Below are 141337 nucleotides of genomic sequence, written 5' to 3' on the forward strand. Positions count from 1 at the left end.
GAGCCAGACAGGGCCACAGAGAGCCGCGGGACAGGGGGCACTTGCTGGCAGAGCCCTGAAGAGGGCCCCGCAGGAAGGGCTCAGCCCAGGAAACTCTGAGCCATGCTGGCAGACCACAGGGCCCCCAGGCTTCCTGCTCCCTCCTCACAGGCTGCCCTGTCAACGTCAACGGGTTTGTGAAACCCTGCCGGGCAGGCAGTGGGAACTCAAGGGGCCCCAGGGTTCACGGGCTGTGGTCACCCTGTTCCTTCGCGGCCCAGGAGAAGGTGGCTTTCTAAAGATGGCCCTCCGTGCTGTAATGGGATCCAGCTGCTGCGGGAGACAGGCACCTGAGAACGGCCCCTTCTGTTAGGCCCCGAGGCCTCCGGATGCCAGCGTTCTTCCCTGCAGGCCCAGATCTCCCGGGCCTCCACAGATGCACGGAACCCTTAGATGCAGATGCAGGGGGATCTGTGATTGAAAGACTGGAGTGAGAGATAATGTGGATTATGAACCAGCTCATAGCTTTGCTAGCTGTGTCATTTTGAGCAAGTTGATTAACCTCTCTGTGCCTGTTTCCTCTTGTGTAAAATGGCGATAAAAAAAAAAAAAGCACCTATCTTGTTTTGAGAATTAACTAGAATAATGTATATGGAAGGTTTGGCACAGTATCTGGCACACTGTAAGCTTTTGGACCACAGAAGCTGCTATGTTAGTAACCGCTATGTGTGGCAACAGAATGCAAATACCATTGCATTTCTTTGATTTTGGAATTTTACTTAAAACCATCTAGACCCAACCTGCTATACTTGAAGGAAGTCTGTGCCTTCCTCTGGAAGCTTCCTCTCCCTTTGAGTTGTCCAAGAACCCCAAGTCTTATGTGCTCCAAAGGGAGAGGTGGAAGGTCCAACTCCCCAAAGGGGGCCAGGAGCACTGGGATCCTGACCAGTCCCGTGCCTGGTGACACTATCCCCCCATGGCAGAAGAAGCTCGTCCTATACTCTCAGGCCACATGGATCTCCCAGGGGGGCGACTCCACGTATGGCCCCAGGTGCCACCAACCCTGCCTGCTGAGGTGCTCCCCACACTCATGCTGCTCATGCTTACACGTGGTCATTCCGTGCTGCATCTGCAGGGCTTCTGGGCCCACTTCCTGCAGACAGGAGTTCAGTCCCTTTTCCTTCCCCAGGATCCCTGCTGGGGTTGGGGCTACTTCTCCTTTTCAGACCCTAAAACACAAACAATCTCGCTACTCCTCTGTGTCTGAGCATCCCTGAAAGCCGCACACCTCGGTTAGCCTCAGTGCCGATTCACCTGCCCACAGACCACCAACTTGGTAACTTTCACATGGAACAGAAAAAAATTGGTCTCCGTGGGGCATCCTGCCAGATCAATGTTTTTTTCAGTAACTGGCAGCAGGGACAAGCCAATCTTGAGGCCAGGGCAGCAGGGGAGCCTTTTCTCTTCACACCCTGGAAGCCCCAGATGTGAGCTCCTGGAACCAGGGACGCAAGAGAGTTGCATTACAGTATCCCTAGCAGCTGGCTCCAGCTCCTGAGCTCTTGCCAATATGTCCATATGGTTCAGTGAATGCTTGTTGACTGACAGACTGACCAACGGAGAGCAAAAAGACCTATCTGAAGGAGGGGGTCAGGCAGAGGTGCTGGCTTGGACAAAAGAGGGCTAAATGGACCAGGGACACCAGGGTAACGGGAGAGCATGTGGGTCTGTGAGGTGGGGTGGGCTCCTTGTGGGGGTCAAGGAAAGAGGATGCACTTCTAGGGCTGCCTAAGAGCGCGGGGCAGTCAGGGTAGCACCGGGTTTGCTGAGAGACCTAGGAGGCATCTCTGGAGATCCCAGACTCCTCCAGGTACACAACAGGAGCTGGGGAACATGATAGCAGGACCTGGGGAGGCAGCAGCCTCAGAAGCTAGGTGAGCAGGACCTGCTCCTGGGCAGGAGGATTCAGGGGCAACCATCAAATTGTAATTCCTCTCTCAGAAGGGACATCTGGGCTCCTGGGGGGGGGGGGGTGGGCATTCAGGGGAAACCATCAAATCATAATTCCTCTCTCAGAAGGGGCGGCTGGGCATGGTTCAAACTGTGAATTGGACACACTGCCCTTGACAATGTCCAGAGCTCAGGTTGCTCAAGAGAGGGGCTCCCACGGCCCAGAGGTGGCTCTAGCATTCTCTGGGTCCATCTCAGTGCCCTGTGCTAAGATCCTCAGGGACCTCTGGGCCTTGAGCAGCTTGGACCTGAGCTGGGCTCCCTCAGGAGCAGCAGACACAAGGAATGTCTGAGGGGGACAGGAAGAGCCAGGGCCCACTGGCCTACTGGGGTCATCGCCTTTAGAACCCAGTACCTGGGCTTCCCTTGTGGCTCAGCTGGTAAAGAATATGCCTGCAATTCGGGGGACATGGGTTCGATCCCTGGGTTGGGAAGATCCCCTGGAGAAGGGAAAGGCTACCCACTACAGAATTCTGGCCTAGAGAACTCCATGGACTATATAGTCCTTGGGGTCACAGAGTCAGACACGACTGACTGACTTTCACTTCACTTCACCTGGGTCCAAACCCCAGTTCTGCCGCTTACCAGCTATGTGACAAGTACCCTCTGTGAGCCTGTCACGCGCCTCATGGAGCTGCTTGTGAGCATTTAGTGAGGATGCAAAGCATTTAGCACAGAGCGTAGCCCGAGGCACAGAGAATAATGGAGCCCCCACTTGGCATGACCCTGAGACAGGTGTGCCGAGGAAGCGGGTAAGGGTGATAGGGACCTCTCCCAGGCTCGTGCCTTTCTAAGAACCTTTTTGGCATCTCTTCCTCCTCCAGCCAGGGCTCCAGGCCCAATTAGAGGAGGCTGGGCCTTGGCCCAGGAGCACAGGAGGTTTCTCACCGTGGCAGAGAAATTGCTGGGTTGGGGGTGTGGGCAGCCACAGTGACCGTCTCCAGGCAGGACGGATGCGGCTTTGCTGACAGAGAGTCTGCGGCCAGGACATGCCAGCGGTGCAGGTCTGAGGTCAGCAGTGGGGAGCCAGCTTTGCCGCTCCCGCCAGGGCCCCACCAGGGCAAGGCGTCTGCTTTCAATCAGCTGCCCCTTGGCTCAGGGAGGGGGGTAGGGGCCTGAGACCTCTTCCTCAAGCCCAATTTCTCATCACTTGGAGTGGAGATACTCCGGGCAAAGAAGGCAGGGAGAAGCTCCAGGGACCCAGGACAAGGAGACAGGGGTTGGAAATAAGGTTAATTGTTGTTAGGTCACTTAAACGCCTTCACCTGATACCTCGCAAGGCCATGCCTAATCAGCTGTCAGTCCACGTCCCCCTCCCCCCATGTCCCATCACAAGCCTCTGGCTTACTCCCCACTCCAGGACTTTGCTCTCATGCCCTGTACCCAGAGGCCCTTACCTGCCCTGTACAAGGCTGACCACTCCCTTCCCTCAGTTTAAATCTTATTTCCTCGGGAAAACCTCCCTGATCCCACGTTTGATCCTGTTAAATAATCTCGTAGGGCACAATTCATTTGGTACTTAAGTATTTGTCTGTGCTCCTATTTCATGCCTGTCTCCCCTCTAGATGCTAAGCCCCATGCAGATAAGAATTGTCTTCTTTGGGACTGTATCCCTAAAATCTAATGCATGGCCTGGCACAGGTTATGTGCTCAATAAATACCTGGAGAATGAATGAATGAATCATGCCATGAAATTTTTCTAGCAGTTTCCTTCTGTAACCTTCAATTTTTTTGATCTCTACTAAGTCCCTGCAGGATAGTCAGTGCTTATGCCTATTTTGCAGACCCAAAGTCAAGGTCACAGGTGAATTCCTGGCCCCTGCCTCCTAATCCAGTGCTTATCCTTTGTTTAGAAGGAGACGGTGGAGGCATGAGCCATGGACTCAGAGATCAGAGAGAGGGCTGGGCGAGGGCTTGAGGAGGGTGGGGGTACTGCCAGACCCCTCCAGCAGTCAGGCCTGCCCACAAATAATACGTAAGTCAGCTTGAAGTGCTCCCCATTTCCAGAGAAAGTACAACAGAAGCCCATGGGGATATGCCTTGGCAGCCCCCCAGCTCTCACACCCCATCCCTGAAATAGCCTCCACCACCACCTCAGGCTGGCCCTTAGCCGACCCCCAAGACTGAGGGGCATGCCTCAACCCCATGAAGGAAGTGGGCTTGGCAGTCAACCCCCCTGGTCAAAAAAAAAAAAAAGCAGCTATGACATGTCAGGCTGGTTATTCACTTCTCAGAGCCTCAGTCTCCTCACCTGTAAAATGGTACAATAACAAGGCTTAACGGGTTGTGGTGAGATTCCATGAGCTCATGAAGGTCAAGTGCCTTGCCCTAAGAATTGGGTCTCTGCTGTCGCATAGCCCTCATTGGTTTCTGGGGACCATCTTAAAGGCATTAAGTGGTTTTTCTGTGGGTGGTGGCCAGGCCTTACTCTCCTCTCCTGGGAGTGACTGGAGGACAGACGCCAGGTCCCATGTGGACATTGCTAGACTAGCACAGGCCCAGACTGGCTGCTCAGCCAGTAGCATGGATATGAGAGTGTCTGCTCGGGTCCAGAGGAGAAGTTCTGCTACTGTCCTGCTGATGAGAGGGCCGGGGACGGGGAGGAGGCTGCTCTCCCTCTGGCATCTAGCAGCTGGAGGATGCGTGTGGAGGGCAGAGCTATAGCACAACAGGAGCTTTCAGAGAACCTGCAGTTTCCAAAAGAGGCCGCAGTAAACTCCAGAAGGGAAGGGGGGATTACCCACTGGAGAGGGGGCACAATCCAGAAAAGAGGTTGCGATGGAGGTGGTTTTGGCCTGGGACCCAAAGTATAAACCCCCGGGCCCCCAAAGACAGGAGAGGATGCCTGGGAGGGAACAGGAGACACCCTAGACCTCAGCCAGCTGGTGGGGAAATCCGGCTGAAGGAGGCAGAGGAACCCGAAAAGCAAAGACATCAGCGTGCAAGCTTGAATGCTGGCGTCCCCGCCCAGGGGAATGCCCGTAATATACATATATATATGTATATATATTAAACGGAAAGTCACTCAGTCATGTCTGGAGTGCCCATAATATACATATACATATATATATATTAAAGTGAAAGTCGCTCAGTTGTGTCTGACTCTCTGCAATCCCATGAACTGTACAGCCCATGGAATTCTCCAGGCCAGAATACTGGAGTAGGTAGTCTTTCTCTTCTCCAGGGGAACTTCCCAACCCAGGGATCGAACCCAGGTCCCCTGTATTGCAGGCAGATTCTTAACCAGCTGAGCCACAAGGGAAGCCTATATATATATATATATACACACATACATACATACACACACACACACTCACACACACACACACACACACACACACACACACATACATACTGGGCACATGTTCCAGGCAGGCACTGTTCTGGGCAGTGCTGCTAAGGGGACACCCATAAATATATATATTTAACAAAGATGGAGTTCCACCTCTGGGTATCCCCTTAGCAGCACTGCCCAGAACAGTTTCTGCCTGGAACACGTGCCCAATCAACATTCAGTAAATGAATGAATAAAGAGGAAGATTTTTTTCTCTCAGCTTCTCAGTTGATCTCTTGGCCTCCCTGCAGCCTGCCCTCCTTATAGCAGTTCCAAGATGCCCCCACGGGGAGCAGACCCTGGCCCCTCACTCCCACCCTGAACCTCCGGTACCTCCCCTCCCACCCCAGCCTGAGGTCATACTTGTGGCCTCTGAGCCAAATCCAGCTGGCAGACCTTTCCTGTTAGGCTTGCATGTGTGTTATTGTTTTGCTTAGTGTTAAATCTGGATTAATTACTAACATCTAAAAATAAAAGGAACCACATAAAAATCTCAGTTTCCAGCTTCTCTGAAGACTGAGTTCGGCGACATGTTGACTGTGCCTGTTGGCTCACCTTGGGGAAAAGACCAGCCCACTTCAGAGCAACGTCTTGCACAAGCATCTTCACACCTCCACCCCCTATCCAGGCCCTGCAGGCAGCTGAATGGGGGTCCCCTGCCACAGACTAAAGTCCCAACCCCTCAGCCAGGCCCTGGAAACACTGAGCAGTGACCCTCAAGACAAGCATCTCTGTCTCCACGGTCTTTGACCCCAAGGTCTGGCCACCACGCTTCCTCTAGTTCTCTGACAGCCCAGGCTCTTTCACAACTCTGGTGGCAAGTGGGTTCTCCGGCCACGGTGCCTCTCCCCTTCATGGGGACCTTGCTGATGTTCATCCACTATACGGTGTAGGAGGTGGCGCCTCCTGCTGCCCATCCCAGGCAGAGCAAGCACCCCCTGCTCCCTCTGCAGCCTGAGGGAGGCTCCCTCAAAGTGCCTCCCTGCTCACTGCATCTTACCGCCTGCGGTGGACTTGGGGCTGTGGGAGTCATGTCTTATTCTCCCTCTATCTCTGGGACCCACAGGCCATCTCTGACCTAGACAAGTCTTCGGGGCATGCATTCTTTGAGGAAATGTATTAAATAGAAGTCCTTAATTTCAAGGGTGGCAGAGGCATACAAATTCCCCAAACAACACCAAAGAAATTGAGAAGGCTTTGCTGTGACTTTACCAAGAGCCACAGTGATGACATCTACCCCAACACACACACACACACACACACACACACACACACACACACACATACACACACACTGCCTTGGCAGTTCCAGGACAGACTGCCCCAAGCAGGCCTGCTCTAGAAAAACAGGAAAATGGGACAAATGTTATTTTTAAAGATGTACACACACAAAGCCACATAAAAACACACATGCAGATGCATGCACGCACACCACTACACATATACACACACATATGCCGTGTCAGTGACCCTCAACTACCTCCTCTCTCACCTCCAGCTGGGGGCCCTGTGTCTCCTTCAGGTTCTAGGCCTTTGCTGAAACCCTGAAGGACCCACCTTCTCCCCCCACAGCAGCTATGTCCTAGGCCTACTCTTTGAACCCAGCCCGCTAAGTTAACTGTAGAGTTGGACAGCCCAGACCAAGATCTAGTGGCAGATTCAGGTGTCAGACTGGAGAACTGAAAGGGATTTCAAGACCCACCCATGTTCTGTGTGAGAACAACCAGCCTACAGTGAGATTCCTTCTCCCAGCCCTTCTCAGGTGGGCAGAGCCTGGCTGGGAGAAGAAGGGCCCCTCAGCCCTCTGCTGAGCCAACACACCAGGGTCACCCAGTCCCCATAGGAGCAGGGCATCCTGCCAGGCCCCGTTCGCAGAGGCAGAACCAACGCACAGTCGGCTCCGGTGAGGCACGCCCTCTCCTCATCTCCCTGGTTCTGGCTCTGGTGCCCTGTTCTTCACCACCATGTTCTGAGTGTCACTGTTACCTGAAAACTGGGTTCACTTCTTGGTAGGTGTTAAACCAAAGGATACAACCAAGCCAAAGACTTGGAGAAGGAAGGATTTATTACTTGCAGCAACCAAGGAGAAGGGGGTGACAGAGGATGAGATGGTTGGATGTCATCTCTGACTCAATAGACATGAATTTGAACAAACTCAAGAGATAGTGAAGGACAGGGAAGCCTGGCATGCTGCAGTCCACGGGTGAAGGGTCAGACACAACTTAGCGACTGAACAACAAGAACACTGGAGATCTTTCCCAAAGCAGTGTCTCCCTGAACAGCAAATTGCGGAAGTTTTTTAAGCTAAGGGTACATGTATGTTCAGAGAAGGCAATGGCACCCCACTCCAGTACTCTTGCCTGGAAAATCCATGGACAGAGGAGCCTGGTAGGCTGCAGTCCATGGGGCGCTAAGAGTCGGGAACGACTGAGCGACTTCACTTTCACTTTTCACTTTCATGCATTGGAGAAGGAAATGGCAACCCACTCCAGTGTTCTTGCCTGGAGAATCCCAGGGATGGGGAGCCTGGTGGGCTGCCGTCTCTGGGGTCGCACATAGTCGGACACGACTGAAGCGACTTAGCAGCAGCAGCAGCACATGTATGTTGATGAAGGGTCTTGAGAAGAGAACAATCCAGTGTAGAATTAGGGCAAAGATGGACAGAATCCAAGCTTTAGTTGATTGAAGTCAGGAGAGTCAGCATGCTCACTCTGCCCTCCACGTGCGTGAGGGCCTTAATTCCTGCAGAACTCAAAGACGGGCATCAGATGGTGATGTATATCCTTGAGGAAGATCCAGGACTCTCTTTTATGGCTGAACTATTATTTCTTGACTGCTTTCCCTTTGTTCCTGCATTTCCTCACTTCCCTTAAGATCATTCATTACCGAGACCTGTTTAAGGGCAAGCATTGTGGTCAGACTTAGTTCAACCAAAATGGCTTAGGACAAAAATGGCTTCTCTTACGTCAAGAAAGCCATGCCTGGTTCTCTTTCTCCAGGGCCCCCTACCCTATCTGCTAACATTTTCACTGGCTGTTGACAGGCATGAAAGGGAAACAAGCTGATACGCCTACTGACTTGCATTGTACACCGGAGCAGCATTCAAATTTGTCATCATGGTAGATCTGTATATTTACTCAGTGAATAATCTTCTGCAGGCCAACATAAACCATGTCGAACAAAGGGTGGAGCTTTCTCACTGTCTCCCCAGAGACTCCGTTTGGGTCCAGGTCTTATTGGTTGAGGGCGCTCACAAGATAAGGAGGGTTAAGGAAAGCGCAGCCAGGCACTATCTATAAGCTAGCTACCTCTTGGCCTTGTTTTCAGAGGAAGCTCAGGCTCCACGGGATGAGTCACATGCCTCAGGCGCTTTTCCAGGACAGAACACGGGTAGACCTGCCCCTGGCCCTGCCCTGGCTCTGTCCCCTCCCAACCTCAGGACAGCTTGCCAGGCAGAGAACAGGGCCCAGCCTTGTGCCCTGGAAGAGAAGGGACATCTCTCCTTCTCCAGTCCTGGAGGGAGGCGATGGGTTGCTGGGTTCCACAGAACCACCACTACCCTCCGGGGTGTCCACCACAGCACTGGGAATCTGGGGCTTCAGGGTGTCAACTCAGGTTCTTCTTGGCTGCCTCTTCCGCCTCCTGCTGCTCCCGCTACCATAGCCAACCCCATTAATCACCTTCGCTCTCGCCAATCCCCAGGAATGTGGCGGTCTCATAAAAGTCAGCCCTGGGTTAAACAAACAAACCAACCTGGAGGCTTCAAAGTCAGCTGTGAGGCTCTACCAGGCTTCTCCTTCCCTGCTCTGCCTGCCACCCTTGTCCACCCCCAGCCCCTGCTCCCACTGGGATCTCAGAGCCTCCTCCCACACACCCCAGGACCAGGAGGGAACAGCACAACCCCAGTGAAACCATCTTTAGGCTGAGCAGGGAGGGGCTGCCCAGAAGCCTGAAACCCACCTCCCCCTGCCCAGGGCCTCCCCTCACCACCTGCTCTATCCTCCACAATCTCTGCCCCTTACTCCTTCATATTTGGTGTCTAGCAGCCCCACTTCCCAATCTCAGGCCCTGCAAACCAGCTCTTATCCTGCCTGGGTCCCTCAAAGGAATGGAATGTGTCCCTGGGAAGATTCCCCCAAGAATGCGGAGAAGCCAGAGAGGTTGGGGCCAGCTGGGAGCCTCCTCCTGCTCGCCTTCCTGCTTTCCACATGCTCTCCTCCATCCCCAGGACTCAGCACCAGTAATGTCCCACTGAGTCTGGCCTGGGAGCAGGCTCAGGGACTTTGTGCTAAGGGAAGAGGGACCCACACCCCTAAGTGCCTGTAAACAAAGAGGAAAATATGCAAACACTCAGCCCACTCACAAGAACACAAGAATTCACAGCTGGACCGAGCGATGCGCACAGGTGCAGACCACACTGCTGATCAAATGAGCTGCGCTGACGGGGCCAGGGCTGCGGCTGCGGCTCCCACGCTGGGGCCCCCGGCCCGACGGTGCCTCAAGCCACTTAAAATATTTCAGAAAGCCAACAGACAGCCTACATTTAGCCACAGCGAGGCTTCTGGGATTAACAGTGAGGCTTTTGGGACTCTGGCTTTGCTTTAGCCAGAGTCACATCAACTCAGTGCAGACCATTTGATAAGCTTTCTGAGGGTCCATGTACCAGAATTAGATTGAGAAAATAGAGAAAGAAGTCATAAATTAGCAATCATTATTTAACAAATTTCTTCTAAATATGGAGTATATAGCAGATAATAAAATGGATCTTATATGCTTATTTCCTTAATATACAAAGAGCTCCTGTGAATCAATGAGAAAATGATGCATAGACCTCCCTTGAAATGGTCAAACATCAATAACATGGGATTCACAAAAAGAGAAGAAGAAATTAAAATAGTCAACAAATATAGGAAAATATACTCAAACTCACTCTAAAAGGTACTTAATTTTTAATGAGATATTATTTTTCACCTATCAAATCAATAAAGATTTAATGGCAACCCACTCCAGTACTATTGCCTGGAGAGTCCCATGGATGGAGGAGCCTGGTGGGTTGCAGTCCATGAGGTCGCTAAGAGTTAGGCACGACTGAGCGACTTCTCTTTCACTTTTCACTTTCATTCATTAGAAAAGGAAATGGCAACCCACTCCAGTGTTCTTGCCTGGAGAATCCCAGGGACAGGGGAGCCTGGTGGGCTGCCATCTATGGGGTCGCACAGAGCCAGACATGACTGAAGCGACTTAGCAGCAGCAGCAATACTCATATTGGTAAAGATGCAAGAAAATGGGTATTCTCATGCACTACTGATGGTACTGTAGGTTGTTACAGTGTTTTGGGAAGTCAATTTGGTAACAAATATTCAAATTTTAATCAGCAGGCAATTAATCTACAAATATAGCTGTTCATCTCAGCACTATCTGTAATAGTAAAAACTGGAAGCATGTTAAATGTCCAGCAAAAAAAGGAACTGGTTACTTGAGTCTTTACAAGGACTTTGCAGTCAGTACAAAGAATGGGTGGATATACAGACATTGACATAAAAAGGAGGCCCAAAATATGACATTAAATGAGAAAAAAAGCTAGCCATAAAATAATATAGTTATGATTCAACTGTGTTAAAAAAAATACAGTGATGTGTATCTATATATGCTTGTTTATAAGGAACATGCCTTAGGGATAAACAAGAAATTCTTAAGAGTGGTTCCCTGGGGAATAGGATGGGAGCAGGAGCAGGGGTGGACAGAACGCTCTTAATTTTTATATGCCTTCCCTTGATCTTATAGTATTTATCAAAATTTTTATAACTTTTAATGATTTGTATTGAGTATAATTGACATATGACACAGTTTCAGGTGTACAACATAATGATTTAATATATGTATGTAAATTGATTTTTGAGGAATGCCTACCCACTCAAGTATTCTTGCCTAGAGAATTCCCCGGACAGAGGAGCCTGGCAGGCTACAGTCCGTGGAGTCACAAAGAATCAGACACAACCGAGTAACTTTCTCTTTCACTTGGCAAGGAAAAGATGCGAGCTCCCAGTTTAGAAGCTCTGGGTGATTTCTAAGAAGGGGCCTTCAGAAGATGTGAGGATGGCTGTCCCAAGGTCCAGAGCAGAGGCTTGGAGGGGCCCCTACAGATGAGGGGAGGCCCGTAGGAGCAGGCCTGTCTCTCATCTGGAAGAAGATGTCAGTGGAGGGAGCTCTGCTCTCTCAGCACCTCACCCTCTCAGGCAGGGAGACAAGCCTTGAAGGGGCAGGTTGACTTGCCCTGGGGTATGGTTCAGCCCCCTCTCCTCTCCCTCCACCCCAGGGCTCCTCCTTCTCTTTCTGACCCAGGCCTGGACAAAATCTCCAACCCACAAGAATACAATTAGAACAACAACTTTTTTAAAAGGAAAAGCAAAAGCTACAAGACGATCAGATACATAGTTGTTTGAGAGCAGAGTGTTTGACCGGAAGGTCTCACAGCCTGGCCAGGGACACTAAGACCAAGGGTGGGGTCCTCTGGAGGAGGAAGACTTTGTGATATTTCTGCAACCCACTCACCCCCATCTTAACTCCAGTCCCAGAGGCAGAGTAGGGTCACATGGTTCTTGACTGGTAGGTCAGCTCCTAAGTTTCTTATCAGGGCTGTCACTTTGCTTCCCTGGCCATCAGTCTCTTCATCCATAAAGTGGGCATCATGGCACCCTGAGGGTTGATGTGAGGATTAGAAACATAAATAAATATTATAGCAGGAGGAGTGCCACACAAAAAGCATATGGTTAACTACCTTTATGTGGTAGTAATTTTGCAATAATAATTATTAATTGCAATTGCCACTGTAATCATTTTACAATATATACCTATACCAATTCATTGTGTTGTGCATCTTAAATTTATACCATGTTACATGTCAATTACATCCCAATAGAGCTGGGGGTGGGAGCATATATACCTCTGTTCATCAGTGTTCTGTTATCACAGCCTCACCTCTGTGTCTTTGCTATGCTGGTTTCCCTGTTCCAGATGCCCTTCCTTTTTCTCCATCTGGCAAAATCTTACTATTTTAAGACCTACCTCCAGTATCACCTCCTTTGAATCCACCCGCCAATGCAGAAGGCGCAGGAGATGCGAGTGTGATCCCTGGGTTGGGAAGATCCCCTGGAGAAGGAAATGACAACCCACTCCAGTATTTCTTGCCTGGAAAATTTCATTGGCAGAGGAGCCTGGCAGACTATAGTCCAGGGCAATAGTCGGACACAACAGAGATCGAGCATACACACCAGTATCACCTCCTTTGTCAAAACTTTTGAAGCGCTAGATGAGCAGAAGCATCCTCTGCTCCTCAGGACTTCTGGGCACTTTACTCCTACACCCTCAGCCCTTACCAGCTAGGTCTCGGGAGTCACTGACCCTGTGCACCAGGAACTCTGGGCCAGGATGCTGCCCTTTCGTGTCCTGTCTAACATAGAAGCCACTGGGCAAGCCTTTGTCAGATGCCCACAGAATGACTTCTGCTTGTCTCCTAACAATCTTCCCCACTCCTTTTTGGGGAGGGGACTGAGCAGGGGAATGGGCCTTCCTTTTCCGTAGGTACTTTCCTGGATTTGGGTTGATTCCAAAGAAGTTGGGGTGCCCTCAGTGGGGGCCCAATTCAGATACTCTTGAGGTTGGGGCTCCCTCATTATGGGGAGGAGCTGGGGATACCAAAAGCAAGAGGCACAGCTGGAGAGCTGGACTTGGCTGGGACGCGTGCCCTAGAAGGGTGGATGCCCAAGGCAGGGCTGTCCTGTTAGGTCACCCAAACTCGGTGGCTTCAGAGGCCACGCACGGGCCTTTTGAGGGAAGGAGCTGGCCTGCCCTGACCCCCACCACAACACACACACACACACACACACACACACACACACACACACACACACAAGCACACTCAGCTGTGCACAGCTGGATGGTTCCCTCTGAACCCTCTGAACCTGGTGTTCCTCCGCACTCTCAGAAGGGCCACCCCACCCCAGACCTCAGGAAACATCGTGGGTCTGTCCTGCCCCCTGCTGGCCTCGGAGAAAATAGCCCTGAGGAAAGTGCAGGGCGCTGCCTGGCCACTCTGCCAGGCATTATTCCTGAAGACACCGACCACCCCAGCCCCAACTTTCCCGCTGTCCTGTGGGTCTCACCATTTGACCTTAGTTACTGTTCAAGTCCAAACTCTTTGGCTGGGCAAAGTCCTTCAGGACCTGATTCCAAAGTCCTTTTCCCATCTGACTTCCCACCACTCCCTCCCCAAACCCTGGCGCCAGCAAAGCATCTGGTTTTTTGCCCCTGGAATACACTCTCCAGTGTGTTCTGACTGCTGGCCTTGATGCAGGTTATCCCTTTCCAGCACTGCCATGGCCCTTTTCTCTCTGCTTCAAGATCCAGTCAAGTCTTACCTCCTGGCTGAGCACCCCAGCTCCAGACACGCTCCAGCACTCAGCCAGAGCTCATCCCTGTCCCCTGTGGCTTGTGCCCACCCTCGTTCCATCTGCAGCTAGACAAAGGATAGTCACATCGAATGTGCACAGACTCAGGGCTTCAGCACAGGGCCGTGCACACAGCCAGTGCATATACTCAGTGCTGGGTGGGATAGGTGATCAGTCCCAGCACCTCATGTTTCCATTTCTCCCACCAGCCCCAAGGGCTGCAGGGAGGCTGGCAGGGTCCCCCGGGAGGGGAAGGGTGCTCTCAGTTTAAAGTGTAGGTCCCTGATCATCCTCCAGGCCCCTTGCCCTCACAGAACTAGTATCTGGACGGCACCAGCTGTCAAGGAGAGGCGGGAAAGGGGAGGCCCCCTGACGTGCAGCTGGACCTGGGAGAAATGTGTGTGCAGGGGATGCTGACACCCTCCTCCAGGTCACTCCCTCCTCTCCCAGCCACTTCTGCTCTCCTGACTTCTGGTTCCTGTCTATCTTCACTCACTCACTCTGTGATCCTCTGTTAGGTGGCAGACACTGGTTTGGCTGTGAGTATTACACAGAAAAAGACACAAAACCCTGTCCTCAAGAAGTACCTTGTCTAGTAGAAGAGAAAATGAAGGTCTTCACCAGTATCTCGCGTTAAGGGTCCTGACAGAGATAGAAGAAGCTGTGTGTCCTCCCAGACCACAGCTGAACCAGCTGAGAGGCAAGGGGAATCCAGGGACCCTGCCAGGATGTGGGTGTGTTGGAGGTGAAATGGGAAGGAGGCACCCAGTCATTAACCAGGCAGCAAAGGTGGGGAGACAGAAAGTGAAGCCAGGTCTGGATTTCTGGACACTTCTTTGCACATGGATTCAGGGTGGGAAGAGGAGATTTGCAGAAAGCAAATCTCAAGTGCCATGGGCAAAGATAAGGACTTTGATTTTTTTTTTTTTTTTCTTAAAGCAAAGGGAGCAACTGAAGGATTTATAAGCAGGGAAGTGACGTGTGTACATCTGAATTTTAGACAGATCTGTTAGGCAGAGGTTGGCAAGCAGCGAAGGGAGCATCCATAGGGAGGTTTGGGAGGCTGTGGTGGAATAAAGGGGGTGGGGGTGGGTCTGAATTAAGGCAATAGCAGTAGGGATGGAAAATCATAGCAGATTCTGGAGTTTCAAACAAGAAAACATACGACTCAGTCCTAGATGTGGGGAATGGATGGTGGGACCACAGACTGAGATGGGGACACTGGAGAAGGAACAGGCTTAGTTTGGAGCCCAATCTCTGGGGCCTCTGTCCTCCCCAAGGACAGTGTTCCCTGCATGGATGCCGCAGCCCACATGACCCCTGCCTTGCCCTTCAAGACCTTCCCTGGAACTGCACCTTGCTGGTGGAAGGACATAGCGGGAACCTCGGCCTCTGCCCTGTGTCCTCCCCACCACACGGGTTCCTGCCCTTCCTCTTTGCAGCCCCAAAGGAGTTGGGTGGATGAGATTTTAAAAAAAATGGAGGTGAAGGAGCCAGGGAGCCCACTAGGACTGAACCATTCAGCTCCCCTGCAAGAGAGGTGGGGGGTGGGAAGCTCCCCAGGCCAGGAGCCATGAAGGCAAATTCTATCCAATGAGGTGGCAGCCCCAGCTTCAGTTTCCTCAGCTGTAAAATGCCCAGCTCTATGGTAGGGCTACGGGCTGTGTGGTGGGACTAATGGCGACCTCCTCCAAGAGGACTTATGCCAACACGCTGTGCCTCCCAAGACTGCTGCTGCCAGTCCCCCTGTCCCTGTGGCAGGCCACTGCTAGCTCACACCTCCACAGAAGACCCTCAAACACTCAGAGGCAGGACACAGTGGAAAAGACCCCGATGCTGGGAAAGGCTGAAGGCAGGAGAGGTGGACAACAGAGGCTGAGATGGTTGAATGGCATCACCAACTCAGTGGATGAGTTTGAGCAAACTCCGGAAGATTGTGAAGGACAGGGAAGTCCATGGGATCACAAAGAGTCAGACACGACTTAGTGACTGAACAACAACAACAAAACTGCTCAGGGGGGTCAGGCCACCTTCGAGGTCCCACCCACCATAACTGCCTATGATTCCACCCTGTCCTGGCCTTTCCTGTCTGCAACTCACCTACTAGCCAGCAGAGGGGGCCCACACCCCTTCCCAGCCAACCTGGAGCCCGGCCAGGGAGGCTGGCAAAGAGACAGGAAACCTGACTAAATCACCGCTGTGTGGAGCATGTGACTTGCTTAGTGCAGCACTAGGCCCGGGAGCCTGGTGGGCTGCAGTCCACCGGGTCGCTGGGAGTCGGACACGACTGAGCGACTTCACTTTCACTTTTCACTCTCATGCATTGGAGAAGGCAATGGCAACCCACTCCAGTATTCTTGCCTGGAGAATCCCAGGGCGGGGGAGCCTGGTGGGCTGCCGTCTATGGGGTCGCACAGAGTCGGACACGACTGAAGCAACTTAGCAGCAGCAGCAAGCCTGGGACACTCATTCAATAAGTAGGAGCCATAGTCTACATTTTGCAGATGAGGAAACTGGGATTCCAAGAGTTACATTTGAACCCAAGGGTTCAGGCACCCATGACTATTTAGGCAGCTCCAGGAAAGCATGATAACACACTCTTAACGAGTGAAGAACTTGCCTTAAAAGAGGGAGCACCCTGGGTGAATGTTCCAGGAATACAGGCCTGACACCGGCTTAGGAAAAAATGTTCCAATGGTCAGGGTTGGCTGGCCGGGACAGGGACTGCCTTGACGGTGAGCACGGTCTCTGAGGGAATGTTTTAGGCAGCCAGGAATTAAGGGGTGGTGGGTCTCTCTAAAGCCCCCTCCAGCCTAGAGGACCACGTTCTGAGAGGACTGAAGGGCCTAGTGCAGTGGGTGCCTGCCCTGCGTCAAGGAAGCCACTGCCCCTCTGGGGGCTCAGCTCTCTCCAGTGCCTTGCAGATGTCCACACTCTCCCCAGGACACGCTCAGCCTCAGGGCCAGAGAGGCCCAGGACCTTCTCTGCAGGCTCTGGATCCCAGTCAGGAGCCCAGGGGCAGCCCCACTCCTACCCCCCGCCCCACCCCCACTCCTGGCTGCCCCACAGCTGGCCCCTCCTCTGAGGCTTGTTCTGGAATCCAGGGCAGGCCTCTCAAGGGCAGGGTCTCTGCTGGCCTGAGTTCTGTGCTCTTTTCACAGGGCTGTGGCCCTGCCAGTCTGCTGGGGAGGGCAGCCTGCCACAGTCAGCAGGCTTATTCTGGGAGCCCTGCGAGGCTATGGCTCAGGCCTCTCTTTGGACAAGTATTCTGGGTCTGAGTTGGGGAGGCCAGGGTTCCTGACCTGAGCCACTATCCAGTTTCAGAGCAGAGCATGGTGGGTTATTTCTCTGAAAGGATGCTCCCTGTCTGTGGCACAAGCACACCCCAGGGGGCACACCCAGGGGACTGAGGGGGAAGAGGGGAAGCAGACAGGACAGCCTCTCAGGTCCAAGTCAGACAGCAGCAGCCCAGCACGGGCCTCTTCCGGGTGACACGCTTAAGGAAGGGCCTCACCAATTGGTTCCCATGAGAACCACTGGGGAGATTGTGAAACTGTGGATTCTGGGACTCGTTCCTGGACTCTCCATGGCTGGAGTGTTCAACCAGGCTGCCCAGGGATCCCCACAGACCAGGTATGTGAGACACTGCTCTAGAGAGACCGAGGTGGCAGCCTGCCCGGCGCCGCGCCGTGCTTTTCTGGGGTGGCTGCGGGAGCTTGGGGAGGCCTGCCGGGGGAGACACCCCTTGGACGCGTGGAGTCTACTCTGCATGGCTCCGCAGGGAGAGCTGGGAGCAGCAGCACTTACAGGGAGGCCCGAGTTGGGAGGCAGATTTACAGAGCCCCTTCCTGCTCCAGACTTGTGACCTATGATATCTTATGTAATCCTTAGTCATCACCAGCTCTTCTGGCAAACGATGAACCTGAAGCTCAGAGAACTCAGGTTCCAAGGCCACACAGCTAAGAGCCAGAACTAGGGTCAAACTAAGTGTTTCTGGCCCTGAGTCCCTTGCTCTGGACTGTATAGGGTCCCACACAGCCTACATTGCTGGTGAGGTAATGAGGGACTGGTCACTAAGAGGTTCCCAACAGCAGCTGGGTGCTGCAGAAGGGAGCCTTGCTCTCTGTGGAGGAACCACGTGGGGTGGGAATATGTAGTGGGTGTGGGAGGGCCAGGAAACCACAGAGAGGCTTCCAGACTCCCCCACCAGTCCCCCACCCCACCCCCACACGCTCAGCCCTCCCCAGGGCTCGGGAAGGACAGCACAATCTGTCCAGTGCCTCTCAAGGGCAACCAAGGTGTGGCCTGGACCCAGCCCACGCTCTGGGTGGCCTCCATGAAGAGACCCGAGATTCCTCGGGGGCACAGCCCAAGGCCTTTGGGACCCTCTGTGGCACAGAGGGGAGGGTTGAGCCCTCCCACTGGCCTTCCCAGGGTCGGGTGGGGGTCCCAGGACACTGATCTCACTTTCCAACAGCCAGCTCTGGGCAGGACTGAGTCCCAGGGCTGCAGGAGCAGCACTTTCCTGGGACAATTTAGTCTTGTTTTGTTACTTTTAAAACTCCCATTTATTTTGTGTGGAGTAGAGAGGGAAAGGAGAGGCACTGATTACAAAAATAACATGCTTTTTGGGAAAAAGTTGAAAAATATAGAAAAGCACAGAGAAGAAATCACGTAGAAGCCGCCCCCACCCCCAAAACCCTAAAGAGAACCGACATTGTTTCTTTCAGTACCTTTTCTTCAAGCCAAGCTGCTGCTGCTAAGTCGCTTCTGTCGTGTCTGACTCTGTGCGACCCTGTAGACAAGCTGCTCAGGTTCAAATGGCTGTCCTGTCGTCTCTGGGGTGTGACGCGGCATAAATGGCCTCTCCCCTCTTTACACCTCAGTTTCTTCATATCTAACCTGGAGATGAAAATAACAGAGGCTACTTCAAAATCTTGTTGTGAGCGTCAGCATATAGGTGCCTGTCACACACTAGATGCCAAAAAAGTGTTCAGATTCAAACACTGATGTTTATTTTTATGTTTAGATTTTCGTGATTAAAATTGTTTATAAAATTGAATATTACCATTTTATAGCAAGCTTTTTTCACCTAATACATCACGAACATTAGCTATATTTAAGATTTACATGATTGAAACGCTTTGTTTCTATTTATAAGGTTACGTGTGTTTTTAGATTTTTTTCTATGTTTTTATTTATATGATCTCAATTTATGTGTTTTTTTGTTTATTCCACTAAACTAGTATCTACACAGTATCTACCACTGTGTGGCCTGCCTTCCTATCTTGTGCTGCTCCATGAACTTTCCCCCCGCTTCACTGAATAATAGACTTTGAATGGCTGCATTGTGCTCGCCGGGCAGCGGATTGAAACGGGGACAGGAACGGAAGTGCATGATGGAGGCGCTGGATGAGTGCCCTCCCCTGCACACCCATAGCAGGCAGCCAGGCCAGGCCCAGGGAGGGTGACCCAGGGCGCTGCCCCTCGTGGGACAGTGAGCCAGGCATATATCCATCCCCTCCCTTAAGATCACCCAGGATAGGCCCTTCTTTGAGGCTCCGCTTGCTAAGCAGCCCTCCCCAGCCTGGCCTGAGGTTCCTCCACCCCAGCCTCTCTGGATGCCTGCTCTGAATCACCATCCAAGGGTCAGGCCTCTGGTGAAGAGGTTTCCAGGCGTCCCTGTCGGCCTTTCTGCCAGGGCTGCCTGTGTGAGAGGAGGCTGGAGGAATCTCGTCCCTTGGGACCACGGATCTCCCTGGATGAGTGGTGGGATGCAAAACAGAGGGGTGGGATGAGGAGGTATGTGTGGGAGTCACCCACCCCATCTAAGGCTGGACGAAGGCCAAACCCATTGCCCAGAAGTGGGGGAGAGACACTGAGAATGTCATCTAGGGGGCCATCCTGCTGCCAGGGACAGTTAGGAGAAGGATGGAGAAACAAGGCCTGAGAACTGGCTTGGGGTGGGGGCTTAGGAGACTGAGGAACTCAGGGCGAACAGGGCAGATGAGGGTGGGCCCTGGGATTCCGACCCCAGCCTCCCAGCCCCTGAATGGAGCTGTTTCCAGGAGTACCTGAAGCCCAGCCTTGTCTCCTGAAAATCTAATCCTCCAACACCACCCTGGCTGCACAGTGCTTGCCCTCAAGCCACCCGCTCCCAGCCTCCCCCAGCTGCAGACCCCTTTCCTCTGCGTCTGTGGAGCAGGAAGGTGAAGGTGGAGGCAGGGAACACAGCAGAGCTACTCTTGGGAACCAGGCCAGAGGCTGTGTATGTGCAGAAATCCCGGGCTGGCTCAGACCCCTCCTCTCCCAGTGTAGAGGGAGGCCAGCCCCTCCCTCTACACTCTGGACCCCACGCTGAGCATGCTTGTTTCTTCTGACCCCCAGAAGGTAAGCTCCAAGTACAGGGACATCATGGCTCTTGCTGACTCCTCTGTCTGGCTCACAGAAGCAACTCGCCCTGCATGCCAGTGCTGGGGGCAGCTGAGATGCACTGTTTCTGTGACTGCCTGGCAGCCCCGGGACCATCCATCAGCCCCAGCCAGGACCACCATGACTCGGGCCCCACCCCTGATCTGACGTGGAGGCCGTGCCTTGTCTGTGCAGGGCGCCAGTCAGACCTCTGGCTGGACTCTGCTTGTGGCATCCATTCCGTGAGCCTGAGACGCTCCTAGTTGACATTCCACCCCCGGAGCCTTTCAGCCACGGAAAGGCTCCGCCCTTCATGAAACCAGAGCCCTCGTTCCCCAGAGTCCTCCAGAGTTGCCCCCTATTGACCAGGGTCTGCTCTGGAGTTTCCAAGAAGCCCAGGACTGCTTCCATGGCCAGGCCAGGGTAGCCTGGAGGGGCTCCTTGGCCCCTTCAGCCTAAACCCTGTGCAGCTGGGTCCATTTCTACCTTGATGCCTCAGTAGCCTCTCTCTAGGCCCTGAGAACCAGCAAGTGGCAAGTTCTCCCAGGGGTCGGGGGCAGGGGAGGCGGCGGGGTTGGGGCAGGGAACAGCGACATCCTTGTCACATCTTTGTGACGCTCAGTGACTCAAAGCACTTAGTGACTCCACTTACCACCAGGTGATAAAGACACAGATATTCCCTGTCACCTGCCATCACCATCTTCACTCACACACACACACACACACACACACACACACACACACATTGGCCACTCCCAATGTCTACCACTCCATTTCACTCATGCATCCAACAGGATTTTTACTCCCTCCACCTGGCATTCCCTTCCCAGTTTGTCTCTGGGCCTGACTCGTGTGTGATTTTTAAGCTCTGGCCCCAGCATCCCCTCCTCTGGGAAGTTTTCCCTGATGCCCCCAAAACAGTATGTGGTCTTTTGTGCCTGGGGGGCCACAGTTCATGAATTTGTCCACAGGTCCTCCTCCCCCCTGAGGGCTCTGATGTGGACTTTCCCTCAGAGTGATACATGCAGTCGTGGAGGGACGTGTGAACCAGGGCCTGGTCCCCACCAGTCTCAGGCAGTGGGAAGGCTGCTAGAGAAGGTGGGGCTTACAGGTAGACACGAAGGACAGTGGGCCTTTCCCATGGGCAGAGAGAACAGCCTGCCTTCCGAGTCATGACGCATCTAGGAACCAATCATGAGTCAGTCTCTAAGCTGAGTGTAAAGTACAAGCAGCACGAAGTGAGGGGAGATAAGGGCTGAACCCAGAGGCTGGAGCCTCAAGTTCACAAAGCTCCTACTCCGTTAAGTCGGAACTATGGCGCTGTTTGCTATATCTGGGTGAGAGAGAATGCCAGTCTCTCATCTAGCCACCATTTCATGTGCTGCTGTGGACTAGTTTATCAAAGCAATGGTTCAGAGACAAAAGGATGCCTAAAGTGGGTCCAAGTCCCAGTTTAATGAAGAATATAATATTGAAAGCTTTTAGAAGGAATTCTTTCTAAATCTTCTGAAATCCAATCCCTCAGATTCTAGATTTCCTAGAGATAATGAAAATTTGTCCAATAACTTGTTAGATATCTCCGAAGTTTTAATAAATTTCTGCATCTTTTTTAAGCGCTGTGATAAGGAATTTGGATCTTGTCCTGGGATCAGTGGGGAGTTAGTGATGGGTTTTATACAGAGGAGTGGATGATCAAATTTCCAGCTAAGGAAGATCCCCTGCCTGCAAGGATGAGGGGGACTAATAAGAACAAGATTGGAGGCAGGGGGTGTAGGAGACTACGGTGCCCTCACAGGCAGACAGTCTGACAGTGGGCAGGACTCAGGCCGCGGAGGTGGGATGGGAGGAAGGTGGACCTGTTGTTGGTGTTGTTGTTTTGGTTGCTTAAGAAGTTGCTAAGGAGATGGGACTCGCAGGAGGGGTGGTGGGCCAGGTGCAGAGGTTGTGCCCCGCTTGGACACTTGACCAGTGATAGTGCCTTTGCTGAGCTGGCAACATGGGAGGAGAGGCTGGGTGGTTTGGAGGGAGATACTGAACTCAAGCTGAGTTCCAAGGTGTCCCCTAGCATGTAACACAGTGTCTGGCAGACAGGAAGTCCTCAGTATATAGCTGTGGAGTGAATATATAAGTGAATAAATGAATGAATGAACACGGTCCTCCAGGCTTAACAGCCTTGTAATTCAAGGAGATGCCTCTGAGCCTCTAATCCCTTCCCCTCACACCTGCGTCCTGGCTCCTGGTGTCCCAGTCAGGATTACTTTGCCAAAGAATTTCTTTGACACCTGGAGCTTTCTTTGTGGAAGCATTAGTTATGTCCCCCTGGTCCCCAGGGATGAGGGGCTTGGCCTCGCCATCAGTCTAAAAGCCCCCTTCCCTGGAGTGGTTCCACCATGCTTGGCACTGAAGCAGCCCCAGGCCCAGCCCCACCCAAGCTGCCAAGGGCTCCTGTCTGAGGAGACCTGCCCTGCTCCCAAGGGCACTCCTACAGGGCCCTGAAGGAGCAAGATGCTAAGGATGCAAGCGGAGCTCCTTGTTTCTCCACCTGAAGATTTCACAGGGATCTCTACAGTGGGCCAGGCCCCTCTCCCAGCCTCCGCTCCCAGGCTCCATGAAAGTACCTGCAGTGCTTGCCCCTCAAATGCATGGAGAGGCCTGTGGGAAGGACAGGGTCCACCCTGAGCTGGACAGGAACGCAGTCTTGGTGGGGCATTCTGATCAGGGCTGGCGCTGGGATTGGGGGAGGCAAGGAAGGGACAGGCTATCCTGTCCTGAGAGAAGCTGAAGGACCAAGAGCCTCAGACCCATGGAACGGAGCAGCAGGGGAGGTCAGGAGAGCTGGATCCATGAGGCCATGGCTAGGGCTAGCTCAGCAGCCCTGTGACCCCTGGGCCTCTAACGCTGACTGCCCAATGGACTGTCTCCGCTGGAAGGCCTATGGACAAGATCCCATCCCTAGACTCCAGGCCATCTAGGGCTCTGTTGGCCAGGGTAGGGGTAGAGGAGTAGGCTGAGATCTCCTGGGATGGTCCCAAGGAAACCAAGGGTGGGGGCTAGACACAGGCTCTGTTCCCAGACCACAGGACTCTCCAAACACAGATCTTAACCCTACAAAGCCGAGTCTCTGACCACGAGACCACCACCACACAAACACAGGTATTTCCCTCCCTTCTTTCCCCTCCTACTTTTGCACTCCAGTCCCCTATAATGAAGAGGACATCTTTTTTGGGTGTTAGTTCTAGAAGGTCTTGTAGATCTTCATAGAAACGTTCAACTTCAGCTTCTTCAGCATTACTGGTCAAGGCATAGACTTGGATTACTGTGATATTGAATGGTTTGCCTTGGAAATGAACAGAGATCATTCTATTGTTTTTGAGACTGAATCCAAGTACTGTATTTTGGACTCTTTTGTTGACTATGATGGCTACTCCATTTCTTCTAAGGGATTCCTGCCCACAGTAGTAGATATAATGGTCATCTGAGTTAAATTCACCCATTCCAGTCCATCTTAGTTCACCGATTTCTAAAATGTCAATGTTCACTCTTGCCACCTCCTGTTTGACCACTTCCAATTTGCCTTGATTCATGGACCTAACATTCCAGGTTCCTATACAATATTGCTCTTTACAACACCAGACTTTACTTCCATCACCAGTCACATCCACAACTGGGTGTTGTTTTTGCTTTGGCTCCATCCCTTCATTCTTTCTGGAGTTATTTCTCCATTCTTCTCTAGTAGCATCTGGGCACCTACTGACCTGGGGAGTTCATCTTTCAGTAACCTAACATTTTGCCTATTCATACTGTTCATGGGGTTCTCAAGGCAAGAATACTGAAGTGGTTTGCCATTCCCTTCTCCAGTGGACCACGTTTTGTCAGAACTCTCCGCCATGACCCGTCCATCTTGGGTGGCCCTTCATGGCATGGCTCATAGTTTCATTGAGCTAGACAAGGCAGTGGTCCATGTAATCAGTTTGGTTAGTTTTCTGTGATTGTGGTTTTCATTCTGTCTGCCCTCTGGTGGATAAGGATAAGAGGCTTATAGAAGCTTCCTGATGGGAGAGACTGACTCAGGGGGAACTGGGTCTTATTCTGATGGGCAGGGCCATGCTTAGTAAATCTTCAATCCAATTTTCTGTTGATGGGCGGGGCTGTGTTCCCTCCCTGTTGCTTGACCTGAGCCAAACTATGATGGAGGTAGTGAAGATAATGGCGACTTCCTCAAAAGGTCCCTTGCAGAACTACTACACTCAGTGCCCCCGACCCAGCAGCAGGCCACCACCGACCCATGTCTCCGCCAGAGACTCCTGGACATTCAGGGGCGTGTCTGGGTCAATTTGTGGGGTTACTACTGCTCCTTTCTCCTGGGTCCTGGTGTACACAAGGCTTTGTTTGTGTCCTCCAAGAATCTGTTTCCCCAGTCCTGTGTAAGTTCTGGTGGTTTTATGGTGGGATTAATAGAGACCTCCTCCAAGAGGGCTTATGCCATACCTAGGTCTGCTGCACCCAGAGCCCCTACCCCTGCAGCAGGCCTCTGCTGACCTGTACCTCCACAGGAGACACTCAGACACAGTTCTGGCTCAGTCTCTGTGGTTTGGGCATGCATTTTGTGCCCTTTCCAGGTTGAGCAGCTCAGGCGATCAGGTGCTTGCTGAGCACACTGTCCCAGGTGGACTGTGTGTCTTAATCACCTCCCTGGTCCCGGTCACTCAGTTTCCTGGGTGTGCTGCAAGAGCACCATCTCAGATGTGCTGTATGTCTCCTCTGGAGAGCTAATCTCAGGCTGTGACCCTCCTGGCGGATGTCAACCATCCAGGATCTCAGGAAGATGTGGCTAGCAGCTGGGAGCCTGCTCACAGCCTTCTCTGGGGACGAGATTGCAGCAGTCCCTTGCCTTCTGGCTCTGGCTGTCGAAAGCCTGCCTCTCTGCCTCCAGGTGTAGAGGGACCGGTATGCAGCTAGCTCTCCTTTGGTATTTGCTCAATCCTTTGTTCTCTGAGCCGGAGAGGCTGCGCGTTAGGCAGTTAAGTTAGAGCCTTTCATGGGAAAGTTCTCTCCTGCAGTTGCAGTTAGGCGTGTATTCTGTGGGTTTTGGGTTTTTTTCCTCCCAGTTATGTTGCCTTCTGAGATTCTAAAACTCCCCACAGACCCCCCGTGAGACAGTTTCCTACTGTGTGGAAACTTCTCCTCCTTCATGACTCCCTCCCCAGAGCCAGACATCCTGGAATGCAAAGTCAAGCGGGCATTAGGAAGCATCACTACCAACAAAGCTAGTGGGGGTAATGGAATTCCAGTTGAGCTATTTCAAATCCTAAAAGATGATGCTGTGAAAGTGCTGCACTCAATATGCCAGCAAATCTGGAAAACTCAGCAGTGGCCCACGGGACTGGAAAAGGTCAGTTTTCATTCCAATCCCATAGAAAGCCAATGCCAAAGAATGTTCAAACTACCGCACAATTGCACTCATCTCACATGCTAGCAAAGTCATGCTCAAAATTCTCCATGCCAGGCTTCAACAATACGTGAACCATGAACTTCCAGATGTTCAAGCTGGATTTAGAAAAGGCAGAGGAGCCAGAGATCAAACTGCCAATATCCTCTTGATCATCAAAAAAGCAAGAGCATTCCAGAAAAACATCTACTTTTGCTTTATTGACTACACCAAAGCCTTTGACTGTGTGGATCACAACAAACTGTGGAAAATTCTTAAAGAGATGGGAATACCAGACCACCTGACCTGCCTCTTGATAAATCTGTATGCAGGTCAAGAAGCAACAGTTAGAACCAGACATGGAACAACAGACTGGTTCCAAATTGAAGAAAGGAGTACATCAAGGTAGCATATTGTGTCCTGCTTATTTAACTTATATGCAGAGTACATCATGTGAAATGCCAGTCTGGATGAAGCACAAGCTGGAATCAAGACTGCCAGAAGAAATATCAATAACCTCAGATATGCAGATGACACCACCCTTATGACAGAAAGTGAAGAAGAACTAAAGAGCCTCTTGATGAAAGTGAAAGAGGAGAGTGAAAAAAAGTTGGCTTAAAACTCAACGTTCAGAAAACAAAGATCATGGCATCCTGTCCCATCACTTCATGGCAAATAGATGGGGAAACAATGAAAACAGTGAGAGACTTTATTTTCCTGGGCTCCAAAACCACTGCAGATGGTGACTGCAGCCATGAAATTAAAAGATGCTTGCTCCTTGGAAGAAAAGCTGTGACCAACCTAGACAGCATATTAAAAAGCAGAGACATTACTTTGCCAACAAAGGTCTGTCTAGTCAAAGCTATGGTTTTTCCAGTGGTCATGTATGGACGTGAGAGTTGGACTATAAAGAAAGCTGAGCACCAAAGAATTGATGCTTTTGAACTGTGGTGTTGAGAAGACTCTTTAGAGTCCCTTGGACTCCAAGGAGATCCAACCAGTCCATCCTAAGGAAATCAGTCCTGAATATTCACTGGAAGGAATGATGCTGAAGCTCCAATACTTCGACCATCTGATGTGAAGAACTGACTCATTGGAAAAGACCCTGATACTGGGAAAGATCGAAGGCAGGAGGAGAAGGGGACGACAGAGGATGAGATGGTTAGATGACATCACTGACTCAAAGGACATGAGTTTGAGTAAGCTCCGGGAGTTGGTGATGGACAGGGAAGCCTGGCATGCTGCGGTCCATGCAGTCACAAAGAGTCGGACACAACTGAGCGACTGAACTGACTTACTGACTCTCCCCTCCTGCCTCACTCCCTGTTTCTGTCCTACCTCCCTTGTTAGACTGTAAGCCCCCAGAGGGCAGGCAGCCTGGATGCCAAGGAAGGCTCTTAAATATCATGAAGCATGAAGACTGGATCACATACAGGGACAGAGGGGGGTCTCAGTTTCACATCTCTGTTGAAGCTGCCCAGGCTCAACCAGAAGTCTGAGGGCATGGGGTCAGGTGGGGAGGAAAGAGTGGAAGAGCGAGAATGGTGAGGGAAGGACTACCTGCTGGGTCAGAGGGGAAAGAAGAAAAGGCAGGATGAGGTGGGCTCTTCTGGGAAGAAATTTCAGTCCTCCACCTAATGCCCATAGTGATCCCAGCTCCCAGCCCCCATCAACTCTTATGAGCCCCACATCCTGCTCACAGGCACCACTTGGGCACCCATAACCACACACCCCCATGGGCAGCACACACAGGCACACATGCCAGCCCACACTTCCCCCAAGCCTGGGTCCACCTCCACCCACCTGTGCCCGGGGTGCCCTCTCCTGCTCCCTGCCCCAGTGCCTGATGCTGACCTGGGGCCTCAGGGGAGGCACCCACAGGCAGAGGGAAGAGGGTTACGCTAATGGCAGAGGCAAGTCAAGCAGGAAGCCTGGAAGCAAGGGGCTCTGTCTAAGCTAGGGACACCTGTCGGCGCAGGCACGGCACAGGCCTGGGTTCTGGCACTGGGCAGGTAGGCCGCCCCACCCACTAAGAGTCCAAAGAGCACAGGTGTGGCTGCCTCCCGGCCTCCGCACCATAAGACCAGTCTGCTTCAGGGCTCAACTGACCACAGGGCGCCTGCCCGGGACTGCGCCACTAGCAGAGAAGCCACTGTCTTCCCACCACCAGCACCAGGCCACCAGCTCAGACACCTGCCCCTTCGGCGGCACCAGCCTCCAGGCCTCACTGGAGCCCAGGTAAGGGCCTGGCTCTCGGGAAGATCAGGGCCCGGCCAAGCCGCAGGAGGTCCCGACATAGTGGGGTCAGCTCAGTGGCTTCCCAGGCCAGGGTCTCCAGCCCATTCTCGATGTGGCGGCCCTAAGGAGGGCTTGGGACTCAGCCGAAGGCTAGCGGCCCAGGGAGCAGAGCGTGGGGCAGGCCGGGCTCCAGCAGCACCTCCAGGGCCCATGATGCAGACATGAACTTCTTCCATGCTTCAACTCCCTAAACTTGGGGGATAAATGGGGAAACTGGGCTGCCACAGATTCTCTCACCCCCCACCAGAGGCAAGACAGACCACAGTCAACCCCCGTTCCTCCACCCCTACCTTTCATCCCGCATCCCCGTCCCACCTCGTGTTGCGATGTGGAGCAGGAGATGTTGCTTGGACCTGCCAAGAGAGACTGTTGCCAAAATCCTGGCTCCCTGTCTACCGATGCCAGATAGAAAGAAGGAGACAGAGTTTGGAGGAAGTAGAAAAGAAGAGCTTCATTATTTTTTCCAGGCAAAAGGGAAATACAGCAGGCTAGTGCCTCAAGAACTATGCCCCCCTTTCTCGGGAATAGGGAGACGTTTTATATCCTCTTGAAGGCCTTGCATTTTCTTTTTCTTTTGCAACATTTCAAAATGGCCACAGTTGCCATCAGGCAACTCAGCAACCGGGTCTTGTGTTCCTGAAGTTATCAGCCCTTGACCTTCTTTCTGAAATGCAGAATGCTACACGAGAGTGGAGGGGGAGAGGAATGCCAGGTGCTGAGAATAATCTATATGGAGTCAGAGAGTAATCAGCCTTGTGAAGGACAAGTCCAGCTACAAGTGTTTGTTACTAGTAACAGCTAAAGAACAACCAAGATTGTTTAAGTCTCGTAGGCCTGTTCGGCTGGAATGTGCCACAGGCTGCTCACTCATTTCTGTTTTGCTGCAATAAGACCCACAGGGACCATCCTGTGTGAAGGGGCTGGCAGGTAGGGAGGGGTGCTAAAGAAACAAAGTTCATTTTCTCTTCTTTATCTTCTGGATCTAGAAGCAGGAAGTGTTGCAGCCTGTGGGGTGCAGCTGGGGAGAGAGGGAGCAGGCTTTTAGAACCCCTTACCCTTGGAGAGGAAAGGGATCCTTCCAAACGTGGAAAACACAGACCCATAGACAGTCCCTTGTTTATTAGCAACTCATTTCCCCAACACTGAGTCATCTTAATCAGATCTTCTGCTATTTTCGTAGCAGGCCTAGTTACAGGGGCGTGGGCTGCTCTCTGATACTTTGCCCAGGATATTCCAGGGTTTCTGTACAACTCAGATGCATCATGGAAATGCAAGGACATCACAGAACTGACACCTGTCCATGATGTATACACACATCATTAACACGTACCTTGACCCACACACTCAGCTAACTCCTGCCACACCCCCACACATCTCATTTACCTCCATTCCACCTCAATATATGTATATATTCTAGACTCCCTGTATGCTAGGAAGGTACTGGGGGAACAGCAGGAGCAACCTAAGTCCACTCTCAGGAGGGCACAGCCCAGTGACAGAGGCGCATACATAAACAGTTAAAGCATGGAGCTTGTAGTCAGACCCAGGCTGAGTTCATTCTCTATAAAATATTTACTTGTGATCTCAGACCTGTTATCCTCTTTGAACTGCCACATCATCCTCTTCTGGTCAGAGGGGTAATAACAGTACCCACCCAGCAAGGTTGTTCTGAGGATTAAATGAGTTGTTGGGTGTAACATCTGTAGAACAGCACTCAGCACATAGGATCAAGGAAGTATAAGTGATGGTGCTGTGCTGTGCTATGCTTAGTTGCTCAGTCATGTCTGACTCTCTGCGACCCTTATGGACTTTGGCCAGTCAGGTTCCTCTCTCCATGGGGATTCTCCAGGCAAGAATACTAGAGTGGGTTGCCATGCCCTCCTCCAGGAGATCTTCCCAACCCAGGGATCGAACCCAGGTCTCCCACATTGCAGGCAGATTCTTTACCTAAACCACCAGGGAAGCATAAGTGATGGTAGTGAAAATTAAATGACACAAAATTCATAAGGCACTTGACACTAGGCTCATAGCACTAACCAGGGTGGTGCTGTTGTTTGAGAGGAACTTATAAGACTCGGTGTGGCATTAGGAAGATGGGCAGGGCTGAGTGGGGTGGTCAAGGAGGGCTTCAATGAGGAGGTGATCCTTAAACTGTAATATTTTAACTTATTTTTTTATTGCATTAACCTTGGTTTATAACACTATATAAGTTTCATGTGTACAACATTATATTTCTAATTCTGTACACACTATAACATGCTTACCATCGAAATTTACTTTGTTCGTCATCACACAGTTGATCCCCTTAACCCATTTCACCTTCCTTCCTGCCCCTTCCCCTGTGGTAACCTCTACTCTGTTCTCTGTACCTATTATCTCTATTTTCATTTGGTTTAGTCTATTCATTTATTTTATTTCTTATATTCTACATAAGTGTGGAGTCATACAATATTTGTGTTTCTTTTTCTGTCTTATTTCATTTCGCATAACACCCTCAAGGTCCATGCATTTTATTGCAAATGACAAGATTTCATCTTTTTATGGCTAATATTCCTTTGTATACACTACATCTTCTTTATCCATTCACATGTGGATGGGCATTTAAGTTGTTACCATATTTTGGCTATTGTAAAGGCCAGGATGAACATGCCTGTGAGTGTGCTCAGTCACAACCAGCTCTTTGGGACCCCATAGATTGTAGCCCCCCGGGCTCCTCTGTCCATGGGATTCTCCAGGCAAGAATACTGGAGTGGGTTGCTGTTTCCTTTTCCAGGGGATCTTCCCCACCCAGAGATCGACCCTCATCTCTTGGGCTCCTGCACTGGCAGGTAGATTCTTTACCAAGGCACCCCTTGGGAAGCCCCCATGATGAATGTAGGGGTGTGGATATCTTTTTCAATGAATATTTTCATGTTCTTTAGATAAATAACCAGAAGTGGGATTGCTGGGTCATATGATTGTTCTGTTCTTGGCTTTCTGAGGAGTCTCCGTACCATCTTACACAGTGGCTGCACCATTTTACATTACATTTGACTTATCAACAGTGCACGAGGATTCCCTTTTCTTCTTTACCAACATTTTTTATTTCTTGCCTTTTTGATAATAGCCATTCCGACAGGTGTGAGATGATAGCTTATTGTGATTTTTGACTTGCATTTCTCTAAGAATTAGTGATGTTAAACATCTTTTTATGTGCCTGTTGGGCATCTGTATGTCTTCTTTTGAAAAAAACATCTATTCCCTTGAGCTGGAATTTACAGGGTTGGGTGGGGAGGGGCTCTGGGCAGAGGGTTCAGAGTATGGAAAGGCAAAGAGAGGAGATTTAGTAAGACATTTAGGGAAGTTCAAGTCACTAACACATCCTACAGAGCTCCATCATAAACGTGCAAACATATGTGTGTGCATATGCACACACGTACACCCCTCCTGAGTGGCTCCCCCGCATAAGAGCCAACACTGGCCTCCTCCCAATTTGCAGAGTTGAAACAGGCTTGGACAAAAGGCTTGCTGTGACAGGGAAGGCTGCTGACCCTCATGCCTCCCCTCCAGAAGCCAGGCACACCCATCCAGCACCTTTTACACTCGGGCCCAGGATGGGATCTGGTCCCAGCGACCTGTCCACACAGCTTCCCTGGGGCCATCAGGATGAGCATTATTGGCCAAATAATGGGAAGTTGGGAGCCTGCCTGGGGGCCTCCGAGGCCCAGCCAAGATGGAGGGCTCCTTGCAGAGGTCTCGGCTGGAGACGGATCCAGAAGGAACCGTGGTTTGAGCCCCAGACCCAGGTCAGGGATGGGCTGCGCCAGCGGCTCTTCCACCCAGCCCTGCCTGCTCATCCCTCTCCCCAGCCCTGATCGCTGTCTCCTCTGCTCAGTTTGGGTTTTAGGGAGTCATCTCAGCAGCGTCAGAATGTCCCGGCCAAGCAGCAGAGCCATTTATTGTAAGTGGTCCCCTTCTCTCCCTCTGGGTTCCCTGAACCCCCTGCGTCCAGTCTCTCCCTCCCCACACTGACCACCTGCTATAGTTGTGCCTGTCTCAACTCCTTCTTCTGCCCTCACCCCCTTGCTTCATGCCATGGCAGTGCACCGGAAGGAGTACTTGCAGAATATCGCCTTAGAGCCCACTCACCTGCAGCACAGGGTGGAGGTGAGTAACCCTAGGGCCCCATACAATTTCCTGATTCAAGCCAAGTTCTCCTACATGCCCCCCACCCTGACAAAAAGCAGATATCTGAAATAAGTCTGCCATAGAAGCCAATGGCCTGACCCGGCCAGAATAGGTGGGCTCAGGTCCAGCAAGCCTACCTAAGCATTTGCTAAGTGCAGGGGAGGAGGATGGGGCAGCTGGGCATGGGCAGAGGAAGCTAAGCCAGTGGGCATCCCATCCCCAAGTAGCAGAGGGATGGGCTGGGATCCACCACTCGATCCCGCCCCTTCCTGTCTCTCGGATCATCCCCTGCCCCAAGAAATTGCTCTTTGCCCGGGATCTGGTACAGCTGGAGGACAGAATGTGTGAGGTCAGCCAGTGGTTCTTGTGCAGGGACTTGAAAGGACCACTATCTGAGAGGGGAGCCATCTGGGCTTGAGCTTCCTGTGCACAGCTTGGAGCCTGGAATGGAGGCTCTGGCGCTGCCTGGGAGAACGACACTGGCACTGCCAGATCTAGTTGCCAGGACAGCTGTTGACATCACGTGAAAGCTCAGACTGGAAGGGTGTGGCAGGGAAGAGCAGATACTGCATCAGGCTGAAGGTCTGGGTAGAAGCCACCCCCAGGCAGCAGTAGATTTAGCACTCACCCCGAGAAAAGGCAGGAGGGATGCTGGAGCAACCGTCTAGAAGAAGTCAGGCTTCCCCAGTCAGCTGAGCTGGGACTAAGATCCCTGGGCTTCATGGAGGGAATGAGGACTGGGAACTGGCTTTGTTTAGGTCTAGGAGGCAAGAGCAGGGGAGGCGTGTCCAGGGTGCCAGGGCATTTGCCCATGATATCAGGGCTCCTGAATATGCTGGCCGAGTGAACTTGAAGAAGAGCTGGGAGCTATGCAGAGGACAGGGCAGTGGGGTCAAGGGGCAGGAGGCAGATGGCATCCTCCCAGCAAGGGCCTGGAGAGGAGCACAAGGGGCAGGACTGTGACTTTTGAACATGGTTGGTAGAAGCGAAGGGTATCCTTGAGAAGAGAGAATAACAGCAAAACCCTGCTGTAGTGATCAGACTAGCAGGGGACAAGGGCCTAAGTGGAGACTGAGGTCAGTATGGACCTCTCTGAGATAGAATCAGGGAGAACGGTGGTGGGCTTGACTTATTCCTGAGAGACTGGGAGGTAATGGATTATCAGAAGGGGGACATGCATGCTGGGCGTGGGGCACAGCATGCATGGAGACAGAAAGGCTAGGTCAGGGAAGAGATGGACCAGGCTGGGTGGGTGATTCTCAAAGAGAGCAAAGAAAAGTAGGGGACAGAATTTGAGCATCCTGTAACCTACCTGGAGAAGCTGAGACTTATATGTTGGATAGCTGAAGCCCACGCCCCCTCCCCACATTTACCACCATCTAGACTGTTACAGGCCATGATTGTCCTTCCTCCAGAGTTCTAAATCCCCTCCTACAGCCCATCAGTCCCCACCTTGCCCGACTGCCTCCAGACCTCACATTGTCTCTTGAAGGCTACTTTATGGGGATTGCCTGGGGCCTCCCCAGTGAGGAGGCCAGAGACATGTCATCCCCTTCTGCTGCCCTTCCCCCACCCCCACCCCTGTCCATCCCCACCTGTGAGCCCCCTCTCCAAATCTTCTCCCAGCCCATCTCCTCCTGTCCCCTCAGCACCTGATGACATGTAAGCTGGGGACACAGAGAATCCAGGAGCCCAAGGATGCTCTGCAGAAGCTGCAGGAGATGGACGCTCAGGGCCGGGTGTGGAGCCAGGACTTGCTCCTGCAGGTCAGGGATGGCTGGCTCCAACTGCTGGACATCGAGACTAAGGTCAGCCTCCCACCATTCCCTGCAAGGGGTCATAGCTAACCTGGGCTGTGGGAAAGCAAGCCCCAGGGCATGAACACCATCCCACTATGCCCCACACGGCAAGCACCCTTCCCCCCACACAATACATACCCAGGACTAGGAAGAAACAGGAGATAGAGGCACAGGGGTCAGGGGAAAGGACACCCCATCCCAAGCCATTGGAAGTGTGGAGCAACCCAGGTCAGGAGCTCCTAGGGGCCTGTCGGGCTCTCAGTGACTTCACAGCCAGTCTCTCTGCTTGGCCCAGGAGGAGCTAGAGTCCTACCGCCTGGACCGCATCAAGGTCATGGACGTGGCGCTCAACACTGGCTCCTACAACTCTGTCCTGTCCATCACTGTGCAGGATTCAGACCTGCGAAGCACTAGCACTCTGCTTTTCCAGTGCCAGGAAGTGGGGGTGAGATCTAACAACCATCACCACCCCCGACCTAACCCCTCCCCTCCCCCATCCCCCAAGCCTGTCTGATTGCTGGTTCCTCCAGGCAGAGCGACTGAAGACCAGCCTGGAGAAGGCTCTGGAGGAGGAGCTAGAGCAAAGGTAGGCAGCCTTTGCCCCTGCCCACCTGCAGAACCCTCGAGCTCAGGTCTGGGTGGGCTACACTCTGCCGCATACCTGGGGGAGCTCAGGGGCCTGTGACCCAATAACACAGACATTGACCTGGGGAGTGGCGAGGCTGGAAGCAGGGTGCAAATGAGTGCTGGGCCCAGGGACCACTGGAGACTATCCTCAGAGACTGACGTGGGACCAACTGGTCCCGGAGGGCAGGCCGATGACGCCGGGGAGAGTCAGGGAAGGGTTTGGATGGAGACTAGGGGGCAAGGCTGGTGGGGCTCCTGGAGAGGGGCAGTGGTACCCCCTGGGTTCTGGGGCAGAAGTGTGGGCAGAGCCTCTGCCTCAAGAACCCAGTCAAAGCTGTGTCCTTGTCATGTGTTCGACAGGCCCCGGTTGGGAGCCCTTCGCCCAGACCAGGACCGATGGAGGGGGCCTCCTCTGGAAAGGCTGCTCCCTAAGGAGCAGGCACGTCCTCTGGAGTGGGGGCCCCCTCCAGAACAGCACTACTTGATGAGCCCAGAGCACGGTAAGTTTGGGCGTGGGGGCCAGTGGGAGGAAAGGTTCCCATCAAAGAAGTTCTGGGCCATGGTCCCCTTCCTCTGCAGACACCCCACCACCATCTCCGAGGCCCCTGCCACACCGCACCAGCATCCGAGAGCCAAGCATCTTCTCGCTATCTCCTTCAAGGAGGTCCCCATCCCCCGAGGACCCAAAATGGGATAAGGTAACTGCAGACTGTCTTGGGCTTGTTGAGGCTTTTGTGGTCTAGCCAAAGGGAAGACACCAGTTGTCTCCCTCGCCTCAAGGAGCCAGGCCCCAGGTCCACCAAGGCAGGGCCTGGCCTAAGAGGGGACACAGAGGCTTGGTCAGCCCTGGGCTGGGCCTGAGGCTCAGGCTTGTGGTGGAGGGAGGCAGGGTTGGGAGTTCCAGGGTGGGTCTAACTGCCCACTCAGCCAGGGGTTGTTTGGGGCCCAGGAGGTGCTGGACCATGTCCTAAGGGACATCGAGCTGTTTGTGGGGAAGCTGGATGAGGCCCAGTCTAAGGCCAGTCGTAAGAAGAAGAGTCACAGGAAGAAAAAGAAAAAGAATAAGGAAGGTGAGTGAGGAGGGCCCGGGGAGAGGAGTCGGGGTTTGGGGGACAGGGGGAAGTCTTGGGATGATACATGACCCGCCATCTATCCCCTTCTTGCTATAGAGATAACAGAGGCACATTACATCGACTGCTTCCAGAAGATCAAGTACAGCTTCAACCTCCTGGTACGTGACTCCCCACAAGTTTCCCAGCTCTTTTTGCCTGCTCCCTCCCCCCCCTACCTCAGCAACCTCCTGCTCTCCCTCCCTTCTTCCCCTGCCCCCGCCCCCCCACCCCTGAGCAATCCTGTTCTCTCTTCTCTCCATGGACATCCCATGCTGCTCCAGCTTCTCCCCCTGGAACTGCCCCACCCCACTCTTGGCTTACTTTGGGAGAATGCCAGGCTGCCCAGCCCTGAACAGTTATGGGGCCCTGGGGTCCTAGTGAAAGTGGGGTGGGAGGAAGGCTGGTGACAGGCTTCACCCTGTGTCTTCAGGGAAGGCTGGCCACCAGGCTGCAGGATACAAGTGCCCCTGAGTTTGTACACATCATCTTCAAAATTCTGGACTCCGTGAGTCAGGGCAGGGATGGTGGGGGTAGGGGGGAACAGGGTGGTACAGAGGGACGTGCTGAAGTTAAGATGAGACAGGCCAGGGTGGGAGGGAGGGGGCAGAGAGAGGTACGGGTCTGCTCCTTGCTCACCGCCAGCATACCCTCTTCCTTGACCCCAAGACACTACCCCACTGTGCACAGCAAGCACCTCTCAGCAGACTAGGTGCACTGGGGTTGGAGCCAAGGACACCAGTGAGGGCAGGAAGGAGCAGGCCTGGGGCAAAGTAGGAAGCCAGGGACCCCGAGCCCTTTCCCACTCCTGCCTGGCCCCGAAGAAGCTCAGGCTTCCTGACACCTTTCATCCTTCCCCAGATCCAGACCCAGTGCCCTGAGTCTGGCTTAGCAGCCCGAGTGATCTCACCCCTCCTCACCACCAAGGCCATTGAGCTGCTGCAGTCCTGTCTAAGCCCATCAGAGAATAACCTCTGGCAAGGGCTGGGCACAGCCTGGACCACCAGCCAGTAAGTGACAATAAGGCCTGAATGAATTGGAGGCAAGCAACATGGGGGTGTAGGGCAGGAGGTGACAAGCTCTACATTGTATCTTAAAATGAATTCTATACCCATTAAAACTATACCCATTCCTCCACTCCCCAGCTCCTGGTAACCCCTACTCTATGAAATATCTAAAAACAAATCAGGGAAATCTACCTTGAGTTCCCAACATTTAATTAGGCTAAGCACAATGGAAAAAAAAAAAAAAAAACCAACACACTTACCATCGCCCACCATTGCAGGAAAGCATTATCTCAGAAAATAGAACAATTCTTCCCAAGAAAGGCGCACCGGCAACCTTCTACTAAAATTTTTCTCATTTTTGTCAAGGACAAAGTAAAAACTTTGTCTCAATGCAGCCCAGATTTTAACAATTACTGACATAAGAGATGTTGCAAATGTAACATCAATAAGATTTGCAACCAACTGGCAGAGGAGCTAAGAGAAGAGATGTTTCATGTGGGTGGAACAGTGATACAGGCAGTTGGGCAGCAAGGCCAAGCTGATGAGTGCAGGGGGTGGGATGTGAAATCAGTTAGCATACCCTGAGCTGAGGTGTCTGCAGAGACTGGGTGGCCTGGCCCTGCAAAGAGAGGTCTAACCTGGCTACAAGGGTTTGAGAACAGTCAGTACAGATGTAATAGTTGGGACCCCCTGGAGGTAAGCACTGCAGTAAAGTAAGCAGAGCCCACTTTAATAAGCATGGCCTGCTCTCCCCACGAGAGACAGGCCTCGGAAAACTTTGAGGTGGCAAAAAGAAACAGGGATAAGGAGGTAAAGGAGGCAAAGAGAAATTCCGGAGAGTTAAAAAGGAGAAACAAAAAAGCAGAAGCATGAAAACCAAGAGAGAAGAGGGTTTTAGAAAGAGAAATCAACTGGGGGAAAAGCCAATGGTTCCAGGAGTCTTTTTGCCTAATGAGTTTTGTTTTGCTTTTCAGTTCAGCCCCATTAAAGGACGTCTGTGTCCAGTTCATCTAAAGACATAAAATATAACTTAACATAATCTATTTATTTTATTGTGGTAGAATATACATAGGATAAAATTTATTTTAACTATTTTTAAGTGTATAGGTCAATGCCTTTAAGTACATTAACAATATTGAGCAACCATCACCCCTATTCATTTCCAGAACTTCTTCAGTATCCCAAATGGGAACTCTATACCCATTAAACAACCAAACAAAACTCTTTACCCATTCCTTTCTTTCCCCAGCCCCTGGTAACCTCTATTCTATTTTCTGTTTCTGCTTATCATTTTAAATGATAAGATTGAAGTCAGTTGTGTCCTGACATGTTTTCTCATTTCTTAAAACAACCAAAAATTAATGTATGAATGAAATGAAAGACAGAAACACAGAGAACAGAATTAACTAAAGAGATGTAAAAACCTTCAAAAGAGTTCAATTTCAGGCAAATTTTATTCAAACTATTTGGCTTGAAGCAAATTGACCCAAAACTATGCTGCTGCTGCTGCTGCTAAGTCGCTTCAGTTGTGTCTGACTCTGTGCGACCCCATAGACGGCAGCCCATCAGGCTCCGCCATCCCTGGGATTCTCCAGGCAAGAACACTGGAGTGGGTTGCCATTTCTTTCTCCAATGCAGGAAAGTGAAAAGTGAAAGTGAAGTTGCTTAGTCGTGTCCGACTCCTAGCGACCCCATGGACTGCAGCCTACCAGGCTCCTCCATCCGTGGGATTTTCCAGGCAAGAGTACTGGAGTGGGGTGCTATTGCCTTCTCCGACCCAAAACTATAAATGACACTAAATTCTGTGGTAATAGACTAGAAGGATACAGATCACACAAGGCCATTTGGATTTGGCAATCAGAAATCATCAGGGCTTTAGAAGAACTAGTTTCAACAGAGGAATGGCAGAGGTAAAAGTCATGTGGTAAGGAATAAAGAAAGATCCAAAGGTAAGAAAATATAGGCAGGGCCTATGGACACATCCTCAAAAAATTTGATAAAGATAAGATAATAGGATGGCATCTTTAAAAGCATAGTAACAGAGTCAAGGGAAGACTTGAGCATGTTTTTAAGGCAAAGAAAAGGAGCCAGTGAGGACTTCCCTTGCAGTCTAGTGGTAAGACTTCACCTTCTGATGCACGGAGGAGAGGGTTCTATCCCTGGTCCAGAAGCTAAGATCCCACTTGCCTCCCGGTCAAAAAATCAAAATATAAAACAGAAGCAATATTATAAAAAATTCAATAAAGGTTTTTTAAAAGGCCCACATCAAAAAAGGAAAGAAAGAAAGAAAGAAAAGGAGCCAATAAAAAAGATTCAGAAGAGGGAATAATTTGTTCCCATTGAATACATATTTATTAGGGGTTCCCTTTTGGCTTAGCTGGTAAAGAATCCACCTGCAATTTTGGAGACCTGGGTTTGATCCCTGGTTTGGGAAGATGCCCTGGAGAAGGGAAAGGCTACCCACTCCAGTATTGTGGTCGGGAGAATTCCATGGACTGTATAGGCAGTCCATAGGGTCTCAAAGAGTTGGAAATGACTGAGTGACTTTCACTTTCACTGCCTCCTCTGTCCCTTCTGCACTATACTCTGGAGACAGCTATCAAGGAGATCAACACAGAAAGAAACATGGATAAGTGAGAATCATGTGCAATTCAGAATGTGTGTGCACAGTGCAAAGAAGCAGCATTCACATCTGTCTCTGGGAGGCAGGGAGAGACTTCCTCCAGGAGGGGCCTCCGCGTTCCCCAGGCAGGCAAGCAGAGCCAGCCTGGAGGCCACAGGCAGTGCTGCTCCTCTGGCGTCCCGGGCAACGGGTGAGGGGGCAGGCTGAGAGGCAAGTACCAGCCCCCACCCTAGAGCCAGCCAGAGTGCCCTGTGATGATCACAAAGGGGAGGTCCACACACGAACCAGCTAGATGGTTCCCCCTGCTTTTGGGAACCGAAATAGGTTAGACCCCAGGAGTGTCTTCCAGCCCTAACACTGCAGTTCTGCCACTTTCATTCAAACTCCCCATCAGTGAGTTAAAGTACTCATCTCTTAGGATGTTGATATGTCTGCACATTCACGGGCAGAGGTGAGGCTGGCCCACAGATACCTGTGCCGTGGGACCTGTACGTGCTTAGCTGTTGGCTCCTGTGTCCTGGGGCCTTTCATCTGTGCACATGGGCCACTTTCTCCATTACCTAGAAGATCCCCCAGGCCAGCTGCTGTCATCTCCGCCTTCTCCACATCCCACAGTCTGGCACAGAGTGGACTCAGCCCTGTTCTTTCCCTAGGGCCAACTGGACAGGCATCGAGCCCCTGCCCTACAAACCCACATTCTATGATGGTTGGCAGCTTCCAGAAACCTCCTACCAGGTAAGGGGAGCTTAGCACAGAGCCCGAATCAAAGCCCTAGACTCTGGCTAGTTTCCACCGTCTCAGTCCAGCCACGGTCACGTGACTCCTAAGTGGTAGGTGGGTTCCGTGTGGAGAGCGGGCAGGCGAGGGGACGTGAAGCAGCTGTGCGCGGGCAGGCCTGTGGCCTCACACCCCTGCTCTCCACCACCATGCAGCTGACATCCTGCTCTCACTTTGTTCTGCCCCCACAGGCGTTCTCAAGTTACCAAGACCCTACTTCCATCCGGTATGCCCTGGGCTTTGTTAGGACCGTGTGGTTCTGGGGAGGGAAGGACCAGGCTGATCCTGAGGATCTGCAGATTCTACGCCTCACTGACCTCTAGGCTCTCTTTTAGTCAGACACGCACAAGCACATCTCTCCCCTACTTTGGGTGAAAAAGCAGTTTTTTACCTTCCTAGGATACAATCCCTCTTCTTTCAATATTCCCCACACGTAGCTCTGATTTCTCAGAGATTGAGTATGAAGTACTCAAAGGAGTGCTCAGATACAGAAGACTCCACTGCCAGAAGAGTCTTGAGAAATCACCAACATCTAGACCCCTTCTGCCCATAGAAACCCACACCCCAAGCCCATCTAAAAGTGACCTGCCCTCAAGCTCTGTGGAAACCCCAAAAGTCATTGCTAGACTCCAAGGGGGAGACGTCTGGGGCTGAGACAGGGGCCGGATCTCTGAGGACCCACTCTCCAGCCATCCTGACTCTGTCTCTGGGGGGCTAGTGGGGAAAGCCCTAGGTTAAGGAGCACCTCGCACTTTGCTCAAGAGGAGACACACAACCATGGCCCCAGCCCTGTGCCCTCCAGACCTGGACCTGTCAAGCCAGCCCTGAAAATGCAAGTCCTCTATGAGTTTGAAGCTAGGAACCCACAGGAACTGACGGTTGTCCAGGGAGAGGTGCTGGAGGTGAGGCATGGACTTGAGCTGAGAAAAGGAGGCGGCGGTTGGTGGTTGATGGGAGCTACTGGGAGCATGGGGGGTGGAGGGATTGGCCTGGAGAAAGTGAAGGAAGGTTGGGAAGGGCCCAGAGAGAGAAAGTCCGGTGGGGGAGGGGAAGGCTGGCTGGAGAGAGGCTCGGGTCACTGACGTAGTGACTCCCTGGCAGGTTCTGGACCAGAGCAAGCGGTGGTGGCTGGTGAAGAATGCAATGGGACGGAGTGGCTACATCCCCAGCAACATCCTGGAGCCCCTAGAGTCGGGAGCCCCCAGGAGCCAGAGCGAGTCACCCACTCGGGTACTACCATGCCTAGACTTCAGAAGCTATAAAGCCTGAATCAGAGGTGGGGGCAGGGAGGATTCTTTGACAAGTGGAGGAGATGGCCCTGGTTCAACTGAATCAGTATTATCATGTTTATTGTGGGGCCAGAGCAGAGAACAAGCCTTGTGCTTGTCGGACAAGCAAACCATGGAGCGAGACACGTGGTTTGATGAAAGCCCAGAGAAGGGACCCTGATGAGAGGGGCTGTGGGTGGCTCTGAGAAGGGACCCTGATGAGAGGGGCTGTGGGTGGCTCTGAGATGAGATGGCTTCTGACTCCCACTTCCCCTGGTTCTAGCCTCCGATGCTTCGACTTAGCTCAAGGCCTGAGGAGGTCACAGCCTGGCTACAGGCAGAGAACTTCTCCACTGTGTGAGTGCCAAGTGCCACAGCTTTGCCTCTGTAAAGGGCGCTGATGACCACTGCCCCCCACCTCCACAAGTGTCTCTTCCAGGGCACTTGTCCCTTCAACCCCAGGAGTTTATGGAGTTGGTTTAAGCCAGTATGTTTACCTTACTCCCTGACCTCCAAACACTCTTTCTGTGAATTCTCCTGTCACCCCAGCCCTCCAAGCCCAAACATCCCCTTCTCCACCCAGATATCCAGGGCTGGGTCCTTCCACCCCACCACTGACAGTTTCTGCTCTATTTGTTTCCAGGACCGTGAAGACCCTTGGGTCCATGACAGGGAGCCAGCTGCTTCACATGAGACCTGGAGAGCTACAGATGCTGTGTCCACAGGAGGCCCCCCGGGTCCTGGCACGGCTGGAGGCTGTCAGAAGGATGCTGGGGGTGAGGACACATGGGGGTCCCAAGCCCTGCTGGAAATGTGGGGTGCTCCCTGAGTGAGCATGAGAGTGCCCGGTGGGCAAGCCAGCAGGCCCGACCCTGGAGCAGCACTCACTGCGGGAGGTCTGGTACAGGACCGTCCCCCAGGGGCTTGACTTCACGTGCGCAGGCACACCTTGAAGCTCCTAACTGACTGTTGGCATGAGCTCTGGGGTCCCTCATCTGGCACTGGCCTCACCTCAACCTTTTCTTTCCTCAGATGAGCCCTTAGGCAGCAATTCAGACACCTCCAAGACCAAGACTTTCTCACAAGCAAGATGGCAGATCTGATACTCTTTAGAGCCCTGAGAATTCCTCTTCCAGCCCCTAGGTTGCAGCAAACCCCACACCCCAGCTCACACAGCAAAGAGGATGAACAAGACCAGAGGTTGAGATAAACCGTGCCCCTTCTCGCTGTGTGGAGAGGTCTCCCCAGTTGCCACCTATTTATTGCGTCTCTCTCCTGAGCTTAGAGCATTTATGCCTAGATTTGTCAGGACTGTTTAGACCCTCTCCTCCCCAATAAAGGTATCCTCAAGCTTGTCATGTGCCTCTCTTGCAGCTTCCTCTGGCCCTGGTGGAGGCCAAAGGCAGGGAATTAGGAAGAGCTAGGACACTGGGCATGAAATAGCAGCAGCCCTACATCCATCACTGGGCCAGACTATAAGTGGGAATTCACTGGAGCAGAGTCAGAATTCAATGATTATGGCCCAACTCTCCTTAATTTCTAAATAAATTTGAAAATAAGGCTATACTCGACATCTTTATCCTTCTGTGTACATTTCTCCTGGTATATTCCAAGACACCCAGTACAGGTGAGGGCAGAACATCAGAGCAAGGAGTACTGAGGCCGACAATTGCAGGTTTTGATCAGCCACACTGGCTGATGATGCAAAGACACACTAAAAAGCATGTCCAGGCTCTACCTGGCAACTTCCTCTTTTAGTACTTTTGTCACTTCCTGTTGCAGTGAGCTAATTTTGAGGCCCCCTCCCCAGCTTGTCTCTTTAGTGGTGGAACATAGGGAACATTGGACTGGCTACGTGAACTCAGGGCAAGTCATTTCACTCTCTGGCTCTCTTTTTCCTCTCAAATGTTAAGTGAAGAGTCTGAACTATCTGTGGCTTCTAATATTTAGGATATATAGCCTTCTTTAATCTCAGAACAATCACAAGACTCCCCTCCTTATATAACAGAGGTTCTACTTTCATTCAGTTAGTCTGCAGATAAGGTTTGATGTACATGTGAGTTAAGGGCCCCTTAAGAGTCCTTAAGATGTTCCCTTAGTACAATAGCCAGAACATGGAAGCAACCTAGATGTCCATCAACAGGTGAATGGATAAAGAAGTTGCGGTACATAGATAGAAAGGACTATAACTCAGTCATAAAAAGGGACAAAACTGAGTCAGTTGTAGTGAGGTGGATGAACCTAAAGTCTGTCATACAAAGGCAGAAAGAGAAAAATATCAGACATTAATGCATATATGTGGAATCTAGAAAAATGGTACTGATGAACCTATTTACAGGGCACAGATAGAGACACAGATGTAGAGAACAGACTTGTGACACAGTGGGGAAGGAGAGGGCAGGACGAACTGAGAGAGTAGCACTGACATATTTACACTATCACGTGTAAAACAGAGAGCTAGTGGGAAGCTACTCACAACACAGGGAGCTCAGCCTGGTGCTCAGTGATGACCTAGGGGTGAGGTGGGGGTGGGATGGGAGGGAGGCTCAGGACAGAGGGGATCTATATACATGTAGTTGATTCACCCTGTTTTACAGCAGAAACTAACACAACATTATAAAGCAATTATGCTGCAATAAAAAAAAGAAGACAAGATCTTCCCATAGTCACTCAGTTGAATCTGTCCATGACCCTAACATTGCCAAAATATCCTATTTTTTGCCTGCCTATCTCATTCCCTCAAGTTCCTGGCCTCAGAAAATCATCTCTCCTAACTGGTAACACTGAATAAGAAAGCAAATAGTTTCCCTTACAAAATAGAACAAAGGTGAGACCCTTAAGGTTTGACTGTCAAGAGCAAAAGTTAAATAGCAAAGTTAATTTGGGGGAATGAGGAGAGGCGATATTGACATATTGTCTTCTGGGGCTTCAAGGGGCTGAAGGAGTCCTAAAACAGGGAAAACTTTCAGAACCAGGTAAAAAAGTATTTTAACCCAGGTCTCCCCAGATTTCCCAGCAAAGACTGAGATGAGGTGAGACTGTTTGGATATCCAAGTGCAGAGGATCTAGCACACGTCGGGCTATTACACAGACCTAGTTTTGAATTCTCGGAGAAGGCAATGGCACCCCACTCCAGTACTCTTGCCTGGAAAATCCCATGGATGGAGGAGCCTGGTAGGCTGCAGTCCATGGGGTCGCTAAGAGTCGGACACGACTGAGGGACTTCACTTTCACTTTTTCACTTTCATGCATTGGAGAAGGAAATGGCAACCCACTCCAGTGTTCTTCTTGCCTGGAGAATCCCAGGGGCAGGAGAGCCTGGCAGGCTGATGTCTATGGGGTCGCACAGAGTCGGACACGACTGAAGTGACTTAGCAGCAGCAGTTTTGAATTCTAGGCCACCCATGGACACTTGAAATTAGAACAGCAACTCACCCTACCTCTCTACGCCTTGCTAATCTATAAAATTGGTGTAACAGCTACTTCACAAAGTTGTTGTGAAGCTTAAATTGGAATAAATTAGCTAGCATACATGAAGTACCTAGACTATTGACTAGCATATCATAGGTTTTCAATAAGCATTAGTCTTATATCCCAAGTTAATTTGTGACTGGCCTGTTATCTTAGGAGCAGAAATCCAAAAATTATAAATTCATCTGTCCCAACGCATTTGTACTTTTTTCCTTTCTTCTTTTAGTGAACTGTCCTTTTAAAAATTTTCATCTTTGCTACACCCAAACTAGGGGGAAATGTGTTTTCCCATGCCTGGCCTAAGGGGTTTAGGGGCTCTGTGTTCTAAGTGTCTGTGCTGCAGAGGCCAGGCCAGGCACCTACCCAGTAGCTCAGAACTCCTCGCCATCCACACTCTATACACACGCCAAAGAGAGCGATTCCCTGATTGATGGTCAGCCTCTGTCGACTCCTGGTGCTTGCCCACTTACCCCCAAACCTCCCATCCCTACTAGATAAATATTTATGGCAACTAGGTAACAGGGTCCTCACGGCCTGGACTGCTAGGGCTCAGCCCCATCCCACTCTAACTGAACTATTAAACAGAGTGCGGCTTCACGCGCGGAAAGTACAGAGACTCAATCACAGGGCCCGGGCATTCTCCTCACGGGTCTAGCCTCGGGAGAATCCTCCCCCAACGCCAGAAACTGCAGAAGTCGCGCGGGCACGCGGCCAAGCGGACACTCGGAGGGTGGGGAGGGGGCGGGGTGGGGGGGGGGTGTCGAGACGACGGTGGGGGCGGAGTCAGGGCGCGCACGTTGGCACCACCTACCTACGACGGGTATAAAGCCTCTCCCGGTAGCCATCTACCACCAGTGCGCGAAGGCACACGGGCGATATCGACATGGCTTCGTCAAAGTCTATGGTTCTAGGTTACTGGGATATTCGCGGGGTGAGTGCGGTCTCAGCGGCTAAGCCACTCGGTCTGGGCGACTGACGCGGAGGTAGCGGGGGTCCTCTTGGTCAGCGGTCTCCGAGGCCAAACCTCCTACTCCGCGCTGCCAAAGGTGCGCGGCCGGCCCCCTGCGAGCTCCGGGGCCGCGGAGACCGACCCCCTGCCTCGCCGTTGGAGACGCTGGCCTTGGGGGAGAGGGGCTGAGGGCAGCAAGCCAGCCCGGGGTAGGTCTCGGGAGCTGCTTAACCACCCCATCCCGGCGGGATTCGGCGTCTCGGCAGCTCTAGCAGGGACGTTGGCGGGTGGGGGGTGGAGGATGTTGAGGGGGGTGTGGACTGCGCAGGTGCTGACGGAGCGCTTTCCCCACCCCCACACCTCTTCCCCGACCCATCAGCTGGCGCACGCCATCCGCATGCTCCTGGAGTTCACGGATACATCCTATGAAGAGAAAAGATACACGTGCGGGGAAGGTAATGCCACACTAGGTGCCGGTGCGACGCCGCGTTGAGCTGAGCAGGTCTTCCAACTGTTCCTGTCTTATTGTGCCCAGAGGGTGGCATCACGCCAAGGTCGGGTGGGACTTCTGCCACCAGTCACCTGGGAGCTGTCTGCTGTGTTTAGTGTGGGGAGAGAGCTGGGAATTTTCCTCCTGCTGTAGCCCAACTCTGCCTTAACACTGATGGTAATGGCTAAGCTTTTGGGATCTGGGTATGTGAGGTATTGGGCTTCCCAGGTGGCGCTAGTGATAAAGAACCCGCCTGACAATGCAGGAGACATGAAATGTGGGTTTGATCCCTGAGTCAGGAAGATCCCCTGGCGGAGGGCATGGCAACCCACTCCAGTTCTTGCCTGGAGAATCCCATGAACAGAGGAGCCTGGCAGGCTACAGTCCACAGGGTCGTAAAGAGTCGGCCACCCTGAGGCGACTTAGCATGCTTGTGAGGAATTGGAATTAGGGTGTGTCTGTACATCTTTCCACGCTCCTCAGGTGGGATATTAAGCTGGTTGGATCCCACTTCATTCTTTCTCTTACAGCTCCTGACTATGATAAGAGCCAGTGGCTGGATGTGAAATTCAAACTAGACCTGGACTTTCCTAACGTAGGTGGTTTTAGAAGAGGGGGCAGAAGGGAAGGCCTTCAACTATATCCTTGCTCCTTTCCTCTCGCCTCTAGTGGTTTGTAGAATAAGGGCTCTTCATCTCGATAGAATAGATAGAATGCAGGGTGTCCTTAGACTTGGATGAAGAAAAAATTACATTTGCATTTCTACTAACCACTAGCTAAAAGTTAACAGTTCTTTCTGTTGTGAATGTAGGCAATGTAACCTTGATTATTAGCCAAGCCTGTGACTGGGTATTTTTGCATTACATGTGTTGCAAATATAAATAAATATTATTTACACTTATCATACTTTGAAAGTATGATAGTCATTACATCTTCTTGTTATTTAATGCATTCATAGGCACATATTACTCTTAAAATTTTGTTCTTTTAATGTTATATAAATTATGTAATATGTGTAATTTGCTTTATGCATTTAAAAGCCTTATTCAGAGAAAAAGTGCATAGCGTGCACATACCCATACACAAACACACACGCAGTAAAGCACCCCTGTCTAGAATCAAGTGTAGACTCAGTTGCTACCTTTTACTTTCTTTCTTCTTTCTTCTAACACAGCATTTTTTCTCTACTGTTCTCTTCCCTGCAAGTCTTCTTTCCCAGGAGAGAGAGGCAGGGAGGCAAGAGAGAGGTTGTTCATTTGGCCTGTCCTTTTCTTTCCAGCTGCCCTATCTCATGGACGGTAAGAACAGGCTGACCCAGAGCAATGCCATCTTGCGCTACATCGCCCGCAAGCACAATATGTGTGAGTGGGGTAGGGCTGGTGTTGTGAGGGCAGCTCACCTGGGAATGGATAAGGCCAAGGGTGATTTCCTGTCATTTGGCCTACAGGCGGTGACACTGAAGAGGAAAGGATTCGAGTGGACATCATGGAGAACCAAATAATGGATTTTCGCATGCAACTGGTACAACTCTGCTACAACCCTGACCACGTGAGTTTCCTGAACAGGAAGGCATCAAGAACAAGGTGCCTTTAGGAACTCAACGGTTAAATCTGCCCCACTCTACTGCTGCTACCTTCCCACCAAGTCTGTCAGAATAAGAAACAGAACTCTTATTTCTGGAGGATTGGTTTGTCATGTAACTCTGGTGTTGGCCCTTCTTCTTTCCACATCCCTCTCCATCTGCCACCTCTCCCTGAAAGCATGGAGAGGAAGGCACCTGGAGAAAGGGCTGCTAAGTGTCCATCACTGGCCCATGCCCTGATTCATGGAGATGATCGCAGCTGTTCTCACTTTGCTTTTACTTCTCCCCCAGGACAAGCTGAAGCCTCAGTACTTGGAACAGCTACCTGGACAACTGAAACAGTTCTCCTTGTTCTTGGGGAAATACTCATGGTTTGCAGGGGAAAAGGTAGAAGAAAGGGAAGGGAGGGGATCCTTTGCTGCCTCTGCAGGTATTAATGAACTCCCCAGACCTGATGATCTTATTGTCCCTGTAGCTCACCTTTGTGGATTTCCTCACCTATGATGTCTTAGATCAGAACCGTATGTTTGAGCCCAAGTGCCTGGATGAATTTCCGAATCTGAAGGCTTTCATGTGCCGTTTTGAGGTGATGCCCCTTGCACCTTTCTCTTAAAAAACACAGGCTGCCCTGGGCCCTCAAGGGACCCCATTGTTGTATATTCTTGCCTAACACCAACTTTTGCCTAAAGGGATCAGTGGTTGACACCTCTAAACTTTAAGTCTTGGGAGGGCACTGTCTATAAGAAGTGGTGGGGATGAGGGACATGGGGGTGGAGTCAGGCAGCATGCGAGTGCTACTGTTTTGAAATGGGTCTTTTGGCCTGGGTTAGAGTCTTTATAAGATTTGGTGTGCTTTCCTTTCAGGCTTTGGAGAAAATAGCTACCTACATGCAGTCTGACCGCTTCCTTAAGATGCCTGTCAACAACAAGATGGCCCAGTGGGGCAACAGGAGAATCTGCTGAGCAGGAGGCAGACTTGTACTCCTTTTTTTGTTCCATTCCGTCTCTAGGGTACTTGTACTCCCTCTTTCCTGCTCTTTTCAATAAATAGCATTCAGGCTACTGGTGTCTAGCTTGATTTCTGTTGGGAATAAAGGCCGAAGGGGAGTAAGGACATGTGAATTAAATCACTGCAAATTGGCGTTCGCCTACCCCACACCTGAGTTCAAGAGCTAGAGGCTCTTGCCCAGACCTTGAGAGTAAGGTGAGATTTCACAGCTGTAGATAACAGGTTGTTAAATGAGACTGTACCCCCTGTAAAGACTTGGTGAAGTCTTCAAGTAAAGGTGTGTGGTAGATTTGGGAAGATTTCAAGTAAAATTGTGGGGGTAGTTGTGGAAGATTTCAAGTAAAATTGTGTGGTACTATGGACTCAACTGGAGATCAGAAACAGACCCTTGTGTATGTGATAAAGATACTTCAAACTGGTGGACTAACCCATTTATAGGAATAGGACAGTTACTTAGCAATTAAAAATAATGGACTCCTACATTATGCTATTCACTAAAATTAATTCATCTGGAGTTTAAGGCCCAATGTTAAAGCTCTAGAAGTATTAATGAAAATGTATGAAATTTTGTGATCATAGGGAAGAAAAAGTTTCTCTAAATACACCATTTTAAAAGCTATAAAGGGAAAGATTTTACAGATTTACCGTTACTCCAGATTGTAAAGATTTTTTATGACAAGGGATAACTAAGAAAAATTAAATGGCAAATGAGATAAAAGACCAGTATGCTTCTGCTGCTGCTAAGTTGCTTCAGTTGTGTCCGACTCTGTGCGACTCCAGAGACGGCAGCCCACCAGGCTCCCCCATCCCTGGGATTCTCCAGGCAAGAACACTGGAGTGGGTTGCCATTTCCTTCTCCAATGCGTGAAAGTGAAGTCGCTCAGTCGTGTCCGACTCCTAGCGACCCCATGGACTGCAACCTACCAGGCTCCTGCGTCCATGGGATTTTCCAGGCAAGGGTACTGGAGTGGGTTGCCATCGCCTTCTCTGAAAAGACCAGTATAGAGACTATTATATAAAGAACTCTAGTCAAGGTGATGGTTTTTCCAGTAGTCATGTATGGATGTGAGAGTTGGACTATAAAGAAAGCTGAGTGCCAAAGAATTGATTCTTTTGAACTGTGGTGTTAAAGAAGACTCTTGAGAGTCCCTTGGACTGCAAGGAGATCCAACTCAGTCCATCCTAAAGGAAATCAGTCCTGAATATTCATTGGAAGGACTGATGTTGAAGCTGAAACTCCAATATTTTGGCCACCTGATGCGAAGAGCTGACTCATTTGAAAAGCCCCGATGTTAGGAAAGATTGAAGGCAGGAGAAGGACGACAGAGGATGAGATGGTTAGATGGCATCACCCACTCAATGGACATGAGTTTGGGTAAACTCCGGGAGTTGGTGATTGACAGGGAGGCCTGGCATGCTGTGGTTCATGGGGTCGCCAAGAGTTGGACACGACTGAGTGACTGAACTGAACTGAAATCATTAAGGTATTCCAGATATTTTTTTAAACTAACATAATTCCTTGTGCCATACAGTAGGTCCTTATTATTTATTTTATATATAGTGTCTGTCAGTTAATCCCAAACTCTTAATCTATTCCCCGCCATTGCCCCCACCTTTTCCCTTTGGTAACCATAAATTTATTTTCTATGTTCATTTGTATCAATTTTTTAGATGTACATACAGCAGCAGCAGCAGCACATGTAAGTGAAATTATATGATATTGGTCTTTCTCTGACTTAGTATGATAATCTCTAGGTCCATCCACATTGCTGCAAACAGTGTTTCATTCTTTGAGTAATATTCCACCATGTATATGTACTACATCTTTTTCATCCATTCATCTGTCAGTGGAATTTAGTTTGTGTCCATGTCTTGGCTGTTGTAAATAGTGCTGCTAGGAGCATTGAGGTGCATGTATCTTTTCAAAGTAGAAATTTCATCTTTTCTGGGTGTGTACCCAGGAGTAATATTGCTGGATCATATTGCAGCTCTATTTTTAGGTTTTTAAGGAACCTCTATACTGTTCTCTGGGCTTCCCTGGTGGCTCAGACAGTGAAGAATCTGCGATGCAGGAGATGGGGTTTGATCCCTGTGTTGGGAAGATCCCCTGGAGAAGGGAACGGCCACCCACTCCAGTATTCTTGACTGGAGAATTGCATGGACAGAGGAGCCTGGTGGACGACAGTCCATGTGGTTACAGAGACTTGGAGACAACTGAACTACTAACACTTTCACTTTCATGCTGTTCTCCATATTGGCTGCACCAATTTATATTCCCACCAATAGTGCAGGTCGGTTCCCATTTCTCTACACCCTCTTCAGCATTTATTATATGTAGACTTTTAATGATGACGTTCTGACTGGTGTGAGATGATATCACTATGGAGGTAACTCAGTTTTTTAAAAGTGAACAAAAGCTATGGACAGATGATTTATGGAAATAGAAATATTGATGGCCCAAAAGTTTAAAAGATGTTTATAATTCAAGAAATTGAAATTTATACCAGTAAGAGGACCATTTTTCAGATGAACAAATTTACAGTTTATAAAGTATTGGAAAAGCTTGGGAAACTGACAAGGATTTCTTGCTGGTGGACACTTTTTCCCAGGACTCATTTCTCCAGGGACTGAAGGGCCAGTTTCCCATTTCTTTGCCTCTTCCCTGTGGTGAACAGACTTTAAAATGGCCCTCATAATCCCACCTTCTTGTACTCAGGCTCTTATGAAATCCTCTCCCTTTGAGTGTGGGCAGGACCTATGACTTCTAATAAACCACAGCAAAAGTAATACAATGGAGAGATGTGGCTCCCCCACGTCCCAACTGCCCCTGACTCTAGTTCTAAGATGGGCAAGGAGAGAATGCTCTCACAATGTCTGCCTTCAAGCAAAGAAGGAAAGTGGACACCCTGTCACCCCAGAGGCACAGAGATCGCACAAGTGTGAAACTAGTCGACTAGTGATGGGTTTGTGCAAGTAGCATCAGTAAGAAGTTCTTAAAACAAAAAACTTGTGATAGCTGAATGTGGTGGAGAAGTTCCCCCAAAAGTAGAGAACTTCATTTGTATTCATTATTGAGCAGCTAGATAAAGGCATTTCCAGTTCAGAAGAAAATGGCTTATGTGAGTCAAGAAAAATCTGTAGAGTTATTTCATGGATGGGATAGGTGATGTGTACAGAAATGGATCTGCCTTTAAAAGTAGTTTAACAGCTTATTAAAACACCTGGACTTGGTACAGAAATTGCATTTTCCTTATCCCTCAGCTGCAGGACTAGGTGGTACAGTAAGCCATGTGGATCAAAGGGATTTAAGGAGTCCAGGTGGATGGTAGAGGAGGGAGGAAGTAACATTTAGCCAGTGATTTTCCTAATGTGTAAGTTTGCTTACATCACTGCTGCTTGAATATGGTAGGCCTTCAGAAAAAGACAGTCTTCTTCATTTTGCAAAACCATAGCCTGACCTCTGCTTCCTCTCCAGCTACATCTCTTGGCAGATGTACGTCCCTTTCCCTGCAGCATTGGGTTCTAGCTTTTCTGAATACCCTAGACTCCAGAGTCAGGCTGCCTGGGTTGGGATCCCAGCCTTGCTACAGTAAACTTCTGGCCTCCTGTGCCTTCTCTGACAAACGAACTGCCCCCTCCCCCGCCACCCCACCCAACGCCCACTGGACCTTGTCAGGAATAGGCCAGTATTTCTAAAGCATTTAGAATGGATGAATGTTACATAAACTTACAAATTATCTAAAAGCACCATGTTCCGTTTTCTTCACGCTTTTGCACTTGCTGTTCTCTCTGCCTGGAATGCTTTTGTTCTGGCCGGCTAAGCCTGCCAAATGCCTATTCACCATCTAAGGTAAGCTGAGAAGCCCCTATCTGGGGGGAGCCACAACTGATAATCCCTCTGGGAAGTATTAGTGATTGTCACCAATGATTTATGATTGTTTCCCTTTTAGAGAAGTGTCACTTCCCTCTTGAACTTACATGTAACATTCTGACTTGTTTTGGCCAATTAAATGCAGTGGAAATTACACGTTTTCTGGGCAAAAATTTAAAAGCCACCGTGCGAGTGAATATATCTACTTCAGACTGCTGTGGAAGCCTCCATCAGTCTGGGTCTCTGACAGACCAGGAAAACCAGGGGCTGTTGACTGCAGTGGACAGAAAAGGTGAGCAAGAAATAAACATGCATTAAGCCACTGAGATTTGGTTTCACTTGAGTGACATTCCTCCACCTTCCACCCAGCTAATTTCAGTGCACTGACTTTAAATCCCTGTTCCTATAGGAGTCAATGTTTTCCTCTGTCAGCACGTACTGAACTCTAGTTGCTGGCTTAAATGTCTATCTCTGCCATTGAACAATATGTTGCCTGAGAGCAGGGACTGTGACTTAAGCAAATTTTATTTGAAGCTTGTGTAGAGCCTGACTCAAAGTAGGCACAACAATGCATTGATTCCCTTCTAATGAAAATGGAAAGAATAAAGAAGAGTTTGCTTCAGAAAAGTACTTAATGGTCTCAAGGAGCCTTAAGAATTTCACTCTGTTCTGGTTGGGAGATAAAACACAGCACAGAATGCCCTGTTCTTGAAGTAGATGGCAGAAGTGCTTGGACGGAGCACGGAAGATCAGGTTCAGGGAGGTGCCAGAGATCAGCCAAGAACTCTGAGGCTGGAGAGTGGGTAATGAGATTTTATGGTCTGGTCTGCTGCTTGCTTAGGCCAGATTGTAATGAAACATCTCTGAGGACCAGCAGGTATGAGCTCTTTGTGTTTGGGGAGGATTTTCAATAGAAATAATTATAGGTGTGTCACACGTGAGATTTAAACCCAGAAGAAAAGATTAAATAGACGTATGTATGTTTGAATTTCAAATGAACAGGTGCTGCTGTGCAGAAGACACATAGAGACAGAGGGCCAACCTGAGGTATTGTCACTAGAAGGGGTGTTTACAGTGGTGGGGAGACGTGGGACTAGAACCAACAGGATAATTTGCATGCTGGGTGAGACGTTTGAGGGAAAATGAGGCTAGATCTGTATTTTATCTTCTGTGGTGTAATGTTTCCAATAGTACTAACAGATTTTTGTAAACCATGACTGAAACCCTATCTGCTTCTTTCCAGAATTATGTTTAAAATGGGAAGAAAAGTAGAATGTAGGAAATGCAGAGTGGCTGCTGGGTCTTTTAGACAGGACTGTGCTTTGTCAGGGGATTGTGTTGGGAAGAGTTGGGAAAAGCCAGGTCTGATTAACAGGAATAGTATCATGGGCATATTCTGGAAGACTTGTTATGGGATCCACCAGGACTGGACCTTCTTCTTTGCTTCCAGGTCTTGAGTTGCTATACAGAGCAGGCTGGTCTCTGTGTGTCTGTCATCAGTCAGGTGGTAGACTAAGAAAGTGGGTTAACAGTGAACCTGAAAGTGAGGTCACCAGAGGGATGGACGCAAGAGCCAACCCAGGGAATAACTTTAGTTTACAGATATCGATGGTTAGTGTAAAAGCTTTATTATGCAGTATCTCTTTGGAATCTCTCACCATAGAAGGGCATATGTGTGATAAAAAACAAAAAAACAAGTGCTCAATCATGTCCCTGTGGACTGTGGCCTGCCAGTCTCCTCTGTCCATGGGATTTTTCCAGGGAAGAATACTGGAGTGGGTTGCCATTTCCTCCTCCAGGGCATCTTCCCAACCCATGGATTGAACCCACATCTCCTGTATTGGCAGACGGATTCTTTACCACTGAGCCGCCTGGGAAGCCCCTATATGCGTGGTAAATAAAGGCAAAACAGCTTATTTGCAAATATGAGTGTAGGCTGTTTTCTATTAAATTACAGAGCTCTTCTAATTTTGCCTTTTTTCTACCTCCCATTCCCTTAATATTTCATATGGACTGAATTGGGAGTCATTGACATTGTGCTTTAGTCTGGCATTTTCAGAATATCAACATAAGTGTTATCCCAAAATGCCAGACTTGGAGCTGGATGCAGTAGTTAATGACACTGGGTTGTCCCTGTTTTGGTGAAAGAGGGTGGATGTATTTTTGTTCATACAGGGATGGTTGTATTACGGTAGGCGTGAGTATCCTGTTGTGGTGATGGTAGTGATGACTGGAAACACACATGTGCAAAAGGATGTTTCTGTTCGGCATCTGTCCTCTGCATCTTTTAAACATCCTTCCCACAGGTGGGGAATTTCTCACACTACAGGTCCCACCTCCCCCAGGTGGAAGACTGCTAGTTGACTCTCGATATCCATGTCCCCATCTTCTGTTGTCACAGAACCTCCACTCCTGCTGGGCATGTTACTTCCCAGGCAGAAGATGTCATTTCCAAAATGATGAAGTTCTAGCTGCTGTTGCTGCTGCTGCTAAGTCGCTTCAGTCGTGTCCGACTCTGTGCGACCCCATAGACGGCAGCCCACCAGGCTCCCCCGTCCCTGGGATTCTCCTGGCAAGAACACTGAAGTGGGTTGCCATTTCCTTCTCCAATGCATGAAAGTGAAAAGTGAAAGTGAAGTCGCTCGGTCATGTCTGACTCCTAGTGACCCCATGGACTTCAGCCTGCCAGGCTCCTCTGTCCATGGGATTTTCCAGGCAAAAGTACTGGAGTGGGGTGCCATTGCCTTCTCCAGAAGTTCTAGCTAATGAGATATAAATAGAAGTGTTATATGTTACTTCCAGAAAGTTTTTCTGTAAGAGGGAAAGAGCAAGAGCCACTCGTCTTTCTCCCTCCGGCTGTTTGCAAAGCAAATGTGACAGGGCTTTAGCAGCTGTTTTGTCTATGAAGTGACATAGAGAATGGAAAACACCCATTCAGGATGATGAAGTATAAAGTTAAAAAGCTAAGTCATTAAGACTACTATGAAGCCAGCATTCCTAGTGCTTAACTGTCTACCTCCAGAGATCTTTTCACATGAGAAATAAACTCCTGTCCTATTTAAGCCACTGTTTTTATATATATATATATATATATATATATATATATATATATATACACACATATATATATATATATAATTTCTGGCTGTGCAGTCTTTGTGGCTGTGCGTGGGCTTTCTCTAGTTGTGGTGATAGTTGCAGTGTGCAGGCTTCTCCTTGCGGTGGCTTCTCTTGTTGCAGCTTCTGGACCCTAGAGCTCAGGCTCAGTAGTTGTGGCATACAGACTCAGTTGCCCTGCAGCATGTGACATCTTCCCAGACCAGGGATCACACCCATGTCCCCTGTACTGGTAGGTGGACTTCTGATCACTGGACTGCCAGGGAAGTCTATGCTGCTGCTGCTGCTAAGTCACTTCAGTTGTGTCCGACTCTGTGCGACCCCATAGACGGCAGCCCACAAGGCTCCCCCGTCCCTGGGATTCTCCAGGCAAGAACACTGGAGTGGGTTGCCATTTCCTTCTCCAATGCATGAAAGTGAAAAGTGAAAGTCAAGTCGCTCAGTGGTATCCGACTCCTAGCAACCCCATGGACTGCAGCCTACCAGGCTTCTCCGTCCATAGGGTTTTCCAGGCAAGAGTACTGGAGTGGGGAGCCATCGCCTTCTCCGAGGGAAGTCTATAAGCCACTATTATTATTTAGTTATACACAGAAGAACTTAATTCCAATGACTTCACCTGCTTTTCCAGCCTCCCTTGTGGCTGAGGTAAAGGCCTGTGACCCAGGTTCTATTAACTGCACACAGTAGTTCAGGACCTCAGTTCTAAAGAAGCAGACCCTGAGCATTTATCTGGCACAGTAGTGGTGGAGGGCTCAGGATGCTGGAGGCAGCAGTGACGAGACATTCATATCCGGTACCACAGTGGCTGTGGGGTCGTCTCTAGGACAGCCCCCCCATGTGGTTAGGCACACTTCCTAGTTACCCAGCTTCCAATGCCAACTCCCTGGCCTCCCCAGAGATTTAGTGAGCTACCAATACCTTTAAAAAATTATTTTCCTGGGCGGGGCGAACCCAGGCGGCGCGGGGCGGGGATCGGGTCGTGGCGGGCGGGGGGGTGGGGGGGGGCGGTTCCCAGTTGTGCTTACGGGGTTGTCATTGCGGCTGGGAACGGCCATTTCGTGCGCTCCTGGGTCCCCTTGGATCGGCATCCAGTGAGCAGAGCGGAGGGGTGTGGACCACAGAATATATAGGTGAACTATAAAGAAAGCTGAGTGCGGAAGAATGGATGTTTTTGAACTGTGGTGTTGAAGAAGACTCTTGAGAGTCCCTTGGGCTGCAAGGAAATCGAACCAGTCTATCCTAAAGGAAATCAGTTCTGGGTGTTCATCGGAAGGACTGATGTTGAAGCTGAAACTCCAGTTTTTGCAGAGCTGACTCATTTGAAAAGACCCTGATGTTGGGAAAGATTGAAGACAGAAAGAGAAGGGGACGACAGCAGATGAGATGGTTAGATGGTATCAGCGACTCAATGGACAGGAGTTTGGGTAAACTCTGGGAGTTGGTGATGGACAGGGAGGCCTGGCGTGCTGCGGTTCAATGGGGGTTGCAAAGAGTCGGACAGGACCGAGCGACTGAACTGAACTGAACTGAACAGAAAAACAAATGCTGTTCAAGGACACTGAAAGAACCCTGATGTTGAAAATCAGACCTGTATCGTGAGCAATGCTTAGAAATCCATGAGTTGACACATAGTATTAGGCCTATCATCCTTGTAGTTCCCTCAGTGAAATATGTTGCGAAAAGCTCTTCCTTCGTGGTATAGATTCATGAAGAAGCTAAATAGCATGAATCCTTTACGTTGACAACTGTGAATTTAAATCTCCTGTGAATCCTATGTGACAACCACACATACCAACATGATTTATTAGTATTATATCAATATTTTTAGTCCTACTGTATTTCAACTAAAAATGTCACTATATGATGGTACATGAAGTCAAGACATAAAATCAGGGCAAATACAAAATATTCCATCCTTTGAGAAAGGGAGCAAAAAAATAATGTGCTTTGCCTATTGCATTTTTATGTATTAGATCCTTAAGTATTTTATTCACCACACCCAACTGAATGGTTCACAAATGTTTCAGAGAGGAAAGGATTATTTCTCTTTAACAATGAGGAGTTCAACTGCTCTCAAAGCAAATACCCGACGGTAATCACCATGAAGGACAAAGTTGCTTATTCATATTTATATTACTCATTCGTTAGCTTGCCAAAGATTCTAGATCTGTTACCACATTTTTTTTAATAATATCCGCACGTGAAAGTGAAAGTGGCTCGGTCGTGCCTGACTCTTTGTGACCCCATGGACTATATAGTCCATGGCATTCTCTAGGCCAGAATACTGGAGTGGGTAGCCTATCCCTTCTCCAGGGAATTTTCCTGACCCAGGAATCAAAACCGGGGTCTCCTGCATTCAGAAAAATCATGTCCTTTGAATTTCCATTTTACTGTATAGGACCACGGCAATGTGATTACATAAAATTTTTTACTTTCCTTTAAAAAAAAAAAGTATTTTCCTGTTTCAGCAAGGAACACTAAAGAATACTCCACTCCCCTTTGATCTGTCTGAAGATAAAGATCTTATCTTTAATACTTTGCTTTCTATTCTCCCTGCTTGAAACCACTGCCTTAAACCCAAGGTTTCTCCTTGTCTTGGATTTAACCTTTATCCTCTCTCTCCTGGGTGTGGGAGAGACTGAAACTGGCCACAAAATCTATTTTTCTGTTGAAATATGTGTCTACCCTTGTGACTAGGTAAAGCCACACCTCTGATCACAAATGGAATGTGATCAGTCGTGACGTGTGCAACTTCTGCCTCACTTGTATACTAACTTGCTTCCTTAGGTTTGCTCTGTTTTCTTCCCCATACTCATGTTACATCTGCTACCAAGGAAATGAGGAAGCAACCTTGCTAATGGCAGAGCCACAGGATGAAATGAGCTTCAGTTCCCGAATAACTGCCTCAACAGCCTGACCTGTTCGTCATGGGACATGAAAGAATAAACTTCCATTTTCTGTAGGCTGCTAGCTTGGGATCTCTATCAGCTTCATCTTTCTCTGCTGCTACAACAATGACGGAGGAACACTAGGCATGGAACTTGTATTAATAGCAGGTAATTTCAGGTCAATGCGGGAGATACCAACACACTTGATGGTCAGGATCCAGGGGTAAGCCAGGAACTTCTTGTAGTACAGCCCAGTCTCTTGACTTGACACAGTCCACCTCCTAACTGTGCCCCTTGATTCTGCTTTAAGAGTCCTTGGGCATCTGTGATACTGCAGGTCCCAGCCTCTTAATTGGCTGAGGCCAGTGCTTCAGGGGTCCCTCTGGTTCGTGTAAACCCTTTAAGAGTGAAATCCCCATCCCCCCCAGGCCTGTGGGGCCCCTGCAGTTACTCCCCATTAGCCTTCAAAGCTAGACACTGTAAGGGCTCATCTTCCCAGTGCTAGACTCCCAGGCTGGGAGCCTGTTGTGGGTCTCAACTCTCACTTATGCTTTACAAGCAGTCTCCTACCCCCAGCTGCAGCGTCATGCCACAGTTCTGGGGACCTCACAACTACGGTGGAGCTCAATATGTCTACCCCATCACCCTTTAGAATCTTTATTAACTTTTTAATAATGTCATACATTTCTATAAGGTTAGATTGGTTTTTTAAAAAAAGCTGTTTACATTCCATATTTCAATAAAATTATATTGGTAGTTGCCGGGGACCAGCCCCGGCTGATCCAGGGTATTCGAAGGAGAGACGGCTAGGCGAGGGTCAGGGAATAACTGCTTAATTACACTTTAATTAAAGATACAAAGAGTAATAAAATAAGGATAGCTCAGTGAGGAAATTCAGTGGAGAAAAGCGGCTGAAATAAGGATAGCTCAGTAGGAAAATTCAGTGGAGAAAAGAAGCTGAGTGGCTTGGTTTACGCGGAAAATCAATATAACCCGTGACACCAGGTTAGCTCTGACCACGGAGGCCGCAGGCGCCCTCTCGAATAGCGGAAGGTGCCCCACCTTAGACACCTTCTCGAGTGGGTCTTAGAAGCCCAGGCAAATAAATGGTCGCAGAGGACATCCGCGCTCCAGATGGACACTCAGCTGGAATTTGGGAGAGAGAGTGACATGGGGAGACCAAGTTTCAGTGAACAAGGCCCGCACTTTATTTTCCAAAGTAGTTTTTATACCTTAAGGTATGCATAGAGGATAATGGGGGAAGGGGTGGAGTCATGTAAGGACAGCAGTTCCTGGTTCTAATCTAAGCCAGGCTTTCAAACTTATCATATGCAAAAGTTCAGGTGATTGACATCATCTTCTGGCCCGGAGGCCTGTTAACATTTTAAGAAACTTATTTTTCTCTAAAGGTGATTATTCCAAAGTCAGGCACCAGCCTTCCAAAAAGCATTGGACAAAGCTGCATTTTACATTTCTATACACCCATTATATCAATCAATACACTGCCAAAGACACAGTAGGTAAGGAGTATGGAGACTTAGCAGCAAACATTGGCCCAACAAGTGAAAAACCCTTCACCAATACATTTTCTAATCAATCTTTTAACTACTCAAAGGAATCTGTGTTTAGGCAGTTTAGAACATCTCCTGCCTCTCACAGTTGGGAGGCTCTGAACAATCACATGTGGCCGGAAAAACCTATTCAGGCAGGCTAGAGGATTTCCAAAGGAGTTTGTAGGTTGAAACACTGTCACATCCAAGAATTATTAACTGGAGCCGTAAGCTAACTCTTTTTCCAGAGAGAGGTAGTGGGAGACAGCCCCCCGTAAAGTCAGAGGTGTAGGTGAAAGCACAAAGCAGAAAGTAGGCAGACTCTGGTTTTGGGGGTAGATGCTCGAGAATTTCCAGGGGGACTCCTGAGGCTCGATCCCGCCTTTGCGTATGCCGAGCCTCCTTCCTCATGACCTTTGTCATGGGCGGAGTGCCTCACGCTGGCTCCCGGCAGTGATAGAATTCCAGTTGAGCTATTCCAGATCCTCACTCAATATGCAATATGCTGGCTCCCAGCAGGTAGTGAACAAAAACAGTTCCCCTATAGGAGAACCTGGGCTTTCCAGGTGGCGCTAGTGGTAAAGAACCTGCCTGCCAATGCAGGAGATGCAGGTTCAATCCCTGGGTTGGGAAGATCCCTTGGAGAAGGAAATGGCAACCCACCCCAGTATTCTTGCCTAGAGAATCCCATGTACAGAGGAGCCTGGTGGGCTACCATTCATAGGGTCACAAAGAATGAGACACGACTGAAGTTACTTAGCTCATGCATGGAAGAACCTATGCAATATAATGATTCTCAAGTTAGTGGGTCACCCCCATGGGAGGTATGGGATTTCATGATAGCAGGAGTCTTCCCTGCCTACCTGTCTTATTGTGGTTCCTTCTTTATGTCTTTTAGTTATAGAAGATCTTTTCTGGTAGGTCCCAGTCTTTTTGATTGATGCATCTTCTGCAGATAGTTGTGATTTTGGGTGTGCTCATGAGAGAAGGTGAGCTCAGAGTCTTAATACTACACCATCTTGGCTGCTCTCTTTTACTGGGCTTTTTTTTTCTTTTCTGTCATACCAGTTTTATCTTTAATCATATAATTCTTAAAGATTTTACAAGTATTCTTACTGTTCTCTGTTTATTTAAACTGCTGGAGAACTGCTCAACAGGATACTTCTCTAAAGTTAGTCCTTGTTTTGAGCTAAGACTTGATTTACGCCTCAGGTATTGAGGCAGTACTTTTGCAGTTTGCAGGTGCAGGTATCCTGATATAAAATGGCACTCCACCTTCTGATCACACAGAGTGACTACACTAGACCTGCCCACTTCAGGTCAAGTTATACAAGGGCCAGTTACAGCCTACTAAATGCTTAAGTTAATGAGACCTACTGGCTTTCCCCCAGACCTGTAGATTTTAAATCTTCTGAAATTTATTCTTTACCTCAAGTGGCTGAGATAATTATATCCAGACCTCTAAAATCCATATAATTACTGTACACTTCGCAGGGCTTTAACTAGAGATAGTTCTTTCAAATTTCCAACTTTCATTAAATATTTAGTGTGCCAGGCAGCAAAATAGATATGAGACATAAAGTCAAATAAGACATGGATTCTTTCCTCAGTGACTTTATGGTCAAGCTGGAGAGGAAAACAAGTAAAACACGATTGTAATATAGTAGGGGCAGACTTTACTGAGATATGTTTTAAGAATGCACATGAAGGGTATCTAAAGCAGGGTAAGCTTTCAGGAAAGAGTGACAGAAGCAAATCCACCAGGATCCCACACCATCAGTAGACTACTCAGACCCCTTCTCCAGCCCCTGAGAGTCCCCTGAACCATGACACAGAGTACTGCAAGCTGACAGGAGGCAGCCCATGAATGCTGAATTAAAGAGGAAACCAGGCACAGAAGGGCCCCCCTTCTGTAGATACTTGATGCTAAGGAACAGAGATGCATGAAGTGGAGATAGAAATGAACAAGCAAGCCCCACCCCCTCTACACACACACGCATGCCCATGCATGTGGCCCTGCAGTAAACAGCAGAAGAGATCATGGACACCCCTATACACCCAACACAGTCCTTCATGACTCCAGAAAGCCAGGAGGGAATAAGACAAGACACAGCAGGTGTGAATAAGGCTTCCCTGGGGATCAAACAGGCTGGGCGGGAACCACATTGGGAAGCATGGTCTGCACACCAGGCCAGGTCTGGTCTTCAGGGCAGTGCTGGGAGCTCAGAGCACAGCGCTATGGGCCAGGCATCTGGATGGGCTCCTCACAGCAGAAGCAACCATGGAAGGGAAGGACTGCCTGGGTGGCTTCAGTGCAGGAGAGATAATGTGGGGTGGGGGAGGAAATTTGCTCAAAAATTATGGGAAACTGAATCTTTAAAGTAGGGATGGAAAGGGGTGTGGGAGAGAGATAATGGGGCCAAGAGAGCATCTAGAGTGAACAGAAAGAGAAAGAAAAAGACAGAAGGTTCTGTGTGCAGGAAGGTCCATCTGGTCTCCAGGGCACTGGCTCCTCATGTCCATCTCCTAGTTGGAGGCATTACTTGTTTCCCCACACGGCAAGCTTTAGAAACATAGGGTTTGGGTGGAAGCGGCTAGACTTCATGTAGGCAGAGATCCTCTTCAGGCCCTGAGGGTGGGAAAAAGAAGATCAGGCCTCAGGTCTGCTGCCCCAGTAGGGTTCATGGAGTTCTCCCTAGGTTTGGAACCTAGATATAGCCCTTCCATGTGGGGTCAAATATTGGGGAGAAATAAAGTCCTCCTGGTGTCCCCAGCTCTGCAAAGTTAAGTTTTCCAATTTCCTGTAATTCAAGCGGTATCTTGATAAGACATCACAAATGGAGACTCCACCCACTGCTGGGTGCTAGAGATGATGATATAGGTTTAGAATCTCTATGCCACTATCCTGCAAGATGGGTTCTACCGTCACCGTTTATCAGAAGGGAAACTAGCCACACAGAAGTTAAGGACCTCTGTCATGATCACAAAATTCATAAATAATATGGCTAGAATGCAGCCTGCTCCCTCTTGCCCCCTTTCTCTCTCCCCATTCTGCTGCACCCCCTTGCTCACAGTTGAAAACAAAAAGAACCAGGAGGCTCACTCATCATCCAGTTATACAAAGAGTTAAGTCACTACTCAAGGAAGTCCCCCACCAACAGTGTGCCAGGAAGGCAATTCAGGATGGGGGAAAAAAAAAGATGAAATATTCTGTGTTTTGGACACATGGTTCCTAGACTGTTAAGATGCATCTACGGAAGAACTCTAATCACCCAAGATTTGCGCATACATACACACCCAAGATCTTTTCGTATATAGAAAAGCACTAAAATCACTAACTAGAGATCGCTGGTTTTTGGTGATTAGCAGTAATCTTACCAAGATATATAGTTGATTACTCCTATTTCCCAGACCTCCTCCCCTGCCTCTTGAAAGCAGTTCCCCAAGAGCTATCTGAGAGGCTGTGTTCTAGGATATAGTCCTAGAATATAGACCTCAGTAAGGTCCCCAAATAAAAGGGAAACTCACTGCTTTGCATTATGTGGGTTTTACTTTCCAGTGGACAGTTTTGCTGACCACAGAGGGGCCCAGAGGAGACTCCATCCCCTCAACAAAACTTTACAAGGATCTGGAGCCTTGCTACCAGCAGGGCCCCTTGTGCTGGTCCACCTCTCTACATGTGCATACAAATTTGGGTGAATCTCTCATGATCTCAGATTTATCATCTTGGTTGATGATCCTGAATTTTATTCAGTGGTAGATGAATAAGCCATACCTGGCCAGGTATGGCTTTCTCAGGCAATTGAGAAGCTTGCAGCAGAGGTGGAGACCAGTCCTCATACCACACAGCAGTCCCGTAAGGAAACCGACTTTTTAAAGAAACTTGCCCATCTGGGGAACACACACAAAAAGTTTGGCAATCCTGGGTTCCCAGTGCTCACCATGGTTTTAGACTGTCAAAGAGAAAAACTGAGACATGTAAAAAATCTGAAATGACTACTGGGTGACAACTAGGAGAGTTAAGCTCATAAACAGCAGAAGGGCCCCCCACATAAAGTTACCAATAGCAGTTTATCCTGACAGACTCTGAAATGGGAAAGCTTTCTAGACAAAAGAAAGAGGAATGACAGATTGCTAACCAATGACTAACATCACGGTCAGGTTTAGATACATTACATATGGACCTTATACTTGCAAATACTTACTTAATTGGGATAAAGGGCTTCCCTGGTAGCTGAGATGGTAAAGAGTCTGCCTACAATGCAGGAGACCTGGGTTCAATCTCTGGTTTGGGAAGATCCCCTGGAGAAGGACATGGCAACCCACTCCAGTATTCCTGCCTGGAGAATTCTATGGATAGAGCAGCCTGGAGGGCTACCATCCATGGGGTCACAGAGAGTCAGACATGACTGAGCGATTAACACTTTCACTTTACTTAATTTAGGACATTATACCAAAGGAATCTCAACCTAAAAATCACCAAAATAGGGTTCTTTTGCCATTTCAAGATTGAGGGTTTTGTTTTTTTTTTTTTTTCCATGAACACCAGCTAGAGAAAGCAGACTAAAAGATCTGCTGAATGGAAGACCTCTTTTGATTGGTATTTAGAAGCTTTTAAAAGAGGAAATGAGAAAGTAACTTCTTACGGAAAACTGACAAAAGATTGCTTGAAATTATATCAGAATTTTTAAAAGGCTCCTGAATTTGGTTGGCCCTGCTCTCTACTTCTCCTCCCTGCTCCTCTAAGCATCTCCTTCAATGCTCTCCTACATGGTGTTTGACTCTCTCTGAACTTCCTTCTTATAACACCAAAAATTGATTCCCATGAAAGCAACAATAATTCAGAAGGCTTGCTAAAGTAATTATTTTGGCCAAAGAAGTTTTAAAAGCTTTTTTTTTCCCCAAAATTCTGACAATAAGAAAGCCAAAGCCTTTCTAGTAGGAACTTGAATCATTTGCCTGTGCCTTTGAGATACAAATGTTCTAACTAATCTTAGGCACCTTCCACTTTGTTTCAAGAGCTTGGTCAGCCATCAGATAAGTACACATATAATGCATATTTGGCAACCAGTCAAGTAGAATGGGATTCCGAGCAGTCTCTTTGTCCAGCTAGGCCAGGTTTAGGGAAATGTGTTATATGGAGTTCCAATCTGTAAAGGGCCTTTATTGTCTCAACCTATTGTGTATCTGCCTATACAACAAGGCCTTTATTTTCATAGCCTATACCAAGGAGTAAACTTTCTGGGTCTTGTGAAGGCTGCATAATTGCACCCTCTTGTGAGAATGCCTCTTGCATCTTCGTGGTTTAAGTTACTATTGGGATATCCTAAAAGACACTTATTCCTTGGAAGAAAAGTTATGACCAACCCAGACAGCACATTAAAAAGCAGAGACATTACTTTGCCAACAAACGTCCATCTAGTCAAGGCTATTGTTTTTCCAATAATCATGTATGGATGTGAGACTTGGACTATAAAGAAAGCTGAGTGCCAAAGAATTGACGCTTTTGAACTATGGTGTTCAAAAGGAGAAGACTCTTGAGAGTCCCTTGGACTGCAAGGAGATCCAACCAGTCCATTCTAAAGGAGATCATCCCTGGGTGTTCTTTAGAAGGACTGATGCTAAAGCTGAAACTCCAATACTTTGGCCACCTGATGTGAAGAGCTGACTCATTTGAAAAGACCCTGATGCTGGGAAAGATTGAAGGCAGGAGGAGAAGGGGACGACAGAGGATAAGATGGTTGGATGGCATCACCAACTCGATGGACATGAGTTTGAGTAAGCTCCAGGAGTTGGTGATGGACAGGGAAGCCTGGTGTGTGCAGTCCATGGGGTCACAAAGAGTCGGACATGACTGAGTGACTGAATTGAACTGACTGTAAGATATTTAGGACTATTAATAAATATGTTTGGTACCACACTGACAAATTTTTATACAGAAAAAGCGCATGTTTTTAGAAACCAAAAATAGTATTTATAAATTTGCCAATCTACAGAATACTAATATAAAAGACAGTTGACAATTGCTTGTTTCTTCAGTTCAGTTCAGTTCAGTACTCCTTTCCCAATTTCAAACTAATCTGTTGTTCCATGTCCAGTTCTACATACAAATTTCTTAGGAGGCAGGTAAGATGGTCTGGTATTGCCAAAAATTTTCCTCAGTTTGTCGTGATCCACACAGTCATAGGCTTTGGCATAGTCAATAAAGCAGAAGCAGATGCTTTTCTGGAATTCTCTTGCTTTTTCAATGATCCAGTGGATGCTGGCAATTTATCTCTGGTTCCTCTGCCTTTTCTAAATCCAGCTTGAACATCTGGAAGTTCACGGTTCACGTACAGTTGAAGCCTGGCTTGGAGAATTTTGAGCATTACTTTGCTAGATGAGTGCAATTGTGTGGTAGTTTGAGTATTCTTTGGCATTGCCTTTCTTTGGGATTGGAATAAAAACTGCCCTTTTCCAGTCCTGTGGCTACTGCTGAGTTTTCCAAATTTGCTGGCATATTGAGTGCAGCACTTTCACAGCATCATCTCTTACGACTTGAAATAGCTCAGCTGGAATTCCATCACCTCCACTAGCTTTGTTTGTAGTGATGCTTCCTTAGGCCCACTTGACTTTGCATTCCAGGATGTCTGGCTCTAGGTGAGCAATCACACAATCATGGTTATCTGGGTCATGAAGATCTTTTTGTATAGTTCTTCTGTGTCTTCTTGCCACCTCTTCTTAATATCTTCTGCTTCTGTTAGGTCCGTACCATTTCTGTCCTTTATTGTGCCCATCTTGCTTATTTCTTAGTTTTCACTAGAAACTAAGGTATTAAAGGTTAAGAATTCTAATTAATATATGTAATTAAAACTATTAAAATAAGGGAAAAAACCTTTTTGGCAAAGGGGGAATTATAAAGAATAAAAATACGACAACTATATACCAATAAAATGGACAGCCTGAAGAAATGAATAAATTCGTAGAAAGGTACAATCTCCCAAACTGAACCAGGAAGGAAGATAAACTATGAATAGACCAATTATGGGTACTAAAACTGAATCTATAAATACAAAACTCCCAACAAATGCATGCCCAGGACCAGATGATTTCACAGGTGAATTCTACTAAACATTTAGAGAAGACTTAACACCTATCCTTCTGAAACTATTCCTGCAAATTTCAGAGGAACTACTGAACTCTTTCCATGAGGACATCACCACCCTGATCCCAAAACCAAACAAAGACATCACACAAAAAAGTATAAGTATATAACTAATAAACAGATATGTAAAAATTTAAAGAAAGACATCACACAAAAAAGTGTAAGTATATAACTGATGAACAGATATGTAAAAATTCTCAGCAAAATACTAGCAAACTAATCCAATAATACATTAGAAGGATCATACACCATGAATAAGTGAGATTATCCAGGGATACAAGGATTTTTCAGTATCTGTAAATCAACAGTTGAAACATTGTATCAATAAATTAAGAATGAAAACCATATGATCACCTCAATAGTTATAGAAAAAGCTACTGATGAAATTCAAATTCCATTTATGGCAAAAAATAATAATAATAAAAGAAAAGAGATTCCCTGGTGGTCTAGTGGTTAAGAATTCACTTGCCTATGCAGGAGACACAGGTTTAATCCCTGGTCTGGGAAGATTCCACATGCTGTGGAGCAACTAAGCCTGTGTGCCGCAACTACTGAGCCAGCAGTCTAGAACCTATAAGCTGCAGTGACTGAGCCCACAACTACTGAAGCCCATGTGCCTAGAGCCTGTGCTCCACAACAAGAGAAGCCACCACAATGAGAAGCCTGTGTACTGCAACAAAGAGTAGCCCCCACTCACTGCAACTAGAGAAAGCCCATGTGCTGCAGTTAAGGCCCAACACAGCCAAAAATAAATAATCTTTAAAAAGATACCATTCTTAAAAAAAAAAAAAAAAAAAAACTCCATAAAGTGGGCATAGAGGGAACATACCTCAACATAGGCTATGTATAACAAACCCACAGCTAGCATAATACTCAGTGGTGAAAAGCTGAAAGCATGATCTCTAACATCAGGAATAAGACAAGGATGCCCACTCTCACTACTTTTATTCAATATAGTTTTGAAAGTACTAGCCACAAGCAATCAGACAAGAAATAAAAGGAATCCAAATTGGAAAGGAAGAAGTAAAACTGTAACTGTTACTATACATAGAAAATCCTAAAGATGCTATCAGAAAACTAGTAGAGCTCATCAATGAAGTCAGTAAAGTTGCAGGATACAAAATTAATAAACAGAAATCTCTTGCATTCCTATACAGGAACAATAAACTATAAGAAAGAGAATTAGGAAACAACCCTTTTTGCCATCACATCTAAAAGAATATCAAAAATATCTAGGGATAAACCTATCTAAAGAGGCAAAACACGTGGACTTGGAAAGCTATCAGATACTGATGAAAGAAATCAAAGATGACACAAACAGATGGAAAAATATACCATGTTCTTAGATTGAAAAAATCAATATTGTCAAAATGACCATATTACTCAAGGCAATCTACAGATTCAGTGCAACCTCTATCAAATTACCAATGGCATTTTTCATAGAACTAGAGTAAAAAAAAAATCTTTAAATTTGTATGGAGACACAAAAGACCCCAAATAGCCAAAGAATCTTGAGAAAGAAAAATGGAGCTAGAGGAATCAGGGTCCCTGACTTCAGATTATACTATAAAGCTATAGTCATCAAAACAGTATGGTACTGACACAAAAGTAGAACTATAGATCACTGGAACAGGATAGAAAACCCAGAAATAAACCCACACACCTACAATCAATTAACATATGACAAAGGAAACAAGACTACACAATGTTTGAAAGACAGTCTCTTCAAAAAATGGTGCTGGAAAAACTGGACAGCTACATATAAAAAAAATGAAATTAGATCATTCTTTAATACCATACACAAAAATAGACTCAAAATAGAACCAAAGACCTAAATGTGAGACTGGACACTATAAAACTCCTAGAGGAAAACATAGGCAGAACACTCTGACATTTGCAGCAACATCTTTTTTTATCTGACTCCCAGAATAATGGAAATAAAAACAAAAAATAACAAATGAGACCATTGAAAACTTTTGCACAGCAAAGGAAACAATAAACAAAATGAAAAGACAACCCACAGATTGGGAGAAAAATTTGCGAATGATGTGACCTGACAAAGGATTAGTCTCCAAATTTTGTAAACAGTGCATAATGCTTAACAGCATCAAAACAAACAACTCAGTCAACAAATGGGCAGAGGACCTAAATAGACATTTATCCAAAGGAGACGTACAGATGGCCAAGAGGCACGTGAAAAACTATTAAAGAAATGAAAATGAAAACTACAATGAGATATCACCTCACGCCAGTCAGAATGGCTATCATCAAAAAATCCAAACAGTAAATGCTAGAGAGGGTGTGGAGAAGAGGGAGTCCTCCTATACTGTTGGTGGGAATGTAAACTGGTACAGCTATTATGGAGAACAGTATGCAAGTAACTTAAAAAGTAAAAATAGAGCTACTATGTGACCCTGAAATCCCATTCCTGGGCATATATCCAGAAAAAAACTTGATCTGTAGGGATTCATGCACACCAATATTCATTGCAGCACTGTCTACAATAGCCAAGACATGGAAGCAACCTAAATGTCCACTGACAGATGAATAAGAAGACGAGGTGCATACATACAGTGGAATACTCAGCCATTAAAAAGAATGAAATAATGCCATTTGCAACAACATGGATGGACCTAGAGAGTGTCATACTGAGTGAAGTAAGTCAGACAGAGAAGGAGAAATATCGTATGACATCCGTTACATGTGGAATCTGAAAAGAAATGATACGAATGAAATTACTTATGAAACAGAAAGAGACTCAAAGACTTAGAGAATGAACTTAGGTTGCCAGGGAGAAGGATGAGGGGATGGAATACTTAGGGAATTTGGGATGGACATGTACACACTGCTATATTTGAAATGCATAACCAATAAGGATCTACTGTATAGCACATGGAACTCTACTCAATGTTATGCGGCAGCCTAGATGAGAGGGGAGTTTGGGGGAGAATGGATACATACATATATGTATGGCTGAGTCCCTTTGCTATTGACTTGAAACTATCATGACACTGTTAATCAGCTATACTCCAATATAAAATAAAAGGTTTTTAAAAAATGGGCAGAAGACCTAGACATTTCCAAAGAATACATACAGATGACCAACAGGAACATTAAAATATGTTCAATATTGCTAATTGTTGGAGAAATGCAAATCAAAACTATAATGATACTATACATCACCTCACACAAGTCAGAATGCCCATCATTAAAAGGTCTATAAATTGTAAATAGACAATGGAGAAACGAGAACCCTCCTACAGTGGGGTGGGAATATGAAATGGTGCAGATGATATGGAGAACAATATTGAAGTTCCTTAAAAAACTAAAAATAGAGTTACCATATGATCCAACAATCCCACTCCTGGCATGTATCCAAAGAAAATTCTAATTCAAAAAGATACATGTACTCCTATGTTCACAGCAGCATGATTTACAATACCCAAGACATGGAACCAACCTAAGTATTCATCAACATATAAATGGATAAAGAAGATTTGGGGTGTGTGTGTGTGTGTGTGTATGTGTATATACACACAATGGAGTACTACTCAGGAATAGAAAAGAATGAAATAATGCCATTTGCAACAACATGGGTGGACCTAGAGACAATAATACTAAGTGAAATAAGTCAGACAGAGAAAGACAAATCTCATATGTATCACTTATATATGGAATCTAAAATTATGATAAAAAATGAACTTATTCACATAATGGAAATAGATTCACAGACATAGAAGATAAATTTATGGTTACCAAAGGGGAAAGAGGGGGAATAAATTAGGAGTTGCCACTAACAGATACCGGAGAAGGCAATGGCACCCCACTCCAGTACTCTTGCCTGGAAAATCCCATGGACAGAGGAGCCTGGTGGGCTGCGGTCCATGGAGTCGCTAGGAGTTGGACACAACTGAGCGACTTCACTTTCACTTTTCGCTTTCATGCATTGGAGAAGGAAATGGCAACCCACTCCAGTGTTCTTGCCTGGAGAGTCCCGGGGACAGCAGAGCCGGGTGGGCTGCCGTCTATGGGGTCGCACAGAGTTGGACACGACTGAAGTGACTTAGCAGTAGCAGCACTAACAGATACACACTACTATATATAAAGTAAACAACAAGGAACTACTGTATATCACCAGGGACTATATTTAATATCTTGTAACAAACTATGATGGAAAAGAATATGAAAAAGTGTATATATATATATATATATATATATATACACATTCTGAATTATATGTAATTGAAACACTTTGCAATACACTTGAAACAGTACAAAACTTGAATCAAAAATACTTCAATTTTAAAATAAAATGGAAATGTACTTTGTTAAGGGAAAATAAAGTGACTTTGTGCTAAAGCTGATTATTTCTCTTTTTTTCCTTTTTTTAAAAAGTTATTTCTAAATGGGAAAGAAAACGAGAGACAAGCTAATATGGATATAGAAAGTTGTAAAAGGCTTGTGAGAAAGAAAAGATAACTTTAGAAAGGAATTCTATGTGTGGTCCAGTCTGGCTAAGATTAGAATGAGTTTAAGTAAATAAAGTTCAGTATTAAATGTCAGGTGGTGCAAAACTAGAATCTGATTTTTCTTTCCATTGAGAGGACAAAGTTTTCTTGAAGTATTGATTTTTTGGTAACAATGTAAAATGTTTCTTTACCTCTTAAGTGATCTATTATAATTTCACATATTTAGACTTTAAAATCTTTTACTGTCTCTTTGGTTAAGTGAATAAGTATTTATTGGGACATGTGACTCTCCACTGTTGGGCTTCCCTGGTGGCTCAGTGATAAAGACTCTGCCTGCCAGTGCAGGAGCCGCAGGAGATGTGGGTTCAGTCCCTGGGTCCAGAATATCCCCTGGAGGATGGAATGGCAACCCACTCCAGTATTCTTGCCTGGAAAATCCCATGGACGGAGGAGCCTGGTACACTGCGGTCCATGGGGTCACCAAGAGTCAAACACGACTGAGCGACTTCACTTTCACTTTTCACTTTCATGCATTGGAGAAGGAAATGGCAACCCACTCCAGTGTTCTTGCCTGGAGAATCCCAGGGATGGGGGAGCCTGGTGGGCTGCCACCTATGGGGCCGCACAGAGTTGGACACGACTGAAGCGACTTAGCAGCAGCAGCAGCATGATCCTACTTTCAGTTCAGTTCAGTTGCTCAGTCATGTCCGACTCTTTGCAACCCCATGAATCGCAGCATGCCAGGCCTCCCTGTCCATCACCAACTCCCGGAGTTCTCTCAGACTCAAGTCCATCGAGTCAGTGATGCCATCCAGCCATCTCATACTCTGTCGTCCCCTTCTCCTCCTGCCCTCAATCCCTCCCAGCATCAGGGTCTTTTCCAATGAGTCAACTCTTCACATGAGGTGGCCAAAGTACTGGAGTTTCAGCTTTAGCATCATTCCTTCCATAGAAATCCCAGGGCTGATCTCCTTCAGAATGGACTGGTTGGATCTCCTTGCAGAAGTGCTATAACAACTTGATATCTTTGGCAAACCTTCCCCAAGTCAAATTCTAAATGAAGTTCTTTGGACAGCTAACACTTTGGAATAATTCAGCTGCTGCTGCTGCTGCTAAGTCACTTCAGTTGTGTCCGACTCTGTGCGATCCCATAGACTGCAGCCCACCAGGCTCCCCATCCCTGGGATTCTCCAGGCAAGAACACTGGAGTGGGTTGCCATTTCCTTCTCCAATGCATGAAAGTGAAAAGTGAAAGTGAAGTCACTCAGTCTGTATCTGACTCAGCGACCCCATGGACTGCAGCCTGCCAGGCCCCTCCCTCCATGGGATTTTCCAGGCAAAAGAGTACTGGAGTGGGGTGCCATTGCCTTCTCAGAGGGCCCTAAAATAACTCAAAGAGAGATACTAATTACACTTTTTGGTATGTTAAGTAACATGGGAAATGTTGTCAAATGAGTTATAATGAACACTTTTAGATTATACTATATAGATAATTATTATTATATAAAATTACTAAAAGTATCCTGGTATCTTATGTGTCATAATTCTAGTTATTGTATTAAAATTTTGTATGCCACAGAAATAACCACATTTTACTGACAGTTATATTGTAATCAGATCATTTGTCTTTTGACATTTATGGGCAGTTATTGTTTTACTCTGATTCTTTTTAAAAGAATGTAGATCTTGAAGATTCATAAAAAGGACCTTTTTACAAATACACATTTCTGGTAACTTTTAAATGATCCCACTGAACTGAGTGAAAAATTTACAAAACTGTAAATGGAAAACCTGATGGCTTCATAAAACTACTAACAAAAAAAAGTCAAGGTCAACAAGATTTAATTCCATGGCACTGAATGAAGTGAATTTATAATTTTATGGCTGTTTGAAATATTGCTGGCTTTTAATCTTTGTTCTCTGGATATGAGGAAACATTTCCTCTTATGCCTACTAACTTGCAGCAAGTTGATAAAGTATACCTTTGCAAACAAAGATGGAGCATTTATCTTTTTCTTTCTATCGAATCCCTTCAGCATTTGGCCTCTCCAACTGGCCGCTCTCTGGACTTGATGGCGTCTCGTGATCTAGACTGCAACAAGTTATATTAATCATTGTTTTAATTTATTCTTTGTTGTTTTCAAACTATTCATGCTTTGCTTCCTTCATTGTTGTACTGTGACCTTAAAAATGTTACTAGCTATATTGCTTATATCTTAATTATTTTATAAGATTATTGTTTCTTGCATTACCTTCTGTGCAGCCGGGTCTCTGATAAAATTAACGATGGTAAACCTCTATATATCACATATATACCTCCATATTGGTTTCTCAGGTGGCCCTAGTGGTAAAGAACTGGCCTGCCAGTGCAGGAGACATAAGAGATGTAGGTTTGATCCCTCAGTTGGGAAGATCTCCTGGAGGAGGGCTTCACAGCCCACTCCAGTATTATTGCCTGTATAATCCCCATGGACAGAGGAGCCTAGCAGACTACTGTCCATGGGCTCACCAAGAGTCAGACACAATAGAAGCGACTTAGCACACACACAGCTCTATATAAAATTAATCGTGATGATGCAACTCTAGATATGGGAAGAAGTAACAAAGAGAAACATATTCTGGGTCATAATAGACTAGTTAGTAAGACAGATGATCCAGAGATGTTTTAGTATATTAACAGTGTCCAGATATAGCATAGAAGTGACCTATCAATGAAGTCCTTATCTGATCTAGAAATGAGCCTTCCTAGCACCATGGGACAAATTAGTGATGAAATGCCTCCCAATCCTTGGTCAAATTTATGGCCTAAAGCTGTAAACAAAAAGAACAGAGTCTCACTCACTACCTGGTTAAGGAAAGGACTAAGCTGCAACCCACTGCAATCACTCACAGACTGTGTGCCTTAAAGGGAGTTCAGGATGGAGAAAACCAGGATGAAACATTCTGTGTTTTGGACACAGGGTCCCTAGAGAGTTGGGTTGCAACTCGGATGAAGAATTACAAAGACCCGAGATTCACCCATCTTCCCACACATAGGAAAGCATTAAGATCATTAACGTGAGATGTTGGTTTTTTGATGATTAGTAGCAATCTTTTACCAACATGTATATTTGACGATGTCATGAAAAAAATGCACAACCTAAAAGTTGAGAATTATGTTTTATACTGTAATTCTCTGAGGACTTCAGAGCAGTCCCTTAGAGCTACCTGAGAGGCTGCTTCCTGGGCTTAAAGAAGTAAGGATGGAGCCAGGATATATATGAGTTTTGTAACATAACCAAGTAGTTGGAATATCAAAAGATAACTGTTAATTAAAGAAAATCAGACATCTCAAGTTAATGAATTTAGCACTGTTCTCTGTATAGGAAGCTACGCAAGTTTGGGCTCACTGAAATCGTTACTTTGATATGTACCTCCGCTATCTGAGGCCAGTATCCTATGTTTTCCCATCTGGAGTCTCTGCTGGGTACACTGCTGGGTGCGGCTGCAGTGGATGATGGCTAGGTGGTGGGTACAGGGTTTCCATCCTGAATTCCCTCAGGGCCCACCACAGGGGACAACTATAATGCAATGGCTTGATGGCTGCAACATCCTTAGTTTACTGCCTTTGGCAGGCAAATTTTTCATTCTCAACTATATGTATTTTCAAGGTGAAAATTTATATATCTGCTGTCTTCTACCTTACCTCTTCATAGCAGTTACTCAGAGCTCTCTGAGAGGCTGTCACATAGGCTACAAGTCCTCAGTAAGACCCCCAAATAAGACTGAAACTCACTGCATTTACATTGTAGTTTTTTATTGTCTCCTCCCCCCACTCCCCAGGGGACATCTCCCTACAGAACAACTTCTCATTCTGCAAAACAATTCTCTTTGTCAGAAGGAAGCTCTTGGCTTCCCAGGGCTTGACCACAGGTGGACCCCAAGCACAACAAAGGGGCTTAGGGAGTAGATAAACAGCTTGAAAGAGACACCACATCTCATCCAGCAAAATATGGATGAAAGGTGATAGGAGGTGTGGAGCAGCAAGACTAGGCCAGGCCACACTCTGATTATTCCACTTAAAGGACACAGAGCAGCTGCCTGGCCTAGGACCTGAGCCCCTTCTCACTGAGCCCCAACCTCCCTCATCCCCAGTCCTGCTGCAGCCAACCAGGCGGTGAGACGCTCAGGTGCACCTGTGCACCATCTTCCCAAAACAAACAGTGCCCGAGAGTTCCCAGGACTCCAAAGACCTAGGGCTGCTTGTACCGCACAGCGCAGGCCCCAGCAGGCCACACGCTGGAGCCCACATCTGTCCCACATCCTCCCTGCTGGGCAGTCATCCGGTGCTTGCAAAAATTTCAGGTCAACAAGCCTTGGACCAAAACCAGAGCTGAAGAGAACTGGCTGAGGAGGCAGATTTCATGATGGGAGTGGGAATACAAAACAAGATTAGGCTGAAAAACATATTGGACTAGAGCTTCAAATTCCCAAGTCCATCATAAAGAGACTTTCTTACTCTCCAGTTGGTAGATTGAGGGTGAATGATGAGCTGGGAGGTGCAGTCAGACTGTGCTCCTTTAGAACCAAGGTGGCTCCATGCACACCACACAGCTCAGGGTTTCTATAGTTCTTCAGCTGCACTGAGCCCCAGAGGCTGGGTGACAGGACTATGTGACTTCTGCATCCCCCTCTGCCTGACATAGTGCCTCATAGAGGAAGAGGATCAGATCAGTGAATGTAACTTAAAATGATGTACTACCCCATCTCTGAGATGGAATCTTGGGTAAGCGGAAGGAAGAAAGAAGGAAGACATGGAGGGAAGGAAAGTGCCCATCGTAAGAGGCATCCTTATAAAATCTTCCCAAGAAGGCACCTACATATAGAAGAAAATCCCAGCACCAATTACATTCCTGGAAATCTCAGTACAACCCCAGCTGCTGCTGCTGCTAAGTCACTTCAGTCGTGTCTGACTCTGTGCAACCCCATAGAAGGCAGCCCACCAGGCTCCCCCGTCCCTGGGATTCTCCAGGCAAGACCACTGGAGTGGGTTGCCATTTCCTTCTCCAATGCATGAGACTGAAAAGTGAAAATGAAGTCGTTCAGTCGTGTCCGACTCCTAGTGACCCCATGGACTGCAGCCCGCCAGGCCCCTCCGTCCACGGGATTTTCCAGGCAAGAGTACTGGAGTGGGTTGCCGCTGCCTTCTCCGAACAATCCCAGAGAGGGAGCCAATAGCCAGAGAGCCTTCTGGAGAGCAGGAGAAAATATTGTTTGTGTTTTTATTACTTCATATCAACCCTATTGTATCTCAACTCTACAAATGCCAGCTGCATGCAAACTCCTGAAGATTCTGCTTCATCCACACTTTCCAGAGCTGTGAACCCAGTCAACAAAAGAACCTGAGCTTTTTTTCATTTTCATACAAGAAACAGAGAGCCCCTGACTGCTGCCCCTAGAAGCCAGACACTCTGACTGGGAGCCCAGCACAGTCTGTACTGGTTCTGTGACCTTCAGAAATTACTTATCCTTTCAGCTTAATTCCTGATCGGTAAAACAGAGAGGATAATTATTCTACCATGTAGGAATGTTATAAAGGTTAAATCTGACACAATATATGTCAGCTGCTGAGCAGAGATCCTGGAATAAACCAAGTTCTCAATAAATTCTATTTTTCATTGTAGTTCCAACTAGGAAAGCATCAGAAAGTAGAGGGAAGAGAAGAGAGATATAAATAGTAGGAGGACCAGAGAAATCACCTCGAAACGGGTAATGAAGTCTTTCAAGTTTGGAAATTCATCCAGACATGTAGGTTCAAATATGCGGTGCCGGTCAAGGACATCATAAGCCAAGAAATCCACATAGGTGAGCTGCAGAAAGACAAAGCAGGAATGTGCACCAAACTCTGAGTAAGAAAATACACCAGTTCTCCTTCCTCTGAAGCCATCCCACTGACCTTGTCCCCTGCGAACCAAGGCCTCTTCGCCAGAAAATCTGAGAAGAGCTTCATCTTTTCAGGGATCTCCTTCAAGAAACCAGGCTTCAGTGTCTCCTAGGCAAAAACCAGCTGTCACTGCTCTCAGACACAGACTCCCTGGCAGAGAGCAGGCCTCCCAGGGCTGTGTCTGATCCCAGCTGTGGGTGAGGAGCAACGTCCCCTGACTGCACCTGGGTTCGTGCCCACTCTGCAATTCAACCCACCTGTGTTCACTAAACTCCTATGGGTACCACCTCCCATCTGTGAGAGGCAATGGGAAGGCAAAGGGCAAAACCACACTCTCCCTGAACATGTCACCACTCAGCTCCAGGCACCTGCCCTGGGTCAGATCAGCAGTGCTGTGAGGCCTGGCGGAGCTCGGTCCTCAGACCTCAGGCTGATGGTCTTAGTGTTGACTAAAATTTAGTGTTGACTAAAATGACTAGGAAAGAAGTCCTACATTCCAGTGTGGGAGACAAGAATGGTGTGGATGCCCGGGCAGTTTCTGGACAGTTGGGGACAATTTGAGAGCCTGAAAGGAAGGAGGGAGAGGAACAAAGTCTGGCACTGGGGTGCCTACAAGACACACATCCTGAGCCCTGAGATGCCAGGAAGGAGGACCTGGGCTAATGAGGTAAACAACATCTAGGAACTGAATCTCCACCCAGGGGAGGCTGGACTGTTCCTAAGATTGGTGGGAATTAGAGTTTGCATTTTATGTTCTGGGGGTTCTGAGAGTCACTCTGGGGACTCTGTGGGGACAAGCTTGGTGGATCAGTAGCACCAAATGGTTCAAATGGCAAAAGGACCAGTGCAGATGGGACCCTGTCCTGCATTTAAACTCTGCAACTCAGCCCAGTGGAAGGGAACTCACAAAGTCAGGGCTGTAACAGATCCTGGCCATGTGCAATCGGACATCCATAGTCTGGTTCTCCAAAATGTCCACACGGATCTTCTCCTCCTCTGTCTCCCCACCTGTGGCCACACAACAGAGACTCACCCTCAGCGTCCCACTCCAGCCCAGCCCAGGAGAGTAGGCATGTGTTCCCCAGCCCCACTCACACATGTTGTGCTTGCGAGCGATGTAGCGAAGGATGGCATTGCTCTGGGTGAGCTTGTGAGCTCCATCAATTAAGTAGGGCAACTGGAAGAACAACAGGGCCTTTGTTGTGCAACACACAGGAGTCTGTGTTTGGAACTCCAGACTGCCCTGCACCCGCTCCCTGACCAAGTACAGAGATGAAACCTGGCACTCGCAGAGCCTGGCCCGTTGCTTGCTTGCTTGCTTGCTTGCTAAGTCGCTTCAGTCGTGTCCGACTCTGTGCGACCCCATAGACGGCAGCCTACCAGGCTCCCCCATCCCTGGGATTCTCCAGGCAAGAACGCTAGAGTGGGTTGCCATTTCCTTCTCCAATGCATGAAAGTGAAAAGTCAAAGTGAAGTCGCTCAGTCGTGTCTGACTCTTAGCGACCCCATGGACTGCAGCCCACCAGGCTCCTCCATCCATGGGATTTTCCAGGCAAGAGTACTGGAGTGGGGTGCCATTTCCTTCTCCGGAACCTGGCCCATGGTAGACACTAAATAATATGCTGTAAAATGGAGGGATGAGCTGGACACAGAGTATCATTGAAGGGCAGGGGAGAGAACCAGGAAGCTGAGAGACAGAGCAGAAGGCACCAGATTCTGAAACCTCTAAGCTGGGAAAGGAGATGGATGGAGACACTGTCCACTTCTTCCCACAGACCCCAGCCCCTGTACCTACATTGGGGAAGTCCAGGCCCAGCGTGAATTTTTCACTCAGCCACTGGCTTCTGTCATAGTCGGGAGCTGAGAAAAAGAACATACAGTGAAACAAATTTCCCGGGTCCAGCCCTCCTTCCCGGGGGACCCACCGAGGAGTCAGAGGCAAAACTCCCTGAACTGGTGGATGTGGATTCAGAACCGCCAATCTCACGTGGAGCTTTGGGGGAAAGCACACTTACAAGGTTTTGGAACCTCCCTGAGTGAGGCTTACAGAGAGTTAGTACAACACTAACAGGAGCCCAGGACTGATACAGGGCCTAGCTATGGGCTCTCGTGTCCTTCCTTGGAGACCAGCTGCACCCTCAAAGTGTTTGGGAAGGGGCAGGCCTCTGCTCCAGCTGGTGGAGGACAACAGAGGCAACAGGGACAAGGATATGAGTGGCTTGGCACCAAATCAGTGTGACTTGGTCAGAAGTCAGGACATGAAAAGGATGCTATTACCGTCCCCCATCGTGTACTTCTTCTCCTCATAGTTTGAGTCTGTATACTCCAGGAGCAGGCGGATGGCATGGGCCAGCTGGGAGAGATGCCAGGACAGAAAGCAGTTGTCAGGTCTTGACTGCCAAACTCTCACTGCTCCAGGTGGCTTCCACACTCTCAACCCTCTCCCTTCACCAACACCCCCAACCCTGCATGGGAGCCATCCACCCACCCACACACACACACACACATGCCAACACCAGGTAAGATGGTGGGGTAAGGAAAGGGGCTCTGCTGCAGCAAGCCCTGTGGAAGCTTCTGGTTGAACCAGTCCCACTGCCCAGGATTTCCCCACCCGCCTCCGTCTTCCCAGCCCTTGTGGTCCCCTGCTCACCCCACGAATGTCCCAGTAACCCAGGATCATGGGCATGGTGCAGTTATGATGCTCAGAGTGCAGAAGCTCCAGGACAGCTGGACTTGAAACTTATCCTGTGACCAGGGGGGTCAAGGCAGGCCCGGAAGCACCAGCCCCTCTTTTCAGTCCCACCCCCGGCACAGACGCTGACTCAGCCCCAGACAGGCAGAGCGAGGACTGTTCCTGTCTCTTAGCAGAAGGAATTGGAAGTCAAGCTCTGGTCGCCTAGAAGACTAGGGCCACCTGAGTCGAGCTCGCCAGGTTCCTGCCTCAAGTCAGCCCTTGACTATTCAGGGGAGATGGCAGTGCCCTCGGGGAAACAAGCCTGAATCATAACAAGAGCAAGGCTCCTCCCTCTCCACTCCCTTCTCTGGCTCAGCTCAGCCTTAACCCTGGCTGCAGAGTTCCTGTGGGCTCTGGGCAGCTCTGACTGCCAAGTTTAGGCTAAGAGTCATGCGCCTGAAATGGAGACATTAAATCGGTCCCTGGGGACATTCCTGGTCATCCAGTGGCTAAGATTTCCCACTCCAAGTGCAGGGGAATGAGGTTGGATCCCTGGTCAGGGAACTAGATCACACAAGCCACAACTGAGTGTTTCTGCATGGCTGCCGAACAGCCTGCATGTCTCAACAAAGATCTGAGATCACCAGTGCCTCAACTAAGAACTGGCAAGCCCAAATAAACATTTTAAAAATTGGCTCCTATTAGAGGAAGATCAAGACTCCAGGCCATCCTAACAATCCCCCATGATTTAGTCATATAATCCATGATAGCTGCAGTCTTCCAGAACAGAATATCACTGTAATAGGAAGAGGTGAAAGTGAAAGTTGCTCAGTCATGTCCGACTCTTTGCGACTCCATGGACTATGCAGTCCATGGAATTCTCCAGGCCAGAATACTGGAGTGGGTAGCCTTTCCCTTCTCCAGGGGATCTTCCCAACCCAGGGATTGAATCCAGGTCTCCTGCATTGCAGGTGGATTCTTTACCAGCTGAGCCACAAGGGAAGCACAAGAATATTGGAGTAGGCAGCCTATCCCTTCTCCAGGGGATCTTCCCACCCCAGGAATCAAACCAGGGTCTCCTGCATTGCAGGCAGATTCTTTACCAACTGAGCTATCAGGGAAGCCCAAGGTAGGAAGAGGTGAAGAGGCAGAAGAAGGAAATGTGGTCTCTGTGTTTTCCTTTCAGGGACTATGGGTGTCCCTGCCATCCTAATGTGCCTAAAAGTAATGATACAACATAAATTAATCAAGTAGTTTATGGCCTCACTTGTGAATCTAAATCCAGATTCACTCACTGCAGAGAGGGTACCCAGGTGCAGCTTCAGAGATGTCCTGACAAACAGCTCCATGTAGCTCACATTGATGGGACAGTGATGGGGAATGTGGTGGGAATGTGACCCAGGGGAGAGGACCTGTCCTCTGTGTAGATGGCTAGAGAGGGTGGCCAGAGAGGGGTGGCAGCCTGGACAACTCCACACAGGATGAGTCAGAGTGGCCCAGACACCCCTGGCTGCCTAGATCCACAGATTCCAGCCCTCATCCATCTCCTGACCCATTGTGATTTTAGGAGAGTGATCTGTGCCTTAAAAAAAAATTATATTGAAGTATAGTTGATTTACAATCTTGTGTTAGTTTCAGGTGTACAACAAAGTGATTCAGTTTTATATATATATATATTCACTCTTTTTCAGATTCTCTTCTCATATAGGTTATCACAGAATATTGAGTAGAGTTCCCTGTGCTGTACACTAGGTCCTTTCTGGTTACCTGTCTTATTTATAGTAGTGTGTGGGCTCAGTGTTCTTTAAAGTCACTCTGTGATCTGTGACCTGTGGTACAACACGCACAAGAATGATGTCCTACCTGCCAACTTTCCTCTTTGCAGGCAGAAGTTTATTTCAAAATTAGGAGAATAGGACATAGGGTGGGCTGTGATTTCTTTTCTTTATTGAAAGGATATTACAAAGTAATGGCTGTAGGAAAGAGATGAGAGCAACATTAAAAAAACAAATGAATTTTTTAAGTTGAAATACAAAGTTGGTACACGATAAAAAAATATGTTTAAAAATAGGTAACACTGTTAGGATAGAAAGGTCTGGACCAGTGTTCAATAAAGATTCAAATAACTAAGACATGGTATGGAGTGGGGTTTCAATCCCTGTTAAATCACAGACTCAGAGTCTGCTCATCTCTGCTTAGCTGGGGAGCAGGGAGAATGTGTCAGCAGAGACCGGAAGAGCTCAGTCCCTCTACGGATACTCCCAGCATTCCCACCCTGCCAGTCCTCAGGGCTCAGCTCTGGGTCCAGGCTCAGGATGCAGCTCAGGGTCAGGTAGATCACTGTTTTTGTTTGCCCACAGGGAGGTGATGGTGTCTGTGCCACACAAAAGTGCTGGCTCATACAAAGGTTACACATTTCACAATACATTAAGGAGCTGCCATTTTGAGTTTTATACATCTTGAGCTTAGAACAGAAACACAACTAGATTTCACTGAGAAAATTATTTTAAAAGCTACATTAAATAGAATAATAATATTTAAAACAGGTTAAGCGATATTGTAATATAATGTAATTCATCCATCCATCCCTCATTCCTTTTTTGAAAAAACAATCACTATGATCCTGACATAATAAGACCCATAAATAAGACCATCCTGGGTAATAAAGGCTGGAAGTCTTCTGGGAAATACAGGGAGGAATTTTTAAGTATGGAAGAGATTTTCAGTGTTCAAACACCGAGGGGCACTGAGATGGAGGGAGCTTGAAGGCAGGAGAAACAGGCCGTGCCTGCTTGGACAAGGAACTGAGGACACACGGATGGGCCCCGAGCACAGGCGGCCCCGTCAGGAGGAGGACGTCAATCCTGCAGGAGGAGGAGGGGGGCTGGCAGAGCAGGCTCTCAGACTCAGCCTCCAGGCCCAGGAGTCCCATTGGTGTGTGTGGAAGGCAGTAGGGGGCAGGGGGACTCGGGAAACTGGAGAGGGGGGCTGAAGGGCCTGATGCCGCCAGTGGTTGCCTCGCTGATATTCAGTGTCAGTGTGGTCACGTCTTCTGGATTTACATGTGCTCACTTAACTGTAAATATTAACAAGTTCTAGTATTTTAGAGAACACTGTGCGGGACATCAGTGTCTAGTATCCAGTTGAGAATTCTGCCTCTGATTTGACTCTACACTGCATTCCATTCTTTCAGTTCTACTGCTGATATTCTGAACTCTCAAATAAATTAACAGAAGTTCTATATGAAATAGCCTCAGAATACAAAATTACATAGTGTAAATAAATACAGTAGAATTTAAATGTGTCCTTCATCTTGTTAATTTTTTAAGGTTTTAAATATTGTCTGTGTAAGCATAGGATATTCAGGCTATAAAGAATATTTTTTTAACCTGAAAATAATAGAAGTAACTGCTTACAAGATACTACAAAATTATATATGAGATAAAATTTTTCCACTGACATAGTATTTGAATAAGAAGAGGTAAACTAGGGTTTCAAGAATTTAGAAAAGGAACCAAGTTCAAGATGAAATATATGAAAAACAAGGAATACTAACAAGAAAAAATTCACATTTAAAGAAATGTGTTTACACTTCATCTGTCTTCATCATCACATATTGCCTTGTTTTGAGCGTCACCTTTTACATCGGAATCTAAGATTTAAGTTTTAATATAGTTATGCCCTTTTAATTTGAGCATCTAAATCTGGAGTCAGGGAAATAAGTCCCTCCGTTTTTGAAGTTGTTGTCATGCAGCCCCATCCATTCATTTATGTATGGTCTGTGGCTGCTTTCACACTACAGAGATAAAGGTGAGCAACTGAGACCATATGGAGCAATTTGAGACCAAAATGGAGACCACATGGCCTGCAAAGACAAAAGAATTTACTGACTTACCAGTTTCATTAGCTTTTAGTTTACTGTACTTTTTTGTTAGCAGTTTCACTTTTTTAAATAATCATTTGTTTCTTATTTCTTAAAATAATCATGTATTTCACATTATTCCTTTGCTACCTTTTTATTCAGTGACTGCAAGAAATGGCCATCTAGACGAACACCCAACAGGACTCTTCTCCAAAGCCCAAGGCCTATCAGACTTCAGGCCAAGTCAAGACTTAAGGCCATGCCATAACAAGGTCCAAACCCACCATCCAGCCACTCTCTGAGCCTGCTAATCGTATTGTTATCTGATAAGTCCTACACTTTGCAGGTATCCTAACATAAAATAGCACACCACCTCCTGATTGCACAGATAGGCTACACCTTGGCCCACCACACTAGACCTGCCCATTTCAGGTCAAGTTATCCAAGGCCCAGCTACAATCTAATCAATGCTTAAGTTAGTGAGGCCTAATGTCTTTCCCCCAGATCTACAGATTTTAAATCTTTTGAATATATTGTTTATCTCAAATGGCTATAACCACATTCAGATCTGTAAATCCATATAACGACTGTAGAGTTTGCCAGGGTTTTAACTAGAGATAATTCTTTTATATTTTCAATTTTAATGAATATTTACTGTTTGCCAGGCAGTGTAACAGATGAGATTTAAAGTCAGATAAGATATTGATTATCTCCTTAGTGTCTTTATGATCAAGTTACAGAGGAAAACAGGTAAAACAACAATTATAATACAGTGGGGGTAGGTTTTATTGAGATACGTTATAAGAACGCAGGGAAAGTTTCTAGGAAAGGGTAACACCCTTTCCTAGAAATGAGTCCACCAGGATCCCACACCATCAGTAGACTACTCAGACCCCTTCCCCAACTCCCACGAGCCCCCTAAACCATGACACAGAGTGCTACAAGCTGAAAGGAGGCATCCCATGAATGCCGAATTAAAGAGGGAACCAGGCACAGAAGGTCCCCCCTTCTGTAGAGAACCCATGCTAAGGAACAGAGGTGCATGAAGTGGAGATAGAAATGAACAAGCAATGGTATAATCCCACCTGTGCCCAACCTCCCACCACACACACACACACACGCATGCCCATCCATACGGCCCTGCAGTGGACAACACTAGGAAAAATAGACACCCACACACACCCAACACAGTCATGACTCCAGGAAGCCCCGAGAGAATAAGATAAGACACAGCAGGTGTGATTAAGGCTTTATTGGGCATCAGTCAGGCTGGGCAGGAACCACACTGGGAAGCATGGACTGCATACCAGGCCAGGTCTGGTCTTCAGGGCAGCACTGGGAGCTCAGAGCAGAGCCCCGTGGGCCAGGGGCCTGGCTGGGCTGCTCACAGCAGAAGTAATCATGGAAGGGAAGGATAGTCTGGGTGGCTTTAATGCAGGAGGGATAATGTGGGGTGGGGAGGAACTTGGCTCAAAAATAGTGGGAAACTGAATCTTTAAAGTAGGGATGGAAAGGGGTGTGGGAGGGGGATAAGGGGGTCAAGAAGCCATCTAGAGTGAACAGAAGGAAAAAGAAGAAGACAGATGGTTCTGCGGGCAGGAGGTCCACCTGGTCTCCAAGGCACTGGCTCCTCACGCCCATCTCCTGGTTGCGGGCACTACTTGTTGCCCCACACGGCAAGCTTCATGAACAGAGGGCCTGGGAGGAAGCGGCTGGACTTCATGTAGGCGGAGATCTTCTTCAGGCCCTGAGGGTGGGAAAAAGAACACCAGGCCTCAGGTCTGCTGCCCCACTGGAACCCAGGCAGCTCTCCCCAAGTTTAGGACCTGGGGTACAGCCCTTCCATGTGGGAGTCAAATGTTGGGGCAAAAGATAGTCTTCTGGGGTCCCCAGCTCTGGGAAGTTAACTTTTCCAGTTTCCTGTAATTCATCTGACATCCAGACTCACCACATACAGAGACTCTATACTGTATTAGGTGCTACATATCCACTAGACATGATGACACAGGTTCAGAATCTCTACATGACTCCCCTGCAAGATGGGTTCTACTGAGGCCATTTACCAGAAGGGAAACTGAGGCACTCAGAAGATAAGCACCTCCCTCATGATCACACCGCACATAAGTAATATGGCTAGAATGTAGCCTGCTCTGTCTCCCTCTCCATTCTGAGTCTCTCTGCTGTACCCCCTTCCCCACAGCTGAAAACAAGGAGGCTCATTCATCATCCACTTACGCAAACAGTTAAGTGACCCGCAGGGCAGTTGCCCCCCATGCTGTTACATTGTGTGGGCTTTCCTTTCCAGTAGACAGGTTTGGTGACTCCAACAGGGCCCAGAGAAGACTTTTTCCCCTCACCAGAACGTTACAAAGAGTGGAACATTGGTACCAGCAAGCCCCCTTGTGCTGGTCTACTTCTCTACATATGAATACGAATTTGGCTGAGTTCTCTAGTGAGCTCAGATTTACCATCTTGGTTGACATTCTTGAGTTTTCTTCAGTGGTAGATGAAAATGTACCTGACTTCTCAGTTCAGAAATACTGAGAGAGTACCCAGTAGAGAGAACAGGTCAGGATGAATAAACAGATCAGGGGTTGGCTGGTGTCTTTCCTTGAATTGACCGCTTTACTAGAGTCGGTAGGAATATAGTGTAGATACTACAGGCAAGCGCTTAGCTCTTTAGATAAGAAACAGAGCTCCTCCTGGCTAAGCAAGGCTTTCCCAGGCAATTGAGAAATTGTAGCAGAGGTGGAGGCCTCATACCATGGAGTCCTCATACCATGCAGCAGTCCCGTAGGGAAACCCACTCCTTAAAGAAACTCGCCCATCTGGGAGACACACACAAAAGGTTTGGCAATCCTGGGTTCTCAGTGCCCACGGTGGTTTTAGACTGTCAGAAGGAAAAACTGAGAGTATAAAACCTGAAATGAGAGTTATTCTCACAAACAGCAGAAGGGCCCACTACATACAGTTATCAATAGCAAGTTGTCCAGACAGACTCTGAAAAGGGAAATTAAACTTTCTGGGTAAAAGAAAGAGGAGTTACCAGTGACTTAACACCACAGGTTTGGATACATTACATATAAAGCTTAAACTATACCGAAGAAGATCTTGTCCTAAAAATCACCAAAGTGGGGTTCTTTGACATCACAAAATTGGGGTTTTTTTTCGTGTACACAGCTAAAGAAACAGACTACAAGATCCAACAGACTGAATAGAAGGTCTGTTTCAATTTGTATTTAGAAGCTTCTAAAAGAGGAAATGAGAAAGTAACTTTTGCAGAAAACCAACAAAAAATTGCTTGAAATTTTATCAGAATTTTTAAAAGGCCCCTGAAGCTGGCCCTGCTCTCTACTGCTCCTCCCTGCTCCTCTAAGTACACTCTGCAATGCTCTCCTTCATGCTATTCAACTCTCTCTGAACTTCCTTTTTATAACACCAAAATTGATTCCCACAAAAGCAACAATAATTCAGAAGACTTGGTAAAATTGTAAATATTTTGGCAAAAATAGTTTTTAAAACTTTTTTTTTTTTTTTTACTTTAAGGAAACAAAAGGCCTTATAGAAGGAACTTGCTTCATCTCCCTGTGCCTTTGAGACATCAGTGTTCTACCTCATCTTCTTAGGCATCTTCTAGAGCATTTTGAGAGATTAGTCTCTGCAACTGTAAAGGAACACATATGGTGAACACTCAGCACCAAGCTGCATAGACTGCGATTCCAAGTCCTTCTGTCCAGCTATGCTAGCATTAGGTAAATGTGTCATTAGGGGTCTCAGTTCATAAAGGGTCTTTGTTGTTTCAATCCTCCTTGTGTCTCCCTGTACAACAAAGGCCTTTACTTTCTTAGACTATATTTGTGAGTAAACGTCCTGGTTCTTGAGAAGGCTGCATCCTTTGCACTCTCTTGCAGGGATTCCTCTTGCCTCTTACTGGTTTGAATTATAACTAAGAATCCTAACAATGGATCTTTTAAACTGGAAAAACTTCTAAATTGGTAAATTTTTAGAGACCTCTCATTGTAAACAGTTGTTTTATTGGTACCCATGGAAAGATAAAATTAAAAGGTGGATATTCACAATATTGATAATCAGCTATATCCCCAAAGAAAATTAAAAGTTTAAATTAAAAAAAAATTTTTTAATTAAAGATGGACACAAAGAAATATAATCGTTGCTAACCTTAAGAACTTCCTTAGTTTCAAATCAATCAACCAACAAACAAAAGTTGTTCATAGAGCCTTATTTGTGGTCTCACACTTCCCCTCAATTGATCTTACAGGTGCTAATAAAAACAATAGAATAACTAAAGTTAATTAGGTTAATAAACAGAGAATAGATAAAAGCTGAGGGGAAAATCAAGTGATTTCTTCCTACAAGTAGGAAATTTTAAAGGGACTGGTCCCAATAGGATAAAAATCTTGATATGGTTATTAAGAGATGAGATAAATGAAACAGACTTTGATGGCATGAAAACAAAAGTTTTGATACAACACTACCAAAAAGGACGTTTTTGATGGGCCAGAAAGACCCCTTTATCAGTCCCCCAAATATAAAGGGACCCAAACAAGTCCATTCTACTTACCCCAGTCTAGAAAAATTTTAAAGGTAAGAGGGTAAAAAAAATTACACTGAGATACTTGACCAGCAATTGCATGGGGCAATAAACCAAACAATCCAGTTAAAGACTGATAAAAAGGCCTGGATCCCTTGGCTCAACCCCTCACTGGAGCCCAAAACCCTTTATACAGGACTGGGTTAAAATGGCCTGGGAAATAAAAAGGGAAGTTTCTAGGACTCCTTATAAGACCAAGAGTTGCTACCAGAGTCCTGACAAGGGCTACGGTTAAAGGTATAACAGTTGATAGAACTGAGATTTGTTACAGATACAAACAAACTCTGATGCAATGCTGGATCTGTTTCTTTTACTTTAAGCATTGCTTCCCATTGCTTTTGTTCACTAAAAGGACACTGTCTATACATAATAGCCTCCACAGGGGAACCCTGCCCCTCTGCCTGAATGTTAAACCGAAGTACCTTTGTTCAAGACCCTGGCTACCTATGGCTACAGGAAAGAAGAAATTAACACATCCCCTCCAGGAGGCTGGCCAAGACATTTGCAAGATTAATGGCTTTTTTACTTTACGGTCTCACCTACCCACTCTCAGTTCTATAAAACTGAGGCATATGGGCATCCAGACACTGATAAGTTGGTTATTTTGGGACATTTGTCTGCCATTTTCTCAGTCCGCCAGCTTTCTGAATAAAGTCACATTCCCTCCCTCAACACCTTGTCTCTCAGATTATTGGCCTGTTGTGCAGCTAGCAGACCAAGCTTGGACTTGGTAACATATTTAAAAGTGGTATATTTGAACAGCTTTATGTAAGATGGTTACATCTCTTTTACTTGATTATACTGTGGGGATATACGAACATGTCTCACTGGGGAATGCTCCCCTGCCTTGCATAAGAAACAGCATATAATCTGCCTCTCAAACAATTTTAATTAAACATAATAAAGAAAACTAATAGGGTTACCTAAGCCAACAAACTATGAGATAAAAATTGCAGTCCAATATTCAGATACTCTAATATTCAAATACTCTTTGCAACCCCATGGACTGTAGCCTACCAGGCTCCTCTGTCCATGGAATTTTCCAAGCAAGAGTACTGGAGTGGGTTGCCATTTCCTTCTCCAGGGGATCTTCCCAAAACCCGGGTCTCCCACATTGTAGGCAGACGCTTTACCATCTGAGCCACCAGGGAAGGTGTTCAATATTCAGGGCCTAATAGAAGCAATAACGGAGTTTGGTCTGGGAGGTTTGTTTGGTTGGTTGGTTTTATCTTTGTTCCTAGGATAAACTGGCCTGAGTTTGACTTGTGCACTCAGAAAGATGGCCTTCTGCAAACATTTGAAGACATGATACATTGATCCCTATAGTTCTAGAATACAGAAATCTTTTGATTTCCAGTTTAGTTGGAAATTTTCCTACTGATATAAAAAAGCAAATGAAAGAAAACGTACTTGGGAAAATCAATCTTTTGACATCATTTGGGTGGCAGCCCAGTTCTTCAGAGAATTAAAAGCAATTGTGTTTGTCTTGCAAATGTCCACTTATCAAGGGACTTCCCTGGTGGTTTAGTGGTTAGGACTCTGCCTTCCAAAGCAGGGACTCAGGTTCAATTGCTGGTCGGGGAACTAAGATCTCACATGCCCTGGAGCAACGAAGCTCTCACATCACAACCGCTAGGCCCATGAGCTCTAGAGCCTGCACACTACAACTGGAAAAAGCCCGAGTACCACAATGAAAGATCCTGCGTGACGCAACTAACACGCTATGCAGTCAAACAAATAGATGTTTTTTAAAAATCTCCACATACCAGAAATGTAAATGCAGCTCACAATGACCTGAGACTAAGCAGGATTAACTTAATAAGGTAGAATCTGACTCCAAAGGGAAGAAATAACAAAGAGGCCTCTTTAAACTCAAATGGTTGGAAAGGCTTCTTCACTCACAATATACTTGCTGCTGCTGCTGCTGCTGCTGCTGCTAAGTCGCTTCAGTCGTGTCCGACTCTGTGCGACCCCATAGACGGCAGCCTACCAGGCTCCCCTGTCCCTGGGATTCTCCAGGCAAGAACACTGAAGTGGGTTGCCATTTCCTTTTCCAATGCAGGAAAGTGAAAAGTGAAAGTTAAGTCGCTCAGTCGTGCCTGACTCTTAGCGACCCCATGGACTGCAGCCCACCAGGCTCCTCTGTCCATGGGATTTCCCAGGCAAGAGTACTGGAGTGGGGTGCCATTGCCTTCTCCCACAATATACTTAACAGCCTCTTTAAGGGTTTGTCAAAAATGAATGCAAGGACTTCCCTAGTGGTCCAGTGGTTGAAAATCTGCCTGCCAATGCAGGGGACATGGGTTTGACCCTGGACTGGGAAGTTTCAACATGCCCCAGTACAACTGGGCCCATGAACCACAACTGCTGAGCCTGGGCTCTATAGCCAAAGCGCACGCCTAGAGCCCATGCTCCATGACAAGAGAAGCCACTGCAATAGAAGCCAGATGACCACACTAGAGATTAGCCCCAGAAAGAAATGGCAACCCACTCCAGTATTCTTGCCTAGAGAATCCCAGGGACGGGGGAGCCTGGTGGGCTGCCGTCTATGGGGTTGCACAGAGTCAGACACGACTGAAGCGACTTAGCAGCAGCTGCAACTAGAGAAACCTGTGCCCAGGAACAAAGAGCCCAGCTGAGACAAAAATAAATACATATTTTTTAAAATCTATGAAAAAAAAGAATGAATACAAATCTTATTCTTTTCCATGAGGAGTAAAAAGCCTGAAGATTTTTCTTCATTATTGGTTATAGAAAGGGGTGAGCTGCCACCAACTGCAGTCACTCACAAACAGTGTACCCTGAGGAGAGCTCAGGATGAAGAAAACCAGGATTAAACATTCTGTGATTTGGACATGGGGTCCTATAGAGAGTTAGGATGCATCCCAAACTAAGAATTACAGTGACCTAAGATTCATGCATCTTCCTACACATAGAAAAGCACTAAGACCATTAACTTGAGATGTTGGTGTTTCGATGATTAGCACTAATCTTTTATCAAGATGCATGCTTGGCTACATGTATTTCCCAGTCAAAAATTTATATACCTACTGTCTCCTACCCTACATCTTCAGAGCTCTCTGAGAGGCTGTCTCTTGGGCTACAGTCCTCAGTAAGGTCTCCAAATGAAACTGTAACTTGCTGCTTTTAAGTTCTGTCAAATGTTTTCCAATCAACATCTCATGATAGGAGTATTTGTTCTTCTCTTTATGCAAAAATATTCTCTTTTTCAGAAAAGGCTCCTAGGTTCCCAGGGTTTGCATAGACAGATGGGCCCTTAGCAAAACAAAGGCACTCAGAAAGTGCCTGAGCATCTTGCAGAACCACATCTCACCCAATGACTCAGCAAAACATGGATGAAACATGATAGGAGGGTGTGGAGCACCAAGACTAGCCCAGGCCACACTCTAATTATTCCACTGCAAGGACACAGACCAACTGCGTGGCATGGGACCTCAGCCCACTCTCACTGGGCCCCAACCTACCTCATCCCCCGTCCCGCTGCAGCCAACCAGGCAGCAACACTCAGGTGTACCTGTGCACCACCTTCCCAAGACAGACAATGCTCAAGAGTTCCAAGGACTCCAAGATCTAGGGCTGCCTGTGCCCCCCAGCCCAGGGCCCAACAGGCCACACACTACAGCCCACATCTGTCCCCATCCTGCCTGCTGGGCAGTAATCCCAGCTCTTGCAAAATTCTCAAGGCAACACGTCTTGGACCAAAACCAGAGCTGATGAGAACTAGCTGAGAAAGCAGATTTCATGATGAGGAGTGGGAATACTAAACAGATTGAAGGCTGAAAGCCTTTAGGGCTAAAGCCTCAAATTCCCAAATCCATCACAAAGCAGACTTCTTTGCTCTCAAATTAGTTGACCGAGGGTGACAATGATGAGCTGAGAGGTGAGGTCAGGCTGTGCTCCACCAGAATCAAGGTGGCTCCACCCACACCACACAGCTTGGGGTCCCTGTAGTTCTCCAGCTGCACTGAGCCCAAGAGGCTGGGCGCCAGGACTGCGTGACACAGTGTCTCATACAGGGGAGAGGATCAGATCAGTGAATGTGACTTAAAATGAATGCACTATCACATCTCTGAGATGGAATCTGGAGTTAACATGAAGGAAGAAGGGACAGGAGATGAGGAGTGAAGGAACTGCCCACCATAAGAGGTGTCAAGATAAAATCCTTGCACAGGACACCTCTGTATGCACCCAAATCCCAACACCAACTACAGATCTGACAATCTCAGAACAACAGGTGGAGGCTCAATTGCTGCAGAGCCCTTTGGAGATCAGGAGAATATATTGTCTGTGTTTTTAGTACTTGATATCATTCCTACTGTGTCTCATTCTACTAATGCCAGCTGCATACCATCTCCTGAATATTCTGCTTCCTACACACTTTCCAGAACTGTGAACCCAGACAATAAAAGGACCTGAGCTTTTCATTTCAATACAGGAGATGGAGAGCCACTGACTGCTGCCCATAGAAGCCAGACAGTCTGACTAGGAGTGCTGACCCAGCACAGCCTGTTCTGGTTGTGTGACCTTCAGAAATTACTTATCCTTTCAGCTTAATTCCTTATCTGTAAAATGGAGAGGATAATTGTTCCACATGTAGGAATGTTATAAAGATTAAATGTGACACAATACACGTCAGCAACTGAGGAGAGATTCTGGTAAACAAAATTCTCCATAAATGCTAGTCTTCACTGTAGTCCCAACTAGGAAATCAGGGAGAATAAGAGAGAGAAGAAAGATGTAAATACAAGGGGGTCAGGAGAATCACCTCAAAACGAGAAATGAAGTCCTTCAGGTTTGGGAATGCGTCCAGGCACTTGGGCTCAAATATGCGGTGCATGTCAAGGACGTCGTAAACCAGGAAATCCACATAGGTGAGCTGCAGGAAGACAAAGCATGAATGCGGACTGAACTCTGAACCTGGGGAAAATGACAGTTATCCCGCCCGCAAAGCCGTCCAACTTACCTTGTCCCCTGCAAACCAAGGCCTCTTCCCCAGAAACTCTGAGAACAGCTTGATTTTTTCAGGGATCTCCTTCAAGAAACCGGGCTTCAGTTTCTCCTGAGACACAAACAGCTGTCACCAGCCTCACACACAGACTCCCCGGCAGAGAGCAGTCCTCCCGGCAGAGAGCAGTCCTCCCAGGGCTGTGCCTGATCCCAGCCGTCAGGTGAGCAGTCATGTCCTTTGACTGTACGTGAGTCAGGGTCCAGGGCCAATTCAACCCACCTGTGTTCACTAGACTCCTATGGGAACCATCTCCCATCTGTGAGAGACTGTGGGAAGGCAAAGGGCAAAACACACTGTTTCTGGACCTGTCACCACTCAGCTCCAGACACCTGCCCTGGGTCAGACCAGCAGTGCTGTGAGACCTGGCGGAGCTTGGGCCTCAGATCTCAGGCTGATTAACGCTAAAATGACTAGGAAAGAAGTCCTACATTCCAGTGTGGGAGACAGGAATGGTGTGGACGCCTGAGCAGTTTCTGGACAGCTGGAGAGAACTGGAAGCTGAAAGGAAGGAGGGAGAGGAAGAAAGTCTAACCCTGGGCTGCCCACTGGACACATGTCCTGATCCCTGAGATGCCAAGGAGGAGGCTATGTGGTAAGGAGGAAAACATTCAGTTTACGAATTGAATTTCTATCCAGGGGAAGCTGGACTCCTCTTAAGATTAGAGGGAACTGAGTCAGTTTCCAAGGAAATGTCCTGGTGGATCACTAGCTCCAAGAAGATCAAAATCTAAAAGAGCAGTTTATGAGATCCTAACAAGCACCTCACACCCTCTCCAACTCAGTGGAAAGGACTCACAAAGTCAGGGCTGTAGCAGATCCTGGCCATGGCCAAGCGGACATCCATAACCTGGTTCTCCAAAATGTCCACACGAATCATCTCCTCCTCTGTCTCCCCACCTGTGGCCACAAACAGAGACTCACCCTCAGCCTCCCATTCCAGCCCAACCCAGGGCATGGCCACCGGTGTCCCTGACCCCAGCTCCAGACCCACTCACACAGGTTGTGCTTGCGAGCGATGTACCGAAGGATGGCGTTGCTCTGGGTGAGCTTGTGAGTCCCATCGATTAAGTAGGGCAGCTGGAAGAATAACAGGGTCTGGTTATTTGGGCCACCAGACTCCCCTGTACTCCCTCCATTGACCAAAGGGCAGAGATGAAACCTGGCATTCACAGAGCCTAAATACTGTGGTGGGCACTAAATAATATGCTGCAAAATGGAGGGATGAGCTGGGACAGAGTATCATGGAAGGGCAAGGGAGAGAACCAGGAAGCTGAGAGACAGAGCAGAAGGCACCTGTTCCTGAAACCTCTAAGCCAGGAAAGGAGATGGATGGAGACACTGTCCACTCCCCCTCCCAGCACCCCAACCCTGGCACCTACATTGGGGAAGTCCAGGCCCAGCTTGAATTTTTCATTCAGCCACTGGCTTCTGTCATAGTCAGGAGCTGAGAGAAAGAAGATGCAGTGAAACAACCTCCCAGGAATCCAACCCTCTTCCTGGGGGGACCGACCAAGGAATCAGAGGCAAGACCCCCCTGAACTGGTGGATACGGATTCTGAACTGGATTCTAATCTCACATGGATCTTTAGGGGAAAGCACACGTAGAAGGATTTGGAACCTCCCTGAGATGAGGCTTACAGAGAGCTAATGCAAGCACTAAGCAGAGCCCAAGGGGCTCTCATGTCCTGCTTTGGAGGACAGCTGCACCCCCAAAGGGTTTGGGAAGGGGCAGGTCCCTACTCCAGCTGGTGGAGTTTGAGGGATGGGAGCAACAAGGCAGAACATGGGTTGCTTGGCAACCAATCAGCATGAGCTGGGCAAAAGTCAGAATAGGAAAAGGATTTCATTACCATCTCCTACCGAGTACTGCCTCTCCTCATAGTTTGTGTCTGTGTACTCCAGGAGAAGGCGGATGGCATGGGCCAGCTGGGAGAGACGGTGGGACAGAGGGCAGACGTCAGTCTTGACTGCAAAACTCTCACTGTTCCAGGTCACTTCCACACCTCCAACTCCCTCAGCACCATCACCTGCACCAGCCCACCCACGCCACACACACACACACACACACACACATGCCAACACCCAGATAAGATGATCGGGCTGAGGGGAGAGGGGCTCCGCTGTAGCAAGTCCTGTGGAAGTTTCTGGTTTGAACCGGACTCAGCTTTGCAGCATTTTCCCAGTGGGGGCGCAGCATTTCCCCACCCGCCTCCACCTCCCCCGCCCTGGGGGACCCCCGCTCACCCCTCGGATGTCCCAGTAACCCAGGATCATGGGCATGGTGCAGGTTATGACGCTCAGAGTGCAGAAGCTCCAGTGCAGTTGGGCTTGAAACTTCTGAATCCGGGAGAAAGCGGGCGCGGAAGCACCCGCCCCTCTTCTCGGCTCCGCCCCCAGCCCAGCCCCTGACTCAGCCCCCGGCCGGCAGAGCAGGTCTACTCTTGTCTCTCTCAGCAGATTCCTATGGACGCCAATCTCTGGGCGCCTAGAGATCAAAGGCCGCCGAGGTCGGGCTCGCCTGGATCCCCCACCCCAGGGAGAGGTCAGCTAACCGGTGGAGTTGCCAGTGCCCTTGGGAAACAAGCCTGAATCATTACATTAAATCGGCCTGTGTTACAGGAAGATGAGAACCCCAGGCAATCCTAACGTTCCCCCATGATTTGCAACCCTAACGCTCCCCCATGATTTACAATCCATGATAGCTGCAGGCTTCCAGAAATGAGTATCAGTGAGATAGGAGCACTGCAGTATTCATGGCTGGAAAATCCCATGGACCAAGGAGCCTGGTGGGATTACAATCCATGGGGTCGCAAAGAGTCGGACACGACTGAGCGACTTGTGTGTGTGTGTGTGCAATAGGAAGAGTAGAAAGGAGGCAGAGAAAGGACATGTGCCCTCCATGTCTTCCTTTCAGGGACTGTGGAGGGCCCTGCCCTCCTCATGTGCCTAAAAATAAAGATATAACATAAATTAATCAAGTAGTTTATGGCCTCACTTGTGAATCTAAATCCAGATTCATGCACAGCAGAGAAACTACCCAGGTGCAGCTCCAGAGATGTACTAACAGACAGCTCCATGTCTCTCACATTGATGGGACAGTGAGGGGTAGTTTGGTGGGAATGTGACCCAGGGGAGAGGACCTGTCCTCTGGATGGGTGGCTCCAGAGGGTGTCCAGAGAAGGGTGACAGCCTGGACGACTCCACACAGGACCAGAGTCAGAGTGGCCCAGACACCCTTGGCTGCCTAGATCCACAGTCCTAGCCCTCACCCTGGGATATGTTATTCAGTTCAGTTCAGTTCAGTCGCTCAGTCGTGTCCAACTCTTTGTGACCCCATGAGTTGCAGCACGCCAGGCCTCCCTGTGACCCAATGTGATTTTAAGAGAGTGATCTGTGCCTTTAAAAAAAATGTTATTGAAGTATATTTGATTTATAATCCTGCTTTATTTTAGGTGTACAACAAAGTGATTCAATTATACATAAACATATATCCATTCTTTTTTGGATTCTCTTCTCATATAGGTTATCATAGACAGTATACTGAGTAGAGTTCCCTGTGCTGTGCTTAGTCGCTCAGTTGTGTCTGACTCTTTGTGACCCCATGGACTATATGTAGCCCACCAGGCTCCTCTGTTCATGGGGATTCTCCAGGCAAGAATGTTAGAGTGGGTTGCCATGCCCTCCTCCAGGGGATCTTCCCAACCCAGGGATCAAACCCAGGTCTCCTGCATTGCAGGCAGATTCTTTACCATCTGAGCCACTAGAGACGCCCAGAGTGCCCTGTACTGTATAGTATGTCCTTGTTGATTATCTGTCTTACATATAATTGTGTGGGCTCGGTGTCCTTTGAAGTTACTCTGTGATCTGTGACTTGTAGTACAAACTGCACAAGGACAATGTCCTACCTGCCAACTTTCCTCTTTGAAGGTTATTTCAAAACTAGGAGAATAGGACATTGGGTGGGCTATGGTTTCTTTTGTTTGTTGAAAGGATATTACAAAGTAGTGGATGAAGGAAACAAATGAGAGGAACTTTGAAAAACAAACAAATTTGATAAGTTAAAACACAAAGTTGTGCTATGGGTTATGTGCTAAGTTGCTTCAGTCATGTCTGACTCTTTGCAACCCCATGGACTATAAGCCTGTTAGGGGAAGCACACTGACTGAAACCGCCCATCCTGGCCAGGCACCATAGTAACCATTTGCAGGAGCTGTTTTATGACAGGAGATCCTGATAAGGAACACAGAACTAATAGGCTACCACCAACCGCAAGAGTTTGGGAAAGGTTGAAAGGAGACACCGCGTGTCCGTCCACTTCCCAGAATCCCTCTCGCTAGCATCCATCTTGGCTGAGCGATGCCTGCACCACCAGGAAAGACTCTGAATTAGAGTGATTGGCCAAAGACCACCTGGAAACTAATCCCATTACCATAAAACCTGAGATTGCGAGCCACGCAGTAGAGCTATTCTCCTGGGTTCTCTTACCCTACTGCTCTCCACCCGGGTGCCCTTCCCAATAAAATCTCTTGCTTTGTCAGCACATGTCTCCTCGGACAATTCTTTTCCGAGTGTTAGACACGAGCCCAGTTTTGGGCCCTGGAAGGAGTCCCCTTTCCTGCAACAAGCCCACCAGGCTCTTTCCATGACTCCAGGCAAGAATACTGGAGTGGATTGCCATGCCTTTCCCCCAAAACACAAAGTTGATATACTACAAAAATATATGTTTAAAAACAGAGCTTCCCAAGTGGCTCAGTGGTAGAGAATATGCCTGCCAGTGAAGGAGACTCAGGAGCCATGGTTTCAATCCCTGGGTTTGGAAGATCCCCTAGAGGAGGAAATGGCAACCCACTCTAGTATTCTTGCCTGGGAAATCTCAAGGACAGAGAAGCCTGGCGGACTACGGTCCATGGGGTCCCAAAGAGTCAAACATGACTAAGCACAGCACAGCACAACACTTTGTAGGATAGAAAGGCATGAACCATTGTTCCATGAAGATTCAAATCACCATGGTATAGTATGGAGTGGAGCTTGGAAGACAGATAGACTTTTTCTGCTTCTGCTGCTGCTAAGTCGCTTCAGTCGTGTCCGATTCTGTGCGACCCCATAGACGGCAGCCCACCAGGCTCTTCTGTCCCTGGGATTCTCCAGGCAAGAATACTGGAGTGGGTTGCCATTTCCTTCTCAAATCCCTGTTAAATCACAGACTTAGAGTTTAGCACATCTCTGCTAAATTTGGAAGCAGAGAGAGTGTGTCAGCAGAGACCAGCAGAGCTCAGTCCCTCAGTGGTCCCAGCCATTCCTACCTTGCCTGTCCTCATGGCTCAGTTCTGGGTCCGGACTCAGGATGTGGCTCAGAGTCAAGTGGATTCTCTTGTCCTTTTGCCCACAGGGAAGCGATGGTGACTATGGTCACCAAAAGTGCTGACCTTCGCAATAGTTACACATTTCATAACATGACGAATTACAATTCTGACCTTTCTACATCTTGAACTTACAGAAACACCAGTAGATTACACTGAGAAAATGATTTTCCAAAGCTACATTAAGCACAATAGTAATGTTTAAAATAGATAAAGCAGATATTGTAAATAATGCAATCTAATTCATCCATTTATCATTTTCCCTTATGAAAAAACAATCACTATGATCCTGACATATAGCAGCACTGTAAGACCATCCTGGGTAATAAAGGCTAGAAGTCTTCTGGGAAATACAGGGAGGAATTTTTAAGTATGGAAGAGATTTTCAGTGTTCAAACACTGAGGGGCACTGAGAGGGAGGGAGGCTGAAGGCAGGAGAAAGAGGCCATGCCTGCTGGGACAAGGAACTGAGGGGATGGGCCCCAAGCACAGGCAGCCCCGGCAGGAGGGAGACGTCAATCCTGCAGGAGGAGGAGGGGGGCCGGCGGAGCAGGCTCTCAGACTCAGCCTCCAGGCCCAGGGGTCCCACCAGTGGGGGCAGTGAGTGTGTGGAAGGCAGTAGGGGGCAGGGGGACTCGGGAAACTGGAGAGGGGGCTGAAGGGCCTGATGCAGCCAGTGGTTGCCTCGCTGATATTCAGTGTCAGTGTGGTCACGTCTTCTGGATGTACATGTGCTCACTTAACTGTAAATATTAACAAGTTCTAGTATTTTAGAGAATACTGTGCAGGACATCAAAACACACAGTGACCAGTATCCAGTTGAAAAGTCCAGCCTGTGGTCTTTCTTCTGTGCAGCCTTCTATAATTCCCTCCAGCTCTACTTCTGACTGAGAGAGTCATTTCCTAGGCAGGTTGATAGGGAGTCTAGGGGTCCCCAAGGAGAGAGGGGTCTGGAATTCTCAAGGAGGAAGAAAGGACAAACTTTTTTTCTTTCTCCACATTCCTTAGGATTATATAACAATAATGTATCTTGCCTAAGGACAGTCTCTGGATTAAACCTTCTGTTATCTTAAAATGTAAATCATGGGAGTAGGTCTGATGCGGTCTTTACAACCTCCAGACATTCTTTGGATTCACTGGAGATTATATAACTTCGTTGTTAACACTAGCAAGCAGGTGCTCTTTCTGCCCCCTTCTGATGCCTATGTCAGAAGCTTTCTCTATCTCCTTTATACTTTAATAAAACTTTATTACACAAAAGCTCTGAGCGATCAAGCCTCGTCTCTGGCCCCGGATTGAATTCTTCTCCTCCGGGGGCCAAGAATCCCGGTGTCTTCGTGTGATTCAACAACAACCTTTCATGACCTTCTGAATTCTCAGTGAATTAACAGTGTTTCTAAATGAAATAGCCCCAGAACACAAGATTAATAGTATAATAAATACAAACAGTAGAATCTAAATGTGTCTTCATCTTGCTTTTTTTTTTTTGAGTTTGTAAGTGTTGTCTGTTTAACTTTAGGTTATAGAGAATATTTTTTAATCTTAAAATAAGACATTAGAAATAACCATTGACAAGTGTTGAGGTCCTTTAGTGGGCCAGAACCTGGTGGTCCCGAGTCGACTGATAAGAAAGTAAAGGAGAGAGAAAGAGGCTGATGTTCCTTGGTTTACGCAGAAAGTCAATAAAGCCCCTGCACGGGGCTTGCTCTGTTCACGAAGGCCTCAGGCGCCCTGTCGAGGAGGTGAAAGAAGCCCAGGCAGGAAAGTGAACCCAGAGGGCCTCTGCGCTCCAGGGTATCAGCCTGAAAAAGAGAGACAGGCGGGGGAGAGAGAGAGGGAGAGAAAGCAAGACACAGGGACCAAAGCTCTGATGGAGCAGAGATGTTTTATTCAACATTGTGTGAGTATTTATACTGTCTTACAAGGCAGCTATTTTCAGCAGAGATAAAATCAAAACTTACAAGTTATCAAGGAAACATGAGGTCATCCATATGAAAGAGAGAGGGTTGTAAATAATCACTTTTATCGTATGGTTCATAAAAAGGAAGAGGGTCAAAAATAGTTGCTTATCACTGTATGTAAATGCATGCATACTTCAGCCCCGGGAGTAGCTTGCTGCTCCACTTAATTCCTGAATATTCAGGAGTTAATAAGGGACAGAGGATTCATGACAGATCCAAAACAGCACACAGGAAGCCTCCTCCATCCATGGGATTTTCCAGGCAAGAGTACTGGAGTGGGGTGCCATTGCCTTCTCTGCCCACACTAGCTATGCCCTTTCAATTTGAGCATATAAATCTGGAGTCAGAGAAATAAGTTCACCTGTTTTTGAAGTTCTGTTGAAATACAGCCCCATCCATTCATTTATGTATGTCCCATGGCTGCTTTCACACTACAATAATAAAGGTGAGCAACTGTGCTGATGGAGACCATATGGCTTGCAAAATCAAAAATATTTACTGACTTATAGGTTTCATTAACTATTAGTTTACTGGACTTTTTTATGTTAGCAGTTTTACTTTTTTAAATAATCATTTATTTATTTAAAAAATCATTTACTTCACATTATTACTACTTTTGCTTAATATTTTTTGCTTAATAACTGTAAGAAATGACCATCCAGACAAATACCCAACAAGACTCTTCTCCAAAGCACCTGAGGGCTATGACTTGAGGCCAAGTCAAGACTTGAGGCTGTGCTATAACAAGCCCAACTTCACCATCCAGCCACTCTTTGAAGGATCTGCCAATCATATTGTTATCTGATGAGGCCTACACTTTACCTCAAATGGCATTCTCCCTCCTGACTGCACAGAGTGGCTACACTTTGGTCCACACACTAGCCCTGCTCATTTCAGGTCAAGTTACCCAAGGGCCAGCTACAGCCCACTAAATGCTTAAGTTAGGGAGACCTAATGGCTAGACCTAACAGAAGCAGAAGATATTAAGAAGAGGTGGCAAGAATACACAGAAGAATTGTACAAAAAAGATCTTCATGATTCAGATAATCACGATGGTGTGATCACTCACCTAGAGCCAGACATCCTGGAATGTGAAGTCAAGTGGGCTTTAGAAAGCATCACTATGAACAAAGCTAGTGGAAGTGATGGAATTCCAGTTGAGCTATTTCAAATCCTGGAAGATGATGCTGTGAAAGTGCTACACTCAATATGCCAGCAAATCTGGAAAACTCAACAGTGGCCACAGGAGTGGAAAAGGTCAGTCCTCATTCCAATCCCAAAGAAAGGCAATGCCAAAGAATGCTCAAACTACTGCACAATTGCACTCATCTCACACACTGGTAAAGCTCAAAATTCTCCAAACCAGGCTTCACCAATACATGAACCGTGAACTTCCAGATGTTCAAGCTGGTTTTAGAAAAGGCAGAGGAACCAGAGATCAAATGACTCTTGAGAGTCCCTTGGACTGCAAGGAGATCCAACCAATCCATTCTAAAGGAGATCAGTCCTTGGTGTTCTTTGGAAGGAATGATGCTAAAGCTGAAACTCCAATACTTTGGCCACCTCATGCGAAGAGTTGACTCATTGGAAAAGACCCTGATGCTGGGAGGGATTAGGGGCAGGAGGAAAGGGGGACGACAGAGGATGAGATGGCTGGATGGCATCACTGACTCAATGGACGTGAGTTTGGGTGAACTCCGGGAGTTGGTGATGGACAGGGAGGCCTGGCGTGCTGCAATTCACAGGATCGCAAAGAGTTGGACACGACTGAGCAACTGAACTGAACTGAACTGAATGGCTTTCCCCTAGACCTATAGATTTCAAATCTTCTGATGTTGATTCTTTATCTTAAGTGGCTCAAGAAACTATATAGTGCTGTCGCTTCAGTTGAGTCTGACTCTTTGCGACCCCATGGACTGTAGCCTGTTAGGCTCCTCTGTTCATGAGATTCTCCAGGCAAAGTTACTGAAGTGGGTTGCCATGCCCTCCTCCAGTGGATCTTCCCGACCCAAGGATCGAACTCTGCATCTCTTACATCTCCTGCATTGGCAGGTGGGTTCTTTACCACTAGTACCATCTGGAAGCTAGGTACCTATATGCGGAGCCCTAAATCCATAAAATGGCTGTAGAGTTTCCCAGGGTTTTAACTAGAGATACTTCTTTCACGTTTCTAACCATTATCAAACATTTACTGTGTGCAAGGCAGTATAATAGATGTGAGATATAAAGTCAAATAAGAAATGGATTCTCTCCTCAATGTCTTTATGACCAAGTTAGAGAAAGAACAAGTTAAACAATGATTATAATACACTGGAAGCAAATGTTATTGATATATGTTGTAAGAACACAGATGAAGAGTATCTAAAGCAGAGAAAACTTCCAGGAGAAGGTGACAGAAGTGAATCCACCAGGATCCCACACCATTAGTAGACTACTCAGACCTCCCCAGCACCCAAGAGCCCCCTGAACCATAACACAGCTACACATACTACAAGCTGAAAGGAGGCAGCCCGTGAATGCTGAATTAAAGAGGAAACCAGGCACAGAAGCCTCGCTTCTGTAGACACCTCATGCTAAGAAACAGAGGTGCATGAAGTGGAGATAGAAATGAACAAGCAATAGTATAATCTCACCTGTGCCCAACCTCACACCACACACACACACACACACACACACACACACGCCCATCCATGCGGCCCTGCAGAGCACAACAGAAGGGAAAATGGACACCACCACACACCCGACATAGTTGGTCATGACTCCAGGAAGCCAGGAGGAATAAGACAAGACACAGCAGGTGTGATAAAGCTTTACTGGGGATCAGACAGGCTGGGCAGGAACCACACTGGGAAGCACAGACTTCACACCAGGCCAAGTCTGGTCTTCAGGGCAATACTGGCAGCTCAGAACAAAGCTCCATGGGCCAGGGATCTGGCTGGGCTCCTCACAGCAGAAGCAACCATGGAAGGGAAGGATAGTCTGGGTGGCTTTAGTGCAGGAGGGATAATGTCGGGTGGGGGAGGACCTTTGCTAAAAAAAAAAAAAAAAAGAAAAAAAAAGTGGGAAACTAAAATAAAGGATGGCTGGAAAGGGGGGGGGGTGGTGGGAGGAAGATAAGGGGGCCAAGGAAGCATCTAGAGTGAACAGAAGGAGAAAGAAAAAGACAGATGGTTCCACGGGCAGGAAGGTCCACTTGGTCTCCAAGGCACTGGCTCCTCACGCCCATCTCCTGGTTGCGGGCACTACTTGTTGCCCCACACGGCAAGCTTCATGAACAGAGGGCCTGGGAGGAAGCGGCTGGACTTCATGTAGGCAGAGATCTTCTTCAGGCCCTGAGGGTGGGAAAAAGGTCAGGCTTCAGGTCTGCTGCCCCACTATGGTTCATGCAGGTCTCCCTAAGTTTGGAACCTAGATATAGCCCTTCCATGTGGAGTCAAATATTGGGACAAAATACCATCGTCCTGGCGTTCCCAACTCTGGAAAGTTAACTCTTCCAATTATCTGTAATTCAAGTGATATTTTGATAAAACAGGACATTTGGAGACCCTACCCAGGGCTTGTTGCTGGAGATGATGACATAGGTTCAGAATCCCTAAATGACTGCCCTGCAAGATGGGTTCTACTGAGACCATTTATCAGATGGGAGACTGAGGCACACAGAGGATAAGCACCTCCCTCATGCTCACACGGCACATAAGTAATATGGCTAGAATGCAGCCTGCTTGCTCTCCCTCTCAATTCTGAGGTCTCTCTGCTGCACCCCCTTCCTCACAGCTGAAAAAAAAAAAAAAAAACCAAGGAGACTCACTCATCATCCGCTTATACGAACAGTTAAGTGACCAGTCCTGGCAGTTGCCCACCAACAGTGTGCCCATAGGGGAAGTCAGGGTGGGAAAAAAACAGATGAAACATTCTCTGTTTTGGATACACAGTCCCTAGACAGTTAAGATGCATCTCAAGAAGCACTCTAATCAACCTAGGTTTGTATCATTTTCTACACAGAGTAAAGCACTAAAATCAGTAACTTGAGATCCCTAGCTTTTGGTAATTAGCAGTAATCTTTACCAAGATGTATAATTGATTACTCCTATTTCCCAGACCTCCTCCTCCACCTCCTGAAAACAGTTTCCCAGAGATATCTGAGATATCTGAGAGGGTGTATCGTAGCATACAGGTCTCCAAATAAAAGGGAAACTCACTGCTCTTACATTGTATGGGCTTTGTTTCCAGTGGACAGTTATAGTGACCACAAAGGAGTTCAAATGAGACTTCTTACTGGTATTGGAACCTTACAAGGAGCTGGAACCTTGGTACCAGCAAGGCCCCTTGTGCCGGTCCACCTCTGTATGTGATCATATGAATTTAGGCGAATCTCTCATGATCTCAGATTTACCATCTTGGTTGACAATCCTGAGTTTTCTTTAGTGGTACATGAAAAAGCTTCCTGTCATCTCATTTTAGAGATACTGAGAAAGTACCCAGCTGAGACAATGGGAAGGTTCAGGTTGGGTGGGAAGGTTCAGGTTGGGTGCGTAGGTCAGGGACTGGCTGGTGTCCTTCCTTGGATTGACTAATTTACCAGAGTTGGCCGGAATATAGCATAGATACCACATGAGATCTCTTAGCTCCATAGATAAGGGACAGAGCTCCTCCTGGCCAAGCAAGGCTTTTTCAGGCAATTGAGAAACTTGCAGGAGTGGTGGAGGCAAGTCCTCATACCACACAGCAATCCCATAGGGAATCCCACTTTTTAAAGAAACTTGCTCATCCAGGGACACACACAAAAGGTTTGGCCAACCTGTGTTCCCAATGCCCACGATGTTTTCAGACTGTCTGAGACATATCAAAGACCTGAAATGACTACAGGTGACAACAAGCAGAGTTAAGCTCACAAATAGCAGAAGGGCCCATCAGACACACTTATCAAAAGAAATTTACCCTGACAGACATACTGCGAAATGGGAAACAAAGCTTTATAAACAAAAGAAAGAGGGGTGACAGATTGCCAACCTAAGACTGACACTACAGGCAGGTTCAGGTACGTTACATATGGAGTTTACACTTGCAAATACTTACTTAATTGGGGAAACTATACCAAAGGAGATCTCATCCTAAAAATGGTCAAAATAGGGTTCTTTGACACTCAAAATTAGGGGATTTTTGTGTACACAGCTAGAGGAATGGGTTTTAAAATCAAACAGACTGAATGATTTAGAAGGCCTGGTAAAATTGGGATTACTTTGGCCAAAAAAAGTTTTGTTTTCAAATTCTGACCTTAAGGAAACAAAAGTCCTTTTAGGAAGAACTTGCATCATCTCCCTCTAGCTTTGAGACATAAAAGTTCTACCTCATCTTCTTAGGCATCTTCCAGTGCACTTTGAAAGCTTAGTCTCTCTAATCGTGAAGGTACACATACGGTGTATGGCTGGCAGCGAGTTGCATAGACTGTGATTCCAAGAGTCTTTTTGTCCAGCTATGCTAGCATTAGCTCAATGTGTCATTAGAGGTCCCACTTCATAAAGGGTCTTTGTTGTTTCAACCCTCCTTGTGTCTCCCTGCACAACAAAGGCCTTTCCTTTCTTAGACTATATTTGTGAGTAAACGTCCTGGTTCTTGAGAAGGCAGCATCCTTTGCACTCTCTTATGCGGATTCCTCTTGCCTCTTGTTGGTTTGAATTATAACTAAGAATTCTAACAATGGATCCTTTAAACTGGGAAACCTACTAAATTGGTAAATTTTTAGAGATCTCTCATTGAAAACAGTTGTTTAGCTGGTCCCTATGGAAAAATCAAACTAAAGGGTGGATACACAGATATATAATGGTGGCTAACCTTAAGAACTTTCTTAGTTTCAAACCCATCAACCAACCAACAAAAATTGTTCCTAGAGCTTTATTTATGGTCTCAGCTTCCCCTCAATGGATCTTACAGATGCTAATAAAAACAAAAGAATAACTAAAGTTAATTAGGTTAATTAACAAGGGAATAGTTAAAAGCTGAGGGGAAAGTCAAGCGAGTTCTTCCTACAAAGTAGAAATTTTAAAGGGACTAGTCCCAATAGGATGAAAATATTTAGATGGCTATTAAGAGGTATGATAAATGAAACAGACTTTGATGGCATAAAATTAAAGATTTTGATACAGCACTACCAAAAAAGATGTTTTGGACAAGCCAAAAAGACCCCTTATCAGTCCCCTTAAATGTTAAAGAGACCCAAACAAATCCACTCTATTTACCCCAGTGTAGGAAAATTTTAAAGGCAAGAAAGTAGAAAAATTCACCAGCAATTGCTCAGGGCAATATGCCAAACAATCCAATAAAGATTGACGAAAGAAGCCTGGGTCCTTTGGCTCAACCCCTCACTGGGGACAGAACTGGGTAAAATGGCCAGGGAATAAAAAGGAAAGTTTCTGGGACTCCTTATAAGACCAAGACTTGTTAACAGGATCCTTAGAAGGGCTATGGTTAAAGGCAAAATACTAATAGTTGATAGAATTGAGATGAACGTTTGCTGCCTCCATGTTGGATCTGTTTCTTTTTTTTAAGATTTGTATCTTTTTTTTTTGGCTGCACTGGGTCTTCATTATGAGCCTGGGCTTTCTCTAGTTCCAGCCAGCGAGGGCTACTCTTCATTATGATGCAGTCTTCTCATTGCAGTAGCTTCTCTTGTGGTGGTGCACAGACTCTAGGTGCGTGGGCTCCAGTAGGTGGTTGCAGCACATAGACTAGTAGCTGTGGCTTTCAGGCCCTAGAACCAGGCTCATTAGTTGTGGTGCAGGCTTAGTTGCTCTGCATCATGTGGAATCTTCCCAGAACAAGGATTGAACCCATGTCCCCTGCATTGGCAGGCAGATTCTTATCCACTATACCAACAGAGAAGTCCAGATCTGTTTCTTTTACTTTAAACTTTGCTTCCCATTGCTTTTGTTCACTAAAAGCATACCCTCCATACATAATGGCCTGCCTTGGGGAACCCTGACCCTCTGCCTGAATGTTAAACCAAAGTGCCCTTATTCAGGACCTGTCCACCTTTGGATGGCTACAGGAAGGAAAAAATTAACATATCCCCTCCCCAAGGCTGACAATTCCAGGAGATATTTGCAAGATTAATGACTTTTTACTTTACTTCCTCACCTCCCCCATCTCTGTTCTATAAAAGAACCTGGCATCCAGACCCTGATAAGATGGTTATTTTGAGACATTAGTCTGCCATCCTCTCAGTCTGTACCTCGTCTCTCAGATGATTGGCCTGTTGTGCAGCAAGCAGTCTAAACTTGGACTCAGTAACATACTAAAAAGTGGTATATTTGAACAGGGTTTATGTAAGATGGTTATATCTCTTTTACCTGATTATACTGTGCTGCTGCTGCTGCTAAGTCGCTTCAGTCGTGTCCGACTTTGTGCAACCCCAGAGACGGCAGCCCACCCGTCCCTGTGATTCTCCAGGCAAGAACACTGGAGTGGGTTGCCATTTCCTTCTCCAATGCATGAAAGTGAAAAGTGAAAGTGAAGTCGCTCAGTCGTGTCCGACTCTTAGCGACCCCATGGACTGCAGCCTACCAGGCTCCTCCATCCATGGGATTTTCCAGGCAGGAGTACTGGAGTGGGGTGCCATTGCCTTCTCCAGATTATACTGTGGGGATATACAAACATGTCTCACTGGGGAATGCTCCCCTGCCTGGCATAAGACACCGCATATAATCTGCTTCTCAGGCAATGTTAATTAAATATAACAGAGGAAACCAACAGGGTTACCTGAGCCCACACACCACAAGGTTAAAATTGCAGTCTAATATTCAGGGCCTAATAAAAGCAATATTGGAGTTTGGTTTGGGGGTTTTGTTTGGTTGGTTGGTTGGTTTTGGTTTTGACCAAGGGTAAACTGGTCTGAGTTTGACTTGTGCACTCAGAAAGAGGGCCTTCTGCAAACATTTGAAGACACAATACACTGATCCCTAAAGTTCTAGAATAGATCTAGAATAGATCTTTTAATTTCCAGTTTAGTTGGAAATTTTCCTACTGATATAAAAAAACAAAATTTAAAAAAAAGGTAGTTGGTCAAATCAATCTTTTGATATCATTTAGGTAGCAGCCCAGTTCTTCAGGGAATTGAAAGCAACTGTGTTTGTCTTGCAAATCTCCACATATCAGGGGACCTCCCTGGTGGTCCAGTTGTTAGGAATCTGCCTTCCAGTGCAGTGAAGGCAGTTCAATCCCTGGTCAAGGAACTAAGATCCCATATGCCCTGGGGCAACTCCGCCCGCACACCACAACTACGGAGCCCATGTGCTCTGGCGCCCACGCACCACAAATAGAAGAAGCCTGAGTACCACAGTGGAAGACCCCACATGACACAACTAACACCATTGTAGCCAAAAAAATTATATATTTTAAAAAATCTCTTCATGTCAGATATGTAAATATAGCACACAATGACCTGAGATTAAGCCTGATTAACTTAATAAGATAGAATCTAACACCAAAGGGAAAAAATAACGGAAAAGAGGTGTTTTTAAATTCAACCAATTGGAAAGGCTCCTTCACCCAAAATCTAATTTACAGCCTTTTAAAGGATTTGTCAAGAATGAAGGACTTCCCTGGCGGTCCAGTGGTTAAGAATCTGCCTGCCAAAACAGGGGACATGGGTACAATCCCTGGTCTGGGAAGATTTCACATGCCCTGGGGCAACTGAGCCTATGCTCTACAGCCTGAGAGCCACAAGTACTGAACCTCAGGTGCCTAGAATCCGGTGCTCTGCAACAAGAAAAGCCACTGCATTAGAAGCCGGAGCACCACGACAAGAAAGTAGACCAAGCTCCCTGCAACTAGAGAAAGCCCAGGCCCAGCAACGAAGACCCAGCCCAGCCAAAAATAAATCAATAACTTTTTAAAATTTATGAAAATAAAAGAATGAATGCAAATCTTATATCATTGCCATGAACAGTAAAAAGCCTGAAGATATTCCCTCCTAACTGGTATAGAAAGGGGTATGCTTCAATCTACTGCAGTCAACCACAGACAATCCACCCTGAGATTTCAGGATGAAGAAAACCAGGATGAAACATTCTGTGTTTTAGACAGTGGGGCCCCAGAGAGTTAGGAAGCATCTCAAAAAAAGAATTTTCATGACTCCAGATTTACCCATCTTCCCACACAGAGAAAAGCACTAAGATCATTAACTTGAGATGTTTGTTTTTCAATAATTAGCATTAATCTTTTACCAAGATGCATGCTTGACTATATGTATATCCCAGCCAAAAATTCATATACCTACTGTCTCCTACCCTACATCTTCAGAGCTCTATGAGAAGCTGTCTCCTGGGTTCCAAACAAAATTGAAGGTCTCCAAGTAAAGTCAAAACTCACTGTTCTTAAGTGGTGTCAAATGTTTCTCCATTGACCTCTCATCATAGGAGTATTTGTTCCTCTCATCAAGCAAAAAATAATCTCTTCCTCAGAAAAGGCTCCTAGTTCACAGGGTTTGCCCACAGAGGGATGAAGGCCTAGCAAAGCAAAAGGGCTCAGAAAGTGGCCAGGCAACATAAAGAAGAGACCACATTTCACCCTATTACTCAGCAAAACATGGATCAAACATGATAGGAGGGTGTGGAGCAGTAAGACTAGCTCAGGCCAGACTCTAATTATTCCACTTAAAAGACACAGACCAACTGCCTGGCATGGGACCTGAGTCCACTCTCACTTGGCCTCAGCCTACTGTGTCAGTCCTGCTACAGCCAACCAAACAGTGAGACACTCAGGTGTACCTGTGCACCATTTTCCCAAGACAGACAGTGCCCAAGAGCTCCCAGGACTCCAAGATCTAGGGCTGCCTGTGCCCCACAGCCCAGGGCCCAACAGGCCACACCGCAGGCCACATCTGTCCCCATCCTGCCTGCTGGGCAGTCACCCCAGCTCTTGCAAAATTCTCAAGGCAACAAGCCTTGGACCAAAACCAGAGCTGATGAGAACTAGCTGAGAAAGCAAATTTCATGATGGGGAGTAGGAATACAAAACAGATTGTAGGCCAAAACACCGATTGGACAACAGCTTCAAATTCCCGTATCTGTCACAAAGCAGACTCTGTTGCTCTCCAGTTGGGTGAATGATGAGCTGGGAGGTGAGTTCAGGCTGTGCTCCTCCAGAATCAAGGTGGCTCCACCCACACCACACAGCTCAAGGTTCCTATAGTTCTCCAGCTGCACTGAGCCCAAGAGGCTGGGCGCCAGGACTTCATGACTTCTGTATCCCACTTGTGCCTGACACAGTGTCTCATACAGGGAAGAGGATCAGATCAGTGAATGTGACTTAAAATGAATGTACTATTGCATCTCTGAGATGGAATCTGGAGTTAACATGAAGGAAAAAGGGACTGGAGATGAGGGGTAAAGGAACTGCCCACCATAAGAGGTGTCAAGATGAAATCCTTGCACAGGACACCTCTGTATGTACCCAAATCCCAGTACCAACTACAGATCTGACAATCTCAGAACAACAGGTGGAGGCTCAATTGCTGCAGAGCCCTTTGGAGATCAGGAGAATATATTGTCTGTGTTTTTAGTACTTGATATCATTCCTACTGTGTCTCATTCTACTAATGCCAGCTGCATACCATCTCCTGAATATTCTGCTTCCTACACACTTTCCAGAACTGTGAACCCAGACAATAAAAGGACCTGAGCTTTTCATTTCAATACAGGAGATGGAGAGCCACTGACTGCTGCCCATAGAAGCCAGACAGTCTGACAGGAGCCCAGCACAGCCTGTACTGGTTGTGTGACCTTCAGAAATTACTTATCCTTTCAGCTTAATTCCTTATCTGTAAAATGGAGAGGATAATTGTTCCACATGTAGGAATGTTATAAAGATTAAATGTGACACAATACACGTCAGCAACTGAGGAGAGATTCTGGTAAACAAAATTCTCCATAAATGCTAGTCTTCACTGTAGTCCCAACTAGGAAATCAGGGAGAATAAGAGAGAGAAGAAAGATGAAAATACAAGGGGTTCAGGGGAATCACCTCAAAACGAGAAATGAAGTCCTTCAGGTTTGGGAATGCGTCCAGGCACTTGGGCTCAAATATGCGGTGCATGTCAAGGACGTCGTAAACCAGGAAATCCACATAGGTGAGCTGCAGGAAGACAAAGCATGAATGCGGACTGAACTCTGAACCTGGGGAAAATGACAGTTATCCCGCCCGCAAAGCTGTCCAACTTACCTTGTCCCCTGCAAACCAAGGCCTCTTCCCCAGAAACTCTGAGAACAGCTTGATTTTTTCAGGGATCTCCTTCAAGAAACCGGGCTTCAGTTTCTCCTGAGACACAAACAGCTGTCACCAGCCTCACACACAGACTCCCTGGCAGAGAGCAGTCCTCCCGGCAGAGAGCAGTCCTCCCGGCAGAGAGCAGTCCTCCCAGGGCTGTGCCTGATCCCAGCTGTCAGGTGAGCAGTCATGTCCCTTGACTGTACGTGAGTCAGGGTCCAGGGCCAATTCAACCCACCTGTGTTCACTCGACTCCTATGGGAACCATCTCCCATCTGTGAGAAGCAATGGGAAGGCAAAGGGCAAAACACACTGCTCCTGGACCTGTCACCACTCAGCTCCAGACACCTGCCCTGGGTCAGACCAGCAGTGCTGTGAGACCTGGCGGAGCTTGGGCCTCAGACCTCAGGTGATTAACGCTAAAATGACTAGGAAAGAAGTCCTACATTCCAGTGTGGGAGATGGGAATGGTGTGGACGCCTGAGCAGTTTCTGGACAGCTGGAGAGAACTGGAAGCTGAAAGGAAGGAGGGAGAGGAAGAAAGTCTAACCCTGGGCTGCCCACTGGACACATGTGTTTAGGCCTTACATGTGGAGAGGAGGTGCTGGGGTAAGGAGGAAAATATCCTGTCTAGGAAGTGAATTTCCATCCAGGAGAAGCTGGACTCTTCTTAAGACTGGTGGGAACTGAATCAGAGTTTCCAAGAAAATGTCTTGGTGGATAAGTAGCTCTAAGGAAGTAAAAATCTAAAAGACCAGTAGATGAGATCACGACAAGCATCTCACACCCTGTTCCCCCAAGTGAGAGGACTCACAAAGTCAGGGCTGTAGCAGATCCTGGCCATGGCAAAGCGGACATCCATAACCTGGTTCTCCAAAATGTCCACACGAATCATCTCCTCCTCTGTCTCCCCACCTGTGGCCACAAACAGAGACTCAACCTCAGTATCCCCTCCAGCCTAGCCCAGGGCATGATGACCTGCACCCCTGCCCCCAATCCCAGACCCACTCACACATGTTGTGCTTGCGAGCGATGTACCGAAGGATGGCGTTGCTCTGGGTGAGCTTGTGAGTCCCATCGATTAAGTAGGGCAGCTGGAAGAATAACAGGGTCTGGTTATTTGGGCCACCAGACTCCCCTGTACTCCCTCCATTGACCAAAGGGCAGAGATGAAATCTGGCATTCACAGAGCCTAAATACTGTGGTGGGCACTAAATAATATGCTGCAAAATGGAGGGATGAGCTGGGACAGAGTATCATGGAAGGGCAAGGGAGAGAACCAGGAAGCTGAGAGACAGAGCAGAAGGCACCTGTTCCTGAAACCTCTAAGCCAGGAAAGGAGATGGATGGAGACACTGTCCACTCCCCCTCCCAGCACCCCAACCCTGGCACCTACATTGGGGAAGTCCAGGCCCAGCTTGAATTTTTCATTCAGCCACTGGCTTCTGTCATAGTCAGGAGCTGAGAGAAAGAAGATGCAGTGAAACAACCTCCCAGGAATCCAACCCTCCTTCCCGGGGGGACCGACCAAGGAATCAGAGGCAAGACCCCCCTGAACTGGTGGATACGGATTCTGAACTGGATTCTAATCTCACATGGATCTTTAGGGGAAAGCACACGTAGAAGGATTTGGAACCTCCCTGAGATGAGGCTTACAGAGAGCTAATGCAAGCACTAAGCAGAGCCCAAGGGGCTCTCATGTCCTGCTTTGGAGGACAGCTGCACCCCCAAAGGGTTTGGGAAGGGGCAAGTCTCTTTTCCAGCTGGTGGAGTTTAAGGGATGGGAGCAACAAGGCCAGAACATGGGTTGCTTGGCAACAAATCAATATGAGTTGAGCAGAAGTTAGAATAGAAGAAGGATTTCATTACCATCTCCTACCGAGTACTGCCTCTCCTCATAGTTTGTGTCTGTGTACTCCAGGAGAAGGCGGATGGCATGGGCCAGCTGGGAGAGACGGTGGGACAGAGGGCAGACGTCAGTCTTGACTGCAAAACTCTCACTGTTCCAGGTCACTTCCACACCTCCAACTCCCTTAGCACCATCACCTGCACCAGCCCACCCACGCCACACACACACACACATGCCAACACCCAGATAAGATGATCAGGCTGAGGGGAGAGGGGCTCCGCTGCAGCAAGTCCTGTGGAAGTTTCTGGTTTGAACCGGACTCAGCTTTGCAGCATTTTCCCAGTGGGGGCGCAGCATTTCCCTACCCGCCTCCACCTTCCCCGCCCTGGGGGACCCCAGCTCACCCCTCGGATGTCCCAGTAACCCAGGATCATGGGCATGGTGCAGGTTATGACGCTCAGAGAGGAGAAGCTCCAGTGCAGTTGGGCTTGAAACTTCTGAATCCGGGAGAAAGTGGGCCCGGAAGCACCCGCCCCTCTTCTCGGCCCCGCCCCCAGCCCAGCCCCTGACTCAGCCCCCGGCCGGCAGAGCAGGGTCTACTCTGTCTCTCAGCAGATTCCTTTGGAAGCCAATCTCTGGGCACCTAGAGATCAAGGTCGCCGAGGTCGGGCTCTCCTGGTTTCCGACCCCAGGGCGACGTCAGCAAACCGGTGGAGTTGCCAGTGCCCTTGGGAAACAAGCCTGAATTATAACATTAAATCGGCCCGTGTTACAGGAAGATGAGAACCCCAGGCAGTCCTAACGCTCCCCCATGACTTATTAATATAACCCATGATAGCTGTGGTCTTCCAGAACAGACCATCGGTGCCATAGAAAGAGTTGAGGAGGCAGAGAAAGGAAATGTGGTTTCCCTGTGCTCCTTTCAGGGACTGTGTAGGACCCATCCCTCATCATGTGCCTAAAAATAAAGATACAACATAAATTAATCAAGTAGTTTATGGCCTCACTTGTGAATCTAAATCCAGATCCACACACAGCAGAGAGGGTACCCAGGTGCAGCTCTAGAGATGTCCTGACAGACAGCTCCATGTCTCTCACATTGATGAGACAGTGATGGGGAGTGTGGTGGGAAAGTGACCCAGGGGTGACCAGTCCTCTGAGTGTGTGGCTCGGGCGGGGGTCCATAGAGGGTTGACAGCCTATACAACTCCACACAGGACCAGAGTCAGAGTGGCCCCACACACCCTCAGCTGCCTAGATCCACAGATTACAGCCCTCATCCTGCCTCCTGACCCAATGTGATTTTAAGAGAGTGATTTGTATCTTTAAAAAAATTATATTGAATTATAGTTGATTTACAATGGTGTGTTATTTTCAGGTCTACAACAAAGTGATTCAGTTATACATATACAGATGTTCACCCTTTTTCAGATCCTCTTCTCATATAGATTATCACAGAATATTGAGTAGAGTTCCCTGCACTGCACAGTACCTCCTTACTGGGAATCCATCTTATATATAGTAGTGTGAGGGCTCAGTGTCTTTTGATGTCACTCTATGATCTGTGATCTGAGGTATAATCTGCACAAGAATAATGTCCTACCTGCCAACTTTCGTCTTTGCAGGCAGAAGTTTATTTCAAAATTAGGAGAATAGGACATAGGTTAGACTGTGGTTTCTTTTCCTTGTTGAAAGGCTATTACAAAGTAGTGGATATAGGTAATTAGTGAGAGGAACTTTAAAAAACAAATAAATTTTGTAAGTTAATACACAAAGTTTGTATACTACAAAAACGTATTTAAAAATAGAGCTTCCCAGGTGGCTCAGTGGTAGTGAATCAGCCTGTCAATGCAGGGGGCACAGGAGACTCAGGTTTGATCCCAGGGTCGGGAAGATCCCCTGGAGAATGGAATAGCAACCCACTCCAGAATCCTTGCCTGGAGAATCCCATGGACAAAGAATCCTGGCAGGCTAGATCCACAGGGTTGCAAACAGTTGGACACAACTGAAGCAACTTAGCATGTATGCACACACACATGCATGTTGTAAGAACACAGATGAAGGGTATCTAAAGCAGGGTAAGCTTCCAGGAAAGGGTGACAGAAGCAAATCCACCAGAATCCCACACCATCAGTAGACTATTCAGACTCCTTCCCCAGCACCCAAGAGTCCCCTGAACCATGACACAGAGAAGGCTCCTAGTTCACAGGGTTTGCCCACAGAGGGAAAATGCCTAGCAAAACAAAAGGGCTCAGAAAGTGGCCAGGCAACATAAAGAAGAGACCACATTTCGCAATACTGCAAGCTGACAGGAGGTATCCCATGAATGTTGAATTAAATAGGGAACAAGACATAGAAGGGCTCCCCTTCTGCAGAGATCTGATGCTAAGGAACAGAGGTACATGAAGTGTAGATAGAAATGAACAAGCAATCATATAACCTACTCATCCCAACAGTCTACCCCACCCCACCCCACCACACATCCATACCCATCCATGGAGCCCTGCAGTGGACAACACTAGGAAAAATAGACACCCACACACACCCAACACAGTCAGTCATGACTCCAGGAAGCCCCGAGAGAATAAGATAAGACACAGCAGGTGTGATTAAGGCTTTATTGGGCATCAGTCAGGCTGGGCAGGAACCATACTGGGAAGCATGGACTGCACACCAGGCCAGGTCTGGTCTTCAGGGCAGCGCTGGGAGCTCAGAGCAGAGCCCCGTGGGCCAGGGGCCTGGCTGGGCTGCTCACAGCAGAAGTCATCATGGAAGGGAAGGATAGTCTGGGTGGCTTTAAGGCAGGAGGGATAATGTGGGGTGGGGAGGAACTTGGCTCAAAAATAGTGGGAAACTGAATCTTTAAAGTAGGGATGGAAAGGGGTGTGGGAGGGGGATAAGGGGGCCAAGAAGCCATCTAGAGTGAACAGAAGGAAAAAGAAGAAGACAGATGGTTCTGCGGGCAGGAGGTCCACCTGGTCTCCAAGGCACTGGCTCCTCACGCCCATCTCCCGGTTGCGGGCACTACTTGTTGCCCCACACGGCAAGCTTCATGAACAGAGGGCCTGGGAGGAAGCGGCTGGACTTCATGTAGGCGGAGATCTTCTTCAGGCCCTGAGGGTGGGAAAAAGAACACCAGGCCTCAGGTCTGCTGCCCCACTGGAACCCAGGCAGCTCTCCCCAAGTGTAGGACCTGGGGTACAGCCCTTCCATGTGGGAGTCAAATATTGGGGCAAAAGATAGTCTTCTGGGGTCCCCAGCTCTGGGAAGTTAACTTTTCCAGTTTCCTGTAATTCATCTGACATCCAGAATCACCACGTACAGAGACTCTATACTGTATTAGGTGCTACATATAGAAGGGAAACTGAGGCACTCAGAAGATTAGCACCTCCCTCATGATCACACTGCACATAAGTAATATGGCTAGAATGTAGCCTGCTTGGTCTCCGTCTCCATTCTGAGTCTCTCTGCTGCACCCCCTTCCCCATAGCTGAAAACAAGGAGGCTCACTCATCATCCACTTACCCAAACAGTTAAGTGACCCGCAGGGCAGTTGCCCACCAATAGTGCCTGCAAGGGAATTCAGGATGGGAAAAAACAAGATGAAACTTTCTGTGTTTTGGATACATGGTCCCTAGATGGTTAAGATGCATAAGCTCCAGAAAGAATGAAGTGGCTGGGCCAAAGCAGAAACAATGCTCAGTTTTGGATGTATCTGGTGGTAAAAGCAAAGTCTGATGCTTTTAAGAATAATACTGCATAGGAACCAGGAACGATAGGTCCATGAATCAAGGTAAATTGGTTATGGTCAATCAAGAGATGGCAAGATGAAACATCATCTTAGGAATCGGTGAAACAAAATGGATGGAAAAGGGAGAATTTAGTTCAGATGACCATTATGTCTACTACTGTGGCGAAGAATCCCTTAGAAGAAATGGAATAGCCCTTATAGTCCACAAGACTCCAAAATGCAGTACTTGGGTGCAATCTCAAAAACGACAGAATGATTTTGGTTCGTTTCCAAGACAAACCATTCAATATCACACTAATCCAAATCTATGCCCCCACCACTGATGCCAAAGAAGCTGAAGTTGATTAGTTCTGTGAAGACCTACAACACCTTCTAGAACTAACATCAAAACAAAACGGTCTTTTCTCATCATCAGGAATTGGAATAGAAAACTATGAAGTCAAGAGATACCTGGAATAACAGGCAAGTTAGACCTTGGAGTACATAAATGAAGCAGGGCAAAGGCTAATAGAGTTTTCTCAAGAGAACAAGCTGGTCATAGTAAACACCCTTTTCTAACAAACCAAGAGACAACTCTACACAAGGACATCACCAGATGGCCAATACCAAAATCAGACTGATTATGTTCTTTGCAGTCAAAGATGGAGAAGCTCTACACAGTTAGTAAAAACAAAACTTGGAGCTTACTGTGGCTCAGACCATCAGCTCCTTATTGCAAAATTTAGGCTTAAATTGAAGAATGTAGGGGAACCCACTAGGCCATTCAGGTAGCACCTAAATCCATTCCCTGATAATTATACAGTGGAGGTGATTAATAGATTCAAAAGATTAGGTCTGGTAGACAGAGTGCCTGAAGAACATAGATGGCGGTTCATAACATTGGACAAGAGGCAGTGACCAAAATCATCTGAAAGAAAAAGAAATGCAAGGAGGCAAAGTGGTTGTCTGAGGAGATTTTACAAATAGCTGAGGAAAAAGGAGAAGTGAAAGGCAAAGGAGAAAGGGACAGATATACTCAACTGATTGCAGAGTTCTAGAGAATAGCAAGATCTATTAAATGACATAAGGCCTTCTTAAATGAACAATGCAAAGTAAAGGAAAACAATAGAATGGGAAAGACTAGAGATCTCTTCAAGAAAATTGGAGAGATCAAGGAAACATTTCATGCAAGGAAGGGCACAATAAAAGACAGAAACAGTAAGGACATAACAGAAGCAGAAGAGATTAAGAAGAGGTGGCAAGAACACACTGAAGAACTACACAAAAAAAGGTTTTAATGACCCAGATAACCACAATGGTGTGGCCACTCACCTAGAACCAGACATCCTGGAGTGTGAAGTCAAGTGGGCCTTAGGAAACTTTACTACAAACAAAGCTAATGGAGGTGACAGACTTCCACCTGAGCTATTGAAAACCCTTAAAGATGATGCTGTTAAAGTGCAATATGTCAATAAATTTGGGAAACTGATCAGTGGCCACAAGACTGGAAGAGGTCAGTTTTCATTCCAATCCCCAAATAGGGCAATGCCAAAGAATGTTCAAACTACTGTACAATTGCACTTATTTCACATACTAGCAAGGTTATGCTCAAAATCCTTCATGCTAGGCTTCAACAGTACGTGAACCAAGAACTTCCAGATGTAAAAGCTGTCTAGAAAAGGCAGAGATCAAACTGCCAACATTTGTTGGACCATGGAAAAAGCAAGAGGGTTCCAGATGGACATCCACTTCTGCTTCATTGACTGTGTGGATCACAACAAACTGTGGAAAATTCTTAAAGAAATGGCAATACTAGACCACTTATCTATCACCTGAGAAACCTGTATAGGAAAGTTAGAACCTTAGATCGAACAACAGACTGATTCAAAATTGGGAGAGGAGTAAGACAAGACTACATACTGTCAGCCTGCTTACTTAACTTACATGCAGAGTACATCATGAGAAATGCTGGCCTGGATGAATGACAAGATGGAATCAAGACTGCCGGGAGAAACATCAGCAACCTCAGATAAGCAGATGATGCCACTCTAATGGTAGAAAGTGAAGAGGAACTAAAGAGCCTCTTGATGAGGGTGAAAAAGAGAGTGAAAAAGCTGGCTTGAAACTCAACATTCAAAAAAATAAGACCATGGCATCCAGTTTCATTGCTTCATGGCAAATAGAATGGGAAAAAGTGGAAGCAGTGACAGATTTTACTTTCCTGGGCTCCAAAATCACTGTATACGGTGACTGAAGCCATGAAATTAGAAGATGTTTGCTCCTTGAAGGGCTTCCCTGGTGGCTCAGACGGTAAAGAATTCACCTAATGTGGGAGACCTGGGTTCCATTCCTGGGTTGGGAAGATTCCTTGGAGAAGGGAAAGGCTACCCACTCCAGTATTCTTGCCTAGATAATTTTATGGACAAAGGAGCCTGGCAGGCTATAGTCCATGGGGTCACAAAGAGTCAGACACAACTGAGTGACTTTCACTTTCACTTGCTCCTTGGAAAGAAAGCTATGATAAACCTAGACAGCATATTAAAAAACAGAGACATCACTTTGCCAACAAAGGTCTGTTTGGTCAAAGCTATGGTTTTTCCAGTAGTCATATATGGATGTGAGAATTGGACCATAAAGAAGGTTCATCACCAAAGAATTGATGTTTTTGAACTGTGGTGCTGGAGAAGACTCTTGAGAGTCCCTTGACCTGCAAGGAGATCAAACCAGTCAATCCTAAAGGAAATCAACCTGCAGTACTCATTGGAAGGACTGATGCTTAAGCTGAAGATCCAATACTTTGGCCACCTGATAGGAAGAACTGACTCATTGGAAAAGACCCTGATGCTGGGAAAGACTGAGGGCAAGAGAACAGGGCAACAGAGGATGAGAAGGTTGGATGGCATCATCGACTCAATGGACATGAGTTCGAGCAAATTCTAGGAGATGGTGAAGGACAGGGAGGCCTGGTGTGTAGCAGTTCATGGGACTGCAAAGAGTCAGACACAACTGAGCAACTGAACAACGACACTGTTCTTAAGTTGTGAGGGTTTTTTCCAATTGACAACTGGTCATAAGAGTATTTGTTCTTCTCATTCTCCAAAATTATTCTCTTTCTCAGAAAAGGCTCCTAGTTGCAAGGGTTTCCACAGAGAGATAGGTCCTAGCAAAACAAAAGTGCTCAGAAAGTACCCAACCAACTTGCAGAAGAGACCACATTTCACCCAATTATTCAGGAAAACATGGATGAAACATGATAGGAGGGTTGAAGCACTAAGACTAGTCTAGGCCAGACTCTAGTTTTTCCACTTAAAAGACACAGACCAATTGCCTGGACTGGGACCTGAGCCCACTCTCACTGGGCCTCAACCTACTTCATCCTCAGTCCTGCTACAGCCAGCCAGGCAGCAACACTCAGGTGTACCTGTGCACCATCTTCCCAAGACAGACAGTGCCCAACAGTTCCCAGGACTCCAAGATCTAGGGCTGCCTGTGCCCCACAGCCCAGGGCCCAACAGGCCACACTGCAGGCCACATCTGTCCCCATCCTCCCTGCTGGGCAGTCACCCCAGCTCTTGCAAAATCCTCAAGGTGACAAGCCTTGGACCAGAACCAGAGCTGATGAGAACTAGCTGAGAAAGCAAATTTCATTACAGACGTGGGCATACAAAACAGATTGTAGCCTGAAAAACCTCTTGGACAAGAGCTTCAAATTCCATATCCGTCCCAAAGCAGACTCTGTTGCTCTCCAGTTGGGTGAATGATGAGCTGGGAGGTGAGGTCAGGCTGTGTACCTCCAGCCCTAAGGTGGCTCCACCCACACCACACAGCTCAGGCCTCCTATAGTTCTCCAGCTGCACTGAGCCCCAGACGCAGGGCACCAGGACTGTGTGACTTCTGTATCCCACTGTGCCTGACACAGTGTCTCATACAGGGGAGAGGATTAGATCAGTGAATGTGACTTAAAATGAAAATACTAACTCATCTTTCAGACAGAATCTGGAGTAACGGGAAGGAAGACAGGATGGGAGATGAGGAGGCAAGGAAAGTGCCCACCAAATGAGAAGTCAAGATAAAATCCTTGCACAGGACATCTATATTATGTTAGCAGAAATGTTATGTTAGTCACTCAGTCATATCTGACTCTTTGGGACCCCACAGACTGTAGCCCCCCACAGGCTCCTCTGTCCATGGAATTCTCCAGGCAAGAATACTGAAGTGGGTAGCCATTCCCTTCTCCAGGGTATCTTCCCAACTAAGGGATCCAACCGGGGTCTCCCACAGTGCAGGCAGATTTTTTACCATCTGAGTCACCAGGGAAGCCACCAACTACAGCTCTGAGAATCTCAGAACAACAGGCAGAGACTCAATTGCTGCAAAGCCCTTTGGAGATGAGGAGAAAATACTGTCTGTCTTTTTAGTCCTTGATATCAATCCTACTGTGTCTCACTCTACTAATGCCAGCTGCATACCATCTCCTGAAGGTTCTGCTTCCTCCACACTTTCCAGAGCTGTCAACACAGTCATGAAAGGGACCTGAGGTTTCTTTTTCCTACAGGAAACGAGGAGCCACTGATGCTGCCCATGGAAGTCAGACGCTCTGACTGGGAGCCCAGCACAGCCTGCTCTGGTTCTGTGACCTGCAGAAACTACTTGTCCTTTCAGGTTGACTCCTTATCTGTAAAATGCAGAGGATAATTTTTCTACTGTGTAGTAATGTTATAAACATTAAATTTGACACAATATATGTCATTGCTGAGCAGAGATTCTGGCATAAACCAAGTTCTCCATAAATGCTATTCTTCATTGTAGCTCCAACTAGGGAATCATCCAAGCTTCCCAGGTGGCATTAGTGATAAAGAACTCATCTACCAATGCAGGAGATGAAAGAGATGCAGGTTCGATCTTTGGACTGGGAAGATCCCCTGGAGGAGGGCATAGCAACCCACTCCGGTATTCTTGCCTGGATAATCCCATGGACAGAGGAGCCTGGCAGGCTACAGTTTGTAGGGTCACAAAGAGTTGGACACAACTGAAGCAACTTAGCATGCATACACCCAGGAAAGCATCAGGGAAAGGTGAGGGAAGAGACATAAATACTAGGGGGATCATGGGAATGACCTCAAAACGGGTGAGGAAATCTTTCAGGTTTGGGAATTCATCCAGGCACCTGGGCTCAAATATGCGTTGCAAATCAAGGATGTCATAAGCCAGGAAATCCACATAGGTGAGCTGCAGGAAGACAAAGCAGGAATGTGCATCAAACTCTCAACCTGGGGAAAAATGACAGCTCTCCCTCCCCAAAAGCCATCCCCCTTACCTTGTTCCCTGCAAACCAACACCTCTTCCCCAGAAAAACTGAGAAGAGCTTCATCCTTCCAGGAATTTCCTTCAAGTAACCAGGTTTCAGTTTCTCCTGAGACACAAAACAGCTGTCACTGCCTTCAGACAGACTCCCTGGCAGACAGCAGGCCTCCCAGGCCTGTGTCTGATCCCAGCTGTCAGGTGAGCAGCCATGTCCCCTGACTGCACCTGGGGCAGTGCCCAGGCTGCAATTCAATCCACTTGTCTTCATCAGACTCCTATGGGTACCACCTCCCATCTGCGAGAGGCGATGGGACGACAAAGGGCAAAACCACACTGTTCCTGAACGTGTCACCACTCAGCTCCAGACACCTGCCCTGGGTCAGACCAGCAGTGCTGTGAGACCTGGCGGAGCTCGGTCCTCAGACCTCAGGCCCATAAACAGTAGAATGACTAGGAAAAACGTCCTACATTCAAGTTTGGGAGTCAGAAACGGTGTAGATGCCTGAGCAGTTTCTGGACAGTTGGAGAGAATCTGAGAGGCTGAAAGAAGAGGCAGAGGAATAAAGTCTGACCCCGGGCTGCCTGCCCAGCACCTGTGTTTATGTCAGAGATGCTGAGGAGGAGACACTGGGTTAACAATGTAAACACCTGTCTAGGAAGTGAATTTCCACCCAGAGGAAGCTGGAGTCTTTCCTAAGATTCTCCAGTGTAGAGGACTGTGTCCAGCGTTTCAAACCCTGTCCAGTTCAATGTGAAAGGACTCACAAAGTCAGGGCTGTAGCAGATCCTGGCCATGTGCAAGCGGACATCCATAACCTGGTTCTCCAATAAGTCCACTCGAATATTCTCCTCTTCTGTCTCCCCACCTGTGGCCACAAAACAGAGACTCACCCTCAGCATCCCACCCCAGTCCAGCCCAGGGCATGGCCACCTGTGCCCCTGCCCCCAACCCCATGCCCACTCACACATGTTGTGCTTGCGAGCAATGTGGCGAAGGATGGCATTGCTCTGGGTTAGCTTGTGAGTCCCATCAATTAAGTAGGGCAGCTGGAAGAACAAGGCCTGGTCACTTGGGCCACCTGCATCTTCTCCCTTGAGTAAGAGCAGAGATGAAACCTGGCACTCACAGACCCTGGCCCACTGCAGACACTAAATGCTGCTGCTGCTAAGTCGCTTCAGTCGTGTCCGACTCTGTGCGACCCCATAGACAGCAGCCCACCGGGCTCCCCCGTCCCTGGGATTCTCCAGGCAAGAACACTGGAGTGGGCTGCCATTTCCTTTTCCAATGCATGAAAATGAAAAGTGAAAGTGAAGTCACTCAGTCGTGTCCAACTCTTACCAACCCCATGGACTGCAACCTACCAGGCTCCTCCATCCATGGGATTTTCCAGGCAAGAGTACTGGAGTGGGGGCCATTTCCTTCTCCAGCAGACACTAAATGATATGTTGTAAAATGAAGGGATGAGTTGGGACACAGAACATCATGGAAAGGCAGAAAACAGAACCAGGAAGCTGAGAGACAGAACAGAAGGCACCTGTTCCTGAAACCTCTAAGCCAGGAAAGGAGATGGATGGAGACACTGTCCACTCCCCCTCCCAGCACCCCAGCCCCTGCACCTACATTGGGGAAGTCCAGGCCCAGCTTGAATTTTTCATCCAGCCACTGGCTTCTGTCATAGTTGGGAGCTGAGAAAAAGAAGATGCAGTGAAACAACCTCCTAGGAATCCAACCCTCCTTTCTAGGGGGACCCAGCAAGAAGTAGAGGCAAGACCCCCCTGAACTGGTGGATCTGGAATCTGAACCAAGTCTCACATGGAGCTTTGAGGGGAAAAACCAACTTACAAACTTCTTGAAACTAGGTGAGTAATCCTTACAAAGGGTTTAGGTAAGCACTAAGGGGAGCCTGTGCCAACGGCTGATACAGGACCCAGCTGTGGGCTCTCATATCCTTCCTTGGAGGCCAGTGGCATCCTAAAGGGTTCGGGAAGGGGCAGGTCCCTGGTCCAGCTGGGCGTGCTGGAGGGGAGGGCGTCGGACGTGAACAACAGGGGTCAGAACATGCGATGCTTGGCACCAAATCAGCATGAGTTGGGCAGAAGTCAGGACATGACAAGGATGCCATTACCGTCCCCCATCGTGTACTTCTTTTCCTCATAGTTTGAGTCTGTGTACTCCAGGAGCAGGCGGATGGCGTGGGCCAACTGAGAGAGGCCAGAGGGAGAGGAGATGTCAGGTCCTAACTGCCTGACTTTCTATGTTCCCACAACCTCAACACCAATCCCCACCCACACTCCCGCGCACAAGCCCCGCTTGAGAAAAAAAGGGCAAAGGGATAGGACTTTGGGCTTGGCTCTACCAAGCTCTGAAGAGGAATATTCTAGTGAAATCAATCCCCATTGCACAGCATTTCCCACCCGCAACCCTCCCTACCCTGCCGGCCTCCATCCTTCCCGCCTTGGTGACCCCAGCTCACTCCGCGGATGTCCCAGTAACCCAGGATCATGGTCATGGGGCTGGTTTCCGTGCTGAGTGGAAACGCTTTACAGGGGCTGGGCTGGAAATTTATCCTCTGATCCGGCGGTGAAGGCGCGGCCGGAAGCACCCGCCCCTCTTCTAGGCCCCACCCCCAGCGCGGCCCCCAGCTCGGCGAGGCCTTTCCCAGATGCAGCCCTAGGCGAGCGAAAATGAGACCTATTTCCGCCTCAGAGCCAAGGGGGCTCCAGAGACAAGGTGTGGGCTCTGAGATGCCAAGAACCCCCGAGTAGGGCTCACCCGGTTCCTGATCCCAGTCAGATCTCTGCTAAGTCGGTGGAGTTGGTGGCACGCTCAGGAAATAAACCGGAATTAACAGCAGCAAGGCTCTTCTGCCTTCCCTTCCCTCTCAGTAACCGCTTAGTTTTGCCCTTGGGCTTCAGATATCCCGCGAGCTCTGGGGAGCTCTGACCACTAAGTTTAGGCCAAGAGCAGGTGCCCCTCAGATTGAGAGTTTAATTGGCACCTGTCACAGGAAGAACAGGACTCCAGGCAATCCTAAAGCTCCTCAGTCAGTTACGATCCCTAACAGCCTCAAGTCTTGGAAGAAAAGCCTATCCCTGGGATAGGAAGAACCACCCAGGTCAAGAAAACGTGCCTCAGTGCCTTTGTTCCGGGCCTATGGAGGACCCAGCCCTTCCCTGCTGTTCTAAGAGTGAAACTGATCAAATGTAGAGTAACCAACTGGTTTATGGTTTGGATTGTGAATCTAAATCCAGAATCAGGCCAGCAAAGAAGATATCAAAGTGCAGTCCAGAAATATCCTAACAGCCAGCTAGATGTCTCTCACATGATACAGTGATGGGGAGAATGGTGGTCACAGAAGGAATGTGACTGAAAGGGGAAGAGCTGTCCTCGGAGTAGTCAGTCTCCTCTCTTGTAGCAGAGAGTTGCCAGAAGGGGTGGAAGTCAGGAACCTGAAGGACGGTGCACAGGACCACAGTCAGAGTGGGCCCAGCACACCCTCAGCTGCCCAGGTCCACAGATTCCAGCCCTCATCCTGCCTCCTGACCCCTGTGTGGTTCTGTGTATGAGAGGATGGTTCAAGTGTCCTTTGAATTCTCTCTGTGATATAACCTCCAGAAAACCAGCTTCTACCTGTCAGTGTTCTTCTTGGAAGTTTAAAGACTATTTCAAATTTAGGAGAATAGGACATAAGTTGGCCTATGTTTTCTATTCTTTGTTTAAAGAGTATTACAAATTAGTGGATATATGAAAACAGATGAGAAGAACATTTAAAAACAAATGGGTCTACAAGTTAAAATACAAGGTTGAGGGACTTCTGGGTGATCCAGTGGCTAAGACTGCATGCTCCCAATGCAAGGGGCCAAGGTTTGATCCCTGGTTGGGGAACTAGATCCCACATGGCAAAACTAAGAGTTTGCATGCCACAACTGAAAAAAAAAAAGGATCCCACATGCCACAAGGAAGATCAAAGATCCCCCATGCCGCGACTAAGACCCAGTGCAGACGAATAAATGAATATTTTTTTTAAATAATTCAAGGTTGATGTACTAGAAAAATAAGTTAAACTATGTAACACTTTGTTCAGATTGAACTAAGTGAATCAGGTATTCAATAAAAGTTTCAAACCACCAAGGGGTTGAGGATACAGATAGACTTTATCTAATTCACATTAAATCGCAGAGTGTACACATCTCTGCTAAGTTAGGGAGAAGGGAGAATGTATCAGCAGAGACCAGCAGAGCTCAGTCCCTCTATGTCCATCTAGTCCCTACCCTGTAAGTCTTCAGCGCTCAGCTCTGGGTGCAGACTCAGGATGCGGCTCAGGTCAGGTAGATACCCTGGTAGGTTTGTCCACAGGGAGATGATGGTGGCCATGCAAACACAAAAGTGCTGGCCCTCTTGAAAATTATATGTTTCATAGCACATTAAGGAGTTGCCTTTCTGGGTTTTACACATCTTGAGCTTAGAACAGAAACATGACTAGATTCCATGAAGAAAATGGCTGTTTCAAATGAACAAAGAGAATAATAATTTTTAAAGTAGGTAAAGCTGATACTGTAATATAACGTAATTTATTCATCCGTCCTTCATTCCTTTTTTGCAAAAAACAATCATTGTGATCCTGTCATATAGTAGCCACGAGAGTAAGACAATCCTGGGTAATAAAGGCTGAAAGTCATCTGGGAAATACAGGAAGGAATTTTTAAGTATGGAAGAGATTTTCAATGTTCAAACACCAAGGGGCGATGAGAGAGGGGTACTGAGAGGGAGGGAGCTTGAAGGCAGGAGAAAGAGACCGTGCCTGCTGGGACAAGGAACTGAGGACACAGGGATGGGCCCCAAGCACAGGCAGCCCCAGCAGAAGGGAGACATCAGTCCTGCAGGAGGAGGAAGGGGGCTTGCAGAGCAGACTCTCAGACTCAGCCTCCAGGCCCAGGGGTCCCACCAGTGGGGGCAGTGAGTGTGTGGAAGGCAGTAGGGGGCAGGGGGACCTGGGAAACTGGAGAGCAGGCTGAAGGGCCTGATGCAGCCAGTGGTTGCCTCGCTGATATTCAGTGTCAGTGTGGTCACGTCTTCTGGATTTACACGTGCTCTTGCTTGACTGTAACATGTTGACAAGTTCTAATATTTTAGAGAACACTGTTCAGGACATCAAAACATAGAGTGTCCAGTATCCAGTCAAGAAGTCCAGCCTCTGGTCTCCTGCGTGGCCTTCCATAATTTCCTCCAGCTCTACTATTGACCTTTTGAATTCTCTAGTGAATTAACAGAAACATATGTGAAATAGCCTCAGAATACTAAATTATACAGTATAAGTAAATACAAACGATAGAATTAAAATGTGCCCTACTTGTTAATTTTTTTAAGACTTGGAAATAGTCTGTGTAAGCTTAGGATATCCAAGATATAAAGAACATTTTTTAACCTGAAAATAACAAAATAAAAAACCCAGTGACAATTTACTGCCAAATTGTATGTTTGACAAATTTTTACTACTTGCTCATATTATTTTCAATATGGAAAGACAGATGAACTCAGGTTTCAGGGATTTAGAAAAGGAACCAAGTTCAAGGTGAAAATTATGGAAAATAAACAATGCTAAGAACAAAAATTCCACATTTAAACAAATGTTTATAAAACCTTTAGTTAATTGTCTGAAAACATTAATAAATCAATATAACAGCAGTCTAACAACAAAAACAAAAAGTTTTACATGATAGTAAAAATCAGGACTGAGGAAGATACCTAAAAATTAGTCAAACAATTTCTAAAGTTGGGGTAAATCTCTCTCAGGTAATGGCTAATTAATGTTGCAAACAAATGGAACAAACATACACACATCAAAACATGTGCTAAAGAAACAAAGATTCTGAATGAATAATAGCATTATAAAGAACAATAATAACCCAAAAGGACACTTGGTCCTTGGGAATTTTTTTGGTAATTTTTCAAAACTTTCTAAACAGAAATGCAATACAGAAATTGTCACAAACTGTAGACAAGTATGGCCTGAATACCCTAAAATGACAACACAGGTGAGAACAATTATAAATCACTGTCACTTATGAACCTAAACCCAAACATTAGCAATGACAGCTTAGAGCACAGAGGGTGGTGTTTTGGTACAAAAGGCCCATGTGCTCATAGGGAGCATTTGAGAAACAGAGAAGACGGAAGGAGAGGGAGGGGAGAAGGCAGAGAAATCAAGTATGGAAAATTAGTATTGGGGTCTACACAAGTTCTTTGTACTTTTGAAAATTTTCTAAAAGTCTGAAATGTCAAAGCTTAAAAATAATTTACCAGATGATCTAGGACATACATGGATATATTATTAATCAAAATAGAAGTTTTGTCAAGGAAGACTGACCTTATCAACATGTGTTGCATTCTGATTTTCCTTTCTTCTTTTTTTTAAAATTTATTTTTATTATTTTTGGACATGTAGGAACAAAAAAGCCTCTTGATGAAAGTCAAAGAGGAGAGTGAAAAAGTTGGCTTAAAGCTCAACATTCAGAAAACAAAGATCATGGCATCCGGTCCCATCACTTCATGGGAAATAGATGGGGAAACAGTGGAAACTGTCAGACTTTATTTTTTTGGGCTCCAAAATCACTGCAGATGGTGACTGCAGCCATGAAATTAAAAGACACTTACTTCTTGGAAGGAAAGTTATGACCAACCTAGATAGCATATTCAAAAGCAGAGACATTACTTTGCCAACAAAGGTCCATCTAGTCAAGGCTATGGTTTTTCCTGCAGTCATGTATGGATGTGAGAGTTGGACTGTGAAGAAGGTTGAGCACCGAAGAATTGATGCTTTTGAACTGTGGTGGTGGAGAAGACTCTTGAGAGTCCCTTGGACTGCAAGGAGATCCAACCAGTCCATTCTGAAGGAGATCAGCCCTGGGCTTTCTTTGGAGGGAATGATGCTGAAGCTGAAACTCCAGTACTCTGGCCACCTCATGAGAAGAGCTGACTCAGTGGAAAAGACTCTGATGCTGGGAGGGATTGGGGGCAGGAGGAGAAGGGGACGACAGAGGATGAGATGGCTGGATGGCATCACTGACTCGATGGACGTGAGTCTGAGTGAACTCCGGGAGTTGGTGATGGACAGGGAGGCCTGGCGTGCTGCGATTCATGGGGTCACAAAGAGTCGGACACGACTGAGCGACTGAACTGAAATGATACACTTCTATATTTATTTATTTATTTATTATTTTATTTACTTCTGGCTGCACTGGGTCTTCGTTGCTGCTACAGGCTTTCTCTCATTGCAGAGCTTCTCATTGTGGTGGCTTCTCTTGTTGCAGAGCACAGGCTCTAGGAGCATGGGCTTCAGTAGTTGCAGTATGCAGGCTCTGTAGTTGTGGCCCTCAGACCCTAGAGTGTGTACGCTTTAGTAGCTGTGGCACACGGGCTTAGTTGCTTCTCAGCATGTAGAATCTTCCCTGACCAGGGATTGAACCCATGTCCCTGCATAGGCAGGTGGATTCTTATTCACTGCACCTCCAGGGAAGTCTGATTTTCTTTTCTTTTTAAATGCTAGCCTCCGTTCACTACATCATTTGTCTTCCTTTGGGGCGGGGAGTGATTCTTTCCCTTAGGGGACATTTTCAGTGTCTATGGACACTTGTGATTATCATGACTGGGAAGTGCTATTGGCGTCTGATGGGTGAGGAGTTGGGATGCTGCAAAAAACCTCAATATGCATAGGACAGCCCCCCACAATCTAAAATTACGCCATCTAAACTGTCCGTGGTGCTGAGGTTAAGGTATTCTAGTCTACGACCATAGGTCAAAACCTGCAGCTGGTTTTCCTCCTACTGCCCTGGCAGGAGGAGCCAGAGCACCCAGCAGGAAGGGCTGTCTGCAGGGACGACCTGAAACAGTCTTGCTCTGGGAGCTGTCTCCGCGGGCACCAGGCAGTAAATCAGGACAAGAGCAGGAGAGCGGGGCAGAGAATGTGGTGCTGGGCTGGCAGTCTGGGCTTCCTGGGTGCAGAGTGTGGTGTGGGGTTGCTCTGGTTGTCAGACAGTGGGTTCATGTGGAGCTCCCCAAGGTTCATTCCAGGGCCACAGTGCTGACCTCCGCCAGGACAGTTAATTCTCCAGGAGCTGCTGACATGGCTACATGGGAAGAACTGAATGGATTGTTAAACCATGTCCACCAAGGGGCAAGTTTGGGGGAAGTCTTTGGTGTGGCTCTCACAGCACAGCCCTGCTTAGGTGCCCACTTAGACTGGGGGAGCTGGGTCAGGTGGTCATCAGGACACCCCTGTCTGAAAAGCAGTGGCGTGATCAGGAGAAGCCATGCTCCCCACAGCCAGGTGCTGGGGTCCACAGCTCCTGTGACAGTCTAAAGGCCATCTTCCTGCCCCTGGGCCAATGGGGTGGCCCTACAACAGAGGTGGAGCAACTCCATTACACCAAAGGTGAAGAGCTGAGATTGACCAGCCAAGTTTCTGGGGGCCCTGCTGGGAACTGACCTGGCCCCAAGGAGAAAGGGAAAAAGTTAAAAGAAAAAAAAACTGTCCACATGACTGAGAAAGACGTACAGAAAATTCTTACAAGTTACTGCTTTAAAAACAAAATAAAATCCCCTAAGGAAAGGAAAACGAAGAAAAGTCCACAAAGGAAAACCTAGAAAATGGACCCCTGTAGCTAATGAGGAGCCAAAATAAAATGAAGCTAGGCAGTTATGATGGACCTGGGTTTCACTCATGTGCTCTGTTTTCTTGGAAAACCACAAGCAAAATCTACAAGGATGCCTGTTTTTGCAAAGGGTCCTATCTTAAAAAAAAACAAAACAAAACAAAAAAACACACCCTAATAGGAAACTTGGATGACAGCCAATCATTGAAAACAATCTTGCCATTACTCAGCCAGGATTTGTGGCTGCAAGGACCATCCGGTCCCATTACAAGTCTCTCAAACTATGGTTTCTGTGGGTATTTTTGTTTGTTTGTTTACAAAAATTACTCACTCCCTCTCCCTGTGCCCCGCCTCCCAACATATTTTCCGTTCCAGCCGAAGACTGAACATCCTCAGTTTGTAAACCTTGAGAATAAAGCTGTCCTTTTGCTTCAAGATATCCCTGATTTTTCTCTGGGGGTTATTTCTATTAAGGATGACTGGCAACTCACAATGTCTAGACCAGGATCCTCTCTGTTTTTAACACCCTCATAGGGTGACCACAGTTGAATATGTCAGCACCTAATGACTGCCACACATGGATATCAGTGACGGAAGTAACCATAGAAACAGCTCCTTCTCCATATTTTACGTACCATTCAAGGCCTCCTAGAGACACTGATGCACACACATCAGGTGGGCAAAACATGCAGGCAGACATGTTTGTGACTTGCTCTTTAAAGGCTTTAAAACAGTCCCTATGATCAAGGAGACTGACCAGTAGAAAAAAGGACCTCTTCTCTCTAAACCTCCTTAGAGTTCTATTATAAGATATCTCAGCCAGTCCAGTTTGATAGAGGAGACTTCAAAAACATGGGGTGCTTTAGCTTTTTATATTATGATTAGTTTTACAAACATATTCATTGATTATTATAATTATATATTTATTTGCTATGTGGTAAGAAGTGCAAAATAAAACCACAAGTAGTTCCACTTTGCCTATGAGAAAAGGTTGTGACTTCTGCCACCTCATCTTTTAACTATGATCCAGAATTAAATAAGTTATGGATGAACAAAGTCAAACAGCGCTGGACACAGGGAGATTCACAGACAGGGATTCATTCATCAGCTGTAAACAAGCACAGCCAATAAACACCAAAAGTGGAAACATCTTATGGTGGAAAACCATAAGGTATGATTATGAGCCCATAAAACTAGCATCAGATGAAATTGTGACACCCCAACTACCTAAGATACTGCAGAAAGAAGTCCACATGCCTTGCTGGGGGCACCATTATGTAAATTACTCTCTCTGCAGAGCAATAAAATAATCTACTATCAAAGCTTAAAACCGTTCTCACCCTTTGCCTTCTAGTATCTGCTTGGGGATCTACCACATAAAGGAAATAAGACAAAGGAAAACATTAGTTTAAGATAATCCTATAGTGTGGTAAAAAAGATAAAATATTATAAAACCCCACATGTCCAACAGTGTGCGACTGACATGGCAAATTGCACTTTATCTGTTGGAAAGAATGAAACATATCCAGTAAATACTTAGTAGTATGTGGACAAGTGTATGGCCAATAGGTATAGATTTAAAGGGAAATGTTAAAGGAAAAGAAGAACCTAAGGATATATGTACACAGGTAGACATGAACATAGACAAAACATCCTCTGACATAAATCATATCAACGTTTTCTTAGGTCAATCTCCCAAGGCAATAGAAATAAAACCAAAAATAAACAAATGGGACCTAATCAAACTTACAAGCTTTTGCACAGCAAAGGAAACCATTAAAAAATGAAAAGACAGCCTACAGAATGGGAGAAAATATTTGCAAATGGTGCAACAGACAAGGCCTTAATCTCCAAAACATACAAATAGCTCATACAACTCAGCAACAACAACAACAAAACAAACAACCCGATCAAAAAATGGGCAGAATACTTTAACAGACATTTCTCCAAATAAGACATACAGATGGCCAATAGGTACATGAAAAGATGCTCAACATGACAAATTATTAGAAAATTGCAAATCCAAGCTACAGTGAGGTTCCATCTCACACCAGTGAGAATGATCACCATTAAAAAGTCTACAAAAAAACAAATGGAAAAAAAAAAAAGAAAAAAATAATAGGTGCTGGAGAAGGTGTGGAGAAAAGGGAACCTCCTACACTGTTGGTGGGAATTTAAGTTGGTGCAACCACTATGGAAAACAATGTGGAGATTCCTCAGAAAACTAAGCATAGAGCTACTCTACGATACAACAATACCATTCCTGGGCATGCACCTGGATAAAACTGTGATTTAAAAGGATACCTTCACCCCATGTTCACAGCAGCACTGTTCACATAACTAAAGTATGGAAATAACCCAAATGTCCATCAGCAGAAAAATGAATAAACAAGATGTGGTATATGTATGTATTCCACATACATATATACCTAGGGTTATATAAACCTACTCCTACGGGTCTCTGCCTAGGGCTAGGAGGAAGAGAAACTCCACTCTGAGGTCCATGCTCTGGCTGAGGCCTTATGGGACCTATATTTTGAAAAGAGTTGTGGCTATCTGCCCCTCCGGTGTGCCTAGCAACTCCCCCCAGCCCCAACCCAACCGGGGGTCTCATGCCTCACACTGCCTTCCATCAACATCTTAAAGTAACAACTGTGCTGAGCCTGTAAACAACACAGCTTTTCTGGGCCACCTCAACAGTGTCTTGGCATGTCCCTGGAGGGGCGTGGGTCCTCTCAGGCCTCAGAACCCCTGCAGCCTGTTTCAGACACCTGGGGAGCCAGCCTCACTGCCCAGCCCACCCCAGGGAACGAGCCTCACTCAGGCAGGAGGCCAGGGGCCCCGAGGCAACTCTGGATTTCCCCTTTCAAGCAATGATAGAGAGCTGTCCAGAGTGGGCCACAATAGTTTCAAAATCCTGAGTAAAAGCTAATAGCATTTGGGAATCTCACCGTGGTACTGCACCTCTGTAACCTGGGACCAGCCACAAGCAAATGGGAGGAAGAAGCTGGGATGAGGATGGGGAAAATGAAATAATGCCATTTGCAGCAACAAGGATGAACCTAGAGATTAGCATGCTAAGTGAAGTAAGTCAGAAAGAGCAAGACTAATACCATATGTGGTATATAAAATATGGCACAAATGAATCGATCTACAAAACAGAAACACTCATAGACAGAGAGAACAGACTTGTGGTTGCCAACGGGGTGAGATGGGGAGGGAAGGACCGGGAGTGTGGGATTGGCAGATGCGAACTGCTGTATATACAATAGGTAAAAAACAAATGCAATAGCACAGGCAATCATACTTGATATCCCTTGTGATAAACCATAATGCAAAAGAATCTTTTAAAAAAAGACTGTTTTTTACACAACTAGGTTGTGTATAATTGAGTCACATTGCTATACGGTAGCGACTGGAACAACTTCGTAAATCAGCTATTGTTGTTCAGTCGCTCATGTTGTTCATGTCCAACTCCTTGTGACTCCATGGACTGCAGCACACCAGGCTTCCCTGTCCTTCACTATCTCCTGGAGTTGGCTCAAATTCATGTCCATTGAGTCATGATGCTATCTAACCACCTCATCCTCTGCTGCCCTCTTCTCCTTTGCCTTCAATCTTTTCCAAAATCAAGGTCTTTTCCAATGATTGGCTCTTCATATCAGGTAGTCATAGTATTGGAGCTTCAGCTTCAGCATCAGTCCTTCCAATGAATATGCAGGGTTGATTTCCTTTAGGATTGGCTGGTTTGATTTCCTTAAAGTCCAAGGGACTCTCAAGAGTCTTCTCCAGCACCAGGATTCAAAAGCATCACTTCTTCAGTGTTCTGACTTCATTATGGTCCAACTCTACATCCGTATATGACTACTGAAAAAACCATAGCTTTGACTATAGGGAGCTTTGTTGGCAAAGTGATGTCTCTGCTTTTTAATACACTGCCTAGCTTTGTCATAGCTTTCTTTCCAAAGAGCAAGCGTCTTTTAATTTAATGGCTGCAGTCACTATCCACAGTGATTTTGGAGCCCAAGAAAATAAAATCTGCCACTGCTTCCACTTTTTCTTCACCTATTTGCCACGAAGTGATGGGACTGGATGCCATGATCTTAGTGTTTGAATGTTGAGTTTTAAGCCAGTTTTTTCACCTACCTTTTTCACGTTTTCCAGAGGCTCTTTAGTTCCTCCTTACTTCTGCCATTAGAGTGGTAACAGCTGCATATCTGAGGTTGTTGATATTTCTCCTGGTAATCTTGACATCCAGCCCAGCATTTCTCATGATATACTCTGCATATAAGTTAAATAAACAAGGTGACAATATACAGCCTTGTGTCACTCCTTTCCCAATTTTGAACCAGTCAGTTGTCCCATCTAAGGTTCTGTTTCTTCTTGACCCAAATACAGGTTTCTCAGGAGACAGATAAGATGGTCTGGTATTCCCATCTCTAAGAATTTTCCACAGTTTGTTGCGATCCACACAGTCAAAGGCTTTCAAGTAATCAATGAAGCAGAAGTAGATGTTTTTCTGGAATCGCCTTGCATCTCTGCTGCTGCTGCTGCTAAGTCGCTTCAGTTGTGTCCGACTCTGTGCGACCCCATAGACGGCAGCCCACCAGGCTTCCCCGTCCCTGGGATTCTCCAGGCAAGAACACTGGAGTGGGTTGCCATTTCCTTCTCCAATGCATGAAAGTGAATGATCCAACAAATGTTGGCAGTTTGATCCCTGGTTCCTCTGCCTTTTCTAAAACCATATTGTACATCTGGAAGTTCTCAATTCACGTACTCCTGTAGCCTACTCCTGTAGCCTAGCTTGAAGGATTTTGAGCATAACCTTAGTAGCATGTGAAATGAAGGCAACTGCACAGTAGTTGGAACATTCTTTGGCATTTCCCTTCTTTGGGATTGGAATGAAAACTTATCTTTTCCACTCCTATAGCCACTGCTGAGTTTTCCAAATTTGCTGACATATTGAGTGCAGCACTTTTGCCGCATCATTTTTTAGGATTTTAAATTACTCAACTGGAATTCCATCACTCCACTAGCTTTGTTCTCAATAATGCTTCCTAAGGCCCACTTGACTTCACACTCTAGGATATATGATTCTAGGTGAGTGACCACACCATCGTGGTTATCCTGGTCATTAAAACTTTGTTCGTATAGTTTTGTGTATTCTTGCTGCCTCTTCTTTATCTCTTCTGCTTCTGTTAGGTCCTTAGCATTCCTGTCTTCTATCATGCCCATCCTTGCATGAAATGTTCCCTTGATCACTCCAATTTTCTTGAAGAGATCTCTAGTCTTTCCCTTCTATCGCTTTCCTCTACTTCTTTGCATTGTTCATTTAAGAAGGTCTTAAATGGCGACCCACTCCAGTACTCTTGCCTGGAGAATCCCATGGACAGAGGAGCCTGGTAGGCTACAGTCCATGGGGTCACAAAGAGTCGGACACGACTGAGTGACTTCACTTCACTTCACTTTATCTCTCCTTGGTATTCTCTGGAAGTTTGTATTCAGTTGGGCATATCTTTCCCTTTCTCCCTTGCTTTTCACTTCTCTTCTTTCCTCAGCTATTTATAAAGACTTCTAAGACAACCACTTTGCCTTCTTGCATTTCTTTTTCTTTAGGATAGTTTTGGTCACTGCCTCCTGTGCAATGTTACAAACCTCTGTCCATAGTTCTTCAGGCACTGAACTGCTTGTCACCTCCACTGTTAATCATAAGGGGTTTGACTTAGGTCGTATCTGAATGGCCTAGTGGTTTTCCCTACTTCAATTTAAGTCTGAATTTTGCAATCAGGAGTTCATGGTCTGAGCCATAGTCAGCTCCCGGTCTTGTTTTTGCTGATTGTATAGAGCTTCTCCATCTTCGGCTGCTAAGAATATAATCTATCTGATTTCAGTATTGACCATCTGGTGATGTCCTTGTGTAAAGTTGTCTCGTGTCATTGGAATAGGGTGTTTGCTATGACCAGCATGTTCTCTTTACAAAACTCTGTTAGCCTTGGCCCTGCTTCCTTTTGTACTCCAAGGTCAAACTTGCCTGTTACTCCAAGTATCTCTTGACTTCCTGCTTTTGCATTCCAGTCCCCTATGATGAAAAGGTCATTTTTTTTTTTTTTTTTGGTGTTAGGTCTAGAAAGTGTTGTAGGTCTTCATAGAACCAGTCAATTTCAACTTCTTTGGCATCAGTGGTTGGGGCATAGACTTAGATTACTGTGATGTTGAATGGTTTGCTTTAGAAATGAGCCAAGATCATTCAGTCATTTTTGAGATTGCACCCAAGTGCTGCATTTTGAAGGCTACTCCATTTCTTCTAAGGGATTATTCCCCCCAGTAGATATAATGGTCATCTGAATTAAATTCTCCCATTCCCATCCATTTTACTTTACCAATACCTAAGATGTCCATGTTCAGTCTTGCCATCTCCTGCTTGAGCAGGTCCAGTTTACCTTGATTTATGGACCTAACATACCAGGTTCCTTTGTAATATTGTTCTTTCCATCATCGGACTTTACTTTCACCACCAGACACATCCACGCTTGAGCATCCTTTCCACTTTGGCTCAGCTGCTTCATTCTTTCTGGAGCTATTAGTAGTTGCCCTCTGCTCTTCCCCAGTGGCATAGTGGACACCTTCTGAACTGGGAAGCTCATCTTCTAGTGTCATATCTTTTTGCCTTTTCATACTGTTTATGGGGTTCTTGCAGCAAGAATACTGTAGTGGTCTGCCATTCCCTACTCCAGTGGACCATGTTTTGTCAGAACCCTCCACTATGACCCGTCAGTCTTGGGTGGCCCTGCACAGCATGGCTGATCACTTCATTGAATTACACAAGCCTCTTTGCCATGATAAGGCTGTGATCCATGAAGGGGAAAATCAACTATACTTCAACCTAAAAAATTAAATTAAAAAAAAGCACTCTTTTCTGTTCTAATTTTTGTCTATGTAGGTATGTAATCAGATCTGAGTTCTTAACCTCTCTAGTATCTAATGATGCTAAGCACCATTTCATATGCTTATTGGCCTTCTGGATATTCTTTTTTAGGAAATGCCCATTCAAGACTTGGGCCTTTTTTCATTGGATTATATTTTTAGATAAATGTCCTTTGTTGATTTGCAATGTTTTCTCCCAACTGAATGTTGCCTGAATACCATACCCACAAAATCAGAAGCTACTTACGTATGGTAGGACAGTTTGGGGACTCCTGAGATACTAGAAACTTCCTCTTAAGCAGACCACTGGGCAGTGTGATTTGAAATTCCTTCTAGTGGATGCAATGCAGAGAGAGGAGCGGTGACGGTAAATCATGGTGGAGAAAACTTATGCTTAAAATATTCATGGAAGGGTGTAATGGAAAAAATTTTCACCTATGGAGGTTAGAGAAAGTCATTGGCTTCTATGACTTAAACATTATGTCAACAGAACAGCCTATTTTGTGATCTGTCAAACGTGGATTGTATATCTGCTTTAATCTTTAAAGAAAAGAATGCATCTACAGATCAAAATGCAGTAACTGTGGTTCAGGCGTCCAAAACGGAGCCCTGTGGCCATTGTGGATATAATTTCAGATGTGTTCCTGTGCTGCTGCAAACTTTTTCTCTGAGCAAGATCAGACTCTAGGACACTAGCCCTGCCAGCTGCAACCTTATGTTCTCAAGGTCTCCCCTCACAACTATGCAACCATTCTGGATCCCAATCAAGCCTTGCTTAACAAGCACCCTTACTTCTTGCCAACTTCAATTATAATTCTTCACAAACAACTTACATAATTTTGTGGGGGGGTTTTATTTGCCTTTATAAGCCTCCCTTATTTTGCAGTTTGGAGGAACACAATTCAAGTGCTTCTTGAATCTGTGTTTCCTGGGCTAAATTTCTCAGTTTGCCTCAAAGAAAACTCTTTTCTGTTATAGATTGGATTGTTGATTATTTCCACAGACATTGCTTGGCAGAGTCGACAAGATATCTGAAAATCTACCTGAGGGCACTTGGAGTCTATGTGGTAGACTTAGTACAGCACTTGGTACAGTGCTCAGTACTAAGCTTGCACCTTCTGTGTCCCCCTTCCCTTAGCCTTATAGAGCACTCCAGGTGCTTCTGGGAGCTCTTCCTGATATCTGGACCTCCTTATGGTAACTTTATTTGAAATCTTAGGATAATTTCACTTAATAAGGATTATTATTTGAAATCTTAGGATATTAAGACTTGAAGTCTTTAAGTTCTGCTTTGTTTTGTCTGGGCTTCATGGCTTGCAGGACCTTAGTTCCCTGACCAGGGATCAAACTTGGGCCATAGCAATGAAAACGCCAAGTCCTAACCACTGGACTGCCAGGGAATTCCCAAGACCTGAAGTCTTAATAGGGTAGTAGTACATTCCCTAGATTAAAGTAACCTATGAGGAATCTATAAGCAAGAAAGGTCTAGAAGAAATTATCGCACATTTCCACAGTGAAATAAGCCTAGGAAACCCTAGGCAGAAAAGCCTAGAAAAAAAATCTGGAGTGATTTACTAGGCAAGAAGTTAGAATTGATTTCTTAGCAGGAACCTAGAAGAAATCCAGAGACAGGAAAAGTCTAGAATGAGCCTTGGAATGAATTGATCTGACTGACTTTTTTTTTTTTAATATGGCTTAAAATTGGAAAGATTTGTACTTTATAAGAAAATGAGAAATTGTATTTCTAAAGTCTGTCAAAATTGTGTTTCTGAAAGCCTTCCTAAATGAGCAATGCAAAGAAATAGAGGAAAACAATAAATGGGGAAGACTAGAGATCTCTTCAAGAAAATTAGAGATACCAAGGGAACATTTCATGCAAAGGTGGGCAAAATAAAGGACAGAAATGGTATGGACCTAACAGAAGCAGAAGAAATTAAAAAGAGGTGGCAGAAGAACTATACAGAAGTTCTATACAAAAGAACTATACAAAAACTATACACAGAAGAACTGTACAAAAAAGATCTTCATGACCCAGATAATCACAATAGTATGATCACCTAGAGCCAGACATCCTGGAATACAAAGTCAAGTGGGCCTAAGGAAGCATCACAACAAACAAAGCTAGTGGACGTGATGGAATTCCAGTTGAGCTATTTCAAATCCTGAAAGATGATGCTGTGAAAGTGCTGCACTCAATATGCCAACAAATTTGGAAAACAGCAGTGGCCACAGGACTGGAAAAGGTCAGTTTTCATTCCAATCCCAAAGAAAGGCAATGCCAAAGAATGCTCAAACTATCACACAATTGTATTCATCTCACACACTAGCAAAGTAATGCTCAAAATTCTCCAAGCCAGGCTTCAACAGTACG

At 47.1% G+C, this 141337-nt stretch overlaps 5 protein-coding genes, 1 long non-coding RNA gene and 1 pseudogene across 21 annotated transcripts; 3 read left to right on the forward strand and 4 right to left on the reverse strand.

Annotated features, from left to right (window-relative positions):
- LOC123334199 overlaps nucleotides 1–352 on the forward strand; it is a 6641-nt pseudogene extending 6289 nt beyond the window's left edge.
- A 16901-nt stretch (nucleotides 353–17253) lies between these two features.
- On the forward strand, nucleotides 17254–42639 carry EPS8L3 (EPS8 like 3). 7 transcript variants are annotated; one of them, XM_025288131.3, is made up of 19 exons: nucleotides 17255–17403; nucleotides 31782–31847; nucleotides 31989–32053; nucleotides 33701–33882; nucleotides 34169–34318; nucleotides 34404–34459; nucleotides 34861–35000; nucleotides 35080–35198; nucleotides 35450–35570; nucleotides 35670–35731; nucleotides 36043–36117; nucleotides 36471–36619; nucleotides 39893–39974; nucleotides 40208–40242; nucleotides 40735–40918; nucleotides 41118–41246; nucleotides 41568–41641; nucleotides 41928–42060; nucleotides 42317–42639. In XM_025288131.3, exons 1-19 carry the CDS (start codon nucleotides 17297–17299, stop codon nucleotides 42326–42328), a joined length of 1941 nt encoding a protein of 646 aa, XP_025143916.3. In that variant the 5' UTR covers nucleotides 17255–17296; the 3' UTR covers nucleotides 42329–42639. The 7 variants fall into 7 exon arrangements, with proteins under 7 accessions (XP_044800511.2, XP_025143916.3, XP_044800512.2 ...); XM_044944577.2 differs by having other exon boundaries at nucleotides 17267–17403; nucleotides 33724–33882; XM_044944575.2 differs by having other exon boundaries at nucleotides 17305–17403; nucleotides 31794–31847.
- A 2892-nt stretch (nucleotides 42640–45531) lies between these two features.
- Nucleotides 45532–48838, forward strand: GSTM3 (glutathione S-transferase mu 3). Its single transcript, XM_006064974.3, has 8 exons — nucleotides 45532–45686; nucleotides 46084–46159; nucleotides 46725–46789; nucleotides 47474–47555; nucleotides 47642–47742; nucleotides 48068–48163; nucleotides 48252–48362; nucleotides 48641–48838. Exons 1-8 carry the CDS (start codon nucleotides 45639–45641, stop codon nucleotides 48737–48739), a joined length of 678 nt encoding a protein of 225 aa, XP_006065036.1. The 5' UTR covers nucleotides 45532–45638; the 3' UTR covers nucleotides 48740–48838.
- Nucleotides 48839–61867: 13029 nt separating this feature from the next.
- On the reverse strand, nucleotides 61868–80748 carry LOC102397004 (glutathione S-transferase Mu 1). 6 transcript variants are annotated; one of them, XR_006551765.2, is made up of 9 exons: nucleotides 80398–80745; nucleotides 80025–80100; nucleotides 79543–79607; nucleotides 78843–78924; nucleotides 78655–78755; nucleotides 77760–77855; nucleotides 77563–77673; nucleotides 63987–64164; nucleotides 61868–62840 (listed from the first exon to the last, which is right to left on the reverse strand). XR_006551765.2 is itself a non-coding variant. In XM_006064978.4 (8 exons), exons 1-8 carry the CDS (start codon nucleotides 80431–80433, stop codon nucleotides 62751–62753), a joined length of 657 nt encoding a protein of 218 aa, XP_006065040.1. In that variant the 5' UTR covers nucleotides 80434–80740; the 3' UTR covers nucleotides 61868–62750. The 6 variants fall into 6 exon arrangements, 3 of the variants coding, with proteins under 3 accessions (XP_006065040.1, XP_025143926.1, XP_006065041.1); XR_003110069.3 differs by lacking the exon at nucleotides 63987–64164 and adding an exon at nucleotides 73807–73916 and having other exon boundaries at nucleotides 80398–80743; XM_006064978.4 differs by lacking the exon at nucleotides 63987–64164 and having other exon boundaries at nucleotides 80398–80740.
- Nucleotides 80749–85520: 4772 nt separating this feature from the next.
- On the reverse strand, nucleotides 85521–96327 carry LOC102396820. Of its 2 annotated transcripts, XR_003110067.3 has the most exons (8): nucleotides 96169–96327; nucleotides 95775–95850; nucleotides 95304–95368; nucleotides 94920–95001; nucleotides 94721–94821; nucleotides 93880–93975; nucleotides 93682–93792; nucleotides 85521–86030 (listed from the first exon to the last, which is right to left on the reverse strand). It is a non-coding gene; the product is annotated as a glutathione S-transferase Mu 1 (long non-coding RNA). The 2 variants fall into 2 exon arrangements; XR_003110068.3 differs by lacking the exon at nucleotides 93880–93975.
- A 7711-nt stretch (nucleotides 96328–104038) lies between these two features.
- Nucleotides 104039–114920, reverse strand: LOC102396303 (glutathione S-transferase Mu 1). 2 transcript variants are annotated; one of them, XM_006064976.4, is made up of 8 exons: nucleotides 114761–114920; nucleotides 114377–114452; nucleotides 113904–113968; nucleotides 113520–113601; nucleotides 113322–113422; nucleotides 112463–112558; nucleotides 112265–112375; nucleotides 104039–104577 (listed from the first exon to the last, which is right to left on the reverse strand). In XM_006064976.4, exons 1-8 carry the CDS (start codon nucleotides 114794–114796, stop codon nucleotides 104488–104490), a joined length of 657 nt encoding a protein of 218 aa, XP_006065038.2. In that variant the 5' UTR covers nucleotides 114797–114920; the 3' UTR covers nucleotides 104039–104487. The 2 variants fall into 2 exon arrangements, with proteins under 2 accessions (XP_006065038.2, XP_025143925.2); XM_025288140.3 differs by lacking the exon at nucleotides 112463–112558.
- Nucleotides 114921–116960: 2040 nt separating this feature from the next.
- Nucleotides 116961–125982, reverse strand: LOC102397766 (glutathione S-transferase Mu 1-like). Of its 3 annotated transcripts, none has more exons than XM_025288138.3 (8): nucleotides 125865–125982; nucleotides 125517–125592; nucleotides 125012–125076; nucleotides 124356–124437; nucleotides 124156–124256; nucleotides 123404–123499; nucleotides 123205–123315; nucleotides 116961–117470 (listed from the first exon to the last, which is right to left on the reverse strand). In XM_025288138.3, exons 1-8 carry the CDS (start codon nucleotides 125898–125900, stop codon nucleotides 117381–117383), a joined length of 657 nt encoding a protein of 218 aa, XP_025143923.1. In that variant the 5' UTR covers nucleotides 125901–125982; the 3' UTR covers nucleotides 116961–117380. The 3 variants fall into 3 exon arrangements, with proteins under 3 accessions (XP_025143923.1, XP_044800516.1, XP_044800517.1); XM_044944581.2 differs by having other exon boundaries at nucleotides 124356–124482; nucleotides 125822–125958; XM_044944582.2 differs by lacking the exon at nucleotides 123205–123315 and having other exon boundaries at nucleotides 125865–125947.
- Nucleotides 125983–141337: the final 15355 nt, after the last annotated feature.

This window comes from Bubalus bubalis, chromosome 6 (genome assembly GCF_019923935.1).
Source record: "Bubalus bubalis isolate 160015118507 breed Murrah chromosome 6, NDDB_SH_1, whole genome shotgun sequence".
In the NCBI taxonomy this organism is placed as follows: Eukaryota; Metazoa; Chordata; class Mammalia; order Artiodactyla; family Bovidae; genus Bubalus; species Bubalus bubalis.

Bases quoted from the DNA above. Each gene is read 5' to 3' on its own strand.
- LOC102397004 (XM_006064978.4), bottom strand. From the start codon at position 80,433: ATGCCCATGATCCTGGGTTACTGGGACATTCGTGGG. The intron at 80,101-80,397 runs GTGAGCAGGGGA...CATCTCTCCCAG, and splicing joins GTTACTGGGACATTCGTGGG to CTGGCCCATGCCATCCGCCT. The intron at 77,856-78,654 runs GTGAGTTCCCTT...GTTTTTGCCTAG, and splicing joins TCTGTTACAGCCCTGACTTT to GAGACACTGAAGCCTGGTTT.
- GSTM3 (XM_006064974.3), top strand. From the start codon at position 45,639: ATGGCTTCGTCAAAGTCTATGGTTCTAGGTTACTGGGATATTCGCGGG. The intron at 45,687-46,083 runs GTGAGTGCGGTC...CCGACCCATCAG, and splicing joins GTTACTGGGATATTCGCGGG to CTGGCGCACGCCATCCGCAT. The intron at 48,363-48,640 runs GTGATGCCCCTT...CTTTCCTTTCAG, and splicing joins CTTTCATGTGCCGTTTTGAG to GCTTTGGAGAAAATAGCTAC.
- LOC102397766 (XM_044944581.2), bottom strand. The intron at 125,077-125,516 runs GTAATGGCATCC...TCTTTTTCTCAG, and splicing joins GAAGTACACGATGGGGGACG to CTCCCAACTATGACAGAAGC. The intron at 123,500-124,155 runs GTGAGTCCTTTC...TTTGTGTCTCAG, and splicing joins TCTGCTACAGCCCTGACTTT to GAGAAACTGAAACCTGGTTA.
- EPS8L3 (XM_025288131.3), top strand. From the start codon at position 17,297: ATGAGAACCACTGGGGAGATTGTGAAACTGTGGATTCTGGGACTCGTT. The intron at 31,848-31,988 runs GTAAGTGGTCCC...ATGCCATGGCAG, and splicing joins AAGCAGCAGAGCCATTTATT to TGCACCGGAAGGAGTACTTG. The intron at 35,571-35,669 runs GTGAGTGAGGAG...TTCTTGCTATAG, and splicing joins AAAGAAAAAGAATAAGGAAG to AGATAACAGAGGCACATTAC.
- LOC102396303 (XM_006064976.4), bottom strand. From the start codon at position 114,796: ATGCCCATGATCCTGGGTTACTGGGACATCCGAGGG. The intron at 114,453-114,760 runs GTGAGCTGGGGT...CGTCTCTCCCAG, and splicing joins GTTACTGGGACATCCGAGGG to CTGGCCCATGCCATCCGCCT. The intron at 113,602-113,903 runs GTAGGTGCCAGG...TTATTCTTCCAG, and splicing joins TGGGCCTGGACTTCCCCAAT to CTGCCCTACTTAATCGATGG.